The sequence below is a fragment of the Artemia sp. Qi Xiang Cuo genome, chromosome 9 (genome assembly GCF_049724085.1).
Source record: "Artemia sp. Qi Xiang Cuo chromosome 9, ASM4972408v1, whole genome shotgun sequence".
Taxonomy (NCBI): domain Eukaryota; kingdom Metazoa; phylum Arthropoda; class Branchiopoda; order Anostraca; family Artemiidae; genus Artemia; species Artemia sp. Qi Xiang Cuo.
In genome coordinates, this window is record NC_142802.1 from 53,457,857 (window position 1) to 53,594,285 (window position 136,429).

A 136,429-nucleotide genomic window follows, 5' to 3' on the forward strand; every position below is an offset into this window, starting at 1 on the left:
ACTAACTTAATATTAAATATATTTAATGTCATCTAAAGACATAATAAAAGAAATAATATTTTAAAAGAAATATTACAATTGTAACGTTCCAAAAACCCAAATAAAAAAAGAAATATAAATAATCTTGAATGTAAAATACAGAAATTCAAATGAACAATAAAAAATAAAGAAAATGTAACTGTGACAAGGTAAACCATGACCAAACACTACTGTAATTTTCCAACACGTTCTTTTATAAGTAATTAAATATAATTGATCTTTTAAAAATAAATAAAATGTAACTGTGACAATGTAAACCACTACCATCCACTTCTGAAATATTCCAACTCTTTCATTTCAAAGAAATTAATTAAAAATGAACTTTGAAAAATCACGAGAATGTAACTTTGAACCGTTAAACAACGATAAAACACTACTGAAATAGTCCAGATCTTTCTTTTCAACTAAAGAAATTAAAAATGAACTTTGGAAAATCAATAAAATGTAAATTTGTCAAGTTAAACTACTATCAAACTATACTGATATAATCCAGCTCTTTCATTTAAACTAATTAAATTAAAAATGAAATTTGAAGAATAAATAAGATGTAACAGTGAAAATTTAAACCACGACCACACAATACCTAAATAGTACAACTCTGGCATTTCTACGAAAGAAATTAAAATGAACTTTGAAAAATCAAGAAAATGTAACTGTGACAAGTTAAACCACAACCAAACGCTACTGAAATATTCCATCTCTTGCATTTCAACGAAAGAAATTCAAAAATGAACTTTGAAAAATCAAGAAAATGTAACTATGATAAGGTAAACCACAATCAAACCCTACTGAAATATTCCATCTCTTGAATTTCAAATAAATAAATTCAATTTGAACTTTTAAAAATCAATAAAATTTATCTGTGACAAGGTAAACCAAAACAAAACTATACTTAAATATTTAATCTCTTTAATTTCAACGAAATAAATTCAAAATTAACATTTAAAAATAAGGAAAATTTATCTCTGACAATTTAATTCATAGACACAGACTACTGAAATATTACAACTCTTGCATTTCAAAGAATGAAATTCAAAAAGAACTTTGAATAATCAATAAAATGTAAATGTGACAATGTAAACCACAACCAAACACTACTGAAAAATAACAACTCTTGAAAAAAGACTACAGAAAAAAAACATGAAAAAAGAATATTAAAGAAAATTTAAATGTGAACTTGTAACCAACAACATCACACTACTGAAATATTCCAACTCTTGCACTTCAATGAAAGATATTCAAAATGAACTTTGAACAATAAAGAAAATTTAACTGTGACAAGGTAAACCACATCCAAACACTACTGAAATATTCCAACTCTTTCATTAAAAGAAAATAAATTCAAAATAAACTTTTAAAAATCATTAAAATGTAACTGTGAAATGGTAAACCACAACCACACACTAGAGAAATATTCCAACTCTTTCATTTCAAGGAAAGAAATTCAAAATAAAATATTAAAAATAATTAAAATGTAAATGTGACAAGTTAATCCACAACCAAACACTACTGAATTATTCCAACTCTTGAATTTCAAAGAAATAACTTCAAATGTACTTTGAAAATTTAAGGGAAGGTAACTGTGTCAAGGTAATCCTTTACCACCCAGTACTGAAATATTCAAACTCTAGCATTTCATAGAAAGAAATTCAAAATTAACTTTTAAAAATCAAGAGAATGTAACTGTGACAAGTTAAACCACGAACAAACACTACTGAAATATTCCAACTCTTGCATTTCCAAGAAAGAAATTCAAAATGAACTTTGAAAAATAAAGAAAATGTAACTGTGAAAAGGTTAACCTCCACCAAACACTAGTGAAATATTCAAACTCATGAATTTCAAAGAAAGAAATTAACAATGAACTTTGAAAAATTAATTTAATGTAACTTTGATATGGTAAACCACAATCAAACACTATTGAAATATTCAAGCTCTTGCATTTCAAAGATATAAATTCAAATGAACTTTGAAAAATTAAGGTACTGTAGCTGGGACAAGGTAAACCGCCACCAAAAACACTACTGAAATATTCCAACTCTTGCAATTCAACGAAAGAAATTCAAAATGTACTATGAAAATTAAAGAAAATGTAACTGTGACAAGGTAAACCACGACCAAACACTACTGAAATATTCCAACTCTTGCATTTCAAGGAAAGAAATTCAAAATGAACTTTGAAAAATAAAGATAATTTAACTGTGACAAGGTAAACCGCCACAAAACACTCCTGAAATATTACAAATCTTTCATTTCAACGAAAGAAATTCAAAATTTACTATCAAACATACAGGGACTATAACTGTGACATGGTAAAAAGCAACAAAACACTACTGAAATATTCCAACTCTTGCATTTCAAAGAAATAAATTCAAAATGTACTATAAAAAAATCTGGTAATGTAAATGTGACATGTTAAACTAAAAAAAAACTAAAGTGATAAAGTAAATAAAGTTATTTAATTATAATTATTAAATTTAATTTAAAAGTTTTTATTTTTTTATGTATATGTTTCATTTTAATATAAAACATAAATATACTGAAATATTACAACTATTGCATTTCAACGAAAGAAATTCAATATGAAATATGAAAAATCAAGAAAATGTGACTGTGACAAGTTAAACCACAACCAAACACTACTGAAATATTCCAACTCTTGCATTTCAATGAAAGAAATTCAAAATGAACTTTGAAAAAATCAGACCTTTGGAGGGGGGAGGGGCCGGGGGCAGGGGGTCGTTCTGTGTCTCAATGCACACAAAAAGTATAAAAAATGGGGAGGGAATGGGGGGGGGGAGGAGAGGGGAGGAGGAGAAAGAGGAGGAGGTGGGAGGAGGTGGGAGGAGGAGGAGGAGGAGGTGGGAGGAGGAGGAGGGAGGAGGTGGGAGGAGGAGGAGGAGGAGGAGGATGAGGAGGAGGGAGGAGGAGGAGGTGGGAGGAGGAGGAAGTGGGAGGAGGAGGAGGAGGGGGGCCGGGGGAGGGCCTTTGGGGCACTGGGGGGGCCTTTGGGGCACAGGGAGGGCCTTGGGGTGACTGGGTGACAGTTGGGGACCGGTGGGTGGCCTTTGGGACCCCGTTGGTCTTTTGAGAACTCGATGGGCCTTTGGGGGGCCCGGGGATGGCCGTTGAGGGTCTGGGGTGGGCCTTTGGGGGCGCCGGTGGCCCTTTGGGAGCTTGGGGGGCCTTTGAGTGTCCGGGGGGCAGTTGGGGGCCTGGGGGACATTCGGGGCCCGGTGGTGGGCCTTTGGGAGCCCGGGGGACCTTTGAGGACCGGGGGCTTCCTTCGGGGTTGGGGTAGGAGGATTGGAACCCTTTGGGGTTGGGGTAGAGGACCTCACAACACTGTTCAAATGGAACTTGTGTATTATAACGGCCACAGAGTTTCACCCTCAAATTCTCTTCTAAAACCTTTCCTAAAATCTTCTTTCAAAATGTCTCTAACTGTTTCGCCGAAATAATCCCATAAAATGGATAAAACGGTTTCGCCCTAATAATCCCTAAACGTAATTTCAGCGTGTTCCTTTTGTTTGGCATCTCTGTGCTAACGCATTTCAAATTTCTAGAAAACCCTTTCCTACGTTAACCTCTTCACCTCATAAATGTTCCTAGCTAAACTATTAGGGTTTCGTTAGAATATCAATTTATCTCTCCGACTTAAAGCTCCGTGAAGCCGTATTTAAAAATAGAATTTCTATCTCTTTAGACTCCCGCATAATTCCAAGATAACAAGTGATGTCAATTATAATTCCTGACACTAAAGATCAATGAAGCCCTATTTGAAATAGAATATTAATTTTTCTCTCTGTTCTAAAGAACGTTGATCCCTCAGCCCTAAGATTAAAGAAGCCTTAATGTTTCTTAATTCTCCCCATCGTGAATCAATAAGGTCCCCTAGCGATTATGTAAATCAAATTCTCATGTGCTACTCGTGACAGGACCACGTGGTTTATGGTTTTCCAAGTGAGAAAGTTCCTGTTTTTTCATTCTCACTGAAAAAACCATAAAAAAGACAAGAATTGCTGTTGACATCCAAGTGAGAAAATTACTGTTTTTTAATTCTCATTGAGAAAACCATATAACAGACATGAATTGCTGTTGACATCCATAAATGTGACAAAGTCCCTGTTTTTCAAATTCTCACTGACAAAAACAATTAAACATCCATGAAAAACATCAAATAAATCGACCAACACACATAACCATCCAAGAAAACATACATAAATGTGACAAAATTCCTGTTTTTCAAATTCTCACTGACAAAAACCATAAACCACGTGGTTCTCATGCCAATATATGGTGTTAAAAAAAGTTGTAGGTGGCAGCAGGGGTGAGGGACACGAGCTCATGACCCCTCTCTACTGGTAATAGGCCCTATTGAGGATCATAGTACACAAACATTTAGGTGGATTGAAGAAAATAAATTTTTAGCTGTTCCGAACCCCAAGACAAAAGTTGAAGTCAAGTAGGTCTTCCCAAAACTCTCTGAAAGTTTAAATCTAATACCCCGAGTAATTCCAGAGGTATTACTGATACGCTATTTTCATAACCTCGTACCGTATACTACTACTACTACTAACAAAAACTCACAGCAGCACCAAGCCCCCTAATACCAATACAGCCGTGCACGGTCCTCTTCCATCCAATATATTCAAAGTTTCCATCTTTACACCATCCCAAGAAGTCCCAGTTTCCTTGAATCTCTTTTTATGACCTTTTCCCTGCCCATTCAGGGACGACTTGAGGAAACACAGCTTTGCACGCTCCTCTCTCCCCCAATATACTCGAAGCTTCCCTTTTAACACCATCCCAAGCAGTCCCAGTTTTCTTGAATATTCTTACGACCTCTTCCAAGTCCATTCACGGACGACCTGCTTTTCACTCAGAATTAGCTGGTTGACCGAAAAGGACGATCTTTGGTAGTGTAATTTTTCAGGCGCAGAATCTGTCCTAGCCATCTCAATCTCACGATCATTATAGCCCCAGAGATCTGGATATAACCACATTTTTCGTGCTGCGTATTGTCTGAAATATGCTGAGTCAGGCCTATGTCCAAGAGAATCCGTAGACGATTCCTCCGGAAAACATTTAATAAATGTTCCTCCGTCTGTCGAAGCCCTCACGCATCAGAACCATACCTGACAAGTGTCAACACTGTAGCTTCCAATATTCTAATTCCATCAAGTAGATTAGATTAGTTAGTAGATTAGTAAAGTTTGGTAGCTTCCAAACTCTTTTTCAATTGAAAAAAAAACCCTGGGCCTTGGCTACTCTACTTTTAACATTCTTCACTACATCCAACATCTGTACTAATTATACATGTTTACTAATTATTACTAATTATAAATGTTTTTACTTTTAGAACTCTAATAAATCAAATAATATTAACATTTTGATTACTAAATATCAGTATATATATATATTAAACTGACAATGCACATTCATTTGTATTTTTTCAGTAAAGTGCAAATTATGTTCTGGCCTTGGGAAGGCATAGGGGTTTTGAGCCCAACTTATGTTAATTTCTGCTCGTTTTTAGTTTGAATCGATTATTTATTGTAATTTCTGTTCGTTTTGGATTTCATTTATTTATCGATGCTGATTTGTGGTAGTTTCACGCTTGGTAAATTATTTGATTTTATTTTTGCCTATTTTTTGTTTAATGGAGTTCTTTACTTTTCTTTGAAAAACTTATTTTGTGGAAAAAGTTTTTTTTAATTAATTTCTGTTCGTTTTATATTGACAAAGTCTTTTCAGGGAAAAAGAAAATAATACTTTAAATCTTTTCGTTTTTTAAGATTTTATACTTTGGCCTGCTATTTGTATGATGGAGAAAAATTTTCAGCAATTTTTAACAACATACACCCTTTTAAAAATCTGGACTCAAATAATAGTGTTTAATTTAGTTTCATACCTCCTCTAGTTGACCTGAAATGGAAAACTTGATACCATTGGCGAAAAAATCTGTTTACTTTCTTTGATAGCTTGGATACACTTACGCTATTTTGATTTGGTTAAATTTTAAGAGCCAAAACAGCCCCGAAAGTTTAAATATAATACCCTTAGTCGTTCTCGGGATACTGCTGAGATGTCTTATTGAGAATTAGCATTAACACAGCGCATCATGATATAATCTTATGGCAACAATTAGTTTTTAAACATAAAGGCAAGTGGGAGGGAGGGTGTGGGATGGGGATTTGTTTCCCTCCAATCACTTTCAACTATTAAAAAGAGCATCAGCCCTTTCTATTTTCAATCGAATGAGCCCTTTACGAAGTTCCTACGACAAATCCTTCGATACAAAGTTCCCGGGTCTAAACAACAACAACAACAAAAAAAATAATACATTATACTCACATTGATCTTTACTATAATTAAATAAAAAAAACAAGTTTTTTTAACTGAAAGTAAGGAAAGACGTTAAAACTTAAAACGAACAGGAATTATTTCGTATATGAAAGGGGCTGTCCCCTCCTCAACCCTTCGCTCTTTATGCTATAGTTTTTTATTGTTTTACAAAATAAAGTTGTGAGACAGAGTCAAACTTTAGCTCAAAGAGCGAGGTGTTGAGGAGGGGGCAGCCCCTTTCATATACGGAATAATTTATGTTCGTTTTAAGTTTTAACGTCGTTCCTTACTTTCAGTTAAAAAAACTGTTTTTTGTTAATTTAATTTTTGAACGTTTTGAATTAATGCAGGTTTTGATTTTGGCTCACCGTACATGAATAATAAAAAAAAAATTGAATATTAATTTTACTTTTATTTTGTTAAATGGGTTTCTTGAAACCTGTTTAATTTTATTTACGAACTTTTTTATTAGTAATAAATATACGTAACTTACGAATTAACTTACGTAACAAACCTCTATATTCTTATATTTTTAATACGTATATTAGAGAGTTCGCCCCCTAGTCAATACCTTGCTCTCTAAGCTAAAGTTCTAATTTTGTTCCAATTATTTAAAAATGACCCCTTAATCACAAATGCCGTGAATTAGAATAAATAGCTCTTATGAAAGTACTAAATAATCTTTGGCTTAAAGAGCGAGGTATTGACTAGGGGATGAACCCAATCATATACGTAATGTTTTCTGTTGTTTTAAGTTTTTATGTTGCTCCTTACTTTCAGTTGAAAAACTTTTTTCTTTTATATATAATTTCTGATCTTTATTTAAATAATGCTGGGAAATCCGGCACCCCCTTCATAGCAATGTCTCTTCTTCCATGAAAACTTCCTTCATGGTAAGATCCTCCCACATAACCCCAGACCCACTCCCCCCCCCCCACTACCAGAAAAAATCCCCTCTGAAAACGTCTGTATATTTCCCAATAACCAATACTATATGTTAACATTGGGTAAAGTTCATAACTTTCAGTCCTCTCCCCAAGGACTTTGGGGGATAAAGTCATCCTAAACGACATAGTTATCATATTTTTGACCATGCTGAAAAAAATGGCTATCTCAAAATTTTGATCAGGTGACTTTAGGAAAAAAATGAGCGTGGGAGGGGGCCTAGTTGGCCTCCATTTTTTTTGGTCACTTAAAAAGGGCACTGGAACTTTTAATTTCCGTTCGAGTGAGCCCTTCCACGATATTCTAGGACCACTGGGTCAATACGATCACCCCTGAGGAAAAAAAAACAAACAAACAAACAAATAAACACGTATCTGTGATCTTTCTTCTGGCAGAAAATGCAAAATTCCACATTTTTGTAGATACGAGCTTGAAACCTCCGCAGTAGGGTTCTCTGATACGCTAAATATGATGGTGTGATTTTCATTAAGGTTCTATAACTTTCAGGGGGTCTTTCCTCCTTTTTTCGAAAATCAGCCAAATTTTCTCAGTTGCGTAACTTCTGTTGATGAAACTTATATATTTGAAATCAGCATTAAAATGTGATTCTTTTGATGTATCTATTGGTATCAAAATTCTGTTTTCTACAGTTTCGGTTACCATTGAGCCGGGTCGCTCACAGTTCGTTACAGTTACTTACAGTTCGTTACCACGAACTGTTTGAAACGCGTTCTATAAAAACCTTATATGCCCCCAGGGCATAACTTACAACCCTTGCCCTGAGGGCTGTGAGGGACTGTTCTCCTCAGAAACATAATTTTTATCTGGAAATCAACAACGCTGATCAAAATGGCTATCTAAAAAATTTGATTGGATGTGTTTGGAGGGAAGGTGGGCGAGAGAGGGGGGTTAATTGCCCTCAAATCACTTTCGACTATTAAAATGGGCACTAGACCTTTGAATTACCAATCGAATGAGCCCTTTTTCAAGTTTCTACGACAAAGATTTCAATAAAAATTATGCCCCCAGGGCATAACTTATAACCCTTACCCTGAAGACTGTGGGGGGAGTGTCCTGCTCAAAGGTTTAATTTCCTGAACTTTAAACTGCGTGGAACAAAATGGTTATTTCAAAATTTTGAATGGGAATGTTTTTGGGGAAATGGTAGACGGGGAAGGGCTGTTAGTTGCCTTCCAATTACTTTCGACTGTTAAAAAGGGCACTAGCCATTTCAATTTCTAATTGAATCAGCCCTTTTTGAAGTTTCTACGACAACGCGTTCTATAAAAACCTTATATGCCCCCAGGGCATAACTTACAAACCTTGCCCTGAGGGCCGTGAGGGGGTTGTCATCCTCAAAGGCCTAATTTACAGAACTTAAAACTACAAAACTGCAGAACTTAACTGGTGGGCGTGGAAAGGGCGTTAGTTGCCTTCCAATCACTTTCGACTTATTAAAAAGGGCACAAGCCAGTCCAATTTCCAACTGAATGAGCCCTTTTCGAAGTTTCTACGACAACTTCTTCGATACGAAGTGCCCTGCTCTAAAGGAAAAAAATAATAAATAATACATTGTGCCAACATCGTTCTTATATGCCCTCAGGGCACAACTTAAAACTCTTTCCCCGAGGGTTGTGGGGGAGTGTCCTCTTCAAAAACATATTTTCTACATGGAAATCAACTACGCTGAACAAAATTGCTATCTCAAAATTTTGTTTGGATGTCGTTGGGGTACTGTAGGGCGTGGGGGGGGGGCTAGTTGCCCTCCAATCACTTTCGACTCTTAAAAAGGGCACTAGCCCTTTGAATTTCCAATCGAATGAGCCTTTTTTGAAGTTTCTACGACAACGCCTTTTGTAAAACCTTATTTGCCCCCAGGGCATAACTTACAACCCTTGCGCTGAAGGCTGTGAGGGAGTGGCCTCCTGAAAAACATAATTTCCGTTAGGAAATCAACCATTCTGAATAAAAGACCAATACCAATTTTGTTGGGATATGATTCATTGAAGTCTGGGCGTGCAAGGTTGGTTTGGGGGACTCCATACAATTCCGACTATAAAAATGAATGAAGACCCATCCGGTATCCGATCCAATTAGCGGTTTTTGAAGTTTCTACAACTCTTTCGGTATGAAGTGCCCTGGTCCAAAAGAAAAAATAAATAAATAATACATTATGCCAACATCGGTCTTACGTGCCCTCAGGGCATAACTTAAAATCCTTGCCGCGAGGGTTGTGGGGGAGTGTCCTCCTCAAAAACATAATTTCTATCTGGAAATCAACTACGCTGAACAAGATGGCTATCTCAAAATTTTTATTGGATGTGTTTCGGGTAAAGGTGTTCGTGGAAGGGTGTTAGTTGCCTTCCAATCACTTTCGATATTAAAAAGAGCACAGGCCACTCCAATTTAGAATTGAATGAGCCCCTTTAGAAGTTTCTACGACAACTTCTTCGATACGAAGTGCCCTGCTCTAAACGAAAAAAATAATAAATAATACATTGTGCCAACATCGTTCTTATATGCTCTCAGGGCATAAATTAAAACTCTTGTCCTGAGGGATGTGGGGGGTGTCCGTCCCCCAAAAATATTTTCTATCTGGAAATCAACTACGCTGAACAAAATGACTATCTCAAAATTTTGATTGGATGTAATTCGGGGAATGATGGGCGTGGGGGGCGCGCTAGTTCCCCTCCAATCCTTTTCGACTATTAAAAAGGGCACTAGCCATTTCAATTTCTAATCGAATCAGCCCTTTTTGAAGTTTTTACGACAACGGATTCTATAAAAACCTTATATGCCCCCTGGGCATAACTTACAACCCTTGCCCGGAGGGCCGTGAGGGGGCTGTCATCCTCAAAGACCTAATTTACAGAACTTAAAACTACAAAACTACAGAACTTAACTGGTGGGCGTGGAAGGGGTGTTAGTTGCCTTCCAATCCCTTTCGACTATTAAAAAGGGCACAAGCCACTCCAATTTCCAAATGAATGAGCCCTTTTCGAAGTTTCTACGACAACTTCTTCGATACGAAGTGCCCTTCTCTAAAGGAAAAAAAATAATAAATAATACATTGTGCCAACATCGTTCTTATATGCCCTCAGGGCACAACTTAAAACTCTTTCCCCGAGGGTTGTGGGGAGTATCCTCTTCAAAAACATATTTTCTATCTATAAATCAACTACGCTGAACAAAATAATTATCTCAAAATTTTGATTGGATATGGTTGGGGAACTGATAGGTGTGGGGGGCAAGTTGCCCTCCAATCACTTTCGACTATTAAAAAGGGATCTAGTCCTTTGAATTTCAAAGCGAATGAGCCTTTTTTGAAGTTTCTACGACAACGCCTTTTGTAAAACCTTATTTGCCCCCAGGGCATAACTTACAACCCTTGCGCTGAAGGCTGTGGGGGAGTGTCCTCCTCAAAAACATAAATTCTATCTGAAAATCAACCACGCTGAACAGAATAGCTATCTCAAAATTTTGATTGGATGTGTTTGGGGAAAGGTTGGGCGTGTAAGGGTTGTTAGCTGCCTTCCAATCACTTTCGACTAGTAAAAAGGGCACAAGCCACTCCAATTTCCAATTGAAAGAACCCTTTTTGAAGTTTCTACGACAACTTCTTCGATACGAAGTACCCTGCTCTAAAGGAAAAAATAAATAAATAATACATTATGCCAACATCGTTCTTACATGCCCTCAGGGCATAACTTAAAACCCTTGCCGCGAGGGTTGTGGGGGAGTGTCCTCCTCAAAAACATAATTTCTATCTGGAAATCAACTACGCTGAACAAGATGGCTATCTCAAAATTTTTATTGGATGTGTTTCGGTTAAAGGTGGGCGTGGAAGGGTGTTAGTTGCCTTCCAATCACTTTCGATATTAAAAAGGGCACAGGCCACTCCAATTTAGAATTGAATGATCCCCTTTCGAAGTTTCTACGACAACTTCTTCGATACGAAGTGCCCTGCTCTAAACGAAAAAAATAATAAATAATACATTGTGCCAACATCGTTCTTATATGCTCTCAGGGCATAAATTAAAACTCTTGTCCTGAGGGATGTGGGGGAGTGTCCGTCTTCAAAAAATATTTTCTATCCGGAAATCAACTACGCTGAACAAAATGACTATCTCAAAATTTTGATTGGATGTAATTCGGGGAATGATGGGCGTGGGGGGCGGGCTAGTTCCCCTCCAATCCTTTTCGACTATTAAAAAGGGCACTAGCCATTCCAATTTCCAATCGAATGAGCCATTTTCTAAGTTTCTACGAAAACTCCTTCGATACGAAGTGCCCGGGTATGGAAACAAAATAAATAATACTTTGTGCCAACATCGTTCTTTACTTAGGCAGCGCTATTGCGCTGCCTATGATTAACCACACCAATTTTGTTTTCGTGTATAGCACTAATCAATTTAATGTATATATTTGGTACACTATTTCGACTGTCCTCTGCCAAAACCAAGTATCTATATTTTTCAAGTTTCCGAGAAAATCGTAAAATAGTGATTTTTTTCATTTTCTAAGCTGGAATAGCTGATGACGATACACAACTTCGTCAATAGGTATTCCGGAGTCGGCTTAGTAGGGAGAAGCATTTTTTTCACATTATTTTTTTTTTAATTTCAGTAAATGTAGATACTAGGTTTTGGTAGAGGTTTTTTTGCTAATAAACTGAGTATTCCACCGCCAAAACCTAGTATCTACACCAAATTTTATTTTTAAAAAGATCTTCAAGTAACAATGAAGATTAACTGCTACTTCAAATAAAAAGAAAGGAGAACTGAACCCATAGCTTATCAGAGAGGTTTTTTCTTCATATGGGTCGTCTTCTTCTTCGATGAGATCTAGGCTTTCATCGGAAACCGGAAGGGTCCTTCCAAAATTTCCTTCGATTTGCCGGCATCATCAGACACAATTTGTTAACAATTGAAGCTTTTTTTCTGGCTTTGAACACCCCTCGGAAAAGAGTTGGGCTCGGGAAGCTGCTTGATATTGAATTTCTTCTGAAGAAACAAGCATTGCTTTTCCTCTTCGTCGAAATCTTGGAGGAATTTCATGCCGCAGAACCCCTTTTGAAAGGTAGCTGCAACAATTGACTTTAACTTTGGTAAGGGTGAATCCTTTTTACCAGGGGTTCTTTTCTTAAATTTCCAATCCCTGAAATCCTTCAACTCTATTGCAGAAACTCCCTTCCTGCAGTTTGCAACACACTCAACAAAGTCAGGAAAGTCATAGCATTTCCCCTTTTTTTTTTCATTTTCGTTTCAATGTTGCCGTGTATGCTGTCTGCTGCATTGTGCGTGTGCCCTTTTGTCAGATACTTTAGCGTTATCCTCTTGGACCCTTCTTCTCTGTTGACCATCATCACAAGAGAAATTTAAAGCACCTAGTTCTTATTCTGACTGGAACAATTGTCCATCCAGAATATAAATTCCTGGACATCCCTCTCTGCTGTAACTACAGTATAAACCGAATCCACTATTTTTTTGGCACCCCTGCCCCTCAAAGCTTTCTGCCACAGCACACAAAAAGAACAGCCTTTTCCTATAGACGCTTTATCATACTGGTCGACACGGGCGAATGTTTCATTGAAGACAACAAGACGACTAAGGAATATTGCTTCTTTGTTCCCTGGCAAGTTGGGTAACAGAATCACTTTTTGCAAGTCAACTGCGAATGCACATATTCCAGTTTCTCCACTTTTGGTTGCGTCACGTTGATAGGCATGTGTAGCCTTCCTTGCCTGTTCAATGTGTTCTTGCCAGTTGCGCCTGGAAACATGAGCATCTTGAGTCTTATTTACAGCAGCAGAAGAAGGTTCAAATTCTCAATTAACACCTTCACCGCTGCTGTTTTCTTTGCGGCTGTCATCGTTCTCCATAAGATTTTACTTTTCACACTCAGGACAAACATCACATGCCGATATCTTTAGCAAAATGTTCATTTCTTTCAACTGACGTCTGTAAGTCTCGTGCGACACAATTGGTACTGGATTCTTAGTAACAAAGTGCTGATGCATCAAATCAACCGTCAAAGAAGATGGCACATATCTGATGTTTGGTGCATTTTTGTGACGGTAATGTGGCGTAGAGGGTCCAAAAGAAATGATACGATTTTTCACATTCTCAACTACTTCTGGGGGTAGCTCGTTGTGAAGACTGTGCGTACCCTTGAAATCCATTATGCGCTGGCCAACTAGACCAGTTTTCATCTTCTTGCTCAATTCAGTTAGGTAATAATCCGATTTAAACCCAAAAGTATTCATGAAAAGTTTCTTGTAAACCTCCATCTTCACTACCACATTTTTATCTTTCTTCGGAAGGTAGTAGTGTCTAGTTTCATTTTTTCGGTGGACTTAAACCGACTGAGGTTCGCTTTTGACCGCCCGTCTTCTTATGCACTCCAGCCTCACACAGCTGGCCAGATATTTGTTTCTTGATGCATAGCCTTCTTTCCGAAAACTTTCCCAGATTTCTTTTCTGGTCCCAATGTCAAGCTCTTTACATTTCTTTTTACATGTAATATCACAGTAGTTTTCAATAAAAGGATGCCTGCCCTTAGTATTGTCTTTCTTTGCCTCTTCATTTCTGTTTCTTTTTCTTCTAGGGTGCTCCGTATTCGCTTTTTCTTGTTGTTCAGTATCACTTAGTATTTTCTTGTTGTTCATTTCATGATTTGTGTTACCATTTACTGACACAATTCTTGCTTTCTTATTTTTTTTGTTCTCGTATGTCTTGACTGTTTCCTTGCAGCTGATCTCTACCAGTACTTTAATCGGCTCTGTTTTCCTCAGAACTATTGGCATTCCTCAAAACTTCACTATCACTGATCTGTTTATTAGCTACAAGAGTTTCAGTCAGTGTACTGCATGGCATGTCAAATGGCACAAATGGTGTTCAAAGACATCATAGGGGAATAATGGTTGCAATTCATGAAACACTAGAAGTTCAGACTCATTAAAAGAAGGGTCTTTGTCAATCTGGGTATCTTCGTAAGCTGTCGTCCGCTCAGCTGCGCTTCTTACAGCAATAGGTTGTCCGACGACTACATCACTACCTGAAACTGCTTGGCCAAACCTGAAATAGGAAATACATAATTTGTCTTTTCCATTTTCTAATGCATATTTTTTTTTTGTACTAGATTCATAATTTTTTGCGAAAATTCCTACAGGCTGTAGTGAGCCAGAACCTCCAATTGTAAAAACTCAACATCATTTTTTCTTGAGTTCTTAACCATTTCGAAACTGCCAAAAAACTTTGCCGACAGGATTCAATCCTTTGCGGCTTGGGATACAAATGTTGCGCAGGAGGGCAAATATTGTGACATCTGGTGAGATTTATCAGAAATTCTCCAGCTAATAAAAAGATTAAGACCTAACTGGAACATAATACAGATGGAATATAAGATGATTCCAGGTTAGCGCAACAGCAACCCCGAATCGCTGAAAACAAAAAACAGAAGAAATCTCTGAGTAAACCTGAAAGTGTAAACAAAGAAACCGAATGTGGAGATGGAATGTGAAACCAGTTGTTTTGTAGGACTAACTTGACAAAGTAGTTTTTACTGCTTAAGGATGAGATTGCGGTACTCATGACCTCACGAGATACCCAAGACCAAAAGTCTTGGCAACACTCCTCTTCCTATATCTGATCAGATGCAAGTTAGTACACTCTTTTTACCATGGTCTGGTCTACTACAGGAGGGCTACGATGGTTCAATGTGCTTCACAGGTTCAATATCTTGAAATATCTCAAGAAATACTGAATGGAAGAAAGCTATTGCACAGTGAGTCTTGCAAGTAATTCTCCTCTACTATTACTAAAACCCTTTATTATTCTTCAGACTTCGTTATTGTTCTTTCTAAAAAGTAAACAGAAGAAAGTAATGATCATGGTGAAATTGTGTTGTTGTTTCGCGAAATCCGTAGATGCTTGGTTTCGTCTGCACGATTTTCGCCGCAGAGACTAGGTTTTGCCACCCATTTTCCTGCTGGATGTAGATAAAAGGTTTTACAATTCTAGTATGTGCATACTAGGTTTTGGCTGTGGAAAACCGGTAAAATACGTTTTTATCAATGTAGATACTAGGTGGTATCTCATCAAATATAGCAGATAGAAAAATTTGGACTTCACCACTGGCTTCGCCGTGTTAAGATTAGGGGAGGTTCATCCTTAACTCAAAATCGAATTTTTTGTAGATACTTGGTTTTGGCAGAGGACAACCAATATAAGGATAGGACCTTTGCTAAAACTCTTTTATCGGCTGAATCAAACATTGAATCATAACCTATAAAACTGAGGTTTAAAGAGTTCTGATGACTCAGGCACTTCTCAATTATTAACCTAAGAGTGAAAATTTGGTTGTCTCCTCCTCTCCCCTTCCTAAAACAATTCTGTTCTTCTCTGAAAATTTTATCTATAACGTCTATAAGTCTAAAAAGTATCGTAATACTAGGTAATTTACTTCCTACAGAAACCAAGCTAACACCTCCATAACTACCAAAAATACTCTTAACACATTTCTTATAGAGGGGTCAAATTAAATTCTCCTAAAATCGCTAGGCACTTCTCCCTTTCTCAAAAATCATATTCCTTATCTTCAGTAATTCATCTCCAACTTAACAGCCAGACTATTTAAATAACTCATTTATCACATCATCAGCAACTGGGGCCTCATGATTTTTCAATCCTCTTAGTACTGTCTGTAATTCTTCCTCGTAAAATAAATTTTCCTTCACTTCCAAAGTGTGACAAACTTTTTCATTCTTTGCTATATCATTTCCTGTAAATTTACCACGGTTTAGCCCATTCTCAATATGTTCCACCTATCTGTCTTTAACACTTTCCTTATCACTAATTGAGGATCTGTTCCTATCTTTAACTGGGACAAGTTAAGATTTAATATTCCCTTTCAATTTTTTGACCTGCTACTACGATATTTTACTACTGCGCTGTCTGGCTGTATCTTCCAAATCTTCAGCAACTTTATCCTTGGTCTCTACTTCACGGTCCCTTAATCTATATTTTTCTGACTTCTCTAATTTCCTTGCATTCCTCTTCTTCTCATATGATCCGTCACTCAAATATTTCTTGAACAAACCCCTCTTCTTTTCTACTAAAATTGAAAGGTTTTCACTGATTTTCTTAGGTATGTTCCTAACTTTCCTCCCTAAAACCCTATCCACTACTTTGTAACTATTTTCCTAAAATTATACTATCCATGTTCAATATTGTCAAATTTTATATTCCGATTTAATATTCAACTGTTCATAAACAGTCTCTCTCAAGTCCTCATCCTAGAATCTAACAACGTCATAACTTCCTGGTAGGTAATTACCCTTCCTACATTTCGGATCTAAGTTTGTCCTAGACCTAGACACTACTAGGTCAAAAATGCACTCCTATATACACTTGTATCTTGTATCGGTCCTCCCGGTCTTCGGTTCATAATATAATAATCAGTAAGGTTGTTTATTTACCATGCTACCAGATTAAGTTATGGGCCATTTTATGACCAACTAAATTGTTATACCTATAAAGTGGCAGCAGTCTATAACCGTTACTGACACCAGATTATGCAATTTTTTTTACAAAACACGAGCTTCACAGGTAAATTTTAGCAAATCTTTCAAGATACCACAGGTTTAGAAAAAATATTTGTCTTTATTTCTGCCCATCTTTGGTTTAAAGAACTTTTTTTTCAGCGAGAACATTCAGTGCAGACTATTTGGCTTGAAAGAAAACGTCTTCATTGATGAACTGAAGGTCCTGCAAAGACAAAGAGATTTCAGATTTTATCATAACCTCACAGCCCAATAATATAAATGGACTAAATTTCTAATAATTGAGGTATGTGTGATACAATACGTCAAACGTGTATTAGCCTTACAGCCCCTCTTAAATGCATTGAAAATGACCTGCCTACTGGTTATAGATTTATGCTATAGCATTCATTCCCAAGAGGCCTGGATAATACAAATGTTGCACTTGCTCACATGAGTCTTCGCTCTCAGTGACGATGGCTAAAGTCTACCGCATAGAAGCAGGGAGTTTTAGTTATTCTTAGAAGATTTTTTTGTGAAGGGTCACTATGTTGTGTCTTTTTTGTTATCATATAAATTTTTAGTAGTTTTCAATTATTCGCCATTATTTAAATCTGAGCGAGTTTCTTGGATAGAATTTACTAGTTGAACCTTTGGTTTTGACTCGGATTAAAAATATTGCGCTTCTTTTCATTTATCGCTTTTATCTTTTAATTTTTGTATTTACAATTTGTTCTTATCATCTAATCCTTTAGACTAAAAATTGAAACACATAATAAGGGCAAATAAACAAGTCAATGAGATAAATATTCTTCAGTTTCCACTTGGCTCCTTTAACACTCCCTGAAAGTTTTAACTTAACAGATCAAGCCATTCTTAGGACATTTCAAATACGGTATTTTAATAACCTGGCAACACGTATTATCTTTTGATTTACCTTGCTACTTAGACTTGAATAGATCGGATTCCCATAGGAGCTTCTAGAATAAAAATGTTTAGGTGAATCAGAGAGAAAATATTTTTAGTCCCTCCCCTCCTCTAAACGTAAAGATCGAATTCTCCTTGGACTTTTCACTTGATTATTTTGGATTTTTTTTTGTATGTCAAATTTACGTTTAGCATCCACATTCTCAGGCTAAAAATTGAACCAAACAGTTCTTGTAAGTAAGGAGCGGCTCTGCCTAACAGTAACCAAAACTCTAATTCAATTCAATTGAATTCAATTTATTAAATACTACAATAATTACATAAATAGTTAGACGCTAGAGGTCCAAAGAAGCATAGCTTGTGGAGGACCTCGTATCAAACACAAAATCCACACAAAACAAGACAAATCAGGGAAGGAACAAAAAATGCAACAATATCTCGAAAATATAACCACAATACGAGAAAAAAAAACAAAAAAAACTGCTACACAATAACCTTAGACTTAATTTGCTCCAGACTGAAAATTTCCTGTAATTTAAATAAATTCCCAACAATTAATAATAATATTAGACCACGTGGTTCTAATCTGATCCAACATAATAAGAGAAGAAAAAGAAAAGAAAAAAAATTAGATAAAGTAAAGCAAAAAAAACAGATAAAGCAAAATGAATAAAAAAATAAAGAAAACGAAAATACTTCAAGCCTTAGAGAATATTTTTCTGCAAAGGGAAGAATAGCTTTTAATAAGAGAAAGGTCACTGGGAATAGACTTCCAAAGAGCAATTGCTCTATAAATTGGTGACCTCTGAGCTGCTGAGGATACCCTTTTAGGCAGCCGAAATTGGTGAACAGAGCTCCAAAGCAAACTCTGGCACTTACGTGTTGATGCTCAATCAAATTAGGATATGATGTTTGGTGGAAGCGAGAAATTGAAGGCTCGATGAGCTAGTTTTAGGTTCTGCTTCTTGATAACCACATCTAAGGCATCTAGACCTGTATCACTGTAAAGATCAGTTATAGGATAGAGTCGGAGAAGGCGAAAAGTTGCCTTCACCGCTCTATTCTGTGTTGTTAGGAGTTGTCGGAGGGAAGAATAGTTAGTGTTGCCCCATACAGAGCACCAATAAGAAAGATAAGGAAGGACAAATGCATAGTAAAGAGAAAGCATTACATCGGGAGGAAGAAATTGATTGGCACGATGAAGTATAGACACTTGACGAGAAATTATAGAATGCGTATAGGAAATATGAGTTTTGACAGAAAGAAAACAATCTGACAGAAGGACAAACAATTTTGACAGAAGGACAAATGCATAGTAAAGAGAAAGCATTACATCGGGAGGAAGAAATTGATTGGCACGATGAAGTATAGACACTTGACGAGAAATTATAGAATGTGTATAGGAAATATGAGTTTTGACAGAAAGAAAACAATCAACGTGCCCACCAAGAAGTTTAACACAAGAGCACTGGGGAATTATATCAGTACCATAAAAAACAACGATTGTTGGGGAATGTTCAGACATGTGGTTTGGGATTCAAAAATGGATAGTGCTACTCTTAGAGCTATTCAACAGTATCCCGTTCTCCTCACACCAATCACACACATGATTGAGCAGCAGCTGCAGCTTAGAAACAGCAGAGGGCAGATCATTAGAAACCACAAAAAATTACTATCGTCTGCAAACAGAACAGTATGGGAATCAAGGTTGGGAGATGGAGGACTTGAGGTACCCCTTTGGAAATCGAGGCTAGATCAGAATATTTCCCATTGTAACACATAAACTGTGATCTATTAGACAGGTAAGATTTAAATCATTCAAAAGCAATTCCCCGAACTTCAAGTAGAGACAGTTTTCCCAGTAAGACGAAATGATCTACCATGTCAAAAACTTTATAAAAAGCTTTATAAAAAGCTAAAAAAAGGAATTTTGACAACATTTAACACATTAAAAACACTGGATTTTTTTCTGGTGGTTCCAAATATATAAAATTCATTAAGTTTAATGTTAGCCATCAAAAGTCTCCGAGCCTGACTATATTTGACTGACTTTAAAAAAAAGTGTAAAAATCCCCAGAAGGTCAAGCGATATTAATGAAAACTACACCATCGGATTCATCGTGTCAGAAAACCTACTGTAGGGATTTCTAGTTCCTATGTACCAAATGTGGAATTTTGTAATTTTCGTCAGAAGAAAGATCACTGATGCGTGCTCATTTGTTTTTTTTTTCCTGGGATGATCGTATCGAACCAATGGTCCTGGAAGATCGGGAGTGGTCCATTTGAACGAAAATTTAAAAGTTCTAGCGCCCTTTTGAGTGATCTAAAGGATTGAATGGCAACTAGCGTCCTTCCCACAACCCTTTTTCCGAAAAGACATCCGATCAATATTTGGAGATAACCATTTGATTCATTTATGCGATGAAGCAAACCCTTCTGAAAGGTTTTTAAGTTAGCCTTTATATCGATGTCAGTTAAACCTTGAATCATCAAAAGGAATTGAATTGAAAGACACGGACAATACACTGGGATAATTACTCTGACTACTACTACTACTGCTAATAAGCCATTGAAGCACCAAGCCACCTGAGGCAAACACAACTAATCACGCTCCTTCTTTACCTCCCTATGTTTAAAGCTTTATTCTTTATTTTATTGCATAGAGTGCCCGTTTCCCTCAAATCCTTTCTCTAGAATTCGTTTTCCTTCTATGGGGACAGCCTGTATTTATTTATGATTGCTACTACCACTACTGCTAATAAGCCACTGAAGCACCAAGCCACCTGAGGCAAACACAACTGCTCACGCTCCTTCTTAACTTCCCTATGTTTAAAGCTTTATTCTTTATTTTATTCCATAGAGTGCCCGTTTCCCTCAAATCCTTTCTCTAGACTTCGTTTTCCCTCTATGGGGACAACCTGTATTTGGTGATGACTGCTACTACTACTACTGCTAATAAGCCACTGAAACACCAAGCCACCTGAGGCAAACACAAATACTCACGCTCCTTCTTTACCTTCCTATGTTTAAATCTTTATTCTTTATTTTGTTCCATAGAGTGCCCGTTTCCCTCAAATCCTTTCTCTAGACTTCGTTTTCCCTCTATGGGGACAATCTGTATTTGGTGATGACTGCTACTACCACTACTGCTAATAAGCCACTGAAGCACCAAGCCACCTGAGGCAAACACAACTACTCACGCTCCTTCTTTCCCTCCCTATGTTTAAAGCTTTATTCTTTATTTTCTTCCATAGAGTGCCCGTTTCCCTCAAATCCTTTCTCTAGACTTCTTTTTTCCTCTAAGGGGACAACCTGTATTTGGTGATGACTACTACTACCACTACTGCTAATAATCCATCGAAGCACCAAGCCACCTGAGGCAGACACAACTACGCACGCTCCTTCTTTACCTCCCTATGTTTAAAGCTTTATTCTTTATTTTCTTCCATAGAGTGCCCATTTCCCTCAAATCCTTTCTCTAGACTTCTTTTTCCCTCTATGGGGACAACCTGTATTTGGTGATGACTAGTACTACTACTACTGCTAATAAGCCATTGAAGCACCAAGCCACCTGAGGCAAATACAACTACGCACGCTCATTCTTTACCTCCCTATGTTTAAAGCTTTATTCTTTATTTTCTTCCATAGAGTACCCATTTCCCTCAAATGCTTTCTCTAGACTTCTTTTTCCCTCTATGGGGATAATCTGTATTTGATGATGACTACTACTACCACTACTGCTAATAAGCCATTGAAGCACCAAACCACCTGAGGCAAACACAACTACGCATGGTTCTTCTTTACCTCCCTATGTTTAAAGCTTTATTCTTTATTTTCTTCCATAGAGTGCCCATTTCCCTCAAATCCTTTCTCTAGACTTTTAACCCCTATGATGACAACCTGTATTTGGCGATGATAGGGGTCTAAGGATAAATTTTGGCAATCTCATCCTTTGTCCCTTAAACGAGGCCTATCCGTCTTAACTTTTCTTTCGCTACAGCCCTGGAACCCAGGATCGAAAGACATTTTTGATACTGCTTATTATTTAACATACGGTCAGTCAAACAAAGCTTAAAAATTTACTTTTTAAAACAATTTTGAGTACAGGGAAGCTCATTGCTCTCCAAGGCTTAATTATAAGACAATATCAAGGACAAGCTAAATGATTTTCAACTCCTGATGCTGAAGCTTGTTAGTCCTTTACACATCATACAGCTAAGCTCGTTTTTTCAATAGCATTATTTTCATAGAAAAACCATTGGCGGTGACTAAACAAAGAGTAATTTCTCGTAATTTTTTATTTTTTTTGGGGGGGGGGGCTCTCGTAATTTATATATATACAAAACAGTTGTTACAGATTCGGAGTAGCTCTGATTCAGTCTCTATGACCAGTTTTGGCCTTTATAAAGGACAGTCAGAATTTACAATATTCTTACTGGCCCCCAAAAATTTAAAATTGCGAGAAATTACTCTTTATTTTGTCACTGCCAATGCATTGTCTATGAAAATAATAGTTGACCTAACAGTTGACTTCGAAAAGTGAGAAAATAATCAAATCAGAGGTGGCTGTCCTAAATTTTCCGACTGTCCTAAATCAAAAAAGACTAAGTACATGTTTTATATATTGTGTTTAGTACTTTGAAGTTTATTTCAAATTGTTCGTTGGCCTTTGACTCACGGGAATTTGAGGATCATTTACGGGACGAACGTAAATAATTATATGTTATCCATCAAAGATCACCAAGATCACGGTGTGAATATCCTAATTCGAAACACATTGAGATTATATTTAACAAATGGTTTTCGATTTCCATCGAAGGTGGTATTTAAAGATCTCTGAGTTTGCCGGTCGCAAATCTGAGGCTAATGTCGCAATACAGACGTACAAAATACAATTATATTAAGTGAAAATTTTATTAATGGTGGACAAGTCACCCTGCTCATATCAAAGTTGGGAAGAATTTTTAATCTATATGATTAGATGGTAAGTGTTTGGTCTGTTCCCTCCAATACCCTTGCCTATGACGTCGCACATACAAACTAGTTGAGCATTTTTCGTCTTATCATCATTCAATGGCTATTTTAGGGAATCTTTTGTATGAACTGATCCTACTCATTAAAAAATTTTAAAATCTCTCCATGGCTGTCTTAATTTAAGTGATACTAATTACATATTTTCATATTTGGCTTCGAGTAATTTAACTTTGCAAATTCCCCCTCACCTCATCTTCTTCAAAATGGCTGAGTTTACTTCAGTTTTTGCTTAGAATTCAAATATATAAAAATATCTGAGCAACACCCTCTCAAATTTTTCAGTTGTCCCCCTGTCCCTATGAAAAAGTGCTTGGTTCCCCGAAGTCATGTTAATAAAATTCTTCCTGGATGTTATTGACGTCCATAGGAAAAATCTTGTGTCAATTCCTTGTTTTCCAGATCCTACCATTGTCAGGAAAAGAAGGAGCAACTTATTTTTCTCCTCTCGTCAAGACTGCCATGTTTTGAATAAATTTTAAACAAAATAATTAAATAAAACTGATGATTTTATTTTATTAAAAGTAAAGTTTGATGTTAAAACATGAGTGGAGCAAAAACTGTTCTATACCTAAAGATGAGTATCACCCTCCTCAATCCCTTGCTCTTTACGATAGAGTCGCTTTTCTTAAGGTATTCTAGATTAAAATAAAAATTGCCAGTTGCTAATCTAAAGTATAATATTTACAAATTTTCTTTAAAAGCAAAGTTGGACAAACAATATCATTGTTTAATGCAACTAAATGACTAAATGAGCCATTTCGTTTTCAAAACCTCCTGACAAAAAAAAAAAAACATTTAATTTGTATCACACTGTTCTTTGGTCAGAACATCAATTCTCGAAACATTCAAATTACAACTTAAATATACATGTGAGATAAAGGAGGAGTACGTGCAGCAGGGTTGCCACTATGGTCAGTTCCTAAAGTGCTACAATTGTCTAAATGTACGTGATGCACAGCGTTTTTCGGTGCTATAGTAAAATTTTTTTTACTGTAACAGTGCTAAAAGAGAGCTATAATAGTTCTTTTGTGCTATTTTTGCACTAGTTTAGCAACCCTGAATACGTGCTACAACACTACATACGATAAAATAGTCCTAAAATAGCACTTTCGGGCTACAGGTGGCAATCCTGATGCGCGGTCGTGCTGGTCTCAAGCCGTTTGGTGTTGCAATGAGTTGTTAGTAGCAGTAGAACTACTATATAGTGTTGTATGTTGTTAATATAATTTGTTGTATATTGTTATTGTCCTGAATATATTGTTATTAAATTTTTTAGAGTTTTGGTTACAATAGTAATATTTAGTAAACAATTGAAGGGTAAGCATAGAGTATATGAGCTATTTTATCTTGTACGGATTACTCCATTTGAATCATAAAGACAAAGTTGTTAGGCCATATATTCATAAACTGACGAAATGACATAATTAACAAATATGATAATTGACATAATGAGCAAAAATGGGACTAAAAGCAAATTAGTATTGAAAAAAACAGAGAACTGAGACAAGAATTTTCAATAAATGTACACTATGCAGTCTTTATTGCCAAGAATAATAAGAGGAATAATTGGAAAAAACTGAAATAAAGTCTAGAAAAAAGTAAATAAACAAATACTTGAAGACTAGGATAAAACGTGACAACAAAAGGTAAAAAAATAAAACTAAAGACGTAAAATAAATAAGTGAGACAAATGCAAAGATATGCAAGTAGTGAATTGCTAATACTGGACAAAAGTGCAAAACCCAAAAAGTTTCTTAAAAATCTGTGAGCTTCCTTGATATACTGACAGTGTAGACAGCATAGACATCAGTTGTTCTATTGCGCTTCTACAGATTACAATTTGTATTTCCAATTAATACTCTATGGATATAAAATCAGCTCTGGGAAGTTGCTAATAGATAATATCATAGATAACGTAACTCAGTAACTGGCTAGGTTTAAAAGGAGGGGAAGGATATCCACATGACTATTTCGTAAGACCTTGTAATAACACCTGCCATACTGTACCTTCCGAAAAATTTGTGTGAATATATAGTGTCGGTAGAGTGTAGACTAATTCAGAATTAATTCTCATGAAAATCACGACTTTGGTACTCGAGTCAATGCTCTTTGGGATCTAAAATCGGGGTAGCTATTTGCTAATATTGGGACTCAAGGGCGTATCCAGGATTTTTGTTCGGAACTACAAAAAATCTTTACAAAACGCATCAAAAATTTGTTTATATGTCTTTTTGTTGATTTTTGTGGGTAGGATAAAAATTTTCGGGGAGGGGGGTCAAACCTGATAACCCCTCACCCCTGGATACGGATTTGTACGGCTGGATATGGTACTCGATTTGATGATGTTTTGGATCTAAAATCAGGCTACCTATTCGCTAATGTTGGAACCCAAGGGCGTATTCAGGATTGTTGTTTGGGGTTAAAAAAAACACTCTTTACAAAACGCATCAAAAAATTGTTTATATGCATTTTTGTTGCATTTTTACGGGTCGGACAATTTTTTTTTGAGGGGGGGGGGGGTCAGACCGGTAATGCTCACCTCCTTAATACTGCTTTGTCGGGGCCCAAATACATCTAAAACCGGCATTATAGCTTGCTAATTCTGTTACCGTACGGAGCCCTATAGAATAAAGCAGGGCTTAACATTATCTCCCTGAATATAAGGAGCTAAGGAACTCCATCTGATCCTTTGAAACTGTGGAGTTTAGATCATTTTCCAGGACTAATAAGTTTTAAATTTGGTCCAAAGTGTATTCTGAAGACTTATTCCTGTTTTATCTTGCTTATAACAGCCCTAGATACTTTACAACAAAAACTAACCATCTATTTCCTTACGATTTTGATAAAAAGAAAAGATCTGACTCGGGTAACGGAGAACTAAATCCAGTTTTACGGTTCACGATCGTGTAATTTCTGCTAATTTTAATTTTAATTTTATGTCGCTATAAGACAGGTTTACAATATAGAGCAAGCCACAAGCCGGTTCAACAAAACCATAAGCTAAAATGTTGACCACCTAAAAATCAATATACAAATGTTTCGAATTCAATCTTTTTTTTTATTTTATTCCAGATTCACATCAACCACAAAATAGAAAAGTGTTTAGGTGAGTCAAAAATTTATGTCGCCTCAAAATGATTTTAAAATGCAATTCTCTTTCGCACAAAAACTTTTAGGTTATATATTAATTGTCTAGTATTGCTAAATGGCCAAATAAGCAACCACAAATGTGTATGAAAATTTATTTTAATGAATAGCTTAAAACTTACAGCTGTAAGTCCTAGGCGAAAAGGAATATAAGTAGTATCCTATTAATTACTTTCAAATATACATAAAAATAAACATTGAAATTGCTGTTGTTTTCAATTACACATGAAAATATACATTGAATTTCAAAAGAAAAACCCATGGCTGGTTTGGTGGGTATAATCTGGTTTTGTGGGTCTAGTCTGGTTGGGTGGGTATAGTCTGGTTTAGTTTTTTAAAGAGAGTGAGTACTACACAGTTTTGCAAAAAGGGATAAGCAATTCGGAAATTGGACACTATGAACGATATTAATTAATGTTTTGAATAATAGGAGTGTGAATGATTCTAATTAGTGATTGGATTGGATGAAGGTGGAGAAAAAAAAGATTAAACTGATTAACAGTTAAGGTAACCCCGAAGGGGTTGTTAAATCAGGTAATTTGTTATAAATTTGAAACAACATCAGTCTATGAAAACGGGTAACGGCGATAGAATGACATTGTGAGTTGACCTAGCTTTACCTCTCCGATGTGTAAATTTTGGAGGGAAAATCAAAATACTCAGAATCGAAAATAAATGGGATCTGCCTCAAGGGGAAGGCTCAGAGGCCCTTCGTTCCCCCATTTCTGAGGGCAGGGGAGGGGGAGGGTCAATTTTGGAGGGAAAACCAAAAATGCTCAGAATCGAAAATAAATGGGATCTGCCTCAACGGCAAGACTCAGAGGCCCTTCGTCCCCCAATTTCTGAGGGCAGGGGGAGGGGGAGGGTCAATTTTGGAGGGAAAAAAAAAAATGCTCAAAATCAAAAATAAATGCGATCTGCCCCAAGGGAAAGGTTCAGAGGCCCCTCCTGCCTTCATGTCTGAGGGCAGAGGGAAGGATAAGTAAATATTGTCTGGACAACCATAAATATTCAGTCTAGATAATAAACAGAATAATCAAATAGGGGCCTGCACCTATTACCCTCGTTCCCCCATTACTGAGGGGCGGGGGGGGGGAGTCAATTTTGGAGGAAAACCAAAAATACTCAGAATAGAAAATAAACGGGAACTGCCTCACGGGCAAGGCTCAGTGGCCATTCGTTCCCCATTTTCTGAGGGCAGGGGTGGGGGGGGGTCAATTTTGGAGGGAAAACAAAAAATGCACAGACACAAAAATAAAGGGGATCTGCCTCAAGGGCAAGGCTCAGAGGCCCCTCCGTCCCCCGTTTCTGAGGGCAGGGGAGAGGGGAAGTCAATTTTGGAGGGAAAACCAAAAATGCTCAGAATCGAAAATAAACGGGGTCTGCCTCAAGGGCAAGGCCCAGAGGCCCCCCCTTCCTCCATTTCTGAGGGCCGGGGGGAGGGGGGGGGGTCAATTTTGGAGAGAAAACCAAAAATACTCACAAACGAAAATAAACGGGATCTGCCTCAGGGGGAAGGCGCAGCGGCCCTTCGTCCCCCCATTTCGGTGGGCCGGGGCGGGGGGGAGGGTCAATTTTGGAAGGGAAAACAAAAAATACTCAGAAAGTTCATTTTGAATTTCCTTCATTGAAATGCAAGAGTTGGAATATTTCAGTAGTGTTTTGTTGTGCTTTACCTTGTCAGAGTTACATTCTCTTAATTTTTATAAGTTCATTTTGAATTTATTTAGTTGAAATGAAAGAGTTGGAATATTTAAGTAGTGACTTGTTGTGCTTTAACTTGTCACAGTTAAATTCTCTTGATTTTTCGAAGTTCATTTTGAATTTCTGTCGTGAAATGCAAGAGTTGGAATATTTCAGTAGTGTTTTGTTGTGCTTTACCTTATCACAGTTACATTCTGTTGATTTTCATAGTTCATTTTGAATTTCTTTCATTGAAATGCAACAGTTGGAATATTTCAGTAGTGTTTTGTTATGCTTTACCTTGTCACAGTTACATTCTCTTAATTTTTCAAAGTTCGTTTTCAATTTCTTTCGTGAAATGCAAGAATTGGAATATTTCAGTAGTGTCTTGTCGTGGTTTACCTTGTCACAGCTACATTCTCATGATTTTCAATGTTCATTTTGAATTTCTGTCGTGAAATGCAAGAGTTAGAATATTTCAGTAGTGACTTGTTGGGCTTTACCTTGTCACAGTTACATTCTCTTGATTTTTCGAAGTTCATTTTGAATTTCGTGAAATGCAAGAGTTGAAATATTTCAGTAGTGTTTTGTTGTGCTCTACCTTCTCACAGTTACATTCTGTTGATTTTCATAGTTCATTTTGAATTTCTTTCATTGAAATGCAAGAGTTGGAATATTTCAGTAGTGTTTTGTTGTGCTTTACCTTGTCACTGTTAAATTCTCTTGATTTTTCAAAGTTCATTTTGAATTTTTTTCGTGAAATACAAGAGTTTGAATATATCAGTAGTGTTTTGTCGTGGTTTACCTTGTCACAGCTACATTCTCATGATTTTTCAAAGTTCATTTTGAATGTCTTTCATGAAATGCAATAGTTAGAATTTTTAAATAATAGCATGCAGTGCATTACCGTCTTATAGTGAACTTCTCTTAATTTTTTGAAGTTCAGTTTATATTACACCCTAGAAATTTAAGGGTTAGAATATTTAATTAGTAAATTGTTTCGCATTAACTTGGCATGGTTACTTTCGGTTGAGTTTTTGTTTTTGATTTTTTATTTCTCTCGTGAAATAAAAGAGTTTGAATATTTCATTAGTGCTTTGTTGTGCATTACCTTGTCACAGTTAAATTCTGTTGATTTTCATTGTTCATTTTGAATTTATTTAATTGAAATGCAAGAGTTGGAATATTTCAGTAGTGTTTTTGTTGTGCTTTACCTTGTCACAGTTACATTCTCTTAATTTTTCAAAGTTCATTTTGAATTTCATTCGCGAAGTGCAAGAATTGGAATATTTCAGTAGTGTCTTGTCGTGGTTTACCTTGTCAAAGCTACATTCTCATGATTTTTCAAAGTTCATTTTGGATTTCTTTCGTTGAAATGCAAGATTTGGAATATTTCAGTAGTGACTTGTTGTGCTTTACCTTGTCATAGTTACATTCTCTTGATTTTTCGAAGTTAATTTTTAATTTCTGTCGTGAAGTGCAAGAGTTGGAATATTTCAATAGTGTTTTGTTGTGCATTAAATTCTCAGACTTGCATTTTCTTAAGTTTTAATATTTCATTTATAATTTTATTCGTGAAATGCAAGATTAGTAATATTTTATTTGGGTAGGGTCGTTCTTTACATTATACCAGATCCACTACCATTATTGTTCAAAGTTAATTTTGGACTTCTTTCGTTGAAATGCAAGAGTTGGAATATTTCAGTAGTGACTTGTTGTGCTTTACCTTGTCACAGTTACATTCTCTTGATTTTTCGAAGTTCATTTTGAATTTCTGTCGTGAAATGCAAGAGTTGGAATATTTCAGTAGTGTTTTTTTGTGCTTTACCTTGTCACAGTTACATTCTATTGATTTTCATAGTTCATTTTGAATTTCTTTCATTGAAATGCAAGAGTTGGAATATTTCACTAGTGTGTTGTTGTGCTTTACCTTGTCACAGTTACATTCTCTTAATTTTTCAAAGTTCATTTTGAATTTCTGTCGTGAAATGCAAGAATTGGAATATTTCAGTAGTGTCTTGTCGTGGTTTAACTTGTCACAGCTACGTTCTCATGATTTTTCAATGTTTATTTTGGATTTCTTTCATTGAAATGCAAGAATTGGAATATTTCGGTAGTGACTTGTTGTGCTTTACCTTGTCACAGTTATTACAACATTGGAGATGCAAGAAAAGAATTTACATACATCTTATATCGGATAGATAGGTTAACATAGAGAAAATCTAAGTATAAGAATGAATAAATTCTCTATCAACATCTATTGACAGATACTTGGGATAGCATTGACAAAATCAAAGTATCGTAAGTAGCAAACTCTTTCTTTAATTCAACTCATGGGATATCTCGAATTAAATATCAAAACAATAAAGAGTTTATTACTTACTTGTGATTTTATCATGATTTCTCGAATTAAATATCTGTATTGTGTCCAGGAAGCGAATTCAAGAAAGGGATTGTTACTTACAATTTCTTCACAGTTTAATGAAAAGAATGAAAAGAATTATTTCATTTTTTTTAAGGTTAATTTAGACGAGGTTCCGTGCGCGCACGGAACCTCGTCTAAATGAACCTTAAAAAAATGAAATAATTCTTTTCATTCTTTTCATTAAACTGTGAAGAAATATAGTAATAATCCCTTTCTTGAATTCGCTTCCTGGACACAATACTGAGATATTTAATTCGAGAATCATGATAAAATCGCAAGTAAGTAATAAACTCTTTATTGTTTTGATATTTAATTCGAGAAATCCCATGAGTTGAATTCAAGAAAGAGTTTGCTACTTACGATACTTTGATTTTGTCAATGCTATCCCAAGTATCTGTCAATAGATGTTGATAGAGAATTTATTCATTCTTATACTTAGATTTTCTCTATGTTGCTATATCTATCCGATATATGATGTATGTAAATTCTTTTCTTACATCTCCGATGTTGTAATAACTGTGACAAAGGTAAAGCACAACAAGTCACTACCGAAATATTCCAACTCTTGCATTTCATGAAGAAATCCAAAATGAACATTGAAAAATCATGAGAATGTAGCTGTGACAAGGTAAACCACGACAAGACACTACTGAAATATTCCAATTCTTGCATTTCACGATAGAAATTCAAAATGAACTTTGAAAAATTAAGAGAATGTAACTGTGACAAGGTAAAGCACAACAAAAAACTACTGAAATATTCCAACTCTTGCATTTCAATGAAAGAAATTCAAAATGAACTATGAAAATCAATAGAATGTGACTGTGACAAGGTAAAGCACAACAAAACACTACTGAAATATTCCAACTCTTGCATTTCTAGACAGAAATTCAAAATGAACTTCGAAAAATCAAGAAGAATGTAACTGTGACAAGGTAAAGCACAACAAGTCACTACTGAAATATTTCAAGTCTTGCATTTCAACGAAAGAAATCCAAAATAAACTTTGAAAAATCATGAGAATGTAGCTGTGACAAGGTAAACCACGACAAGTTCACTACTGAAATATTCCAATTCTTGCACTTCACGAAAGAAATTCAAAATGAACTTTGAAAAATTAAGAGAATGTAACTGTGACAAGGTAAAGCACAACAAAACACTACTGAAATATTCCAACTCTTGCATTTTCGACAGAAATTCAAAATGAACTTCGAAAAACAGAAATGCAACTGTGACAAGGTAAAGCACAACAAGTCACTACTGAAATATTCCAACTCTTGCATTTCAACGAAGAAATCCAAAATGAACTTTGAAAAATCATGAGAATGTAGCTGTGACAAGGTAAACCACGACAAGACACTACTGAAATATTCCAATTCTTGCATTTCGCGAAAGAAATTCAAAATGAACTTTGAAAAATTAAGAGACTGTATCAGTTACTAGGTAAATCACAACAAAAACACTTCTTAAATATTCCTACTCTTGCATTTCAACGAAAGAAATTCAAAATGAACTATGAAAATCAAAAGAATGTAACTGTGACAAGGTAAAGCACAACAAAACACTACTGAAATATTCCAACTCTTGCATTTCAACAGAAATTCAAAATGAACTTCGAAAAATCAAGAGAATGTAACTGTGACAGGTAAAGCACAACAAGTCACTACTGAAATATTCCAACTCTTGCATTTCACGACTTAAATTCAAAAGGAGCTTCGAAAAATCAAGTGGATGTAATTGTGACAAGGTAAAGCACAACAAGCCACTACTGAAAAATTCCAGCTCTTGCTTTTCACGACAGAAATTCAAAATGAACTTTGAAAAATCATGAGAATGTAGCTGTGACAAGGTAAACCACGACAAGACACTACTGAAATATTCCAATTTTTGCATTTCACGAAGAAATTCAAAATGAACTTTGAAAAATTAAGAGAATGTAACTGTGACAAGGTAAAGCACAACAAAACACTACTGAAATATTCCAACTCTTGCATCTCAATGAAAGAAATTCAAAATGAACTATGAAAATCAACAGAATGTAACAGTGAGAAGGTAGAGCACAACAAAACACTACTGAAATATTTCAACTGTTGCGTTTCACGAAATTCAAAATGAACTTCGAAAAATCAAGAGAATGTAACTGTGACAAGGTAAAGCCCAACAAGTCACTACTGAAATATTCTAACTCTTGCATTTCACGACAGAAATTCAAAATGAACTTTGAAAATCATGAGAATGTAGCTGTGACAAGGTAAACCACGACAAGACACTACTGAAATATTCCAATTCTTGCATTTCACGAAGAAAGTCAAAATGAACTTCTAAAAATCAAGAGAATGTAACAGTGACAAGGTAAAGCTTAACAAAACACTACTGAAATAGTCCAACTGTTTCATTTCAATGAAAGAAATTCAAAATTATATTTGAAAATCAACAAAATGTAACTTTGACAAGGTAAAGCACAACAAAACACTAGTGAAATATTCCAACTCTTGCATTTCACGACAGAAATTCACAATGAACTTAGACAAATCAAGAGAATGTAACTGTGACAAGGTAAAGCACAACTAGTCACTACTGAAATATTCCAACTCTTGCTTTTCAATGAAAGAAATCCAAAATGAACTTTGAAAAATTAAGAGAATGTAACTATGACAAGGTAAAGCACAACAAAACACTACTGAAATATTCCAACTCTTGCATTTCAATGAAGAAATTCAAAATGAACTTTCTGAGTATTTTTGGTTTTCCCATCCAAAATTGACCCTCCCCCTCCCTGCCCTCAGAAATGGGTGAACGAAGGGCCGCTGAGCCTTCCCCTTGAGGCAGATCCCGTTTATTTTCGATTCTGAGTATTTTTGGTTTTCTCTCCAAAATTGACCCCTCTCCCCTGCCCTCAGAAATGGAGGAAGGAGGGGCCTCTGAGCCTTGCCCTTGAGGCAGATCCCATTTTTTTTCGATTCTGAGCATTTTTGGTTTTCCCTCCAAAATTAACTTCCCCTCTCCCTTGCCCTCAGAAATGGAGGACGGAAGGGCCTCTGAGCTTTCCCCGTGAGGTAGATCCCGTTTATTTTCGATTCTGAGCATTTTTGGTTTTCCCTCAACTATTGAACCTCCCCCCTCCCCTGCCCTCACAAATGGGGGTACGAAGGATCTCGGTGATTTGCCCATGTGGCTAATGTCGAGTAAGTGCGAGCCTGTGTAATTGCTGTCGTCCCTCCCCCTATGTATCCCCCTCCCCCCTCCCCTCAGTCCTATGGGATGGAAGGGCCTATGAGGCTTCCCCGTGTGTACGAGTCCGGTTGTTATAGAGTCTATTTTTGGTTTTCCATCCAAAAGTGACTCCTCCTTTCACTGTCCCGCATACATTGAGGTCCGAGGGGCCTCTGAATCTTTCCCTTGAGTCATATCGCATTTATTTTTGAGTTTTAGTATTTGTTATTTTCCTTCCTCAATTGACCCTCCCCCCCTCCCCTGCCCTCAGAAATTGGGGAACGAAGGGCCTCTGAGTCTTGCCCTTGAGGCAGATCCCATTTATTTTCGATTCTGAGCATTTTTGGTTTTCCCTCCAAAATTGACCCTCCCCCCTCCCTGCCCTCAGAAATTGGGGAACGAAGGGCCTCTGAGCCTTCCCCTTGAGGCAGATCCCATTTATTTTCGATTCTGAGTATTTTTGATTTTCCCTCCAAAATTGACACATCGGAGAGGTAAAGCTAGGTCAACTCACAATGTCATTCTATCGCCGTTTCTCATTTTCATAGACTGACGTTGTTTCAAATTTATAACAAATTACCTGAGTTAACAACCCCTTCGGGGTTACCTTAACTGTTAATCAGTTTAATCTTTTTTTTCTCCACCTTCATACAATCCAATCACTAATTAGAATCATTCACACTCCTATTATTTAAAACATTAATTAATATCGTTCATAGTGTCCAGTTTGCGAATTCCTTATCCCTTTTTGCAAAAATTTCAAATACTCACTGTCTTTGAAAAAACTAAACCAGAGTATACCCACCAAACCAGACTATACCCACCAAACCAGATTATACCCACCAAACCAGCCATGGGTTTTTCTTGTGCAATTCCAATGTATATTTTCATGTGTATTTGAAAACAACAGCAATTTCAATGTATATTTTCATGTATATTTGAAAGTAATTGATAGGATACTACTAATATAGCATTAAAAAACAATTAGTTTTTGGGATATTTCCCCAAAAATGGGATCCTCATACGACTCAAAACTTTTTTCTTATAATAGGCTCAAAACCAATTCGTCAGTTGGTTGGGCCAAGAGGACACGAATAGAGGACTTCCACGCTGTTTGAAAGTTACACCTGTTAGTTTTGGGGTCAAGGGGACGCCTCCATAAAAGGGAGGGATGCCCCGGAGAAAGGACTGCAAGTTCAGAAAATCATCCATTGTCTGCATATATTATTTGTTTTAGGGAAGTATATGCACACTTTTTCGGGGGGAGTGTGTGGATTCTCTATGGGGGAAATCTGTTGATAGGAGGGTAGTTTTAGAGAGCTGAACTTTCCAGAGGAAATTTTACACAGGGGAATTTGCCGGAATTTATATACAAAATGTGTTGTATTTTTCTTACTTACTCTTTGGAGAATTAATTTTACATGTGGAGACAGTTTTTTTTTGGAAGGGGGGGGGGGGGTGGAGGCTTGGCGATTGGGGAATTTTTGGAACTAATTCTTTAATTATTGATTTTCATTCTTGAGTTCTCATGAGCATGTTTTTCATTAACGTGTAATTTTTTCATCCTACTTATTTTTATAAAAGAAAAAGAGTCAAAACTTTGCATTTACTCATTTTATTTTTATGAAAATCAAGAATCAACTCCTTAGGTTTATCCTTGGCTTCTTTTTTCCTAACAACTTTTACGCTAAATGTTAATTTATTCATCGTAGGCGTATTTCTATAAGATATTTAAAGGATATTCAATTACTTAATTTTAAAAAAAGCGTGTACAAAATATATACATTTAATTTTTAATTCATAACGAAAATTTTGTTATATTATATCATGGAAGTTTGATACACCATCGCTGCTATGGTGCGCATATTTTTCAAAGCGAGCCATAATTTTCCACGCCATCTGCTTTTTTTCGATTCCACGTCTACTGTTTTCGAAGTAAAGGTCGGCATAAATAGCTGGCACACTTATTTATCCTTTGCTTCGGTTTAACTCCTCTAGGGATTTCCTATAAACCCAGCACAACTCTTATAGAGATTCCCTATAGACCCAGTGTAAGCTCGGATAACGACCTTCAGATAGCTTGAAAGTGTTTGAAAAGTGTGATGCGAAAAAAATGGCGTTATCTTCGTTTGTGTTCTATGAGCCTGATGAAATACAATGATCCCTGATTAAAAAAGTATTACAGTATCTCGTAAAATCAAAGAACTAGCGTAAAATTTGATTTGTTTTTGTTTCAAGCAGTCCCTTTCTATTCCGTCCACCCGTTCCAGCGTTTCCGAATGACTTCTTTTTACTCTGTTATTTTCAGAAATCCACCGTAACAAATGAATGACCTTAAGGAGCGGAAAGAACACAATGACAGCCTGTATTGACACTCTGGTTTTGTTCCAAAAACTGTCTCAGAAGATAAATTTCAGTACCTACTCACTGATTGCATGAGAGCCTTTCGCATGGGAAATGCCAGATCTCCCGCTGTTATTGAGATAGAGCATATTAAGATTGAACATTACATACCCTTGCCTCCTTGGTGTTACAAATTTCAGGACTACGGACGTACTTCTACCGCCTATAAAGCTCCTGTTCACAGTTCCCGCTGTGGGCAGTATTAGAATTTGTGCAACCATGATTCCACCTGCCAAAACGGGGTCAAGTGTGCCCTTTGAACTCAAACTGATCACCCATGCGAGAATCGTAAGTGCTCTGCAGCACAGAAGCTTTTGGATCCGACTAAATGAGTTGTGGTTTCAGTTTAACGTCATTAAATATTAGTGGAGAAGTAAATTTGAAGTTTCTATTTATTTAAACACTTTGTGAAACTAAGGAAATGATATATCTGCAAGAGCAACTGCTTACTATGGATAGCCTTAAGTCTATTTTAAATTGACTGTTACGACGGTATAATGCATAACCTGTGCAGCAAAACCTAATGCTGCCAAAGAATGAAAACAATTCCTATTCTTGTGTTGCATCATTGCGTGGACATCTAGACTGTGTTATTTGGATTATTTATAAGGGAAGCCTCGGAGGAAAAATCGGCAAACCAAGTAAAAAAAAAACAACCTGTGCTTTACGATAAAAAGCTCCCTGAACAAACTAAACCAGAATAAGCCGCATCAGGGGATCAGTCTGTGACATTACCAACGAGGAATTCAGCAAAAGTATGACTGCTAACACCAACTATAATATTGATTTGTAAATTAGTTTCTAATTTGCTCTTGCATGCTGATGTGTTAACAACATCAATCGAAAGTGGCGTCGATCCAAGAAAATATAAATGTAGATGGAATGAAATTTTTCAATTCTAGGAGAGCGTGGACAAATTTATATTTTTTTTTTTAGTTTTGCGATAAAATACCAAAATATGCATTTTCAATTAAAATATGCTTCCCCCCCCCCCCAAAAAAAGGTATTTTCTGTATGTAGCTCGGAGAGCCGGCAACAAATCTAGGAGGTACATGCTGTACCACTCTAATTGACGCCAATGTCAGCCGATCAAAGTTATTTCTTCCGTTTGTTAAGCTATTTGAAGAATTGAACCCCCAGTTAAACAAGAAGTTTATCATAGGAAGTTGAAAGAAAACTCTATTGGTGAACAAATGAAAGAAAATGTAATCTACCGAAAATTTAATAAAAGAAATAGAAACAGAAGCATTAGTAATGTATCCAGTATGGATGCCTCTCGTGCTGACGTGAAAGACAAGCACAACTTGATCCCAGCGCAGACACAACACATTGTAGCGACGCGTTAATGTGGAAGAGGCTTTAACCTACTAAGCATGGACACTGAGTGGTGTCAACTGGGGAAGGGATCATTTTTCCCCTTCCTGCTATAATTAAAAAACTGCCTGTTTTTGGTATTTTCATTAAAAATTGCCCTTTTTGGTAATTTTGTTGACAATAATTGAAAAACAGCAAGATTGCCCCCTCGATTTTGATGAATACATTTTGATCCCCCCCCCCAGAGAGTCTAGTAAAGTTACATCACTCTTGAAATTTCGAATACCACTTACTGCCATGCCTCTAAACATTATGGTTAGAGCCGATTTAGTAGTTCGTCTATGGAATGATCCATTGCCAGAGCCTATTCGGGACTCTGAATATTCTGAGACACTTAGGATACAAAACGCTGTCTTTGCCTCAGTTCGCATGCGTACTCTTTGTCGTAACTCTGGTTCCGAAGTGATCTTTGGTAAAGCATGCTAAGCTCCCATGCCGCAGGCTTTGACAAATAAGCCTGGTAATCACATTGCCTGGTGATTTGAACTGCATTCTTTTCGAATATTCTGAGGCACTCAGAATGCAAAACGGTGTCTTTGCCTCAGTTTACATGCGTACTCTTGTTGTAACTATGGTTCCGAACTGATCTTTGGTAAAGCATTTTAAGCTCCCATGCCGCGGGCTTTGTTAAAGAAGCATGGTAATCATATTGGCTGGTGTTTTGAACTGCAATCTTTTCGATGACTCTAGTAATCCAACAGTTATTTTCTGTAGTATTTGCCCACAACTTGTTAAAATAAAAAGTGAGCTTAGCTTCACGTACATCAATAGGGAGCACGTATTTTCTTGACTTCATGTGCTGCCTCCCTGAAAAACCACCAAACTCGGAAAGCCCTGTTATTAGTAGGTTCTAAGGTACTTTTCGTGACATTAAACGTCTAAAATACAATAAACATCAAAATCAAAAATTTTAGAAACAGTATGAGAGAAAACATGGAAATTCTGCTTAGGTTGTCGAAGGGATATTATGAGGTTCTATCAGTATTCGAAGTATTTAAATTTGTAAAAAGTTAAGCTTCGAGGCTAGGGCCTTTTACTTTGACAAAATGAAGGGAATTCCCAGAATCAAAACTTCAAAATAGAAAAAGTTTGTTCCTGGAGGAGTGAAGTTTGTTCCTGGGAAACCAGCGTAAGTTCCAGTTATTAGAAAATCAACAATGGTCTATCCACGTTAGAAAGAATTCTAACTTGTCTAGAAAAGACATTCCTATAGCATATCAAAAGTATTTGATGCACCATGATAACTTTTGAAATCATAGGGAGGGCAATAGCGCTGCCTAAATAAAGAGCGATATGGGCACAAAGTATTGTTTTTATTATTTTTATACCAGGGCACTTCTTATAGAAGGAGTTGTTGTAGAAACTTTGAAAAGGGGACTCATTCAATTAGAAATTGAATCGGCTAGCACCCTTTTAAATAGTCGAAAGCAATTGGAGGGCCCCCCACCCCTTCCACGTCCATCGTTTCCCCAAACACATCAAGTCAAAACTTTGAGATGGTGATCTTGTTCGGCTTAGTTAAAAGGTCTGGAATTTATGTCTTTGAGGATGATAACCCCCTCCCCCACAGCCCTCAAGGCAAGGGTTATAAGTTATGCCCTGGGGGCATATAAGGTTTTTTATAAGAAATGGTGGTCATATAAGTGACGGAGGGCCCTTATTGTGTTGGTAATCAGAAATTCGAGTGCCCTTTTTAAGAGTCAAAGCGATCGGAGGGCAAGCAACCCCTCCCCCTCCGCGCCCATCATTCCCCCAAATACATCCAATCAAAATTTTGATACAACCATTTTTTTCAGCCTAGTTAAAAGGTCCAGAAATTATTTATTTGAGGATGAACCCCCCCCCCCCGCCCGCCACAGCCTTGGGGTATGTAAGATCTAATAGAAATGGTGGTTATATAAGCTTCGAATGCGGCTTATTAGACTGATAATCAGAAGTTCTAGTGCCCTTCAAGGTGACCAAAGGATAGCTACTCGCCCCCCCCCCCCACACACACACCCATCATTGCCCAAAAACATCCAATAAAATTTTTGAGACAGCCATTTTGTTCAGTGTAGTTGAAAGATCCAGTAATCGTGTATTTAAAAATGACAACCCCCCAGAGCCCTCAGGACAAGGGTTATAAGCTATGCCCCGGGATGGTATAAGGTTTAAATGGAAAGGGTGGTGGTAAAAACTTCGAAAAGGGGGTCATTAGATTGGAAATCAGAAATTATAGTGCCATTTTTAAGCGTCAAAATGATCAGAGGGCAACTACCCCCCCCCCCTTACGGTCTATTTTCCCCATATATATGCGATGGAGATTTGAGATAATTTTGTGTTCAAAAGCAGTCCAAAGATCACGTAACAGACCTTTGGGGTTGACACAACCCCCCAGAGTCTGAGCGCCAGGGTCGTAAGCTATGCTCCGGGGGCATATAAGCTTTTTATGGAAGATGTAGTTGATTGAACTTTAGAGGAAGCTCATTTGACTGGAAATGTATAGCTCTACTTCCCATATAAGAGTCAAAATTGATTTAGGGCAACTATCCTCCCCCCTTCCTGATACCCTGTTTTCTACAACAGCATCCAATCCAAATTGTAAGATTTTTTGTTCACAACAATCCAAAGAGCATATAACAATGGCTTCAGGGTGGAAACAATCCTCCAGATCCCAGGAGCAAGGGTTGTAATTTATGCCCCCACCATGTAAGGTTTTTATGGAACGGATGGTCGTATAAACTTTGGATCGTATGGGGCCCATCCGATTGGAATTCGGAAAGTCTATTGCCTTTTTTAAAATTCAAAAGTCAATGGAGGGCAACCAGCTCTTCCCCTACAAGCTTATCATTCACCAAAACACATCCAATCAAAATTTTAAGAGAAATATTTTGTTCAACATTATTGAAAGATCCAGTAATTATATCTTTGGGGATTTCAAACCCCCCACAGTTCTCAGGTTAAGGCCTGTAAGCTGTGCAATTCGTTCATTGCTTACACAAAGTGTATGTCACCGAGAAAGGTACGCTTGTTTCAACTTCATTTTCCCAAAAAAAAAACGAAGGAGAAACAGGCGAACCTTTCAGAGAATGTTAAGGAGAGTGCTGAACAAACTCAGAGCACGTTATGCGTATACGGATTGTCAAAAGGGCGTAACTCCTGAATAACTGAGTATATTAATTAGGAACTTTTAGGAAATGATAAAGGAGATGATCAAAAAGGGAATATTTTTATGCTACCTATGTAACTAAGATTACCACTACTACTACCACACTGCTTCATTTACAATATTGAGGAAAATTTGAACTAAATCAAAAGACGTTATGTGTATGCACATTGTCAAAAGAACGTATCTCAAGAATTGAAACACGCTCAAGAATTCTCAAATATATGTCTCAAGGATTTCCATTTAAGAAAATTTTAAATATTTTTCAAAACGTATATATTTTAGATTTGAATGCATATAATTGATAACAGAAGTGACCAAATTGTGGATTCCGTTACACATATAGTAGGATTCCCGTGACACCCTGGAAGACACGCCCCAGGATTCCCGTGACACCCTGGAAGACACGCCCCTGTATTGCCGGGACACCGGGGAAGACACGCCCCTGCAATACGAACGGTCTCTGTTTTAAACGGCCAGCAGGTGTGGCGTTACGCAATAGCGGATGACGCAATCTTGTGTGACTTTGCTTCAGTATTAAAAAACCAGTGAAGGCCCCTTTACCCCATGATTCTTCTTTAAAAACCTAAGGGTGTAGGGGGAAAACCTTCAGAGGGTTCCTTTACTCCAGGATTTCCAAGATTGTTCTCTTAAAAAAATCTCCAGGGCTTCGTCACTTCAGGAATTTCCTTAAAAACCTTCAGAGGCTCCCGTTATTCTAGAATTTCTAACATTGTTCTTAAAAAAACCTCTAGGGCTTCTTTATTTCAGGAATTTCCTGAAAAACCTTCAGGAGCGCTCCTTTACCCAAAGATTCTCCTTTAAAAACCTTTGAAGCCTCCTTAACACCACGCTTCTCCTTAAAAACGTGTGAGGGATCCAGTACTCCCAAGAATTTCCTTAAAAACCTTCTTTTCTCTTTAAAATCCTACATTACATAAGATTCTCCTTTAAAAAACTACATTACCTAGAATTTACTTTTAAAAACCTTATTTCTCTTTAAAAAGCCTATATTACCTAATATCCCCCCTTTGAAACCCGTGAAGGCTCCTTAACTTCCAGGGATTTCCTTAAAAACCTTTTTTTCCTTCTAAAAACCTATGTTAGCCTAGGATTTCCCAATATAAAGTCAACTATTTTTACGTGAACACAATTCTCTGCCATTTTCCAGACAGTAAGTATGGATTTTTATCAAACAATGAATTCTTGGAATTTCATTTCCCCCTCGTTTATTCCTGGAAAAACATCTGCTATCATTCTAAGCAAAAGCCCAATATACAGACGTGCATTCTATGTGAACAAAATTTTCAGCAATTTTCCAGACACCAAGTATAGATTTCTATCGGGCAGTGAAACCCCCTGTTAATTCTTGGAAACACGCCTGTCTTCTGTTCTAAATGGAAACCACAGCGTTCCCCTGGGCGCAATGGACTGTAAATAGAAACTAGAAAGGGGATTTTCCATCAGTAGTGCATAAGATTCTGAAAGTGTCATGCCTCAGCTAAAAAAAATGGAAGCTTCTAGAAAGCTTGAAAAGGATATGGCCAGTTACCAAGAGGCCTCTTTCTATTTTAGATAAACCTCCATGAAAAAGTTTCATTTCTATTAGAACTTTCTAGTCTGTTATTTCAAAAGCAACTTCAAGCAAGCTGATAAACAGCATAGGCCTCTTTTTCTAAAACCCTTTCTCTCACCATTAAGATGAGCATACTCGAATCTTAGCTAATATCACCCCCTTATATTAGATAAACAGCTAAAACCCAATCCCCCTCCCCCATAAAGTACTTTTACAGTAGATAAATTAACCTTATTTATCGTGTTTATATACATGCTTTTTTCCCGTATCAAAATGTGTTGTACCTTTTGCTGTTCAAAAGGCACTTTATTACCAAGCTGACTGCTGGATTTAAATTCCATAGCATCACCTGGAAACATCACCTGGAAAGCACTGTTTGAGGAGGGGGAACTATTAAAATCATCACTTTTTTGTGCTTGAATGAGTCGACTTAGCGATTTGGGGAAGAAGCTATAAGAATCTAAAAAACGGATTTTATTCAAATATGTTTTATCATGTTCAACAGTGGACCATTTGAATTCTAAGACAAGCAACTTCACAAATAAGAAAATGTATGATGGTATATAAAAAAGAACCATCTACTCATGCACCATCTACCACTTCACATTTCTGCAAACGTGCCAACGCTGGTAATATGAATTTAAAATCGTAGTTGAAATTGTGCATGTAAACCGGCAGAAAGCATTGCTGCCTAACATTTTAACTACAAGATTTATACGCAACCCCCCGAAAGTTACTTTCCCCGATAGAATAGGATTACTTAAATGATCATGATTGTGGACTTTCGCATCAACACTACCCTGAAGAAATTTTTTCTCACACACCCAACACATTTTTTATTCTTAATGGCCAACTCGTCTTCTGGTGATAGAGTCATCGGATAATTTGTGTTGCGCAGCCGTGAACTTGACTTATTAGCAGTTGCACAGCCGTGAAATTGACTTATTAGCTGTTTTAATAAGTGCAGCCATAGCTGCGCCTACACAATCTTTCCCACCCAATGTCTCAAATACATCTACCAATTTCATGGTATTACTCGAGTCTCTTTGCCCTTGGGCAAGAGAGACGGCAATTGCTTCGTGTTCTTTAACAAGATTCAAATTTGATGGTTCACACACGTTCATGAGTTTGGCTTCGGTGTCTAATATCACCTTGTCGCTCTGCAAAAATGAATTTTGAGAGTTTTTAAACCACAAGGTGGCATCATTCCCCAAAACAATCTCAACAGATTGGTATCCATGACGCTTGCAGTGTCTCAAGTGACATTTCAATTTTAATTCTGAAAGGATAGCTGAAAGACACATTGGACAGCAATAGCGTGAAGTGTACTTCTTGCTCTGACTTAAAACCCGGCTAATTTCTGAAAAAGGAAAGAAATGTCCAGTTGAATCAGGATCTTTGAAAGGGTCGAAGAGAAGCCATAGTCATTGTTTCACTGATTCAATGGACGGAGACTTCTGAATATATTAAACCCTTTTTGCCTTTAAGTTCCCCCTCTTCATGTTCTGTATCGTACTGAAACCCCAACCCTTAAATGCTCATTCACCGTCTCAAAAATGTCAATCAATTTAATTGTCACGGGATATTGCTCCTTTAAACAACTAAAATCAACTTTAGGAAACTCTGCCCCCTCCCCGCCCCCTATAACTGCCAAACCGTCACAAAATATCTTACAAATACCCTGATTTGCATCGGGTTTATTGCCCATGGCAAGGACTGAATACTTGAAGCACTCTAAGCCCGTATTGACGAAAGCGTAGTACAACCCCACAAGCCCACAAATCTGCATTATATTTTTTAAACTCCCACCTCCCATCTCTTAAAAAAATTACTTTTAAAATTGTGTTACATTTACTTCTAAATTTTCAATAAATAAATCACTGCCGAGCCTCTATTTTCATCATGACTCTCCACCCTATTAAAAATATTACCAACCCAATCAGGAAAAAACATCCTCAAAATTGTGCAAGTCCGGATAAAGTGCCCGCATCACCATTTGCAGGTCAGGTGAGTAAAAAACACCCGTCTTTTCTTCAATCGATGCCATTTTACTGTCTCGTCCTCCCGCCTCCGAAATGTGGTTTTGAAGAAGTGCCAGAATCTTGCTGACATATGAGTGCGTTATGTCCACCCGATCCGTATGTAAGAGTGTTAAATGGATCTCCAAGCTCAGCCCTAAAAACTTAAATGGTGCGCAGGCGGTATTGGCTAATAACAACTCGGGTAAAACTGAAACAAATCGGGTAAAACTGGGGGTGAGCCGGCACAACTTTGTTCGCTATATCACTGTGAGGGGTGGGTGCCTTTAGAACCCTCTCGGCCTAGCTTGATGGTAGTTGTTCTAACAAACAATCTAAAAATTCGGTATCAAGGCCGAGATCCCTCACTATATAGTCTAAAACAAAGCTGGGGGACTCTATACTAAACGGGCTTACCCCCGAACTTGAAACCCCGTCACGTTTACTTTCTAATGCACATACATTATCACGGAAATACGATTATGTTAGTGGGTTCTCATTAGAGGGCCCTGGTGTCGCTATGTGCACCTAGAAAATAATAAGAGCTTATTAGCTCATTGGAACACTCTAGCCTTTGAAAAGAGAACAGAACAGTTAAGAATGAGATTGAATGACCTCACTAGTACGTAATGGGCAGTTTGACCCTCCCAACGTTTTATGTCCATACTACTGGCTATAAATTTAATTATCATACATTGGCCTCCAAAAGCCCCCTCCCTCATTCGGATGTATTTAGAGCATACTTGCGTCAATAGGTGTAATGAACTTTCATAGACCTTGAGTCCGCACTACTAGCTATACATTTAATGAAGAAAAATTATCAGGTATGTTTTCAAGAGTATTAGAAAACCTACTAAGGAGGTGTTGCTGTCAGGATAAAACCAGCCAGTATGTCTTCAATCCACGCCGGGATTTCATAACAGTCAACCTAGAAAAAGAATAAGAAATTTTTACTCCTTGATGCATTTTATGATTTTTGGCTGTGAAAAAGGAATGTTAATCTAACTGACCAAGGGCTCTTTATTATGTGAAAAGCCTTCATATTAATGGGATCAGTTCCCATTATTATGCTGAAAAGGAATATATATATAGCCTTGATAAATATCAAAGAATTTTACTTACAGCTTCGCCTTACGTAGATGGACCAGCAGCTTGACGGGGGGCCGCGTCATGGTCGTGCGCAGGCCGCACAGATGGACCAACAGCTTGACTGGACCGGCGTCAAGGCCTTCCGCTGGCAGCGCAGATGGGTCTGCAGCTCGACTGATGGTCGAAGGGGCAGCATACCTTATGACCATTGGTCTTGTGACTTTTACGGGGTTTGCTTCGTACCCTCCCGCCCTTTTCGCTGGTGGAGGCAACTCAGGAGTTTCCCTTGAAAAGAAACAAAATTTTAGTTTTTTTCACGAAAAAAATGCATCCTATGGAGATTAACCTCAAGAACTAGTCCCATTGCCACCCTACCCACCTTAACGGGGAGCCCATACATAACACAAATTCTGTAATGATACAGGAGTACGGAGGGTAAAAGATGCATAACTCCTTTGCTCTAGGAGGAATTTAATCATTAATAGGGATTGTCCTCATGCGTATCATCATAATTCATGTAATAAAAAGTTTTCCAAATAAATTGCGCCTAATTTCAACATGTTCCCTTCTTAAATCTAACTTGAATAACTCATCCCCATTGTCTTCACCCCCTCAAATGGCTTGCTTACTTTCACCTTTCTTTATTATTGTTAGATCCCATAGTTTTCAGAGGGCACGAGGATAAAACTTTTTCCAAGAATGATATAAAATTCAACTAACCAAAAATAGAATCAATATTCTAGGTATGTGGAGGCCTGTTATGTAGAGAATACGAGGGAAAAATGAAATATTTCGACAGAAAACTATTCTGAATGATTATTTCATATCCTAAGTGTTTTTTTCGGCAATTAAATTTGCTTTTTATTCTCTCTGTAATAAGCAATAGTAAAAAAAGAAAACAGTCTATTCTTCACACTTGAGCCATAAATGTTTCATCTAAGACCGGTTAAATGTACTAAGCGATTCGTTCTAAAAAAAAAGAATTCAAGTTTAATAGGCAATGTATAATAAAATTATATGGCTTCCCAGGGCCGTTCTGTAGACGCATCCCATTTTCTAAGCCTAAGGTCGTTCCAATATAGCTAGAAACTACCTAAATTAGAATTTTTTGGGGAATTTAGGAAGAAATACGTAAATTAGAATACTCTAGAGGAAAAAGGCCAGACAATCACTAAAATTCAGGGTTACAACTAGGGGGAGGGGGCTTATTATTGTGAAAAGGATACGGGTCCTATTCACCACTCTAAAACATTCAATCAATTAGCCCTAAAATTTAGCAAAAATATATATGTTTTTTCCTTTTGAATGTTTGCTCCTATTTCCATAATTGGAATTTAGCAGATAATAAGTGCCCCCTTTTCACAATTAACTTCATATGGAACATGATACTTGGTCACGGTAAATATGGTCTAACCTGAAATACACTCTACGCACAATGGATAATATTTAACCTGGCTTAGACTCATCTGTCGGCATAGTGATAAGACACCTTTTTCATAATGGGAATTTAGCAGACAATAACTGCCCCCTTTTCACGATAAACTAAGGAGTAATAACTTACGTTAACCTCTTAAAATGAAATTAGTCATATTCTGAATATACAAATAGGCTATTTCTTCTCACAAATCAAAGATTTATTTTAGGAAAAACAAGCCAATCAATTTGGTTTAGAAAAATATTTCTAAATTACGAATCGTTCGTAATATCAGACCATCCAAAATTAGCAGGTGCTAAGAATCCCCCTCCTTTGTAATAGCAACTGTCCGATGGAAAATACGGCTTTACGCCATTAATGGTTTAACCTGGCAAAGCTGTTACAGAATTTAAATCCAGCTGTCAGCTCGGTAATAAAGTGCCATTTGAATAGCGAAAGGTACAACACAATTCCATACGGAAAAAAGTATGTTTTTTAACACGATAAATAAGGTTAATTTATCTGCGGTAAAAGTACTTCATGGAGGAAGGTGATGGGGTTTTAGCTGTTATCTAATATAAGGAGGTTATACTAGCTAAAATTCAAGTATGCTCATTTGAATGGTGGGGGGGGGGTAGAAAAAGAGGCTTATGTTGTTTATCAGGTTGCTTGAAGGTGCTTTAGAAATAACCGACCAGAAAGTTCTAACAGTAATAAAAACCTTTATGGAGGTTTATCTAATATAGAAAGAGGCTTATCTCTTGGTATCTCTTGGCCATGTCCTTTTCAAAATTTCTAGAAGCTTCCATTTTTTAAAGTTTTTCCATTTTTCCATTTTTTTAAAGTATGCAATACTGCTGGACAATCCCCTTTCTAGTGCCTATTTATAGTCCACTGCACACAGAGGGGCGCTTTGGTTTCCAGTTAGAAGAGAAGGCAGGTGTGTTTCCCAGAAATAACCAAAAATTATATTTCCAAATTTCCAAAAATCCCCAAAAATTAGTTTGATAGAAATCGATACTTGGTGTCTGGAAAATGGTGGACAATTTTGCTCACATGAAATGGCCGTCTGTATATTGGACTTCCGGTTAGAAGTGGGCAGGTGTTTTTCCAGGAATTAACGAGAAGGAAATAAATTTCCAAGAAGTGATTTTTCGATAGAAACCTATAGGTACCGTCTAGAAAGTGGCTGAAAATTGTGTTGACATAAAAATAGCCGTCTGTATATTGGGGAGTCTTTAGAGGAAAAAGAAGGATTTTAAGGAAAGTTCTGCGGTTAAGGAGCCCTCAGGGGTTTTTAAATAGGGATCTTAGGTAATGTTGGTTTTTAAAGAGAAAGAAGGTTTTTAAGGGGAAATTCTAGATAAAGCAGGTTTTAAAAGGTGAATATTATGTAATGTAGGATTTTAAAGAGAAAAGAAGGCTTTTGAAAGAAGAATCCTGGAGTAAGAAACCCTCTGAAGGCTTTCTTCCTACACCCTTAGGTTTTTTGCCATAGCATAGCAACCAAAAGTAAACATTCCCAAACATCTGCTGGCTCCCGTGGAATGACTGGCACCGGTCGTATTGCAGGTCAATTTAAAAGCAGGGTCCCTTGGGGATCTGGGATATTGGTCCCGTGGAATCCGGGGTGTTGGTCCCGTAGAAGGAATCGAGCCAATACTACCGATAACTTAAATTCAGATTAATACAATTTGAACTTAAAAATTTAAATATATTTTTGTTCTCTGTTCTCTAGCTATCCTCTCTTTCTGTCTTTCTTGTCTATCTTTCTGTCTTTCTTGTCTATCTTTCTCTCTTTCTCTCTCCATGAAATTTAATAGTTGTTGTGTCATATCTATTTGAGTGCTTTTTCGCGAGCTCCTGCTGGATCTCGATTCAACACTGTTCCTTCTACTAGGACTACTTTGATTCCGTCTGTCATTATTTCAGTAGAACCCCCTTATTGACTCCGATCCCTCAACCCTGCCGCCATCTACAATTGAGTCTAACGGTACCTAACCGCATAGACAATGTTATTGACTCGTGAAGGGACTCCATATATGGGCATAGAATCCCTAGGGAGAACACATGTGCTGTCAGTCCGAACGAACACCATATATGGGCATAGCCTCCCTAGGGGAAATGAATTTCCGAGAAATTGATTGCGTAATCGAAGGGGAAGTGAATTTCTGAGAAATTGATTTGTTGGTTCCAAGAGAATTGTTTCCGGGCGAAGTTTATTAATGTCTTTGGTGTTCATCCAGGAGAATTGTTTCCGGGCGAAGTTTATTAATGTCTGACGGATGATGTCAAGGTTGATTGATTTGTCACGAAAGGGGAATTAATTTGTTGTTTCTAAGGGGAATTATTGATCTACGAAAGGGGAATTAATTTGTTGTTTCTAAGGGAAATTATTGATTCCCGAAAGGGGAATAAATTTGTTGTTTCTAAGGAGAATTATTGATTCAAGAAAGGGGAATTAATTTGTTGTTTCTAAGGGGAAGGTGGGGAAGAGATATATTGATCTATGACTCTAGAGGGGAAATGGATTTCCAAGAAATTGATTGCGTAACCTAACCTAACCTCATGAGCACATGAAGGGACTCCATATATGGGCATAGAATCCCTCGGGGGAAGAGGATTTCCGAGAAATTGATTGCGTAATCGAAGGGAGAGAATTCCCGATAAATTGATTACATAATCGGTAGAACCCTATCAGGAGCTCGTGACGGGAATCCATTTATTGGCATAGAATGACATAATCGATTAGGACAAATGGAATTCTGAGAAATTGATTACATAATCGGTAGAACCCTATCAGGAGATCGTGACGGGGGTCCATATATGGACGTAGAATGACGTAATCGACTAGGACAAATGGATTTCTAAGAAATTGATTACATAATCGATAGAACCCTACCAGTAGGTCTTGACGGGACTCCATATATGGGCATATAATGACGTAATCGACTAGGACAGTTGGATTTCTGAGAAATTGATTACATAATCGGTAGAACCCTATCAGGAGGTCCTGACGGGGGTCCATATATGGGCATAGAATAACGTAATCGACTAGGACAGTTGGAATATTTCAGTAGTGGTTTGTCGTGGTTTACCATTTCACAGTTACATTCTCTTGATTTTTCAAAGTTCATTTTCGTTTTCTTTCGTTGAAATGCAAGAGTTGGATTATTTCAGTAGTGTTATGTCGTGGTTTACCTTGTCACAGTTACATTCTCTTGATTTTTCAAAGTTCATTTTGGATTTCTTTCGTTGAAATGCAAGAGTTGGAATATTTCAATAGTGTTTTGTCGTGGTTTACCTTGTCACAGTTACATTCTCATGATTTTTCGAAGTCAATTTTGGATTTCTTTCATGAAATGCAAGAGTTGGAATATTTCAGCAGTTTTCTTTCATGGTTTACCTTGTCACAGTTACATTCTCTTAATTTTTCAAAGCTCATTTTGAATTTCTTTCATTCAAACGCAAGAGATGGAATGTTTCAGTAGTGTTTTGTCGTGGTTTACCTTGTCATAGTTACATTCTCATGATATTTTAAAGTCCATTTTGGATTTCTTTCGTTGAAATTTAATAGTTGGAATATATCAGTAGTATTCTGTTGTGGTCTACCTTGTCGCATTTAAATTCTCATGATTTTACAAACTTCATTTTGTATTTCTTTAGTTTATATTTGATAGTTGAAATAATTCAGCAGGTTTTTGTTGTGGTCTACCTAGTCACAGTTTGATCCTCTTAATTTTACAAAGTTCAATTTGAATGTTTTTCATTGAAACGCTAGAGTTGGAATATTTCAGTTGTGTTTTGACAAGATTTACTATGACAAAATTACATTCTCTTTGATTTTCAAATTCATTATGGATTCCTTTCGTTGAAATTGGTTTTGTTATGCTTTACTTTGACACAGTTACATTTTCTTGATTTTTCAAATTTCATTGCGATTTCTTTCTTTGAAATTCAAGAGTTGGAATATTTCAGTAGTGTTTTGTTGTGGTTTACCTTGTCACAGTTACATTCTCTTGATTATTCAAAGTTCATTTTGGAATTTCTTTCGTTGAAATGCAAGAGTTGGAATATTTCAGTAGTGTTTTTCCATAGTTTACCTTGTCACACTTACATTCTCTTAATTTTTCAAAGCTCATTTTGGATTTCTTTCATTGAAATGCAAGAGTTAGAATATTTCAGTAGTGTTTTGTTGTGATTTACCTTGTCACAGCTACATTCTCTTGATTTCTCAAAGTTCATTTTGGATTTCTTTAATTGAAATTCAGGATTTGGAATATTTCAGTAGTGTTTTGTCATGGTTCACCTTGTCGCTGTTACATTCTCTTGATTTTTCAAAGTTCATTTTGAATTTATTTCATTGAAATGCAAGAGTTGGAATATTTCAGTTGTGTTTTGTCGTGGTCTACCTTATCACAGTTACATTCTTTTGATTTTTCAAAATTCATTTTGGATTTCTTTCATTGAAATGCAAGAGTTGGAATATTTCAGTAGTGTTTTGTTGTGGTTTACCTAGTCACAGTTAGATTCTCTTAATTTTTCAAAGTTTATTTTGAATTTCTTTCATTGAAATGCAAGAGTTGGAATATTTCAGTAGTGTTTTGTTTACCTTGTCACAGTTAGATTCTCTTAATTTTTCAAAGTTCATTTTGAATTTCTTTCATTGAAATGCAAGAGTTGGAATATTTCAGTAGTGTTTTGTCATGGTTTACCATGTCACAGTTACATTCTCTTGATTTTTCAAAGTTCATTATGGATTTCTTTCGCTGAAATGTGTTTTGTTATGCTTTACCTTGACACAGTTACATTTTCTTGATTTTTCAATGTTTATTGGGATTTCTTTCGTTGAAATGCAAGAGTTGGAACATTTCAGTAGTGTTTTGTCGTTGTTTACCTTGTCAGAGTTACATTCTCTTGATTTTTCAAAGTTCATTATGGAATTCTTTTTTTATTAAAGTGTAAGAGTCAGGTTAGGTTAGGCTTTTTGAAGAAGCGCAAAATATTCAAGTTCTATTCTGAATTTTCTTAAAGAAAAGAAAAAAGCTATTGTCCAATTCTAATTTTAACCAAAGAAAATAGCAAATCTCCGACCTTTTAATAAACATTCTAAGCATTTGACATTCTAACATATCCTAAAATAATGGAAATATAACAAAGTAATGTATAATATATTTTTAATGAAATAACAACATATAGCATATTAACACAAAAATATGTGTCATATATTATAATTAATTATTAACATCATTGAGAAGATTCGTACATTTTGAATCAGTTCCATACAATAATTTATCATATTCTCTTTCGATTCTATAGTTACTCTCTTCTCTTAGTTCATAACCAGTAGAATAATCATTAATCCATTTTGAGTCATACACAATTTTTACCGGTGTGTCACCTACAGGCTCAAACTGTATTTCTTCTTTAGTATAATCAGATTCAATGACTGCATGATGTCTAGGAGTATTAATACTCACGTATGCCTCATTCTACATCAATTTATCCTTATAATCATTGATGATTTTGTACTTCAATGCCCTTTTTATTTTTCCAGCGATTTCACTGTCTATTCTCACACTGTGTTTACACAGGTAAAAGTTCTGGCAGGTAGACATGATATGATTTATTACATTAGTGCAGCAGTAGGCCTTTCTTTTCCTTTTTACTTTCATTTGAATAGTAATACCAAAACGATGGGAATAGGATCTATCAATAGGTATCGTGTTACCAGAACCATTAGCAAGAAGATGACCATCTTCATCAACTGTTATTTTTAAGTTGGCATTCTCCTTTAGCACTATCATCTCTGGTGCTCTCACTCTCACATATCCACCTTGAGCAATGTTGAATGATTTCAATAGTCCAAAGAAATTTAGCTTTTCACTAGCCTATGTACGCGCACGTTCATAGGCTAACCTAACCTAACTTAACCTAACCTAATCTAGCCTAACCCAACCTAACCTTATCTAACCTATGGTTTTTTTATTTCTATGTAGTGGGAAAGGGAGGGGGATGGGAAGGAGGGGGCCCGAGGGTCCTTGGGGGGGGGGTGCAGGGGGCTTTTGGGGGGGCTCATGATAAGCTAACCTAATCCAACCTAACTTAAACATGGAGAAATGTTTCTATTTATTTATTAATATTTATTCACATGGCTGTATCAATTATGATATGGTTGGTCATAGACACTATGCTGCTGTCTCAGTGATGCTCTATGGCGGGTTATCGACACTACCTAGTTAAACATAGGTATTAAATCAGTAACCTTCACACTTTGGCAGGATAAACCCCTTTTATCATTCTTAGAAAAAAAGTGAAAATTAATTATTCAGCGAAAACCCGTACACACGATAAAATCATCGTCGTTTTGAATGCCGACATAGATAGTTATTTAAACTATGAGACAAGCATTAATGGAGATTTTATTGGAAATGTATATGTGCATTGTCATGATAGTGAAAAGCTAAATTTCTTTGGACTATCGAACTCATTCAACATTGCCCAAGGTGGATATGCGAAAGTGAGAGCACAGAAGATGATAGTGCTAAAGGAGAATGCCAACTTAAAAATAAAAGTTGATGAAGATGGTCATCTTATTGCTAATGGTTCTGGTAACACGATACCTATCGATAGATCCTATTCCCATCGTTCTGGTATTACTATTCAAATGAAAGCAAAGAGGAAAAGAAAGGCCTACTGCTGCACTAGTGTAATAGATCATATCATGTCTACCTGCCAGAACTGTTACCTGTGTGAAAACAAAGTGATAATAGACAGTTAAATCGCTGGCAAAATAAAAAGGGCATTGGCATACAATATCATCAATGATTATAAAGATAAATTGATGGAAAATGAAGCATAAGTGAGTATTATTACTACTATAGATCATATAGTCAATGAATCAAATAATACTAAAGAAGAAATACAGATTGAGTCAGTAGGTGACACTCCTGTAAAAATTGTATATGACACAAAATGGATGAATGATTATTCTACTGGTTATGAACTAAGAGAAGTGAGTAACTTTAGTATCAAAAGAGAACATGATAAATTATTTTATGGAACAGATTCAAAATGTCCAACGTTGTTCAACGATGTTAATAATGTATAAGAATATCTGAATCATATTTTTATGTTAATATGCTACATGTTGTTATTTCATTAGAAATATATTATACATTACTTTGTTATATTTCCATTATTTTAGGATATGTTAGCATGTCAAACGCTTAGAATGTTTATTAAAAGGTTGGAGATATTTTATTTTCTTTGGAAAAAATTAGAATTGGACTATAGCTTTTTTCTTTTCTTTAAGAAAATTCAGAAGAGAACTTGAACATTTTGAGCTTCTTCAATAAACCTAACCTAACCTGACTCTTACACTTCAATAAAAAAAGAAATCCATAATGAACTTTGAAAAATCAAGAGAATGTAACTGTGACAAGGTAAACAACGACAAAACACTACTGAAATATTCCAACTCTTTCATTTCAACGAAAGTGTTCCAAAATGAACTTTGAAAAATCAAGAGAATGTAACTGTGACAAGGTAAACCACAACAAAACACTACTGAAATATTCCAACTCTTGCATTTCAACGAAAGAAATCCCAATGAACATTGAAAAATCAAGAAAATGTAACTGTGTCAAGGTAAAGCATAACAAAACACATTTCAACGAAAGAAATCCATAATGAACTTTGAAAAATCAAGAGAATGTAACTGTGACATGGTAAACCATGACAAAACACTACTGAAATATTCCAACTCTTGCATTTCAATGAAAGAAATTCAAAATGAACTTTGAAAAATTAAGAGAATCTAACTGTGACAAGGTAAACAAAACACTACTGAAATATTCCAACTCTTGCATTTCAATGAAAAAATTCAAAATGAACTTTGAAAAATTAAGAGAATCTAACTGTAACTAGGTAAACCACAACAAAACACTGCTGGAATATTCCAACTCTTGCATTTCAAAGAAAAAAATCCATAATAAATATTGAAAAATCAAGAGAACATAACTCTGATAAGGTAAACCGTAGAAAAATACAGCTTAAATTTTCCAATTATGTCAGTTAACTGAGATAAATTCAAAATGAACTTCGAAAAATTAAGAGAATCTAACTGTTACAAGGCAAACCATAAGGAAACACTTCTGAAATATTCCAACTCTTGCATTTCAACGAAAGAAATCCCAATGAACATTGAAAAATCAAGAAAATGTAACTATGTCAAGGTAAAGCATTACAAAACACATTTCAACGAAAGAAATCCATAATGAACTTTGAAAAATCAAGAGAATGTAACTGTGACATGGTAAACCATGACAAAACACTACTGAAATATTCCAACTCTTGCATTTCAATGAAAGAAATTCAAAATGAACTTTGAAAAATTAAGAGAATCTAACTGTGACAAGGTAAACAAAACACTACTGAAATATTCCAACTCTTGCATTTCAATGAAAGAAATTCAAAATGAACTTTGAAAAATCAAGAGAATCTAGCTGTTACAAGGTAAACCAAAACTAAACACTACTTAAATAATCCAACCCTGCATTTCCGCGAAATAAATCTTAAATGAAATTTGAAAACACAAGAGAATGTAAGTATGAGAAGGCAAACTACAAGGAAACACAACTTAAATAATTCCACTATTGTATTTCAACGAAATAAATTTCAACATGAACTTTGAAAAATCAAGAGAATGTAACTGTGACAAGGTAAACCACAACAAAACACTACTGAAATATTCCAACTCTTGAATTTCAACGAAAGAAATTCCAATGAGAATTGAAAAGTTAAGAAAATGTAACTGTGTCGAAGTAAAGCATAACAAAACAAATTTCAACGAAAGAAATTCATAACGAATATGAAAAATTAAAGAGAATGTAACTGTGACATGGTTAACCTTGACAAAACACTACTGAAATATTTCAACTCTTGCATTTCAATGAAAGAAATTCAAAATGAACTTTGAAAAATTAAGTGAATGTAACTGTGACAAGGTAAACCACGACAAAACACTACTGAAATATTCCAACTCTTGCATTTCAATGAAAGAAATTCAAAATGAATTTTGAAAAATTAAGAGAATGTAACTGTGACAAGGAAAACCACAACAAAACACTACTGAAATATTCCAGCTCTTGCATTTCAATGAAAGAAATCCAAAATGAACTTTAAACAATCATTATAATGTATTTGTGAAAATGTAAGCTACTCCAAAACACTACTTATATCATACGACTCATGCTTATCAATTAAAGAAATTTAAAAATAACATTGAAATGTTATAAGAATGCAACTCTGACATATTATACAAAAACCAAACACAATTTAGCAATTACAACTCTTGAATTTCAATGATAGAAATATATATTTAAACTTCGCAAAATTAAGTGAGTGTAACTGTCACAAAGTAAACTATTGCAAAACACTACTGAAATATTCCAACTCTGGCATTTCAATGAAAGAAATTCAAAATGAACTTTGAAAAATGAAGAGAATGTAACTGTGACAAGGTAGACCACAACAAAACACTACTGAAATATTCCGACTCTTGCATTTCAATGAAAGAAATTCAAAATAATCTTTGAAAAATCAAGAGAATGTAACTGTGAAACTGTAAACCACAACAAAACACTACTGAAATATTCAAACTCTTGCATTTAAACGAAAGAAATTTATAAATGAACTTTGAAAAATCATGAGAATGTAACTGTGACAAGGTAAACCACGACAAAACGCTAGTGAAATATTCCAACTCTTGCATTTCAATGAAAGAAATTCAAAATAAGCTTTGAAAAATAAATAGTATGTAGCTTTGACAATGTAAACCACAACAAAACACTACTGAAATATTCAAACTCTTGCATTTCAACGAAAGAAATTCATAATGAACTTTGAAAAATCAGGAGAATGTAACTGTGACAAGGTAAACCATAACAAAACACTACTGAAATATTCCAACTCTTGCATTTCAGTGAAAGAAATCCAAAATGAACTTAGAAAAATCAAGAGAATGTAACTGTGACATGGTAAACTACAACAAAACACTTCTGAAATATTCCAACTCTTACATTTCAATGAAAGAAATCCAAAATGAACTTTGAAAAATCAATGAAATATAGCTCCGACACGGTAAACTACAACAAAACACTTCTGAAATAGTCCAACTCTTGCATTTCAATTAAAGAAATCCAAAATGAACTTTCAAATAACATGAGAATGTGTCTGTGACTAGGTAAACCATGACCAAACACTATAAAAATATTCCAACTCTTGCATGTGAACGAAAGAAATTCAAAATGAACTTTGAAAAATTAAGATAATGTAACTGTGAGAATGTAAAGCACAGCAAAACACTACTGAAATATTCCAACTCTTGCATTTCAACTAAAGAAATTCAAAATGAACTTTGAAAAATTAAGAGAATGTAACTGTGACAAGGTAAACCATTACAAAACATTAGTGAAATATTCCAACTCTTGCATTTCAACGAAAGAAATTCAAAATGAACTTTGAAAAATCAAGAGAATCAACTGTGACAAGGTAAACCACAACAAAACACTACTTAAATAATCCAACTCTTTCATTTCATTGAAATAAATTAAAAATGAACTTTGAAAAAATCAAGAAAAAGTAACTTTGACAAGGAAAACCAAAACAAAACACAACTGAAACATTCCAACTCTGGCATTTCAAAGAAGGAAATCCCAAATAAACTTTTAAAAAAAAAGAAAATTTAACATTGGCACATTAAACAACTAAAAAACACTACTAAAATATTCCAAATCTTGCCTTTAAACGATATAAATTCATAAATGAACTTTGCAAAATTATTAGAGTGTAACTGTGACAAGGTAAACCATAGCAAAATACTAGTGATATAATCCAAGTCTTTCATTTCAACGAAATAAATTCAAAATGTGCTTTGAAAAATCAAAAGAATGTAACTGTTACACATTATACAACAAAAAAATACTATTAAAATATTCCAACTCTTGCATTTCAATGATAGAAATTCAAAAATGAACTTTGAAAAATCATGAGAATGTAACTGTGACAAGGTAAACCATAACAAAACACTACTGAAATATTCCAACTCTTGCATTTCAATGAAAGGAATTCCAAATGTACTTTGAAAAATCAAGGGAATGTAACTGTTACAAGGTAGACCATAACAAAACACTACTAAAATATTCCAACTCTTGCATTTTAATCAAAGAAATTCGAAATGGACTTTGAAAAATCAAGAGAATATAACTCTGACAAGGTAAACAACAAAGAAATACTACTGAAATATTCAAACTCTTTCATTTCAACGAAAGAAATTCATAATGAACTTTGAAAAATCAGGAGAATGTGACTGTGACAAGGTAAACCATAACAAAACACTACTGAAATATTCCAACTCTTGCATTTCAGTGAAATAAATCCAAAATGAACTTTGAAAAATCGAGAGAATGTAAGTGTGACAAGGTAAACCACAACAAACCACTACTGAAATATTCCAACCCTTGCATTTCAATGACAGAAATTCAAAAGGAACTTTCAAAAGTTAAGAGACTGTAACTGTGACAAAGTAAGTCACGACGTAACACTACTGAAATATTCCAAATCTTGCATTTCAACGAAAGAAATTCAAAATGAACTTTGAAAAATCAAGAGAATGTAACTGTGACAAGGAAAACAACGACAAAACACTACTGAAATATTCCAACTCTTGCATTTCAACGGAAGAAATTGAAAATGAACTTTGAAAAATCAAGAGAATGTAACTGTGAAATGGTAAACCACGACAAACCACTACTGAAATATTCCAACTGTCCTAGTCGATTACGTCATTCTATGCCCATATATGGACTCCCGTCATGACCTCCTGATAGGGTTCTACCGATTATGTAATCAATTTCTCAAAACTCCAACTGTCCTAGTCAATTACGTCATTCTATGCCCATATATGGAGTCCCGTCATGACCTTCTGATAGGGTTCTACCGATTATGTAATCAATTTCTCACAAATCCATTTGTCCTAGTCGATAACGTCATTCTATGTCCATATATGGACCCCCGTAACGATCTACTGATAGGGTTCTACGGATTATGTAATCAATTTCTCAGAAATCCATCTGTCCTAATCGATTACGTCATTCTATGCCCATAAATGGATTCCTGTCACGAGCTCCTGATAGGGTTCTACCGATTATGTGATCAATTTCTCGGGAATTCTGTCCCTTCGATTACGCAATAAATTTCTCGGAAATCCTCTCCCCTCGAGGGATTCTATGCCCATATATGGAGTCCCGTCATTTGCTCATGAGGTTAGGTTAGGTTACGCAATCAATGTCTCGGAAATCCATTTTCCCTCTCGAGTCCTAGATCAATATATCTCTTCCCCACCTTCCCCTTAGAAACAAAAAATTAATTCCCCTTTCTTGAATCAATAATTCACCAAAATTCTTACAATTCTTACATTTAAAAGTGTTACAAACACTTCATCAACGTTATTACCAGGGACGACATTTCTTGCTGCGGATACCCCGTCAGTGTCAGATACGACAACCGTTACAACAACTGCCCCTTCGACTTCAACACCAGAAACGACAACGGCTACAACAATTGTTCCAACAACAACATTAGCCCAGACGACAACTACTGATACAACTGATAAAATAAGGTCGAAACCGGTAACACCTGGGCAAACAATAGCTCCTACACTTGGCTTCTCTTACCAGAAAAAAGAAGTTTCTCATTATGAACAGGAACAAGGTAAAGTTGTATACTGCCCCCCTGTTTTCCTCTTAAAATCCCTAAACGGCTTGTATGACGTTTGAACTTCATTGAAAAAGATGTTTATTTAAAGCAGTGTGATTTTAGTTGGTCAAAGCATAAAAAAAAAACCAGCAACAACATAAAAAAGAAATTCTCCATAATAACCAAGATTAGCAAAAAGAGCTAATGCAAGTTTTTATTGCAAGCAAGCAAAAAGCAAGTTTTTCTTGTTTAAAAAAAGAGTTGTGAGAACGTCAAACTTTAGCGTAAAGAGCGAAGCGTTGAGGAGGGCACAGCCCCTTTTATATACGGAATGATTTCTGTTCATTTTAAGATTTAACGTCGCTCCTTACTTTAAGTTTAAAAAACTTGTTTTTTTTTATTTAAAGGCTGCGAAAGCGTGGGGATTGGGGATCGGCAGCCCCCCCCCCCAACTGTACCTCCTTATCTCTGTACGTTTTAAGGTTCGAACTTGTGACTCAATCTCTTTAACTCTTTAGAAAACGTAGTTTTTTTCAAATAATTCTCTAATTACACGTTAATCTTACAAATAGTAACCTACAATAATCATAAGGCATCTACAAACGTGGCATGGGGGCATTCACATTTATTGCTCGTGAGACGTAGTTGCATGTGTTGCTCCGCTACCGTGAGCTGTGTTAATAGTTGACGAAATATTCCACGGGGCTTGGCACCAGAAGTCTCGCTAATTTTGGTTTTCGAGTCGGTTTTTGTCCAAGGCAGGTGTGAAGGAATGTTTAACAAATAGATTCATCTGGTCAAGGATAAGAAAACGACAGGAAGGCGTCATAACAGCCAACCGTCAGGACATCCAACGTCATAAAATCCACAAAATCCGTCATAACATCGACAAAAAAATCCGTCAGAACCACCAACCGTCACAACATCCAAAATTAGAACTTTAGTTTTTTGGGGTTTAGGGGGGAGGAAAGTACCTAAGTTAGGTTAGGTTACGTGTTAAATATATACTTTGCTTTACCCCCACCCCCCTGATGTGCAAATATATAGCCGATATTTGTTTCTAAACTATTATATACTTATTACTATTATATAAACTTATAAAATTTGTTTGATGTTGTGACGGTTGGTGGTTCTGACGGTTGGATGTTATGAGGTTTGTTGCTTGTGACGGTTGTATGAAATGGTAACACCCCGAAAACGACATTTGATTGAAAGAGAACTTCAAAGAAAAGTAAAATGTGATGTCAAAACCTAAAACGAACAGAAATAAAGTTATATAACTCAAACGCGAAATCAACAGAAATTTCCATGAATCAATAAATGAAACCCAAAACGAACAATAATTCAAATGAATAATAACGAAAAAACAAAAAAAAACAAACAGATACCTTTGTTTATTTGATAACGGCAAAAGAGCGTTCTAGATATACAGGCTTGTTTTATGAAATATAAAAAATGTATTACTTTCAATATTTATTTTGTTTTCAGTAAAGTGCAAACGACGCTCCGGCCTTGAAAGAGCTTAATAATTCAAATGAATAATAACAAAAAAAAAACAAAAACAAACAAACAGATACTGACTGCTATGAATTCATAGAAAAATTCCAAAACGGACAGAAATTAAAACGAACAGTCCCGTCAAGCTTAAAGCGAGAAAAGATCACCACAAATAAGAGAAAGGTGCCCCCTTAAGCTCTTTCAAGGCCGGAGCGTCGTTCGCACTTTACTGAAAACAAAATAAATATTGAAAGTAATACATTTTTTATATTTCATAAAACAAGCCTGTATATCTGGAACGCTCTTTTGCCGTTATCAAATAAACAAAGGCAAGCTTTTTCAACTGAAAGTAAGGAGCAATATTAAAACTTAAAACGAAAAGGAATTATTCCATTTATCATGGGAATGCCCTTCCTCAATCCCTCTTTCTTCAAGCTGAAGTTTCTTAGCACTTTAAAAAAGCTTCTTATTCTAATTAAAGGGCCCTTGAGTTTCAGGAGTCGTTCTTAAAGAATTGGAACAAAATGTCAAACTTTCACATATCTACCGAGGTATTGAGGAGGGGGTAGCCTCTCAAATATACGAAATAATTTCTGTTCTCTTACGTTTTAATGTTGCTCGTTACTTTCACTTGAAAAACAGTTTTTTTTCTAATTTTGATAATTTTTCAAATAATGCGAGGAGTCCCGCCTCCCCTGTTCATAGAAAATTCCCTTCCCCACCTAAGTTCCCCCATGGAAATTTCCTCCCGCGTGAAATTTTCCCTCCGAAAAATCTGGCCGAACAATTGCATCCTCACTGAAAATCCACCCTGAAAATTTTTTGCGGACAATTCCGCCTGGAAAATTTTCCTTAGCCTGCTTCATTTGAAAAAAGACTTCTTTTTTATTTAATTTCTGGTCGTTTTTCAAATGATGCCAGTAACCCTCCTCGGTGAAAATTTTTTCCTGGAAATCTCCACCCGCCAATGGAAAGTTTCTCCCGCGAAAAATCCCCCCCCCCACAAAGTAAAATTCTCAGAACAATTCCAACACCAATGAAAATATTCTCCGGACAATCCCTCCTGAAAAACTTCACATGTAAAATTGAGCCGCAATTGGATATTAAGGTATCCAGTTCTTTTCTCCTCTTTTTCATTTCACTTTGTAATTGTTTTTTTAATCTTGTGGTTTTTGATGGACATACGTTGTGGAGGATGATTCACGAAATATGGGTGTTAGATTTGCAGTTCGAAGATCCTTCATGCACATATTACAAACTTTGTGAGATGAATAAATATGCAGCTGAAAGTGCAGGTGATGCAGGTTGGGTTGCACATCTTTCAAGGTAAATTTGAATGTATAGCATATCAAGGTAACAATGTTAGAGAAGAGATTAATAAACAAAGAATGGAACGCAGTCACAGCATGTAAAACTGAAATATGGTAGCAGGCACTCGGGGGCAATCGGGCCTATCCCCTCCCATTAAAAGGTCTTCGTATTATGTTTGTTTTTCTAATCTAAATAATGATTGGCTATTTCTGTAAACTCAACTCCGTTTGACGTAACACGCCGGATATCTGAAGCTATTACCTACCAAACACCTACCAAACAAACACAAATACCAAACATACCTACCAAACAAATCTTTTTTTGTCTTATCCCACAGGTTAAACTCCATTAAATTTGCGACGATTGGTTCGTCTACCCTGTTTTGTTTCAATTATTTATGTATTATGTAGGGGGAGGGGGGATTAGGGTCAATTGATTGTCTATATAGATTTGTTAGTGGTTGTAACAAGCGACATTGTGTAGCAATTCTGGTTTGATTTTAATAGCATGTATAATGCAAAATATATGTTTTTATGGGGTTCAATAGTTTGTGAGACATAGGAAAAAATTGAAAACAACCTGCTGGAGTTGAAAAATACGCCACAAACATCAAGCTTAGAAGCAGAACATGCCGCTGAAAGATAATGTCAACATTGGAAGCCCATATTTGCTGGGGGGGGGGGGGGTGAAGCGGTATTTTTGTAAGCTGGAGGTCCTACGAATTGGGTTTTTGGCTAGGTGTTCTTGTAATTTCCCTAGCTCTGCACTATTTTAAGTTAGTCCTCCCTTCCAAAATCCCCTCGTTAAACAAGGTTTTTCCTAGAGAATGTAGATGGTGTTTTAGTTTATTCAGTTTTGCATGTGGATTTACTGTTTTTCAGTCCTGACTAGGAGAGAAAAATTTTTCCTTATATTGTAGAATAGTGATGTTCTTTAATCTTTAAATCAACGTTATTCTAAGCGTCTGCTCTATGGAAACCTAAAGGCTTCTGTGAGGCCCTACAGGGTTCCAACGTGAATAAGTGGAAACATTAGACGAAGAGGGCATCATACAAAAAATGTACTTGTCGAATTTTTGAAAAGGTCGAAATTCGTAGGCTAGTCTTTTACCAAGATTTAAATTACCCGTTTGAAGCAATAAGGAAATGGAAATCTGTGTGATACGGGGTCAAGCCAAGTTAGGGGAAGAGTTCTACTAAGGACAAAAGCTTTCGCTTGTAGACCTTCTATATTAAAGTAAATTGTCAATAAATTGAACTTTTTACTTTTGGAAAGTGGGAATAGGGGTTTTAAATTTAGAATTTCTGCGATTACTCGTTTGTCACGTTTGGTTGAATAACTTTGTACACGTTTGCCAGGTTTTGCCAACATACTTGCCTCGTGTAAGGAAGAAACAATGGGCGCTCTCAAGCTTGAAAAGCGTATGTATATAAACTATTACTTTAAAATGCTTAAACAAGTTTTTCAAGCAAGAATGTCTGACCTGAGTTGCCACGGCTAGTTGCCATGTTTTCATGGAATTTACTAATGCTGCCAAGATGTTATCCTTTTCGATGAATTTCAGTTCATTTCCTTGGATTTGCTACTTTATGGCGGTCCTGTAATAAATAGTAAAATTCCATAATTCTAACTGAGTCCTGTAATTTCTTTAAATTCTTAATCTGTTTCAGCCCAATTAATTGGTCCCCATAAAAAAATTAGTAAAAATGTTAGTTAATGAGCAATCAAAAGAAAAAACTTGTTCGAAATTAATAAGATAAAACTTCCTGATCAATATGATGTTGCAAGAGTATACGGAACTGTAAAAATAAGGTAAATTAAAGAAGAACTTGTTCGAAATTAATAAGATAAAACTTTTTGATCAATATGATGTTTAAGGGGTGTACGGAAATGTTAAAACAAGGTTAAATAGTAATAAAAAAATGAACTTGTTCGAAATTAACAAAATTAAGCCTTTGATCAATATGGTGTTACAGGAGCGTGCAACAACAATTATATAAAGCTTTCTATCACTATGTTGTTACAGGAGCGTACGAAATGTAAAAACAAGGTTAAAGAGCAATAAAAAAAATTGTTCGAAATTAATAAGATAAAACTTTTTGATCAATATGATGTTGCAGGAGTATACGGAAATGTAAAAACAAGGTTAACGAAAGAAGAACTTGTTCGAATTCATAAAATTAAGCCTTAAGATCAATATGGTGTTACAGGCGTGTACGAAAATGTAAAAACAAGGTTAATGAAAAAAAATTTTGATTAATATGATGCTTAATGAGCGCGCAAAAAAGTAAAAAGATGTTTATTGGGCAATAAAAAAACTTATTCGTAATTAACAAAATTAAGCCTTTTGAAAAATATGATGTTGCAGAAGTGTACGAAAATATAAAAACCAGATTAAGGAACAATAAAAAGAAAAAGTACTTGTTCGAAATTAATAAGATAAAACTTTTTGATATAATTGATATGATGCAGCAAGGGCGGATCCAGGATTTTTTTCGGGGGGGGGGGGGTTTACTAATTTTTGAATCAGTTTTCGACTAATTTTACTGATTTTTACCTAGGTTTTACTAATTTTAAAATTATTTTCGACTCGGTCAAAAATTTCGGGGGGGGGGGGTTCAAACCGGGTAAATCCCCCCCCCCCTGGATACGGCCTTGTGATGCAGGAGCGTACGAAAATATAAAAATCATGGTTAAGGAGCAATAAAAAGAGCTTGTTTGAAATTAACAAAATTAAGCCTTTTGATTAATATGGTTTTACAGGAGTGAGCGAAAACGCCAGGGTGAATTTAGCTCTAACGAGACTATGTGAAATTTGAAAAGAGAATATTATTCGAAAGCGCATATGTTCACGGTGGGTGAATATTCTTAGGCTTAGCTCAAAGAAACGTGGTGTTTTCGTTAATAGCTCTTAATATGGCTTGATTTGGCTCTAATATCAACCCTACCCCTCTGTAAATGATTACTAGGAGTCCCATTTTTCTTTAATTCACGCATGTTTTTGCTTTTTAGTTTGTCGTGTTCTTTTAACTGCTTTTTTCTATGTTTTAATTAATAAAACTTTTATTTACAAAGTCTGTATCTTTTTTTAGATTCCTTGTTCCAGGAAAAATCTTCAATATGTGAACTTTTACACATTTTAAGCGTCTTGCAGGTCCCTCTTGTCTTTATTAGGCTACTTAAAAAATATGCTAGCTGCAACCCGCGGTATTATTTGGTATTAATTTAAAAAAAAAAACTTTCCTAAAAATAATTTTTTAAAAGAAAAGTTAAGGTCATTTTAAACTTAAGCTCAACAGATACAAATACATTTTAAAATTCAAACTAAAAACTACCAGAAATTACTATTAAAGAATAAATGAAACCCAAAACGAACAAAAATTAAATAAACAATCATAGCAAAAACATACAACAAGTAATAATGTAAATGAATAAATAGATCTTAAAGCGAGTAATGCCTAGATTGAATATGAAAATCAACCTTGAAACGAAAAAAAATATTTTCCTATTGAAGTATAAATAAAACTTAAAACGAACAGAAATTAGATAGACCATCAATGCAAACAAACATACAATAAATATTAATGTAAATTAATAAATAAATCTTAAAACGAGTGAAACTTAAATTGAATATGCAAATCAAGCTTGAAACGAGCAAAAATCACTACAAACAAGAGTTTGGGTATGACCTCCTTCTCTCGCTGTAAAAGTCTAAAGCCTACTGCGTCATTGGCGCTTAATTGAAAACGAATTATATTACAAATATTTTCTTTTCCAGTTGTTACAGCATTAAAAACAAAGTACAATTACAGTGAGATAAATTCTTGAACTGATGGATCTTTCAACAATTAATATCATTATGCACCAAATATTCAGTTTGATGTTGTTTATACTTTCCAAGACCCATATAGTTTTCAGTAAAGCGCCAGTGACGCAGTAGGTTTTAGAACTTTACAGTGACAGAAGGAGGTCATACCCAAACTCTTATTTGTAGTGATTTTTGTTCGTTTCAAGCTTGATTTGCATATTCAATTTAACTTTCACTCGTTTTAAGATTTATTTATTAATTTACATTAATATCTATTGTATGTTAGTTTGCATTGATTGTTGATTTAATTTCTGTTCGTTTTAAGTTTTATTTATACTTCAAATAGCAAAATATTTTTTTTCGTTTTAAGCTTGATTTTCATATTTAAATCTAAGCATTACTCTCTTTAAGATCTATTTACTCATTTATATTATTACTTGTTGTATGTTTTTGCTATGATTGTTTATTTAATTTCTGTTCCTTTTGGGTTTCATTTATTCTTTAATAGTAATTTCTGGCCATTTTGAGTTTGAATTTTAACAGGTATTTGTATTTGTTGAACTTAAGTTTAAAAAGGTCTTTAGTTTTCTCTGAAAAACTTATTTTTCGGAAAGTTTTTTTTATTAATTTTGGTTCGTTTTTGATAAACGAACGTGAAGTTTCAAGTTTTTAAAAATTTCTTATTTCAAAATCAACTTAAAAAAAAATCAAATATTCATCAAAGTATCAAAACTGGTATCAAACTAACAATATCAAGGTGAAAACATGGGTTTGTGTCAAACTCGGAGTAATAAATTTGACTCTAAAAAATAGCTCTTCAACTTCCAATTTCCAGTCCCCCGTTTCCGACCCCCGTTTCCATAAAAACCTTAAATTCCCTCGGGGCATACCTTACAACCCTTGGCCTGAGGACCATGAGGGGGTTCTCATCCTCAAAGACATAATTTCTGGACTTTTATATACGTCAAACAAAATAGCTATCTCGAGATTTTGACTTGAAGTGTTTGGGGCAATGATGGGTGTGTGGGGGGGGGGGTGATTGCCCTCCAATCACTTTTGAATATTTAAGAAGGTACTAGCCCTTTCAATTACCAATCGACTAAGTCTTTTTCGAATTTTCTACGACAACACATGGCCATATTAAAATTTCTATCAGATGCGTTTCTAGAAAATTTGACGTGTGCGGGAGTGTGTGTGGGAGGGCTATTTGCCTTCTCATAACTTTGACTCTTGAAAAGAGCACTGTAACTTCTGGTTACCAAACCAATGAGCCCTCTTTGAATTTTATACGACCACCATTTCTATAAAAACCTTATATGCCCCCAGGGCGTAAGTAGAGATGCCTCAGGAGGTCCGAACGGGAGTCCATATATGGGCATAGCCTCCCTAGGGAGAACACGTGGTTTATGGTTTTTGTCAGTGAGAGTAGAAAAACAGGAATTTTCTCACTTTGATGGATGTTTTCATGGATGGTTATGTGTATTGGTCAATTTATTTGATGTTTTTCATGGATGTTTTATGGTTTTTGTCAGTGAGAATTTGAAAAACAGGAATTTTGTCACATTTATGGATGTTTTATGGTTTTTGTCAGTGAGAATTTGAATAACAGGAACTTTGTCACATTTATGTCTGTTTTCTTGGATGGTTATGTGTGTGGGTCAATTTATTTGATGTTTTTCATGGATGTCAACAGCAATTTATGGTTTTTGTCAGTGAGAATGGAAAAACAGGAACTTTCTCACATTTATGTCTGTTTTATGGCTTTTGTCAGTGAGAATGGAAAAACAGGAACTTTCTCACTTTCATGGATTATTGAGTCATTAATCAAATTGTTTCCGGGCAAGGTTAATTAATGTCTGACAGATGAAGTCAAGTTAATTAATGTCTTTGATGTATTTCCAAAGAGAATGTTTCTGGGGCAAAGTTTAGATCACACATGACAGATGATGTCGTGATTGATTGATTGACATGAAAGGGCAATTAATTTGCTGTTTCTAAAGAGAATTGATTCACGAAAGTGGAATTAATTTGTTGTTTCTAAAGAGAACTGTCTCCGAGCGAATGTTTTGATCTTAGCGATGAAGTGATTAGCGCGCGAAAGGGTTTCTTTGTAATTTTAAATGTGTCAGCGCAGAGATGCCAAACAAAAGGAACACGCTGAAATTACGTTTAGGGATTATTTGGGCGAAGTCATTTTAGCTATTTTATGGAATTATTTCGGCGAAACAGTCAGAGACATTTTAAAAGATGATTTAAAAGATGATTTTAGAAGAGAATTTAAGGGTGAAACTCTAAGGTCGTTATAATACACAAGTTGTATTTAACAGTGTCGTGAGGTCCCCTACCCTAACCCCAAAGGGTTCCGATCCCCCTACCCCAACCCCGAAGGAAGCCCCCGGTCCTCAAAGGTCCTCCAAGCTCCCAAAGGACCACCCGACCCTCAAGGGTCCCCCAGACCCTCAAAGGACCCCCCGTCCCAAAGGGCCCCTCCCCCCTTGGCCCCCAAAGGGCCCCTACCCTCCCTCTCCCTCCCTCTCCTCCCCCTCCTCACCGCCCACCCCCTCCCCCTCCTCCCCTCCCCTCTCCTCCTCCCCCTCCCACATTTTTTTTTTTTTTGCATTGAGACACAGAAGGGTCCCCCCCCGAGCCCCCCAAAGGGCCCCCGGCGCCCCAAAGGCTCCTGAGCCCCCATTGTAATACTTTTTTAAGGCTCTATTATATCTTTTCAGAACAAATTATTATTTTAGGGAATTATTTCGGCGAAACGGTTAGAGACATTTTAAAAGATGATTTTTGAAGAGATTTTAGAAGAGGATTTGAGGGTGAAACTCTGTGGTCGTTATAATACACAAGTTCCATTTGATCAGTGTCGTAAGGTCCCATACCCCAACCCCAAAGGCCCCCGGTGCCCCTAAAGCCCCGCGAGCCTCCAAAGACCACCGGGACCCCCCTCCCCATTTTTTTAAAAAATAGTTTTTGAAATTTTTTTAACATGGTATTTTTTTTAACTTTTACGTATCTTAAAATGATATGAAATATGCTTACGGCACTACCAATCGTACTCTGTGCTTGTTCATAGACACGACGCGGCTTTCCCACTGGTACTCTATGGCAGGTTATCGACACTACCTAGTTTATTGTGTGCATTAAATCAGTATTTTTTTTGCAGTGGAAGGATAAACACACAATTCATATCTGTAAAAAAGTGAAGATGAATTATTCGACGAAAGTATGTACACATGAAAAAATCATCGTCGCTTTGAATGCTGACAAGGAGATATACCTGAACGATGAAACGAGTGCAAGTGGTAACACTATTGGAAATGTGTGCATGTGTTGTCATGACAGCGAGAAGTTAGATTTCTTTGGAGTACCCAAGAATTTCAATCGTGTAAACGGTGGATAGGCGAGAGTAACATTACCAGAGAAATTAGTGCTCAAAGAGAATGCAAACTTAAAAATAATTGTCGATGATCGGGGACAACTCCTTGCTACTGTTGCTGGTAACACATTACCTGTTGATACATCCTATCAGCATCGCTCCGGTATTAGCATTTTAAAGAGAACAAGAAGAAGACAAGCATACTCCTGCAATAAAGTCATTAATCATATCTTATCAATGTGCCAAAACTGCTATCTATGTAAAAATAATGTGACAAAAGACAGTGAAATCGCAGGCAGAATAAAAAGGACATTAGCAGACCATATCATCAATGAATATAACGATTAATAGACGTAAAGTGAAGCGCAAGTGTACTAACAATTTATAAAGGGTTACTTAACGTAATTTCGAGATTATATTCTACATACTCCTTCTTCATTAAACGTACAAAATGCATTACTTTAATAAGTTTTCATTATTTTAGAGTGTGCTAGAACTTCAACCGATCGGAATATCAATTAAAAAGGTTATAGATGTGAGAAAAAGAATTTTTAGAGATAAAGATACTACTAGCAGGCTCAATTTTTCATAGAAGATAGAAAAGTTCAAGGTCTCTTCTGAATTTTACCAAAGAACACAATTCAATTCTATTTTCTCCAGAGAAAATAAAAAGCTTACACTTCAGTTTTAAGTTCACCAAGACATAAAAAATTTAAAGTTCAGTTCTAAATTTTTCCATAGAAGATAGGAAAAGTTATACTATGATTGTGATTATTTTCCATGAATATAAAAAGTTTCAATTTAATTCTAAATTTTCTTAAATTCAATTTTTACTTTTCTAAAAGAGAAGAAAAAAAATTTAAATTAGGATCCAAGTTTTTCATAGAATATTGGAAAAGTTATACTATGATCGTGAATATTCAAGGTCTCTTCTGAATTTTATCAAAGAACACAATTCAATTCTAATTTCACCAAAGAAAATAAAAAGCTTACACTTCAGTTTTAAGTTCACCAAGACATAAAAAATTTAAAGTTCACTTCTAAATTTTTCCGTAGAAGATAGGAAAAGTTATACTATGATTGTGATTATTTTCTATGAAGATTAAAAGTTTCACTTCAATTTTAAATTTTCTCAAAGAAGTGAAAAAAAGTTCAACTTTGATTTTGAATTTTCTCAATGAAAATGAAATAAGTTATTGATCATTTCTATTTTCCCAAAATAATATAAAAATTTTTCACTTCAGTTCAGATTTTTCTCAAACAGATGAAAAAATTTAAAATACCGTTCCAAATTTTTCATAGAAGATAGAAAAGTTCAAGTTCTATTATGAATTTTACCAGAGAACATACTTCATTTCTACTCTCTCCCGGGAAACTAAAAGTTTTTACATCACTTTTAAATTTTCCACGGCATAAAAATTTTAAGTTAAATTATAAATATTTACACTGAAGATCGTAAAGGTTCCGAGCGGTGTGTAGTTCTTTTAAATGAAAATAAGAGGTTTTACTTGCATTCTAAATTTTCTTAAATTCAATTCCGACCTTTCTCAGAGATGAAAAAATTTGAAGTTCTGTTCCAAATACTTTCCCGGAAAAAGAAAAGTTCAACTTCGATTCTGATTTTTCACAATGAAAATGAAATAAGTTATTGATCAAGTCTGTTTTCCTAAAATAATATAAAATTTTCCACTTCAATTCAGATTTTTCTCAAAGAGATGACAAAATTTTAAATATTGTTTTAAATTTTTCATAGAAGATAGGAAAATTTATATCATGATTGTGATTATTTTCTATGAAGATAAAAAGTTTCACTTTAATTCTAAATTTTCTTAAATTCAGTTCTGACCTTTCTCAAAGAGTAAAATTTAAAGTTCTGTTCCAAAAATTTCCCTGAAAGAAGAAAAGTTCAACTTTGATTCTGAATTTTCTCAATGAAAATGAAATAAGTTATTGATCAATTCTATTTTCTCAAAATATTATAAAATTTTCCACTTCAATTCAGATTTTTCTCAGAGATGAAAAATTTTTAAATATTGTTCCAAATTTTTCTTAGAAGATAGAAAAGTTCAAGTTCTAATCTCAATTTTACCAAAGAACATAATTCAATTCTAATTTCTTCAGAAAAAATAAAAAGCTTCCACTTCAGTTTTAAGTTCACCAAGACATAAAAAATTTAAAGTTCAGTTCTAAATTTTTACATAGAAGATAGGAAAAGTTATACTATGATTATGACTATTTTCCATGAAGATAAAGTTTCATTTTAATGCTACATTTTCTTAAATTCTGTTCCGACCTTTCTCATAGAGATGAAAAAATTTAAAGTTCTGATCCAAATTTTTCTTAGAAGATAGAAAAGTTCAAGTTCTCTTCTGAATTTTACCAAAGAACACAATTCAATTCTAATTTCACCAAAGAAAATAAAAAGCTTCCACTTCAGCTTTATGTCACCAAGACACAAGAAATTTAAAGTTCAGTTCTAAGTTTTTCCGTAGAAGATAGGAAAAGTTATATCATGATTGTGATTATTTTCTATGAACATAAAAGTTTCACTTTAATTCTAAATTTTCTTAAATTCAGTTCCGGCTTTTCTCAAAGAGATGAAAAAATTTAAAGTTCTGTTCCAAATATTTCTCCGGAAGAAGAAAAGTTCAACTTCGATTCTGAATTTCTTAATGAAAATGAAATAAGTTATTGATCAATTCTATTTTTCCAAATAATATAAAAAGTTTCCACTTCAGTTCAGATTTTTCTCAAAGAGATAAAAAATTTAAAATACTGTTCCAAATATTTCTTAGAAGATAGAAAAGTTCAAGTTCTTTTCTGAATTTTACCAAAGAATACATTTCAATTCTAATTTCACCAGAGAAAATAAAAAGCTTCCACTTCAGTTTTAAGTTCACCAAGACAAAAAATTTAAAGTTCAATTCTAAATTTTTCCGTAGAAGATAGGAAACGTTATACCTTGATTGGGATTATTTATATGAAAATAAAAATTTTCACTTCAATTCTAAATTTTCTTAAATTCAGTTCAGACCTTTTTCAAAGAGATGAAAAAATTTAAAGTTATGTTCCAAATATTTTCCCGGAAGAAGAAAAGTTAAATTTCGATTCTGAATTTTATTAATGAAAATGAAATAAGTTATTGATCAATTCTATTTTCCCAAAATAATATAAAAATTTTCCACTTCAGTTCAGATTTTTCTCAAAGAGATGAAAAATTTAAAATACTTCCAAATTTTTTATAGAAGATAGAAAAGATCAAGATCTCTTCTGAATTTTACCAGAGAACACACTTCAATTCTAAGGCCTCAAGAGACAATAAAAAGCTTTTAAGCCAGACTCAATTTCATCAAGACATAACAAATATAAAGTTCAGTTCTAAGTTTGTCTATAGAAGATAGAAAAATTATACTATGTTTGCAATTATTTGCCATGAAGATAAAAAGTTTAAATTTATTTCTAAATTTTCTTAAATTCAGTTCCTAATTTTCACACAGAGATAAAAAAAATTTAAAGTTCTGTTCAAAATTTTTCATAGAAGATTGGAAAAGTTATACTTTGATCGTGAATATTCAAGTTCTCTTCTGAATTTTACCAAAGAACACAATTCAATTCTAATTTCTCCAGAGAAAATAAAAAGCTTCCACTCCAGTTTTAAGTTCGCCAAGACATAAAAAATTTAAAGTTCTGTTCTAAATTTTTCTATAGAAGATAGGAAAAGTTATACTATGATAGTGATTATTTTTCATGAAGATAAAAAGTTTCACTTTAATTCTAAATTTTCTTAAATTCAGTTCCGACTTTTCACATAGAGATGAAAAAAAATTTAAAGTTCTGTTCCAAATTTTTCATAGAAGATTGGAAAAGTTATACTTTGATCGTGAATATTCAAGTTCTCTTCTGAATTTTACCAAAGAACATAATTCAATTCTAATTTCTCCAGAGAAAATGAAATGCTTCCACTACAGTTTTAAGTTCACAGTGACATCAAAAATTTAAAGTTCAGTTCTAAATTTTTACATAGAAGATAGGAAAAGTTATTCAATGATTGTGATTCTTTCCTACGAAGATTAAAAGTTTCACTTAGATTTTAAATTGTCTCTACGAAGTGAAGAAAAGTTGAACTTGAATTCTGAAATTTATCAATGAAAATGAAATAATTTACTGATCATTTCTATTTTCTCAAAATATTATAAAATTTCCCACTTCAATTCAGATTTTTCTCAAAGAGAAGAAAAAATTTAAAATACTGTTCCAAATTTTCCATAGAATATAGAAAAGTTCAAGTTTTCTTCTGAATTTTAGCAAAGAGCATAATTCAATTCTAATTTCTCCAGAGAAAATAAAAAGCTTCTACATCAGTTTAAGTTCACCAAGACATAAAAATTTTAAAGTTCACTTCTAAACTTTTCCTTAGAAGATAGGAAAAGTTATACTATGATTGTGATTATTTTCTATGAAGATTAAAAGTTTCACCTCAATTTTAAATTTTCTCTAAGAAGTGAAGAAAAGTTCAACTTAGATTGTGAATTTTATCAATGAAAATGAAATAAGTTATTGATCATTTCTATTTTCTCAAAATATTTTAAAATTTCACACTTCATTTCAGATTTTTCTCAAAGAGATGAAAAAATTTAAAATACTGTTCCAAATTTTCCATAGAAGATAGAAAAGTTCAAGTTCACTTCTGAATTTTACCAAATAACATAATTCAATTATAATTTCTGCAGATAAAACGAAAAGCTTCCCCATCAGTTTAACTTCACCAACACACAAAAAAATTAGAGTACAGGTTTGAATTTTTCCATAGAAGATAGGAAAAGGTACACTATGATTGTGATTACTTTCCATGAAGATAAAAAGTTTCATTTTAATTCTAAATTTTCTTAAATTCAATTCCCACCTTTCTCAAAGAGATGAAAAAATTTAAAGTTCTTTTCCAAATATTTTCACGGAAAAGAAAAGTTCAACTTAGATTCTGAATTTTATCAATTAAAATTAAATAATTTATTTATAAATTATATTTTCCTAAAATAATATAAAATTTTACTCTTCAATTCAGATTTTTCTCAAAGAGATGACAAAATTTAAAATATTGTTCCAAATTTTTCATAGAAGATAGAAAAAGTTATACTTTGATTGTGAATATTCTTCATGAAGATATGGAGCTCCACTTTATTTCTAAATTTTCTCGAAGAAGTGCAAAATGTACAAGTTATCTTCTTAATTTCCATACAAGTGAGAAAAAAAGTTATGTAATGTATTAAATTTACAACTTAAACTGAAAAAAATCAAATTTTAGTTAAAAATTTCACGCTCCCATAAAAATTTAAAGTTAACTTCTAAATTTTTCCATAGAATAAATGAATGGCTCCACTCTGATAGTGTCTATTTACCATGAAGATAAAAAGTTTCACTCTATTTCTAATTTTTCTTAAATTCAGTTCATTCATCTAACCACCAAAAACAATAGGTTAGGTTAGGTATAAATAAATATTAATAGATAATTATAAACATTTCTCCATGTTTAAGTTAGGTTATTTTAGGTTAACTTATCCTGAGCGCTCATGATAAGCTAAACTAAACTAACTTAAACATTGTAAAAAGAATAAGTCATGTTAGGTTAGGCTAGATTAAGTTAGGTTAGATTAGGTTAGGTTAGGTTAGCCTACGTACGCTTCACTTAGGTTAGCTTAGGTTAGGTGAGAGACATGCAAAAAGTTAGGTGTATGATTATGTTAGGTTTGGTTAGATTAAGTTAGTTTAGGTTAAGTTAGGTTAGGCTAGGTTAGCCTACGTACGCGCGCGTACGTAGGCTAACCTAGTGTAACCTAACTTACCCTAACCTAACTTAATCTAACCTAACATAATAATACACATAACTTTTTGCATGTCTCTCACCTAACCTAAGCTAACCTAAGTGAAGCGTACGTAGGCTTCCATAAAATGGCTAAAACGGCTTCGCCCAAATAATCCCTAAACGTAATTTCAGCGTGTTCCTTTTGTTTGGCTTCTCTGCGCTGACACATTTGAAATTACAAAGAAACCCTTTCGCGCGCTAATTACTTCATCGCTAAGATCAAAACATTCGCTTGGGGACAAATCAATCAATCACGACATCATCTGTCATGTGTGATCTAAACTTTGCCCCAGAAACATTCTCTTTGGAAATACATCAAAGACATTAATTAACTTGACGTCATCTGTCAGACATTAATTAACCTTGCCCGGAAACAATTTGATTAATGACTCAATAATCCATGAAAGTGAGAAAGTTCTTGTTTTTCCATTCTCACTGACAAAAGCCATAAAACAGACATTAATGTGAGAAAGTTCCTGTTTTTCCATTCTCACTGACAAAATCCATAAAACATCCATGAAAAACATCAAATAACTCGACCAACAGACATAAACATTCAATAAAATATACATAAATTTCAGAAAATTACTGTTTTTTCAAATCTTCAGTGACAAAATCCATGAAAACATACATAAGTGTGACAAAGGTCCCGTTATTCAAATTCTCACAAACAAAAACCATAAAACATCCATGAACAACATCAAATAAATCGACCAATACACATAACCATCCAAGAAAACATCCATCAAAGTGAGAAAATTCCTGTTTTTCTACTCTCACTGACAAAAACCATAAACCACGTGTTCTCCCTAGGGAGGCTATGCCCATATATGGACTCCCGTTCGGACCTCCTGAGGCATCTCTACTTACGCCCTGGGTGCATATAAGGTTTTTATAGAAATGGTGGTCGTATAAACTTCAAAGATAGCTCATTGGATTTGTAATCAGAAGTTATAGTGCTCTTTTTAAGTGTCAAATTGATGAGAAGGCAAATAGGCAACCCCCCCCCCAATACACACGTCGTAATTTCCAGAAACACATCAGATAGAAATTTTAAGATGGCCATTTGCTGTCGTAGAAACTTCCTGTTTCTATGACAAAAGCCATAAAACAGACATAACTGTGAGAAAGTTCCTGTTTTTCCATTCTCACTGACAAAAACCATTAATTGCTGTTGACATCCATGAAAAACATCAAATAAATTGACCCATACACATAACCATCCAAGAAAACAGACATAAATGTGACAAAGTTCCTGTTATTCAAATTCTCACTGACAAAAACCATAAAAACATCCATAAATGTGACAAAATTCCTGTTTTTCAAATTCTCACTGACAAAAACCATAAAACATCAATGAAAAACATCAAATAAATTAACCAATACACATAACCATCCAAGAAAACATCCATCAAAGTGAGAAAATTCCTGTTTTTCTATTCTCACTGACAAAAACCATAAACCACGTGTTCTCCCTAGGGAGGCTATGCCCATATATGGACTCCCGTTCGGACCTCCTGAGGCATCTCTACTGGCGTAACTTACAACCCTTGACCTGAGGGATATATGGGGGGGGGCTATCTTTAAAGACATATTTTCTGGACCTTTCACCTACACTGAACAAAATGGCTATCTCAAAAATTATGATTGAATATGTTTGAGGAAATGATTGGTGTATGGGGAAAGGGCTGGACGACCTCCAATCCCTTTTGACTGTTAAAAAGGCCAGTAGAACTTCTGGTTACCAATCAAATGAGCCCCCTTCCTATAAAAAACCTTATATCCCCACAGGTCATAATTTATAGCCCTTGCTCTGAGGGTTGTGTGGGGGGGGATGTCATTATCAAAGTCATAATTTTCAAACCTTAAAACTACACTGAACAAAATGACTATCTCAAAATTTTGATTGGATGTGTTTAGGGAAGTGATTGACGTGGGGGAGGGGGAGCTGGCCGCCCTTTATGAGCTCTTTTGAAGTTCCTGTGACATTTCTTTCTATAAGAAGTGCCCTGGTCTAAAACAAACATTATATTGTGCCACATCGCTCTTTACTTTGGCGCTCTTTACTATTGCGCTGCCCATGATATTTTGTCTTGAGATTTCAATTATACAGCACTGGAAGTGCTGATTGGACCAGGTAAGCCCCACCCTAAAATTGTGCCTATGGGCGCCTATGGTGGTGACGCCTGGGACTTTGGGCGTCTTTAGCATTTTAATTTAGTTTATGTGTCCGCATTTGTCTGCACACAGGACAATTTTGTCGGCACATTCGTTATATCCCCCACCCCCAAACTCAAAACCTTATTGAGCAGCACGATATGGTAAGTGTGTACCATGAAAAGGATTAGAATCATCATCAATTCGGGTTAGACATCTTATTTGACCCATTTCAATCAATATAAAAGTTAGTGTATATTAATTCTGCAATGAAAGTGTTTTCCCCGAGAATGTCGCAAATACGCTCCTCCTATATTTATTTTTAGACACAGTTATTTTCGATGATCCAAAAATAAGGCAAAATCATCAGTGCATTGACTTCAACGAGCTAAATATATCAAATAAGGAGAAAATTTGCAAGATAACATTTGATTAAGGGACAAAGATTGTGCTTTACGCTGTTTGTACCAATAAAGAAAAAAGAATATAATAATTGCTTTTGAATCAGCCTATTGGATTATAAACGCCCAAAAAATATGTGATGCTACATATTAAATTTTCAGGAAATTTTTCATCTACAGTGTATGATACCCTCCATGGTACCAAAGTACAGAGTAAGTTATCTTTATAATAGTTTATTTTTTACATTTTTATAGGGTTGGCTTTACTTAGTTGTGTGTAGCAAATAGCAATACTACTTAACGAAGATCTAAATAAGGTGGAAACCCATGGCACTGAGGATGACCATATGTGTCGTTGAGGAAAGGGCGGACAAGGAGAGCAGTTGTCCCCCCTATAATTTGATAGAAGTATAATTTAATAAGCAGGTTTAAAACTGTTGCTCGTTTTAAGTTTCAACTTCGCTCTTTACTTCCAGCCCAAAACTTTTTGGTTCTAGGCGTTTACCCCCCCCCCCGGCGATTACCCCCCCCGTAAAATACCCCCGGAAAATACCCCCCCCCCCCCGCGGAAAATACTCCCGCGGAAAATACCCCCGGTAAATACCCCCCGGCAAATACCCCACCCCGTGTAAGTTAAGGCTTTTCAAATTTGATAATTTTATTTGAGGTTTATTTTTTTATTTCGGTAGCGGGAACGAATTTTCGTACTAAAGTTCAAGAACACACCAGTTTTTCGTTACTTTAGAAATAAATTTGGGCTATACATTTGCCTATTAGGGGGGGGGGGATAAAGTATAGCGGGTCTGCATGCAAAATGTGTCTGGTACAATTATTCTGCATATTAGATAGATATATGGGGAAGTGTATTTTAAAGTCAAACTATACGGCCGTGAACATAGTAAAATAACTAATATTCTGTCTCAACGAATACTTTCTAGGAAATAACATTTGCACGCAAGGAGAGTCCCATTTTTCAAGCATGCTATTAGTGCATTACGATTGCAAGCGATTGCATTGCAAGCAAGCATTACGATTAGTGTTTACTACAGCTGCGATAATTGACTAAGTGTTTACTACAGCTGCGATAATTGACGTGCAGAGGGGAAAATCTATTTCTAGAAATTTTTTATCACCTGATCAAGTAATGCTTTAAAGAGTTTTCAGAGGCAACGCTGTAGTGTTGCCTATAGTAAATGCCATAAGGCTCCAATGTTTTATTTATTATTAATTAAAAAAAAAACTTTCCGAAAAAGTAAGTTTTTCAAAGAAAAATAAAAGGCCATCTTAAACTTGAGCTCAGCAGATAAAAATTCATTTTAAAATTCAAACTCAAAACGACCAGAAATTACTATTAAAGAATAAATGAAACCCAAAACGAACAGAAACTAAATAAACAATTATAGCAAAAACATACAACAAGTAATGATATAAATGAACAAATAGATCTTTATTAATTTACATTAAAATCTGTTGTATGTTTTGTTGCATTGAGTGTTTATTTAATTTCTGTTCGTTTTAAGTTACATTTGTACTTCAATAGGAAAATACTTTTAATTTCTTAAGAATGATTTTCATATTCAATCCAAACATTACTCGCTTTAAGATCTATTTATTCATGCCCCCAGGGCATATGCTTAGAGGGCATAACTCAAAACCCTTGCCCTAAGGGTTGCGGGGGAGTGTCCTCCTCAAATTTCTATCTGGAAATCAACAACGCTGAACAAAATAGCTATCTCAAAATTTTGATTGGATGTGTTTGGGGGAATGATGGGCGTGTGGGGGGGCATATTCCCTCCAATCACTTTCGACTATTAAAAAGAGCACTAGCCCTTTGAATTTCTAATTGAATAAGCCTTTTTTGAAGTTTCTACGACAACATCTTCTATAAAAACTTTATATACCCCCAGGGCATAACTTAAGACCCTTGCCCTGAGGGCTGTGGGGGATTGTCTTCCTCAAAAACATATTTTCTATCCAGAAATCAACTACGCTGAACAAAATGGCTATCTCAAAATTTTGATTGGATGTGTTTGGGGGAATTATGGGCGTGGGGGGGGGGGCTAGTTGCCCTCCAATCACTTTCGACTATTAAAAAGGGCACTAGCCCTTTCAATTTCCAATCGAATGAGCCTTTTTTGAAGTTTCTACGACAACGCTTTCTATGAAAACCTCATATGCCCCCAGGGCATAACTTAGAATCCTTGCACTGAAGGCAGTGGGGGGAGTTTCCTCCTCAAAAACATTGTTTCTATTAGGAAATCAACTACACTAAACAAAATGGCTATCTCAAAATTTTGATTGGATGTGTTTGGGGAAATGGTGGGCGTGGGGGGGGGGGGGGGTTAGTTGCCCACCAGTCACTTTCGACCATTGAAAATGGCACGATTCCTTTTAATTTGCAATTGAATGAGCCTTTTTTGAAGTTTCCACAACAACGCCTTCTATAAAAACCTTATATGCCCCCAGGGCATAACTTAAAACCCTTGCCCTGAGGGTTGCGGGGGAGTGTCCTCTTCAAAAATATATTTTCTATCTGGAAATCAACTACGCTGAACAAAATGGTTGTCTCAAAATTTTGATTGGATGTGTGTGGGGGAATGATGGGCGTTGGGAGGGGGGGCTAGTTGCCCTCCAATCACTTTCGACTATTAAAAAGGGCACTAGAACTGTCGATTTCCAATCGAATGAGCTCCTTTTGAAGTTTCTACGACGACCCCTTCCGTATGAAGTGCCTTTGGGGAAAAAAGTAAATAATAAATAATAATAAAGCATTGTTTTGCGATTGTTTTGATTTGTATTTGTAGTTTTTATATTGATATTGTTTTGCATGTGTTTTGTTTTTGTATGTCTTTACTTTTTATTTTCTTTTGTTACTCCACTTTTTTATAATTGTTAGTAAACTATTATAAAGATAACTTACTCTGTACTTTGGTACCATGGAGGGTATCATACACTGTAGATGAAAAATTTCCTGAAAATTTAATATGTAGCAGCACACATTTTTTGGGCGTTTATAATCCAATAGGCTGATTCAAAAGCAATTATTATATTCTTTTTCTTTATTGGTACAAACAGCGTAAAGCACAATCTTTGTCCCTTAATCAAATGTGATCTTGCAATTTTTCTCCTTACTTGATATATTTAGCTTGATGAAGTCAATGTACTGATAATTTTGCCTTATTTTTGGATCGTCAAAAATAACTGTGTCTAAAAATAAATATAGGAGGAGCGTATTTGCGACATTCTCTGGGAAAACACTTTCATTGCAGAATTAATATATACTAACTTTTATATTGATTGAAATGGGTCAAATAAGATGTCTAACCCGAATTGATGATGATTCTAATCCTTTTCATGGTACACACTTACCATATCGTGCTGCTCAATAAGGTTTTGAGTTTGGGGGTGCGGGATATAACGAATGTGCCGACAAAATCGTCCTGTGTGCAGACAAATGCGGACACATAAGCTAAATTAAGAGGATAAAAACGCCCAAAGTCCCAGGCGTCACCACCATAGGCGCCCATAGGCACAATTTTAGGGTGGGGGGGCTTACAGGAAATAATTAGAGATTCCATTTCTGGATACTTTCAATATAGAGAAAAAATATCTTAGGCAGCGCGATAGTAAAGAGCGCCAAAGTAAAGAGCGATGTGGCACAATATAATGTTTGTTTTAGACCAGGGCACTTCTTAAAGAAAGAAATGTCACAGGAACTTCAAAAAGAGCTCATAAAGGGCGGCCAGCTCCCCTCCCCCACGTCAATCACTTCCCTAAACACATTCAATCAAAATTTTGAGATAGTCATTTTCTTCAGTGTAGTTTTAAGGTCTGAAAATTATGACTTTGAGAATGACATCCCCTCCCCCACAACCCTCAGAGCAAGGGTTATAAGTTATGGCGTGTGGGGATATAAGGTTTTATATAGGAAGGGGGCTCAATTTATTGGTAATCAGAAGTTCTACTGGCCTTTTTAACAGTCAAAAGTGATTGGAGGTCGTCCAGCCCTTTCCCCATACACCAATCATTTCCTCAAACATATTCAATCATAATTTTTCAGATAGCCATTTTGTTCAGTGTAGGTGAAAGGTCCAGAAAATATGTCTTTAAAGATAGCCCCCCCCCCATACAGCCCTCAGGTCAAAGATTTTAATTTACGCCCTGGGGGCTTATTAGGTTTTTAGAGAAATGGTGGTCGTATAAAATTCAAAGATGGCGCATTGGTTTTGTGATCAGAAGTTACAGTGTCAGTTTTAGGATTCAAAGTGATAAAAAGGCAAATAACCCCCCCCCTCCCACACACACGTCATATTTTCCAGAAACACATCAGATAGAAATTTTAAGATGGCCATTTGCTGTCGTAGAAACTTTGAAAAGGGCTCAGTCGGTTGGTAATTGAAAGGGCTAGTACCTTCTTAAATATTCAAAAGTGATTGGAGGGCAATCACCCCCCCCCCACACACACCCATCATTGCCCCAAACACTTCCAGTCAAAATCTCGAGATAGCTATTTTGTTTGACGTATATTAAAGTCCAGAAATTATGGCTTTGAGGATGAGAGTAGAGAGGGGGGTGTTACTCCGATCCCTCACCCCTGCTGCCACCTACAACTTTTTTACATAGTTTAATGAGGACAGGGTCAATGACCTCTTTCTCCATGACCTCTTTCTCCAGGTGTGTTTTTGGCACGCTCTTAGCGAATGTCAATGTTGTTATTGTTTCCGAGCCAAATGCCAAGGTCAATGTTGTTGTTGTTTTGAACAGAGTCATTAGGGAGAACACGTGGTTAATGGGGTCAATGTTGTTGTCGTTCGAAGCAAAGTTAATGACACTTCCTTCCTGTTCGAGGCAGATGTTATGATCCAGAAATAGTATTTGTTATTGTTATTCGAGCCAGATGTTATGAGGTTCCCGGAAACAGTTAATGACACTTCCTTCCGGTTCGAGCCGGATGTTATGATCCGGAAATAGTATTTGTTATTGTTATTCGGGACAGATGTTACGAGGTTCCCAGAAACAGTTAATGACACTTCCTTCCGGTTCGAGGCAGATGTTATGATCCAGAAATAGTATTTGTTATTGTTATTCGAGCCAGATGTTACGAGTTCCCGGAGACAGCTAGATCCCGTGTTTCCTTCTCAGCCAATCAGTGAGTCGGTTACATACCCCTTCTCAACCAAACAGAGGGCTTTTTACATATGGTTTTCCCCGTTACATAACAATTCGCCTTTGAGATTTCGTATATAACGGACATGCAATGTGACTAAATTATCAGAAAGTATTTTGACACAGTGCAAACAACCTGACAATGGATAAAACAATTAACATAATTGATGAGCTTGAGGCCTTGGCAGCCGCAATTAGCAATGTAAGTGCATTTTTATTTTCAAACAAATTTTCCTTGGACATCCTCCAATATATTCAGCTAAAACGTAAATATATTCCTCTACCCCCCCCCACCATTGTTTTACAATCCCAAATTCTCGCAAAAGAAATACCATTTCAATAAATTCCTTCCTTCTATATTTCCAGCTAAATCCCCCCTCCCTCCACCATTGTTTTACAATCCCAAATTCTCGCAAAAAGAAATACTTTTTTCTATAAATTCCTTCCCTCTATATTTCCAGCGAACTCCCCCCTCCCTCCACCCGTGTTTTACAAACCCAAAGTCTCGCAAAAAGACATACCATTTCAATAAAGTCCTTCCCTCTATATTTCCACCTAAATCCCCCTCCCTCCACCATTGTTTTACAATCCCAAATTCTCGCAAAAAAAAATACCATTTCGATAAATTCCTTCCCTCTATATTTCCACCTAAATCCCCCCCACCATTGTTTTACAATCCCAAATTCTCGCAAAAGAAATACCATTTCGATAAATTCCTTCCCTCTATATTTCCAGCTAAATCCCCCCCCCCACAAACCATACTGAATGCAAAACGTATATATATTCCTATACCGTCAAAACCTAACCACCGCAAAAAGAAATACCTTTTTGATAAATTTGGCCTTTCTGTAAGCCTTATCAACTTCTGCATATCTCTTAGCTATTAACCCGATATGTTTTGACAGTACATTTCCGCAGGGTTATAATTACTTTGTCGTCCCCTCTTCCGATGTGTTTACAAACGCAGCAGCCAAAGGGTTTCTCCGTCAAAATTAAAACACTTTTAAGCAATAATTAGAATTGTAGTTTCGTAACCTATATGGAAGGAGAGAAACAGATTAAGTTTAACAATATATTTAGGGCATTATGTGAAAGGGGGCAATACATCGCTTCTAACAGCTTCGTTGTAAGTAAAAGTAAGGGGGATTCTGTGTGTAGACATGTACGCCCATTGACAAGAAAACTAATGTGTAAATTTATAATTTTTTCAAGCCTACAATAAAGGTTCTTTTATAGTAACGGGTGTGAATACAAGATTTTTGTTGGTGGTTAGAAATTTTAGTAGTTACAAAATAGAAAAGATAATAGCTCCGCTTTCGCTTGAATAAAACGCATGATTAACTTTATGAGAGGGATGGCTTAATTTTTCTAAATTTAGGGGGGGAGAATATGTGTTTTGTGATTTCTTAGTGATAAACTAAACAAAATAATGTTTAATAACTTTCTTTCTTTAAAAAGGGGCAAATTATTTTGATTTGATTTTTTCTTCTCTTCTTTAAGGCAAATTATGAAGAATTTGCGGACACTGCTTTGATGAGACCTATGTCTGACGCAAATAGCGAAGAATGCGTGCCCCCTCCTGCTAAGAAGACGAGGGTCAATAATGCCCCCCCTGCCATGCAATATGATCGCTGGCCAAAGCCCCCCAGCTCCACACTGCCTGCCCAAGTGCAGCCACCTACACAAGCCACTCTTAATCGAGCCTCAGTTATACAATATGCTCATCGGTCGAAACCCCACAGCTCCACACTGCATGGCCAAGTGCAGCCGCCTGTACCAGCCCCTGTCCCGGCTGTACATGAAATTAATGTCACCAGTCCCTTCGCCCTCCAACATGCACTACCTGGACCTTCAAGAGCTGACCCAGCTGCACAAGAACATAGCGACGCCGCTTCGTCCACCTTCATTCATGCGTTGCCTGGGCCTTCGGGGGATGCCCCACCTACACAAGGTCAGGAAGTGACCCTCCAGCATGCACTATCTGGTCCTTCGGGCATTCAAATACTGCCCTCGGATTATACAAATGTAAGTATTTTTTCTTCAAACTATCTATTGCTTCCATTGTTTTCAACCCAATATAAACTTATCTCAGCGGGATATATCTAAATGTAATTTTTTGCAGAGAAACCACTCTTTTCTAATCTTTACTGTTTTCTCTGCTATTATCACATATATTTTAGATACCTTTGAAACTGAATGCTCTTTTTCACGTAATTTTAGAGAGAGATTATCCCCTCTGTCACATATTGACGTTCTAATTTACACTGAATATTTCTTCGTGCCAAAGATTTTAGCGAGGGGAAACCGAGTTAACGGTTCAATCCTGGAACACTCGCGCGGCGGCTTACAATAATTGTGAGCTAATGAAGAGTTCACCGTACCTATAGAACGGAATTAGAGAGAAACTTGGACTTATGCAGTCTAAGAAAATTTTTCAAATTTTTTGGTAAATTATTTAAACGGCCGGGAGCCGAGGAGCCAGTGGGTCCAGGACGTGGTGTGGAGCAAGGTTTGGGAAGCGCCGCGGGTCAACGAAGTGCCACGGGTCCACGACGCGCCACGGGTCCAACACGTGCCATGGGTCCAAAAAGCACCACAGGTCCAAGAAGAACAACGGGTCAGGGAAGCGCCACGGGGTCGAGAAGCATCGCGGGAAGCGATGCGGGCCCCGAGAAGCGCCACAGTTCCAAGAAGCGCCATGGGTCAGGGAAGTGCCACAGGGTCAAGAAGCATCGCGGGAAGCGATGCGGGCCCCAAGAAGCGCCACAGGGATGCGCCACGAGTCAGGGAAGCGCCACGGGTCAGGGAAGCACCACGGGGTCGAGAAGTATCGCGGGGAGCGATGCAGGCCCGAGAAGTGCCACGGGGATGCGCCACGAGTCAGGGAAGCGCTGGGGGAAGTGCCATGGGTCAGGGAGGCGCCACGGGCCAGGAAAGTGCTGCAGAGATGCCCCCCCCCCACAGGGGGTGCACCACGAAAAAAAAAAAAAAAAAAAAAAAAAAATCCTATGTCATATCTTAGATCGTCGTTAAGCTATTTTTTTCATTTATAGGTTGTCCTGGCCCCCTACTCGCCGTCTAGTGAAGAAGGGGAAGAAGATGCATCTTTGGAGTCCCCCAACAATTTAACATGGGACAACTCGATTGAAGTACCTGACAATATTGATGAGTTTTTAGAGGATTTTTGTAAAGTAGATAATAGCACAGTTGAACTGGTAGACTTGAGCCAAAATACCTTGCAAATTTTAGACGAGTTTACCTAGGAATGTGCAGGGAGCACGCCAGCCTCCGATTACCCACTTCAAACAACTGAAGTGGAACAGAGTCCAGATATTGTTGAACAAGTAGGGGAGGGAATACATCATTCCCTGAATTTCTTTTGTCCAATACAATATTGAATAATATAGGTGTTTTCACTGCAACATTGGGGGAGCCTTTTAAGACACGTCTGGGGGGAAATTTTGCTTTTGATCCAGTAGAAAGTGTGCATGCCTATGTAGATAACATGCTTGCACGGCTAGAGCAACCAATTCAAATGTGGGGGGGTAGGCATTCAATTAAGGTTTCTATTGTTTTAAAGGTTTTTTATTTGAATGAGGGGAAAAGCGAGGTTTACTATCATTTTATACATTCCGAGATGCGTATAATTTATCCAAATTTAGAAAATTTTGAGGGTGTTTTTAGCCAGTGGGTAGGGCAAATTATAGCGCATCTCGAGAACTATAACGAAAACGGGAGTGGCTCTGTAGTTTTATTCATTGAAAATTTAAGCGTAAATATTTATAAATTTAATAAATATTTTATTTTAAGAGGGGGGCAGGTGGGGGGTATGAAAGAGATACAGTTTTAAATTATAATCCAGATCTAGTAGGTTGTCAAGGTGTCCAGAAGATTTGTTTTGAAACAGATCAAAAGTGTTTCAAGTATGCTTTACTCATATCAGCATACGAGCCTCTAGCACGTGACGCTACCAAGAAGAATTTAGATCACTGGGCTGTACATGGGAAGGACGGGTCCCATTTCCCACTTGTAGATTTTTCATGCTTAGAAGGGAATTACCCAGTAACGCTACAATCCATTGACATGTTTGAAAGGGCAAATGCTCACTTGAATATCGGCGTTACTGTGGTACAATATGAAACAGAATTTAAAAATGGGGCTCGCTTTAAAAAGAAGGGGGTGGTATTCCCCGTAAGAGGTCCGTCACTTGATTTGGTTAAGCACTAGGTTTGGTTGTTATACACACCACCTGGTCAACCGAACGCAATCGGTCATTTTAATCCAATCACTGACATTAGTAGAGTTCTGGGGGTGGTAAGCATAATGGGGTACGTTTCTACTGTCCAACATGCTTGTCACAATTCCGTAGTGATATGAAACTACGGGGTCACATGAGACACTGTAGACGGCATGGATACCAGACAGTGGAAACGGTTTCAGGGGATAGGGCTATTTTACGATTCAAAAATTTTCAGAATACTCTTCTCCAATGCAACAAAATATCTTTGGACTGCGAAGCTAAGCTGGTGGAGGTGAATGACCCACAATATCCAAACCGTATCAAAGAACACCAGGCCATTGCAGTCTCCTATGCCCATGCGCAAAGAGACAATTCTAATACCATGCGGTTGTTAGAAGTAGTAGAAACATTGGATGAGGGAGATGAGATCATGGTCAAGGCATTGACTAAACTGATTGGCACGGCTAATGGTGCTATTTCTCGTTTGAGAAATACACATTATCCAATGGTGCTGTCTGCAGAGGATCGTCTCGCGATTAAAAATCAAAAAATAGGTTGGGTATGCAAGGGGGAGTGTGGAGAGGAGGATACGGGGACTAAAGGGAAAAGAGGGGGGCGAGAGAACGGCCGAGACCATGACCACGTGGGGCAAGAAATATCATCTGGGGGTAGTACTTTTAGGGGAGGAGCACATCAATCATGTAATTTAAACGTTAGCCACAAGTTTTTCATTCCATTTTTTATTCATAATTCTAACTATGACTTAAAGTTTATTTTACCGGCACTGGCACGTATGCATAGGGAGGGAGGTGGAGTAGATAGTCCATGGGTAAATAATTCATTTATCTACAACATTAGTTCCAAATCGGCCGAGAAGTTATTGCTTCTCGAACTGAAATGGCAAGTTGTGGATAATGAGCTTACGTCCTGGAATAAAATTTGGTTTTTAGATTCTTTTAGTTTTTTCCCAAAATCCCTTAGTCAACTAATTCAAGTGAAGAAAAGCGACAATTTTGATAGCTTTCCCTTGCTTAAACAGCACTTTCCAGACAGTGAAATGTATGACTTATTAACCAGCAAAGGTGTATATGCATATGATTATTACTGTTCTGGCGCTCGCTTAAGCGAGGAGAAACTACCTCCAATTGAAGCTTTTCAGAATTCACTGACCAACAGTGAATGCACAGTCGAGGAGTATGAGTTTGCCAAGAAGGTGTGGGCTAAGAGGGATTGTAAAAATGGGTGGGATTATTGTAGACTGTACTTGGCCAGTGACGTTATAACTCTGTTGGATATAGTCTGTAAGAATACAGACCAGATCTATTCAGAGTTTGGACTAGATATAGGATATTATTTTTCTACACCACATTTAGTAATGGATTTAATTTTAAAAATTAGCAGGGAGGAAATAGGCCTAATCACGGATGTAGACCAACACCTTTTTGTAGAGCGTTCAATGCGGGGAGGGTATGTTTTTCACGGGGATCGCGTCTTATCAACCGATCCGAGTGGACAAAACAGCACCGGTGTAAAGTCAAATGCAGTGTTCTTGGACATGAACTCACTGTACCCCTCGGCAATGTCTAACTACTCTTTGCCGTGTGGGAACTATCAATGGCTTGAGAGTCCTTGTGAGTTCCCCGACATTAACACAGTCGAGGACAATGGGCCACAAGGATGGTTCTTTGAAATTGATGGTCACATTCCGCTGGCCCTTCACGACTCAGTCAAAGATTTTGTTTTTCCCTGTATCAATCGACCAGTGACCAGGGACTCGTTGAGCCCCTACAATCGGTCATTGGTTGAGGATATGGGGATGCATTGGACTCCTCTAAACAGAAACTGATTGCTGATTTGGACCCTAAAGATAATATTGTTGTTCACCATGGGCGTTTGCACTGGATGGTGAACAATGGTTTCAAAATCACCAACATACATAGGGTCCTTCAGTTCAATCAGAAACCTTATTTGAAAGCGTTTATCGATACTTTTGTCGATAAACGCTCTAGGGCAAATTCAAAGGTGGAGAAGGAATTGTACAAGCTCATTCTAAATTCAGCGTTTGGCAAAATGTGCGAAAGCGTACGTAACAGATATCGCTGTGACGTCGTAACTGCCTCTCTAGAGTGTGCACGAATTATTGCCGACCCTAATTTCACATCATTCACGAGCATAGAGACCGGCATGGTTCTTCTACACGGAAAAAAGCGAAACGTAGCACTGAACAAGAATATCGCAGGAGGTAGTTCAGTACTAGAAATTTCAAAAAAGCTCATGTTATCGCTCTTTTACAATGTGTGGAAGGTGCACTGGCCCCGGGAGGAGGAGGTACAAGTTTATTATGGGGATACAGACTCTCTGCTGCTAAAAGTAAAAACTGAAGATTCATTGAGCGATTTGCAAAATGGGGTGCACATCAGTTCGAGGATGGATTTCACCAACTGGAACCCATCCCTCTATCCTGAGCTGGTGAAACGTCAAGCCCCCAACCAACTATTAAATTAAAATCTGAAACGGGGAGTGATTTGATATCTAGGGGGTGTTCCCGGGTCCCAAAGTTTATTGCGTGGAAACACATAGTGGGGATGAAAAGAAAACATGTAAAGGGGTGCCTACACACTTTGTAAAGAGCAATTTTAACATGAGCGTATACAAAGACTGTGTAGAAAGTAGCCTAGTGCCAAGAGCACAAGTGCTTGCAATTCGCTCTCTACAGTATAGAAATTATACTGTGAGAGTAGAAAAAAATGCAATGTCGTGTATATCCGACAAGGTCTATGTGCTCGAGAACGGTGTGAGTGTCCTGCCCCATGGCCACTATCGTATTTCAGATCGAGTTGAATGCATTGACTATCGTAATCAACTTGGTCTGGATAAACTAATCTGACTAACCACCACTCAACCTTTCATAAATTAACTAACCGCCCAACCCGTTCATGAATTAACTAACCCAATCTCACTACCTTAACCACTAACCCATCCACTAACCCATAGCAGTGACGACAACTATTTTTCCATCGCAGCTCCAGGGGGGGGACCCTTCCCACGGCCGGCTCCCGGGGGTGGGGGGGCCACCAATCACTCAAATATTCAACTGTGCTAGTTCCAAGTGTATTTTATTGTATATACAAGTGTTCTAGAAAAGTGTTGTAGATGGACAAAGGTGTTGTACAGAAAGTGTGGTACAAAAGTGATGTAGATGAGCAAAGGTGTTGTACAAAAAGTGTTTAAAGACAATAAGTGTTTTACAAAAAGTGTTATCGTTGCAGTACTTGTTGAAGAAGTGTTTATCGTAATAAATTTCGCCATAAAATATTGTTTTTGTTGTTCTTGAATAGACGGGAAAATTACTACTTATTCATTGGTCACATATGATTTACAGTTAGTCATAGTCCTACTGTTGTCAACAGTATGCATCAATTTAAAACACCCTTCAGATCGTTTCTGTATGGACCGTCAATGTCGGGGAAAACAACGCTTTTAGCTAGAATAATTCAAAATTGCGATAAAATGTTTTTGGAAAAGCCAAAAAAAATCTACTATTGCCATAGTATTTGGCAAGACTCATATGATAAGATAAAGGCAATTGCCACAACCATACAAATACAATTCATAAGAGGACTTGATGTTTTCAATAGTAGTGCACCGAACTCATGGCTGATTATTGATGATTTGGCTGAATCCATTGAACAGTTCTCACAGGAAATGCTGCAATTGTTCACTGTCCGATCCCATCATGAAAACATTTCCATAACCCTAGTTCTACACAATCTGTTTCATCAGAGCAAATGTATGCGAACCCTTGCTTTGAATTGCACTATCTATATTATATATCGAGTCGTTCGTGTTTATATCTCGCGCCTAAAACTAAATAAGAAGATATAACCCGGCACACCAAAAAATATTTTTTCGGCGTACAAACAATCGACAAGCAATCCCTTTGGTTACATTTTATTGGATCTCAATCAGAGCACGCCCGAGGATCTTCGTGTAGTCACAGATATTTTTGACAATGAAATTACAGTATTTTCCGGTGAACAGTAGAAAAGGCTATTTGTTACAATCATGACACTGAAGAAACTACACGAACAACGGCATTTATTTTCCGTTTTAAGCACTTCAAAACTCATGCTTAGGAAGGCTATACTCAAACATGGTGTTGGCAATGATTTCGTTAATCTAATATCTGAACTGTTTTTAAATTTGACTGAGGACAATGTTCAACTGCCTGAAGGTGTTAGACAACAGACAAAGCAACATCGTTCCACTGTACGTGCCTGGGATTGAAAAAAAAAGGGAAAAAATTTATAAAGAACACGACTCCTTCAAGCCGGCGGTAGCTTCTTCACACTTTTGCTACCGATAATTGCAGGACTTGTAAACAGTTTTCTCTAGAGAAGGGCAAAACCCTATACATTAACGCCATTTGAACTTGTTCTCTCGCCTGTCGAGCATTTTGAAGATAATCTAAGCAAGTTCATTAATGATGAGAATATTGCCGATGATAAAAAACTGCTTTTACTTCAAGATGCATTGCGACGTATGGACAAACATAAACCTTATCGCGAGAGATCCGCCGTCTCTAAACAAGAAGCATCTCAAGATTCTGCACAATCAAAGGAGAAGGAGTTGAATTCGATTGTATTGAAAATTGGAAACCAACTGCCACTGTCGTATCGAGAACCGAGTAAAAGAGTATTATCTTATTTCATGCTGGAATCTGGTGATCAAGTTCAAGTCGACAGCATAGGTAAATAAATTATAATTCGAGGAAAAAGTTATAATATAGTTGATTTAATTTTTGATATGGTGACGAATCTTAAAGGACTCTTATCCTTGGACGATAATCTATACAACTTTCTAAGTGTATCAAACTTTCCCAAAAGTCTTATTTGCATTAAGCAAATTCTAAAGAAATTAAATGAACATCCAACAGCGCCATTTAAAGAAGAAGAAGAAGAAGAAGATACTAGCACCATTGATTTTACAACACCTTTGTCTGCTAGTCAAAAGAGAAGACGAATTGATGCACCCTCCAGTGTGCAAAAGGGGAGTTGACATTACGCTACGTGTTTACGCTCAAAATGGATGAAGTTTTGAAAGGTGTCTATGAAAATATTGGCGAAGCGGGAAGTTTAAGTTCTCCCAAAACGCTTTCCAAAGTTTCCGGCACCACATTGATTAATGCAAAAGAGTATCTAGAAAATGAACCAAGTTACACACTACATCGGAATCATAGACTTCGCAGTAAACAATATCGTCAAACTAAAGCCTTTTTCCCTCTGCATATAATGCAAATGGATCTTTTAACTTTAGACACAGTTCAACAGCGTCACAATGCGCCATACAAATATATTCTGGTGGCAATCAGTGTTTTTAGTCGCTATGCCCATGCTATTTCGCTGCGATCAAAGAGAGGTGTTGAAGTTACTCTGGCCATTGAAAGTATTCTCTAACAGGATTCATATAGAAAAATTCAATCAGATCGCGGCAGTGAATTTGCTAATCCTCATGTGCGAAAATTTCTTTTGAAATATAATACAACACTATATCATAGTCACAGTACAATAAAGGCTGAATTGGCTGAACGATTAATAAGAACGATTAGTTTATTAATTTCAAGATATTGTACACTGAAAAATACATCTGCTTTTATTCACGATTTAGATAAAATCATGCAGATATATAACCATCGACCACATCGATCTCTGTCCAACTCTAGCCCTCGGGATGTTCACTACAGTGAGAATACATTTGATGCTTTTCTAAAGCAATACTCCAATGGCAATGAGAAGAAGAATAAGAAGAAATTCCATGTTGGTGATACTGTTCGAATTAATAGAACCAGCAATATTTTTGATAAGATAAATTATTTATGGAGCACCGAACTTTTTAAAGTGTCCAAAATCCTATACACTATACCCATAGCATACCGAATGCGATATAACAGAGTTTATGAGATTTTCGGTGGTTTTTATGAATATGAACTGCAAAAAGTTAGAAACACTAGTGAAATTTATCAAATTGAAAAGATATTAAAGAGACGTACTAGTAGAGTCAATAAACAGTTACTTGTTCGCTGGCTAGGATACAGCTCGAATTTTTATTCTTGTGCAAGTTCGTAGGACTTTGAATATAAAATATGATTTATTGTGATCTGTCAGGTACAACGTTTACGATACTTTCTACACCCAATGAAATAGAACCATTGATTTTTGGAAGAAACTCTCTCTCACTCTTCCATTCCACGCAACGTCCGAAGTGGCCCGTGTTAATGGAATTCTCAGAAATACCAATGAAATACTGAGAAAAGATCGTAAATATGAAATAAAAATCAGACCGTATGATTGGCCACCACCACCAGGTGATCAAGAACAAATTCAAAAAATCAATTGGATGGATTATCCATATATTGAATTACCCTACCAAGAACTCACCTGTATGAATGATTTATGGCGTACCATTAATAAAAGAATTTCCACTCGTAAAAAGGGAGCTTTTCATTTCAACTATTCAAAGGAGGGGGGCAAGATCTACATTAGCTCACCTATTGACAGTGAGAAGGTTATTCTCAATAATAATCTAAAGGATGTTCTTGGCTTTAAGCTCAATATAATCAATGGCAAAAGTGCCGGAAACACAAATTTCATTTTCGCTGACTACCCGCCTGCCTTCTCCACAGACACTTGTATATTTCTCTATGCTTCATTTGTGGAAACATCTCGGGTTGGTAATTCAAATGTTCCCCTCCTACGAGTTCTTGAACGAAAAACCAATCAAGAACATAATCATCACTACAATATAAAGCATCTTCAGTATATCCCAGTAAACACTTCCAATTTGGAACTCTGTCAGTTAACATTAAGAACTGAGTTGAGTGATTCAATAGCAATTTCAAAGGGTTTGGCTGTGATTACATGTCATTTTCGCCTCATCGTTCAACAGCAAGATGTCTAATAGAAAAGTGGTATTCACTTGTCCTGACATTGATTGCTATGTTAATAATCTTGGCCCAAGACAACAAGGCAATGGAATGGACTATTACAAGGGTCACTCTTCAATGTCTGTCTATGGTTTTGGCAGTTGGTTTGCTTAGCTGTTTCGCTCTTCACTACTACTGGCTAGAAAACATCTTGTACCGGCTGCGAGAGATTTTGCAGCCTCTACACTATCCGATTGGGGTTCTGGCAAGAATTTTAAAAAAAGTGCTACGGAAAATCTTAGGTCCAGTGCGCGAACCCTTGGCGAGAAATTAAAACAGAATGGTAAAGGTTTAAAAAGGTTAAGAAACAATGCATCACTCATCAATCTCTACTCAGGACGGAAACGAAAGACATCCCTTTTGTCAAAGAAAAGAAAGCCGACACGTAGTGTTAACAGAAGCCCCAGGAAAAAAATTATCAGATCGAAACTAGAATTCTTCTCCTAAAATGTCCTATCTACCGCATAAGGATTCTCAACCCTCAATCACCGCCTCATTGAATCTATTCAATGCTGAAAATGATGATGTCCGTGTCAAGCATGGATACTAGTAACAATTCTATCCGCTACAGCCACTCTCCGACAATATCCTCTTTCAAATTTATTCCAATGAAGACTACTTCATAGATTTATCGTCCACATTTATAGATTTAAAGATGAAAGTCCGTAAATCCGATAATACAATGTCAGTTCGGGCCGATGGACTATCCTATGAAAATTGTATACTACATTATTTATTACGTCAAATTAGTGTCTACACCAATGGCACGCTGGTGAGCACAAGCAACAATCTCTTAAATTATGCAAGCTATTTCCAGTTCATGCTGATGACACCCAAGTCATACAAGGAATTGAGAGGCGCCTCCAATGGATATGAATATATTACTAATACTGATAGTACAGATGCGCTTAAAAATGCTACAGCTAGTGAATTACATCTAGTTGGAAAAATATATCATGAAATATTTAATATACCCCAATGGCTGCCGCCCAATGTTAAAGTGGATATAAAATTGCCGCTTGCACCATCAAATTTCATATTGAGAAAAGAACTTGCCGCAAATCCCGACGTAAGTCTCTCCCTCACCTCAGCAATACTTCATGTACGCAAACAGCAGGTTATGAGTTCTGTTGCTTTGGCCGTGGAAAAACTGAGAGCCAATGGCAACAATATTAAACTACTTGTTCCTCATACAATCACCAATCAACGTCATATTGCCGTGGGGTCACGCACCTTCACCGATTCATCCTTTAACAATGGCGAAATCCCCTCGAAATTGTCTTTGGCATTTGTAATGAGCGCCAGTGCAATAGGTGCAATAGGAATGCCCACATAAATTCGAGATGTTTGGACTTTCATCTCTTGTGTGCAAAGTAAACGGTATCCCACTCTACAATCTATCTTTTGATAAATCCTATAGAACATTGTACGAGTTGACCATTCAAACCCTAGATCATGATTCACAACTATTAGAAAATGGTATAACTGAAGATATGTTTGCTAAACCACACGGTATCATTGTACTTGATTTGTCTGGCACACAGGATATGAGTATAGTACGTACGGGGAGTGTGCGTTTAGAGTGTACATTTGCCGACCCATTGGCTGAGAGTGGTGTACTAATCTTACTAACCCGATAGAGAGCAGTGGGGGGAAAAACTCACAAAGGTATTGTTCTAAGCGACTGGGTGATCGGAATAACAGTAAAGTAATTAATTTTTATAAACTAGATCCCTACATGTCTAGGTACGTATCCAGTTGCCTGAACGAGGACTACCCATGACATACTAATCTCGTGAACAATACCCGATTAATTTTTCTTAGAATCCCATTGTCTCTGATTGCGGTTTCGTGGCTTAAAATCTTTCAAACAATGACGACTATCGAATTTTTTGATCCTCTTGGCCTACCCTATACATTCTACACGCCACACATCAGCAACTATATTGAGAGCAGTGGGAAAACCATTATTCAAAATCGAAAGAGGGTGCAGGATCTAACGACTAAGAGCTGTGGTTTCCATGCGCTACTATATTTTGTGTTCCGATGTCGTGGTTATACTTACAAGCAGTTTCTCCGTATTTATGGTGACAATCCACGTCTGAACGACTTTCTAGTGGAAAATATACTTACAAGTGTATTTAATATTGATTTCAATGCCCTAAGAGTAAAGTGCTTAAAAAATGTTTGTGAATTTGTTTATTAATAAAATGTATATATACAACAATGTCTTTAAATCAACACTTTTAGATTTCTTCATCGGTGTATAGGTAACTGTCGTGAACCACTAATGTTGGTAAATCATTTGGATTCACTGTATATTGATCTTGATTGACTGCAAAGTCAGGGTCACATTTTTTGCAGTACAATGTAACTTCACTCTTGTCATATCTCTTTGTAAAGTCAATGATACTATTTACATTCATATTATGAAATTTAAAAGTTTCAATTGGTCTATTTGAAGCAGCATCACAGAAAGTGTTTTCAAGTGGTGCATCAAATTTGGTAAGAGCCAAATAAAAATCGCTTGGCTTATAGTCATAGTAGGCAGTGTCGTCACAGAAATGACGTAGAAAACAGATTGTCTTGCTACCCCAACAGTTGAATCGTAGACCAGATTCCTCTTCCCAGAATAATTTAAATCCGCGACGATACCAATCTCGTAGAAATAAACTAAAATCACGTTTAGGATTCTTTCCAATCATAGCGGGGTAAGTATTCTCCCACTGATCAGATTTATCATAGTGACAATTGGAGCACAGGTGTCCGCTAGGGTGTGAGTCACACACCTCCTCAAGACATGAATTGCATCCTTTAATTTGTACTGCATAGCCTCTATGTAATTTGCAAGGATTACATAATTTACACTTTTCATTATAGTCATCAATAATTGTACAATTCTCGCATTGAGTCCAACTGCCAAGAGTGTACAAGCACAATGGACATATATAGAACATTTTGGTTTCTGATGTCAACTCTCTCACAGCTAAAACGAAACTGATCCTCTTCGTTCGATAAATTCAAAGTGTAGGAAAGAGGAGAGGAGTAGCTCCGTGACGTTACCTCTTTCGAAGGAGGAGCCATCTACATTGGCAATGAAAGTATATCCACAATATGATTTTGCTTTGTTCCAATTAATATATCAATAAATTGAGTATAAGCATTTGAATCACATTTTAAAAGTTTCATACAATAGTCCAATGGGGGAGAATCAGTTTTCATTATATTGTCAAGTGTTCCCTGAGAAAATATCTTCCTTTGAATAGACAGCTCGAGAAAATCATCATTCAAAATCAAATGTTTTTCCATAAATACTACATGATTCTCTCTTTCTCAAATTTATTCATTTTTCAATCCTTTCACTCTGACTGTCAACTCTAAACTGTCCAGAAAAGAAAGTTGGCTCGGAAACAATAACAAATACTATTTCTGGATCATAACATCTGCCTCGAACCGGAAGGAAGTGTCATTAACTGTTTCCGGGAACCTCATAACATCTGGCTCGAATAACAATAACAAATACTATTTCTGGATGATAACATCCGCCTCGAACAGGAAGGAAGTGTCATTAACTGTTTCTCGGAACCTCATAACATCTGGCTCGAATAACAATAACAAATACTATTTCCGGATCATAACATCCGCCTCGAACAGGAAGGAAGTGTCATTAACTGTTTCTCGGAACCTCATAACATCTGGCTCGAATAACAATAACAAATACTATTTCTGGATCATAACATCTGCCTCGAACAGGAAGGAAGTGTCATTAACTTTGCTTCGAACGATAACAACATTGATCCCATTAACCACGTGTTCTCTCTAATGACCTGTTCAAAACAACAACAACATTGACCTTGGCATTTGGCTCGGAAACAATAACAACATTGACAGTCGCTGAGGGCGTGCCAAAAAAGCACCTGGAGAAAGAGGTCATGGAGAAAGAGGTCATTGACCCTGTCTTCATTAAACTATGTAAAAAAGTTGTAGGTGGCAGCAGGGGTGAGGGATCGGAGTAACACCCCCCTCTCTACTGATGAGAACCCCCTCATGGTCCTCAGGGCAAGGGTTGTAAGGTATGGCCCGAGGGCATTTAAGGTTTCTATGGAAACGGGGGTTGGAAACGGGGGACTGGAAATTGGAAGTTGAAGAGCTATTTTTTAGAGTCAAATTTTTTAGAGGGCAGCTATAACCCCCCCCCTCCCACATCATATTTTCCCCCAATGCATCCGATAGAAGTTTTAAGATAGCAATTTGTTCAGAAATAGTCCAAAGATATCATAACACGGCCTTTGGGGCTGACACAACCCCCCAAAGTATGGGAATAGGTGCTTTAAGTTATGCCCCGGGGGGGTGTAAGGTTTTTATGAAAAGGTGGTTTTGTGAACTTTAGAGGAGGCTCATTTGATTGGAAATGCATACTTCTAGTTTCATTTAAAAGTCAAGCGTGATGGAGCAAAAATACCCCCCCCCCCTCTCCCTGATATCCTCTTTTCCCCAATCACATTCGATCGAGATTGTGAGACAGCCATTTTGTAGCCAATAGTCCAAAGAAAATATAACAATGCCTTCAGCAATCAAATATACGAAATATTTAGGCGGACGTTGAACTAAATTAAAACAAACTATTAACATGTGAACTTTCACTTCCAAAAGGTGACAAAGCACTATCCAGAGAACAATTTATATTATTAAGTTAGATCATTAAGGGTAAGTTGTAGGGGATTTTGAACTAGCCAGAAAGCACTATGTGTACACTTTTAGTACTACAACTACAGTGTAACTAATGACACTTACAGTATTTAGGTGAAACTTCTAGGAAGTGTTTAGGGGGCTTTCAAAAACGAAAAAACTGTATACATGCGGGTTTTCAAAAAGGCATATAAGCAATATAGTGGCAGCACCACTCTATAATAGTCAGAAATAGCATTGAAACATTTAAATAAGCTAATTCGATTCAAAATTAAAAGTTCTAGGGTCCTTTCTAAGAGTAAAAAGAGTTTGGAGGGAAATCATAATTTATTATTAACTATTTATATTAATTATTAATATAAATTAATAATTTATTATTAATTTATTATAATTTATTAACTATGATACTTAGATTTGGTCAGTGTTATCAAATGTATCTGTCAAAACACATTGCTAAAGAATTTGTTCACTCTGATACTTAGATTTTCTCAATTTTATCAAGCATATGTGACTGAAGATGATGATAAAGAATTTATTCACTCTGATACTTAGATTTTGTGAATGTTATCTGATGTATCAGACCAAAGAAGTTGATAAAGAATTTTAGTGGGGGGGGCTTACCTGATCTAATTAGTGCTTCTATTTCTGCATAATTTAAATCTCGAGTCAAAATATCTTAGGCAGCGCGATAGTAAAGAGCGCCAAAGTAAAGAGCGATGTGGCACAATATAGGCTAATGTTTGTTTTAGACCAAGGCACTTCTTATAGAAAGAAATGTCACAGGAACTTCAAAAGAGCTCATAAAGGGCGGCCAGCTCCCCCTCCCCCACGTCAATCACTTCCCTAAACACATTCAATCAAAGTTTTGAGATAGTCATTTTCTTCAGTGTAGTTTTAAGGTCTGAAAATTATGACTTTGATAATGACATCCCCTCCCACACAACCCTCAGAGCAAGGGCTATAAGTTATGGCCTGTGGGGATATAAGGTTTTTTATAGGAAGGGGGCTCATTTGATTGGTAACCAGAAGTTCTACTGGCTTTTTTAACAGTCAAAAGTGATTGGAGGTCGTCCAGCCCTTTCCCCATACACCAATCATTTCCTCAAACATATTCAATCATAATTTTTCAGATAGCCATTTTGTTCAGTGTAGGTGAAAGGTCCAGAAAATATGTCTTTAAAGATAGCCCCCCCCCCCAAATATCTCTCAGGTCAAGGGTTGTAAGTTACGCCCTGGGTGCATATAAGGTTTTTATAGAAATGGTGGTCGTATAAACTTCAAAGATGGCTCATTGGATTGGTAATCAGAAGTTATAGTGCTCTTTTCAAGAGTCAAAGTGATCAGAAGGCAAATAGCCCCCCCCCCCACACACACGTCGTATTTTCCAGAAACACATCAGATAGAAATTTTAAGATGGCCATTTGCTGTCGTAGAAACTTCGAAAAGGGCTCAGTCGGTTGGTAATTGAAAGGGCTAGTACCTTCTTAAATATTCAAAAGTGATTGGAGGGCAATCACCCCCCCCCCACACACACCCATCATTTCCCCAAACACTTCCAGTCAAAATCTCGAGATAGCTATTTTGTTTGACGTATATAAAAGTCCAGAAATTATGTCTTTGAGGATGAGAACCCCCTCATGGTCCTCAGGGCAAGGGTTGTAAGGTATGGCCCGAGGGCATTTAAGGTTTTTATGGAAACGGGGGTTGGAAACGGGGGACTGGAAATTGGAAGTTGAAGAGCTATTTTTTAGAGTCAAATTTTTTAGAGGGCAGCTATACACCCCCCCCCCCCCCACATCATATTTTCCCCCAATGCATCCGATAGAAGTTTTAAGATAGCCATTTGTTCAGAAATAGTCCAAAGATATCATAACACGGCCTTTGGGGCTGACACAACCCCCCAAAGTATGGGAATAGGTGCTTTAAGTTATGCCCCGGGGGGGTGTAAGGTTTTTATGAAAAGGTGGTTTTCTGAACTTTAGAGGATGCTCATTTGATTGGAAATGCATACTTCTAGTTTCATTTAAAATTCAAGCGTGATGGAGCAAAAATACCCCCCCCCCTCTCCCTGATATCCTCTTTTCCCCAATCTCATTCGATCGAGATTGTGAGACAGCCATTTTGTAGCCAATAGTCCAAAGAAAATATAACAATGCCTTCAGCAATCAAATATACGAAATATTTAGGCGGACGTTGAACTAAATTAAAACAAACTATTAACATGTGAACTTTCACTTCCAAAAGGTGACAAAGCACTATCCAGAGAAAAATTTATATTATTAAGTTAGATCATTAAGGGTAAGTTGTAGGGGATTTTGAACTAGCCAGAAAGCACTATGTGTACACTTTTAGTACTACAACTACAGTGTAACTAATGACACTTACAGTATTTAGGTGAAACTTCTAGGAAGTGTTTAGGGGGCTTTCAAAAACGAAAAAACTGTATACATGCGGGTTTTCAAAAAGGCATATAAGCAATATAGTGGCAGCACCACTCTATAATAGTCAGAAATAGCATTGAAACATTTAAATAAGCTAATTCGATTCAAAATTAAAAGTTCTAGGGTCCTTTCTAAGAGTAAAAACAGATTGGAGGGAAATCAGCCCGTCTCTCAAGCCAATTTATTTCCCAAACACATCTATTCAAAATTTTGAGACAACTATTTTGTTCAGCATAGAAGAACGGCCCAGCAACTATGTCTTCAGGAATATTGGGCATGTCAAACCCCCACAATTTTGCCAAACTATGGATTCGTATAGAAAAAAATATATATAAAGTATTTTTTTCTTCATGAAGATGACTTTGTCAATAAAAAACGAACAGAAATTCATCTAATAAAAAATTTTTTTCCATAAAACAAGCTTTTCATAGAAAAGTAGAGAGCTCCATTAAGCCAAAAATGGGCAGAAATTAAGTCAAGTAATCATCCAAGCGTGAAACTACCACAAATCACTATTAATAAATAAATAAAACTTAAAATGAACAGAATTTAGAATAAATAGCCGAGTCAAACTCGAAACGAGCAAAAATTAACATTAGTAAGGCTGATAACCCCCATGCCTTTTCAAGACCAGAACATAATTTGCGCTTTACTGAAAACAAAATATGTTTTCACTTTTTTTACTTAAATAAGTAAAAAACTTTTTTTCCTCACATTTTTTACCTCATTTTTTATTTTTAGGAATAAATATCCGTATATCCGTATAAATACATCTTGCAAATAATAATAAATTCTTACATGATGATACAGGAAAAAACAATATCCATTGTAGGTAAATGTTTTACGGGTCCAACCTGGCCCCGTAGATGTGGCCTCCTATATTGCACTAATTGTGTAATGTTGCTGTTTCTTTTTTAGTGTTCCCTTGAGTTACCTACTGCACCATCGCCGTGGAACTGGATATTTTGGATACATGAATGCATCCTTCATGGGACAACGTAATGCTAACTGTTCGGTCATCTTTAACCAGCCTTGTGATTTTCGATTTTCACCTATGTTGCATTAAACTAGTATTGCTCTATGTGTTACTCAACACTGCTGTTAGTAGTTTTACTACCATGTGGAAGAGAGGAACACAATTCAGCAAAGTGACTAATTTATTTTCTTCCAATCTTTAGTTGGCACGAGCATTCAGGAAAAGATCTAGCAAGTGTCTTCATATTTATAATTATTCTGAAATGATAAGGGACACCCACTTTCCGTCACCTCATGTGCATCTTAGAACGCCAGGTGTGCCTCACTGTTCGGTCACGCTTGACTCACTTTCTGCTACGCCTGGCACAGCTTCCGGACGCGTCACCAGGTGTACGTGATTTCTTAAGGTAAAGCTGCCTCCCTTGGAGTGCATATACTGGTCAGGCATGTTACAGCTATTGTTTAATAAGTATTTTCGACTAAACTAATACTACTTAAGTTTCGAATGAATGAATATGTAAACATGAATTGCTCCTATCATTTGTGTAAACTTTGTCCGTATCGCGCCAGAAAAAAAAGTTACAAACCAGTTCAAGTTTACAAACCCTCTGTTCTGCAAGGACTCAATACCTAGGAAAGAAATGTACTATTGCAGTCAAGCATGAAGTTGCATTTAGAAAATCATGTCTCAAAGTCGCTATTCGAATGAGCTGTTTCCCAACTTTCACCCACCGTGGGACTGGTATGATCACCCCTTTAAAAACGTTTGATGGCATACAGAAAAAAATGAAGCATTTATGGCTCGAGGGAGCGAAATAAAAGTTCGAATAATATATTACTCAAAGTACCTAATCAGCTTTTTCCTTAAACTTGTTACCTCTTCAGAGGCTCCCCTTTTCTTCGATATAATACAAATATTCACAATAAAAATCACTTTTTATGGGTATCCTCAACATTAATTATTTATATTTTTTGTACCAGTGTAAAAAATTTAAATCTTTAATAAATACTTTCTCCTAAATATTAGTTTAGATGTCTTTCTCATTTATAGGAAAATTATTTACTATATTTAATTATGTGCTATATTACATATTTATGAGACGAAGTCACTGTGTACTTGCTGCTTATAGCAACTTATGGCTTTCAACCATGCAGAAACTTCGGTAGCCTCTAAATTTGCCTTGTCATTCCGAACTGTTTGCAATATATGCAAATACTTTTTTATTCCTGGAGCCCTCCAAACGCAGAATTAAAACCAGAACCAGATAGTTTGCACAGAAAATTATGGCTTTCCCCGTTCGTGCGTGTCTAGGATCGATAGTTTACGCTCATGTCTGGATGTTTGGAAATGTTTTAGACACGGATGAGGAATATCGTTCATTTTGGGGCATATCTCCTTTGAACAAAGCAAATTGCTGATAAATAGTGATTTTCATAGTTGTTTGAACACAGAATGAACACTAACAAAAAAGTAATAGAAAACCCTTATGAGTGAAGGTTGCCAACATTGCTTTAGCACCGTTGTCTAAATAGTATTTAAATGAATAGATACATCGCCCAAACTTAAATTTAATATATAATGATGTTAATTCCTGGAAACTCAGAGATTCAAGATTTTATTTCACTGTAATTTCTGCTTTCATCTTTCAATGCCGTAAGTATAAAAGAAAATATTGGTAATACGATTCTTTTTCAGAACCCAATCCCTCCTGTTACGCGGCATCCCTCTTACCATGTCAACAAATCCTTGAAATTAGATCTTAATGCTTAAGCCTTTTTGGACAGACATCATCAAACATACCCCTTTTCCTAATAAATAACCTTACAGGCTAGCGATGGGCAACTTGCATAACTTACAGCCCTTGCCCCGACGGCTGAGGGCCTTACATCAACCCTAGAGGCAAAGTTATTTGGCCTTTGGACTATTATAAATAAGACGGCTGTTTTAAAATTTCGATTGGATGTGTTTCAGGAAAGAAAGAACGTGGGAAGGGGCTGATTTGGATCAGCCCACCGATCAATTTGGACTCTTCAAAGGGCACTATAACTTTTAATGCTAATCGAATGAGCCCCCTCCGGAGCTTATATTACCACCTCCTTCATATGAAGTGGCTTTGGGGAAAAAATAATAATATATTGAATCCTTTTGGCCCTTTATTAAAGGCAACGCAAGAACTTTGCCTCTGAACTTCACTGAGCCTGCTCGCTTGAAAAATCCTTCAAAGAGCAGGTGAGAAGCATTTCCATTATTTAGTTCAAGAATTAGCTCAGTTCTAATTAATATTTGGCTCTTTTTGTATGGTCTTGGTAACCAAATTTGCACTAAAATTAGAAAAATCAGTCATCAATCATTCAATCATCTATCAAATAGATTTACAACAGAAAAACACTTTAGCAGTGTTTTCCTCTATGACCAGGAAAACAACAGGGCAAGTATTAAAAATACTCACAAACAGAAAATTCACCTCTGCACTGTTTTGTTCCAAGCTTCTAGCATACCAATGGTGAATTTACCAGATAAATATGCTCCATAGGCTTAGGGGCAATATTTCATAATAGGTACTGCCCATAACTTGGGCAGCATATATATATATATATATATATATATATATATATATATATATATATATATATATATATATATATATATAGACTAAGACCTATATATATATATATATATATATATATATATATATATATATATATATATATATATATATATATATATATATATATACGACTAAGGGACCAAACATGCTATATTTTGGAACTAAATATGTGTGCAGTCAGACCACTTTCTGTAGTTACAAAGACAGGTCTCTGAGGTTAACAGCCTGGTCAGATTTCTGAGCGTGTAATAGATACATGGTTAGATTTAGTGATTGCATACATTATTAGAGATATCAAAAAGTTATATCATTTGCATAAAGCTAACTCAATTTCCGAAAAGGTATTCCGATTGCGTAACTCTGCTCTGAATGATCTTAATTGGTGATTGAATGATAGGGATGAAACAGAGCTCGATAATATTCTTATTTTTAATTGGATTGTATGAAAGTGGTAAAAAGGGTTAAAACTGCGTACAATTAAGGTAAGTCTGAGGGGGTGGTAACTCTTACGCAATTTAATATAAATTTGGAATAACATCATTGGTATCAATCTATGGAAACGGTTAGTGATGACAAGAAGATTTTGTGACTTGACGTAGCTTTACTTCTTGGCTGTGTTCTGTGTAATGCACAAATACCAATCGAGCAGTGTTGCCAACATAAATTATGCTCTTGCATTGGAGTATGCTAAAAAGTTAAAGCTAATAGAGTAGTAGGCGTCAAGATGATCTTGTGACATGACCTAGATTTACTTCTTGGGTGTGTTCTGTATAATACACAAGTACCATTTGAGCAGTGTTGTCAATATAAAATATGCTTTAGCATTCGAGTATGCTAAAAAGTTGAAATTAACAGAGCCATAGGTGCCAAGAAAAGATCAATTGACCTCACTTAGCTCTCACTTCTTGGCTGTGGTTGCTATAAAAGACAAGTACCAATTGAGGACCGTTGGCAATATAAAATATGCTTTAGCATTGGAGTAGGCTAAAAAGTTGAAACTAATGAAGTTGTAGATGCCGAGAAAAGAACTCTAATATAGAAACTCAGAGCAATCCATAGCAATCCTTAGAAATCAACTAGTGAGATTGGTATGGGTTGGAACCATCAAGGACTGCAACCATCAATAACCATAACCACCAAGAACCTCAACCTCCAATGGCCCCTCTCCCCAACCTCCAAGCGGCCCCCTCCCACCAGCTTTTTGGGCCCCCTCCTCCAATTTTTTTAACTTTTTTTAACTTGTTTTTTAATATGATAATTTTTTCAACTTTTTTTACATGTCTTAAAATGACATGAACCATACTTAAAACACAAGAAATTCACATTTAATATTTTCCAAATTCAAAATAAGAATTATAAAATTATATTAGTCGTGACTTTTACTATTACAAAAATAATTTTTGTAGTAGCACTTTTTTCGGACTGAAATTTTTTGGACAGAAAATTATTCAACTTTTTTTTACGTATCTTAAAATGACATGAAATATGCTTCTGGATGTACCAACCGTACTCTATGATAGCTCATATACACGACACGGCTTTCCCCGTGGTACTCTATGGTTACTTATCTAGACTACCTAGTTTATTATGTGTATTAAATCAGTACTTTTCTTGCACTGGAAGGATAACCACCAATATTATATTTAAAGAAAAGTGAAGATGAATTTTTTGACGACAAATTGTGTGAAAAAAACCGTTTCCATAGATTGATACCCATGACTGTTATTCCAAATTTATATTAAATTGCGTAAGAGTTACCACCCCCTCAGACTTACCTTAACTGGTACGTGGTTTTAACTCTTTTTACCACTTTCATACAATTCAATTAAAAAAAAGAATATTATCGAGCTCTGTTTCATCCCTATTTCAATCAACAATTAAGGTCAATCAGATCAATCACCAATTAAGATAAAAATAAACGATAAAATCATCGTTGCGTTGAATGCTGACAAAGATCAATATTTGAACTACGAAACAAGCACTGGTGATAACAGTTTTAGGAATATATGCGTGCGTTGTAATGACAGTGAGAGTTTAGATTTCTTTCAAGTGCCCAAGGTATTCAACATCACTGATAGTGGATATGCAAGAGTGAGATATCCGGAGAAGTTAGTGCTCAAAGAAAACAGAAACATAAAAATAATAGATGATGAAGATGGGCATCTTCTCGTTAATGGTTCTGGTAACACGTTACCTGTAGATAGGTCCTATTGCCATGGTTCCGGTATTAATATTCAAATGAAAGTGAAGAGGATAACAAAGGCCAACTGTTGCACTAATGTCATATATCATATCTTGTCTACATGCCAGAACTGTTACCTGTGTAAATACAATGTTGGAATAGACAGGAATATCGCTAACAAAATCAAAAGGGCATTGGCAGACAATAACACTAATGGATATAAAGATAAATTGATGGAAAATAATGCGTAGGTGAATATTATTACTACTATTGATCATGTATTCGATCAACCCATTAATACCAAAGATGAAACGCAAATTGAACCTGTAGATGACACCCCAATAAAAATTGTGTATGACTCAAAATGGATTAATGATTATTCTACTGATTACGAACTAAGAGAAGCTAACAGCTACAGTATCAAGAGAGGAGACGGTGAACTATTTTATGGAATAGATTGAAAATGTCCAAAGTTGGTCAATGATATTAATAATGTATAATAATATATTTTTTATATATCGTTATTTCATTATAAATATATTATGCACGACCTTGTTATGTGCTCATTATTTTTAGAGTATGGTAACATATCAAACGTTTAGAATGTCTATTAAGAAATCGGAGATGTAAGAAAAGGATTTTTCATACATCATATGTCAGATAGAGAGGTTAACATAGACAAAATCTAACTATCAGAATGAACAAATTCTTTATCAACTTCTTTCGTCGGATAGGTCAGGATAAAATTGATGAAATCTAAGTATAAGAGCAAATAGATTCTTTATCAACATCCTTATCCGGAAATGTCAGTTAATATTATCAAAACCTAAGTGTCAGAGTGATTAAATTATGTATCAACAGCTATTGTCAGATACATGGGATAACATTGACAAAATCTAAGTGTCAGCGTGAATAATTTTTTTCTATCAACATCTTTGTCAGATACATCGGGTAAAATTGACAAAATCTAAGTATCGGATTAACTAAATTCTTTTTCAGCATCTTTTGTCGGATACATCGAATAACATTGTCAAAATCTAAGTATCAGAGTGAATAAATTCTTTATCCACTTCCTTTGTCTGAACATCAGATAACATTCACAAAATCTAAATATCAGAGTGAATGAATTCTTTATCATCGTTTTTTGTCAGATATGCTTGATAAAATTGAGAAAATCTAAGTATCAGAAGGGAAGAAATTCTTTATCAAAGTGTTTTGACAGATACGTTTGTTAACACTGACCAAATCTAAATATCAGAGTGAATAAATTCTTTATCAATGTCTTTTGACAGATACGTTTCATAACACTGACAAAATTTAAGTATCAGTGTGAACAAATTCCTTATTAACATTTTTTTTCGATATCATTTGTCGGAAATGTCAGGTAACATTGACAGAATCTATGTATTAGAATGAATAAATTCTTTATCAACATCTTTTGTCAAATAGATTGGGGTAAAGTTGATGAAATATAAGTCTCTCAGCGAATAGACTCCTTATCAACATCCTTTGCTGGATATGTCGGTAAACATTATCAAAACCTAAGTCTCAGAGTGGTTAAATTCTGTATCAACATTTATTGTCTGATACATGGGAAACATTACCAAAATCTTAGTATCAGAGTGAATAAATTTTTTCTATCAACATCTTTGTCAGATACCTCGGATAAAATTGTCAAAATCTAAGTATCAGATTGAATAAATTCTTTATCTACTTCTTTTGTCTGATATATCAGATAACATTCACAAAATCTAAGTATCAGTGTGAATAGATTCTTTATCATCGTCAGATGTGCTTGATAAAATTGAGAAAATCTAAGCATCAGAGTGAATAAATTCTTTATCAATATTTTTTTACAGATACGTTTTTTAACACTAACGAAATCTGAGTATCATAGTGAATAAATTCCTTATCAACTTCTTTTGTCAGATATATCAGATAACATTCACAAAATGTAAGTATCGGAGTGAATAAGTTTTTTATCATCCTCCGTTGTCAGATATTCTTGATAAAGTTGAGAAAACCTAAGCATCAGAGTGAATAAATTCTTTATCAATATCTTTTGACAGATACGTTTGATAACACTGACAGAATTTAAGTACCAGAGTGAACAAATTGTTTATTAACATTCTTTATCGATATCGTTTGTCAGATACGTCGAATAACATTGACAAAATCTATGTATTAGCATGAATAAATTCTTTATCATCATCCTTTTTCGGATACATCGGATAAAATTGAGGAAAACTAAGTATGATAGTGAATTCACAAAATATAAAAATCAGAGTGAATAAATTCTCTATCATCGTCCTTTTCAGCTATACTTGATAAAATTCAGAAAATCTAAGTATCAAAGTGAATAAATACTTTATTATTGTCTTTTGACAGATACGTTTGATAACACAAAAAAAAATTAAGTATCATAGTAAACAAATTCTTTATTGACATTCTTTATGGATATCATTTGTCGGATACGTCGGAAAACATTGAAAAAATCTATGCAATAGAATGAATAAGTTCTTTATTATCATCCTTTGTCGGATACGTCGGATAAAATTCAGAAAATCTAAGTGTCATACTGAATAAATTCTTTATCTGCATCATTTGCTGGATACGTCGAATAACATTATAAAAATCTTAGTATCAGAGCGATTAAATTTTATAACATCGACAAAATCTAAGCATTAGAGTGAATAAATGTTTTCTATAAATATCTGTGAGAATTATATCTGATAAAATTGACAAACTCGAACTATCATATTGAATAAATTCCTTATCAGCATCGTTTGTCAGATATGTTGGATAACATTGTGAAAATCTAAGTATCAGAGTGAATAAATTCCTTATCAACTTCTTTTGTCGAATACATCGGATAAAATTCACAAAATCTTAGTATCAGTGCGAATAAATTCATTATCATCGTCATTTGTCAGAAACGCTTGATAAAATTGAGAAAATCTAAGTGACAGAGTGAATAAATTCTTTATTAACAGTATTTTATCGACATTATTTTTCGGCTACGTCGGATAACATTGACAAAATCTATGTATTAGAATGAATAAATTATTTATCAACGTCTTTTGTCGAATACGTCGGATAAATTTGACAAAATCTAAATATCAGAGTGAACAAATTCTGTATCAACATCCTATGCTGGATACGTCGGATAAAATCATCAAAATTAAAGTATCAGAGTAATTAAATTCTATATCAACATCCTTTGTCGGATACATAGGAAAAAATTGACAAAATATAAGTATCAGAGTGATCAAATTCTTTATCAACATCCTATGCTTGATACGTCAGATAAAATTATCAAAATCTAAGTATCAGAGTGATTAAAATCTCTATCAACATCCTTGTCGGATACATAGGATAACATTTACAAAATCTAAGTGTTGGACTGAGTAAAATTTTTTTTATCAACATATTTTGTCAGATACATCGGATAAAATTGACAAAATCCAAGTAAAAGAGTGAATAAATTCGATATCAACGTCTTTATCAGATACATCAGATAATGTTCATGAATTTTAAGTTTTATTAATTTTGACTTTATGCATCGTTGTGTTGAATTTAGGCTAGACGGATTACAGATGGCAGCACACTCGCCCAGACACACAGTCATAGTGAGAGAGAGATATGCAAAAAGTTCGGTTTAGTTAAGTTCACTTGGAGTGCTGCACCACTCTAAGTGAACCTAAATTAACCTAACTTTTTGCATCTCTCTCTCTCACTATGACTTTGTGTCTGAGCGGGTTTGCTGCCATCTTTAACCAGTCTAACCTAAATTCAACGCAACGATGCATAAAGTCAAAATTATCCGATGTTATTCGATCTATCCGACAAAAGAAGTTGATAAAGAGTTTATTACTTAAATTTTGACAATGTTATCCGACAAACGATGCTGATAAAGAATTTATTCAATCTGATGATTAGATTTTGTCAATTTTATTTGGATAACCGATGTAACCAGCATAGGATGCTGATAAAGAATTTTTTCACTCTGATACTTGGATTTTTTCAATTTTATCCGACATATCCAACAAAAAATGTTAATACAGAATTTATTCATTCTAATACTTAGATTTTGTAAACTTTAGACGATTTATCTGACAAAGATGTTGATAAAAATTTATTCACTCCGATACTTAGATTTTCTCAATGTTTTCCTATGTATCCGTCGATAGATTTTGATGAGGAATTTATTCATTCTAATACACTCTGGTACTTAGATTTTGTCGATGTTAACCGACGTATCCAACAAAGGATGTCGATAAAGAATTTATTCAATCTGATGCTTAGATTTTATCAATTTTCTCCAATGTATCTGACAAAAAAGATGATGATAAACATTATTCACTACTTATATTTTGTCAATGTTATCCAATTTATCCGACAAAGGATGTTGATAAGGAATTTATTCAATCTGATTCGTATATTTTGTCAATTTCTTCCGATGTATCTGACAAAAGATTTTGATATAGAATTTATTCACTCTGACACTTAGAATTTGTTAATTTTATCCTACGTTTCTGACAATGGATTTTAATAAAGAATTTATTCATTCTAATACATAGATTTTGTTAATTTTATCCGACGTATCCGACAAATGATTTTGATAAAAATTATAATAAAGAATGCAGTCACTCTGATACTTAGATTTTGACAACGTTATCAAAAGGACCCGTTAAGGGACATTGATTACGAATTTCTTCACTCTGATGCTAAGATTTTCTCAGTTTTATCAAGCGTATCTGACCAAAGACGATGATAAAGAATTTATTCACTCTGATAGTTAGATTTTGTGAATGTTATCTGATGTAACCGACAAAGGAAGTGGATAAAATATTTTATTAACTCTGATACTTATATTTTGACAACGTTATCCAACGTATCTTACAAAAAATGTTTATAATGAATTTATTCAATCTGATATTTCGATTTTGTCAGTTTTATCCGATGTAATTCTCAGAGATGTTGAAATAAAACATTTATTCTCTCTATTACTTAGATTACTTAGATTACTCTATTACTATGTATCAGAGAACAGATGTTGATATTGAATTTAATCACTCTGATACTGAGATTTTGATAATGTTAATAGACGTATCCAGCAAACGATGATGATACAGAATTTATTCGGTGTGATACTTAGAGTTTCTGAATTTTATCCGACAAAGGATGATAATAAAGAATTTATTCATTCTAATACATAGATTTTGTCGATGTTATCCTACATATCCGACAAATAATATCAATAAGAAATGTTAATAAGGATTTTCTTCACTCTGATACTTAAATTTTGTTAGTGTTATCAAACGTATCTGTCAAAAGACATTCAAAACGAATTTATTCAATCTGATACTTAGATTTAGTCAATTTCTTATTCGATGTATCTGACAAAGGACGAAGATAAAGAATTTATTCACTCTGATACTTAGATTTCGTGAATTTTATCTGATGTACCCGACAAAAGAAGTTTATAAATAATTCATTCACTATGATACTTAGATTTGCTCAATGTTATCAAATGTATCTGTCAAAAGACATTGCTAAAGAATTTGTTCACTCTGATACTTAGATTTTCTCAATTTTATCAAGCATATGTGACTGAAGATGATTATACAGAACATTATACAGATGATTATACAGAGCGCACATGCCTGGTGGCATACTTTAGCGCTGAAAATATTGCCAACGAAAATACACAGCCATTTTCTAACTAAATTTTACAACAACGAAAAATAAAACCCTAATGAACAAAATACTTAGCATGTCATAAGATATTTCTTCACCAGTCTTAGAAAATGCCGCTTTTTGCTGCATTCTCGAACTGATGCAGGAATTGAGTTCCAGATTTTTGGGCCAATGTGACGGATGCTGAATCCCGCTCTCGATGTCGGGCCAATTTCGCACGAAAAGTCTGAACGATGCGTAGTAGGATAATTATGAAACTGAGAATTAGTTGAGAAAATGCCAGAGAAATTTACAGGTAAATTACTATATTGATAATCGTGACAAATACTAGAGATAGAAATTAAATGAAGTTGGTCCAAAGAGAAAATTCCTGAAGTCCCATATAGGTGTCTAACTGAAGTTCTGCAATCCACATTAAAAAGAATCCTCATTGCTTTATTCTGAAGTATTTGGAGAGATTTGAAACAGACGGAAAGGTAGATGCCCAAACCGAAATGCAATAGAGAAAATATGGGTGGACGAAAGAATAATAAATAGATTTTAGAATAGCTTTAGGAAAAAAGTGACAAAGACGAGTTAGCATGCCAATATTTCGGAAAATTTTTAACGACAGTGTTTTCACATATTTATGAAACGACAAATTTTCATCTAAAATAATCCCAAAATATTTGAACTGATCTACCTGTCTCAATTCAAGACCATTCAAGAAAAGAGAGAAGGTATCTGACACTACTGATCCAGTTCGCGAAAATAACATATACTGGCATTTGTTTTCATTAAGAGCTAGTAAATTCGTTGAATACCCATCAGATAGAGTTTGTAACGTACTTTCGAGGTTCTGGAAAAGAACTGATAGGTCCCGGTGAGAAGCAAAAATTACTACATCATCAGCAAACATTATAATTTTACAAAGAGGCAAAACTTCTGGGAAATCATTTATAAAAAGAATAAATAGAATAGGCCCAAGAACAGAGCCCTGAGGCACTCCGTAATTAATTGGAAAAGTTTCGGAACGGAGATCACGAGATTTATCAACACAATCTAGTCGTCTCCCAGAAAGGTAAGAATAAAAAAAATTTAACAGCTTGTGTTGACAACCCATAAGACTTTAGTTTAAAAAGAAGCAACGAATGATTTACGGTGTCAAACGCCTTGGCGACATCAAGAAAAATTGCCAACGCGTGTTGACCATCATTTAGTGAATCATTAATATTTAGTAAAAGCTCATGAATTGCCAGTTCAGTTGACTTTCCTTTTATAAAACCATATTGAGACGTGTGTAAAATCTTACTATCAAATAAATATTTTTGTAATTGACTATTTGCAAGTTTTTCAAAAATTTTGCTGAAAATCGAAAGCAGATAAATGACTCTATAATCTGAAAGGTCAGTTGGACTCCCAGCTTTAGGTAAGGCTATAACATTTTCTTTTTCTAAAAGCTCAGGAAAAACCCCATGCATAAGTGATAGATTAAAAATATGTGCCAATAAAGATGAAATGCTTGACGCTATTTGCCTTACGGTTTGAGCCGAAAATCCAAATTTGTCCTTAGAAAAACTCCGTTTAAGCTTCAGAATAACTTTTTCAATCTCATGAGGCTTAATCTCAGAAAAAGAAAACGAATTTTCCACATGTTGCTTATTAACTGGAACAGAGGGGGAATTCAGTTGCATATTCATAGTCAATGCAAGTCTAGAACCAATATTACTGAAATAATCTCCAAAAGCATTTAAAATTTCATTGGGCTCTGTAACATTTTCTCCATTTAAAACAAGGCAATTAACACTAGTATTCTTACGACTATGAGGACGTATCTTTTCATTTATCAATTGCTATGTTTTTCTCATAGCTAATTTATACTCCAAAAATTTATCTTTATAATTTTTTCTCTTCTCTTTTCTGATAATTTATTTTAACTTTTCCCTACAAACTCTTATTACTTCAAACGACTCAGGTGTCTGTAATTTTAAATAATTCTTAAGTTTTCTATTTTTATGTTTAAACGAAGTCAAAATACCTTCATTAATCCATGGGTTAAATTTCTTCACAAACTTTCCATGCGAAATTCTTGTTGAAGAAGCCCGATCCTGCAAATCATATCATTTGATCAATAAAATCTGAAAACGCAGCATTTGCGTCATCTGAGCCATAAACCGAACTCCAATCATGGTCACCAATTAACTGACGTAGAAGTTTACAATCAATCCATGTATATCGCTTTTTTGAATTATCCATTGTTGAATCTCTATTATTTAAATTTGAAACAACATTCAGTGAAAAATGATCTGAAATACCAGACAAAATTACTGACGAATTTTCTGCATCAAATAAAGCAGGAGAGAAAAATATATTATCTAGTAACGTAGCTGCGTTAGCTGTAACTTGTCGGCAGAAAAACACTTGGAAGAAAATTAGAACACAACATCACACTTAAAAACTCCTTATTATTTCCAACATTGAGATTCAAAAGATCAAAATTAAAATCACCCGAAATAATAACCGTTTTTTTCAAAGCTTCCAGATTTTTCAACAGCAGTTCAAAAAGTTCAAAAAATATTTTAGGGATACCCGACGGAGATCGATAAAGAGACCCGAAAATAAATGGATTACAGCCCAAAGGTACAACTTCAACAAAAATAGTCTCACATAACCCGTCATCAAATACAGACAAATCACTGAGAATACTAAAAGACCAGTCATCACGAATATACAGCATCTGACCTCCTCTCGAATTCTGACACCTTGTACGCGAAATACACTTCATCCCGGGCAGATCTAACATTTTAAGGGGTGTATTAACAGACAAAAAAGTTTTGCAAACTCCAACAATGTCTATAGGATTAGATGCAAGCAAGAGCTTCAGTTCATTGAATGCACTTTGTAGCCCCTGGGCATTTACATGTAACGATCTGATCGGAAAATCACAACTTTTTGTTTTATCCGATGGAAACTCGCCTGAAGAATAATCACATTCAGGTAGATTATTTACATAAGGCATATCTTTATCACTTCCGGTAGCTGAATTTAGAATAACATCTAATTTCAAACGAGAATCAAGAAAACGCTGAAAACGATCCATATAACAAAAAAAAAAGAAAAATTCACAGCTTCTTAGTTTAGACGACAGGTTCATATGGCACATTGCGAATCTGAACTACGTCGGAATTCGTTTTACACGGAATGATTTGCGAACCGCACTTGACATAAACAACACCTCGTAAAGTCCATACATTTTTCAATTCAAACTTATTGCGCGCAAGCTTGTAGATTTCTTGCCTTTTCCTGGTTAGAGCCTCATTTACATATATTCGGGTACCTTTCAAATTCTTGCGATTGTGTAGGATCTCAACTGCAGATGCCTCAGTAAAAAATGTAAGTTCAATCGGAGTTTTTATTTCCGAGGCACCTCCCAAACGCCGTGCACCCTTGACAACGGATTTATCAAGATTGAGTCCCATTTCACTGTTAAGTCGAGCTAATACTTTCTCACCAAGGTGAGGCAAATCACGCGCGGGAGAGTCTATCCCAGATACAATGACCTTAGTCAGAAGAGAAGACTGGTTTATATCATCCAGCTTAGTTTCAAGCTTTTGGAGCTTTGCGCAATTTTGAACAATTCTTGCCCGCAAATCGCCAAGTGATTTCTCAAGCAGTTCAAATTTACCCCTGATTTGCAGATCGATCGCCTCATAGACAGCTTGCGCAACAGTATCAAGTAAATCTAACTTAATCTGTGTCACCGGAAAACTCCCTAATCTACTGCACTGGTCTTCCGCTCTCCTACGAATTTCATCCTGTATGCCGTCACGAAGGTTAACAATTTCTGACTGCATCAAGTTAACCGACTCAGATAAATCCCCGGCTAAACCTTTCGAGTCCTCTGTACACAGCCTTATCACTCTCTGAACATTTTTTCTGCCATCTCTCAGCACTTCTTCATATTTCTCCGCGTAAGCCCATATGTTCTCGGACGTTACTATTTTATTTTCGTCAGTTCCGTAACAGCAAACTAAATAATTACTTCCATCACCTTTACCTTTGACTGTTATCACCTGCTTAATTTTGAAAGGCCTCAGATTTTAATATTTAAATTGACAACACGACCGGTTTCCCACATGCATAGCTTCGGCAAATGACAAAATGAAAAAAAAGCAAAATCTCTCTCTCAATACGTCCGCACACCTTCTGTGTATGAATGCCTAGCAGCGACTGATGACAGTGGGCGGGATCAAAAAAAGGTAGAGCTGAAAACAGCCAATGGAAAATTTACCAAGTATCCAAGTTAAAATATCCAAAAAGTATGATATAATTCTCTTGTGTTAACTAGTCAATGACTGACATAGATTTTGTCGATATTATCCTACATATCCGACAAATAATATCAATAAGAAATGTTAATAAGGATTTTCTTCACTCTGATACTTAAATTTTGTTAGTGTTATCAAACGTATCTGTCAAAAGACATTCAAAAAGAATTTATTCAATCTGATACTTATATTTTGTCACTTTTTCCGATGTATCTGACAAAGGACGATGATAAAGAATTTATTCACTCTGATACTTAGATTTTGTGAATGTTATCTGATGGATCCGACAAAAGAAGTTGATAAAGAATTTATTCACTATGATACTAAGATTTGGTCAGTGTTATCAAATGTATCTGTCAAAAGACATTGCTAAAGAATTTGTTCACTCTGATACTTAGATTTTCTCAATTTTATCGAGTATATCTGACTGAAGAAGATGATAAAGAATTTTTTTACTGTGATGCTTGGATTTTGAGAATTTGACCTGGTGAATTTGATAAAAGAAGTTGATAAAGAATTTATTCACTCTGATACTTAGATTTTGACAATGTTATCTGACGTATCCGAAAAAAGATGTTGGGAAAATATTTATACTTAGATTTTGATCTAATACTTAGATCTGATACTTAGATTTTGTCAATTTTATCTGATGTATCTGACAAAGAGTTGATAGAAAAAATTTATTCATTCTGATACTTAGATTTTGTCAATGTTATCCCGTGTATCTGACAATAGATTTTGATACAGAGTTTAATCCCTCTGAGACTTAGGTTTTGATTATGTTTACCAACATATCCGGCAAAGGAAGTTGATAAAGAATCTATTCGCCCTGATACTTGGATTTTATCAATTTTATCCCGACGTATCCGACAAAAGATGTTGATAAAGAATTTATTCATTCTAATACATATATTTTGTAAATGTAACCCGAAGTATCCGAGAAAGGATATAGATAAAGAATGTTGATAAATAGTTTATTCACTCTTATACTTAGATTTGGTCAGTGTTATCATACTTATCTGTCGAAAGACATTGATATATAACTTATTCACTCTGATACTTAGATTTGGTCAGCGCTATCAAACGTATCTTTCATAAGACATTGATAAAGAATTTATTCACTCTGATACTCAGATTTTCTCAATTTTATCAACCATATCTGATAAAACACGATGATAAGGAATTTGTTCACTTTGGTACTTAGATTTTCTGTATACTATGTGATATGTCAGACAAAAGAAGTTGATAAATAATTCATTCATTCTGTTACTTAGATTTTGACAATGTTATCCGACGTATCCGAAAAAAGATGTTGATAAAGAATATTTAGTCTGATACTTATATTTTGTCAATTTAATTTTAACCTACATATCCGGCAAAGGATGCTGATAAAGAATCTATTCGCTCTGATGCTTACATTTTATCAGTTTTATCCTGTTGTTGATGTTGATAAAGACATTTTAGATGTTGATAAAGAATTTATGCATTCTGATACTTAGATTTTGTCTAAGTTAACCTATCTATCCGACTTATGATGTATGCAAATTCCTTTTCTTACATCTCCGATTTTTTTATAGACATTCTAAACGTTTGATATGCAAGTATATTCTAAGAATAATGAACACACAAAAAGGTAATGCTTAATGTATTTTTAATGAAATAATGACATGTAGAATATTAATATAAAAAATACATTATTATACATTATTAATATTATTGAACAGCTTTGGACATTTTGAATCTGTTCCATCAAATAGCTCACCGTTTTCTCTCTTGATACTGTAGCTATTGTTTTCTCTTAGTCTGTAATCAGTAGAATAATAATCAATCAATTTTTTATTTATACACATTTTTTATTGGGGTATCTTCTACAGGTTCAATATGCGTTTCATATTTGGTATTAATGGGTTCATCGACTACATGATCAATAGTAATAATAATATTCACCTGCGCATTATTTTCTATCAATTTATCTTTATACTCATTAGTGATATTGTCTGCCAATACCCTTTTAATTTTCCTAGCGATATCATTGTCTATTCCTACATTGTGTTTATATAGGTAACAGTTCTGGCATGTAGACAAGATATGATATATGACATTAGTGCAACAGTTGGCCTTTGTTATCCTCTTCGCTTTCATTTTAATATTAATACCGGAACTAGGGCAATAGCATCTATCAACAAGTAAAGTGTTACCAGAACCATTAGCGAGAAGATGCCCATCTTGATCAACTATTATTTTTATGTTTCCGTTCTCTTTGAGCATTAACTTCTCTGGAGATCTCACTCTTGCATATCCACCATGAGTGATGTTGAATGGTTTCGGTAGTCCAAAGAAATCTAGAATCTCACTGTCAGGACAACGCACGCATACGTTTCCAATAGTATTACCACTAGTGTTTGTTTCGTAGTTCAAATAATCATCTTTGTCAGCATTCAACACAACGATGATTTCATCGTGTGCACACGCTTTCATCGAAAAATTCATCTTTACTTTTTTGGAATATGATATCGGTGGTTATCTTTCCAATGTAAAAACAAACTGATTTAATACACATAATAAACTAGGTAGTCTCGATAGGTAACCATAGAGTACCACGGGGAAATCCGTGTCGTGTCTATGAGCGATAATAAGAGTACGATCGGTATAGCCACTAGCATATTTCCTGTCATTTTAAGATACGTAAAAAAAACTGAATGATTTTCTGTCCAAAAAATTCAGTCCAAAAAAAGAGCTACTACAAACATTATTTTTCTAATAGTAATAATCACGACTAATATATTTATATCATTCTTATTTTGAATTTGGAAAATATTTAATGTGAATTTCTTGTGTTTTAAGTATGTTTCATGTCATTCTAAGACATGTAAAAAAAGTTATGTTTCATGTCATTTTAAGACATGTAAAAAGCCATAAAAATTATCATGTTAAAAAAAAGTTTTAAAAAAATATCTAAAAAATATGAAAAATCGGGGGAAGGGGCCCAAAACGTTGGAGGGAGGGGGACCCTTGGAGGTTGGGGGAGAGGGGTCCCCGGAGGTTAAGGCCCTTGATGGTTAGGTTCATTGGTGATTGCGGTCCTTGATGGTTCAAATCCATATCCATCTCACTAGTTGATTTCTAAGGATTTCTAAGGATTGTTCTGAATTTCTATATTAGAATTCTTTTTTTGGCATCTACAACTTTATTAATTTCAACTTTTAGCATACTTAGCATATATATATATATATATATATATATATATATATATATATATATATATATATATATATATATATATATATATATATATATATATATATATATATATATATATATATATATATATATATATATATATATATATATATATATATATATATATATATATATATATATATATATATATATATATATATATATATATATATATATATATATATATATATATATATATATATATATATATATATATATATATATATATATATATATATATATATATATATATATATATATATATATATATATATATAAGTATATATAAACATATATATATATATGTATATGTGTGTGTGTGTGTGTGTGTGTGTGTGTGTGTGTGTGTGTGTGTGTATATATATATAGTTATATACATACATGCGGTGCGTTGGCAGGTGGCACCGTTCCCCGTCTATTGATGCATGGCAATGGATTTATGGGCTTTGTTGGGCTAACCACCCGGCAAAGCTTCTTTTACCTGGTTATGATTAACAACAAAAAGCCTCGGACCAAAAAGCCATTTCGACGACGACCTGTAGCACGTCCCCCGACCATCAAAACGGACCTGTTTACAGTAGCCCACTGCAATATACGGGGTCTCAGATCTAAGTTTCACCAGTTCCTACATTTAGTGAACTCGGCCAAGCCATCTATCATGTGCATCACTGAGACCAATCTAAACCAAGAAATACAGAGCAGTGAGGTTGCCATACAGGGATACACGCTCCTCAGGCGGGATCGAGAGCGTACTGACGGTGCTAAATACAGAGGAGGAGGTGTCGCTGTTTATCTACAGAGCCATGTACCTTATTAATGCCTGAACATATCAGATTCAGCAGGCGAAGAAGCTCTGTGGGTTAGGGTGACCCTCCCAAATAAATCCGTGATTGTCGGTACTGTATATAACCCTCAAACTTCCCAGATTACCAGCTATCTTGAAGCCTCCCTCGAATATATTCGGGGCAAGCATTCTGTGTGTGCCATTATCCTTCATGGAGACTTCAACATCCATCATAGCGTGTGGCTTCGCAGCAAAAATACTGATTGGGAAGGGTCGGACTTGTATGATCTATCGCTCTCTTACGGGCTGGAACACCTTGTCGATTTTGACACGTATCACGGCCCAAACGGATTATCTCGTCTTGACCTCTTCCTTACAGATCACCCTGACTCCTGTAAGGTAGACGCTCATGCTTTCACCAGTGACCACGTTGCTGTCGGAGCACGTGGAAACCTACGTATTCCGCCTCCAGTAAAGCATGAGCGAACAATCTGGCTATACAAAAGTGGTGATTGGGATGGTTTGAGAAACACTCTTTTTTCTCAGCAGTGGAGAGCCTTCCACCTGGAAGGCCCAGAGAAAGCTGCAGATAAGTACCAGCAGGCCATAGTTGACTCTGTCGAAAAGCATATCCCTTCAAAGCGGATCCAGGTGTCCAGTAAGGATAAACCTTGGTTCAACGCCCAGTGTAAGAAGACAATCCGAGCAAAGCAAAAGACTCACAAGCGATGGCTACTTTCGAAGAGTGAATATGAAAGAATTGCATTCGTCAACACGCGCAAAGATGCAGTTCGAGCGATTCGGCAGTCCTGGGTTCAGTATAAGGAGAAATTCGCCACCAAGCTTCAACTTGCTTCGGCAAAGAATGGTGGAGAATTGTCAAGAAGGCTTTACCGTCGTCCAAGGGGACCGCAATTCCTTCTCTCCAGACTAACAGGACAGTGGTACAAGATCCACAGGCAAAGGCTGAAGCTCTTGCTAAGGCTTTTGCCGAATTCTTGAATCTAGACGACGACGGTAAAGAAGTGCCAAATTTCTCCTACCGAACCGACACTGTCCTGGAACGCGTAAATTTTTCTGCTCCCAAGATCCTTTGCATTCTGCAGCATCTTGATATGACCAAAGCCACGGGTCCTGACAACATAGTAAATGTTGTCCTCAAGTCCTGCAGTACCGAACTAGCTGGACCCTTGTCATTTGTTTTCCGGCTGTGCTTTTGCTCCTGAACCTTCCCACGAACATGGAAGTCCGCCCATGTTATACCTACTCTAAAGCCAGAAGGCGATCCAACGAGCGTGGTTTCCTACAGGCCTATTAGCCGTCTCTCATGTGTTGGCCAATTTTACGAAAGCGTCTCCAATAAAACGCTTCATCAGTGCCTGGAATCAAATGACCTTCTAGGCGATCGCCAATATAGATTCCTCAGGAAACGCCAAACATTTGACTGCCTAGTGGCCTAGTATCAGGATTGGATAGAACTTCTGGCAATGGGATACGACATCAGGCTATTATCCTTCGACATTGCGAAAGCTTTTGACAGAGTATGGCACCGTGGCCTGCTAAAGAAACTCTATGTGTATGGTGTTCGTGGATGTCTGTTAAAAGTGATTGAGAGCTTTCTTTCCGATCGTTCACTGCGGGTTGTTCTTGATGGGTTTATTCCTCGCGAATATCCAGTGAAAGCAGGGGTACCCCAGGGTAGTGTCTTGGGACCCACGCTTTTCCTTATCTGCATACAAGACATGGGAGACAAACTCGCAAAGCCTCTGCATCGATTTGCCGACGAAATAAAAACACGCTCAGCCGTCCCTAAGGACGAATACCAAACACAAGCGTCCCTTTCCCCACAGAAGGATCTTTTGAAAATTGAAAAGTGGTCTGATGCATGGATGATCAACTTCAATGCATGGAAAACAAATGAGTATCTAATTACCCGATCAAAAGTCCCACGCGAACACCCCAGTTTCATCTTCAAAAATGAATCTATAAAGAGAGTCGACGAACTTCGTCTACTTGGGATTCATTTCTCCACCGATCTCTCTTGGAACAACCACCTTGATCGGCTGAGAGTCCCATGTGCGAGAAAGCTGGGAGTTACTCTTCGCTGTAAAAACCTTCTTCCGTCAAGCTCGATCATCCCACTCTACATGTCTTGCAAGAGACCCACAGCGGAATATTAATTCCCACTATATGTTGGTGTTCCGAAAACGCTGTTGGCACCATTTCAGAAGATCCAGAATAGGGCAATTAGGGCGGGTAGTGCCTGTACACAAGAATCGCTCCTGTCTCTAAATGAAGGGTTTAATGTAGCGTCGATGGCTGTTTTATACAAGTACATGAGTTCGCTTCCCTCAGACGAGCTCTCTCGAATTGTGCCCCCCTTTGTCCAGCCAACAAGGTAGACACCAAGGCACACAGCTCGGTGCAATTACCAAAGGGAGGACATGCCAAGAACCGAGTACTTTAGGAACAGCTTCATCCGACGTTGTACTTCTATCTGGAACGATCTTCCTGGGGATATTATCCCTGCAAATCCCTCTGTTGACACCTTCAAAAGAAGATTCAATAGACATTTAAAACCTCGAGGCCATTGAACGAGGTAAATAAATAGCGGCATATCAGATACTTTGAAGCACCTGGTGCCGTGAATATTGGAATAAAAAATAAATATATATATATATGTATATATATATATATATATATATATATATATATATATATATATAGTATATATATATATATATATATATATATATATATATATATATATATATATATATATATATATATATATATATATATATATATATATATATATATATATATATATATATATATATATATATATATATATATATATATATATATATATATATATATATATATATATATATATATATATATATATATATATATATATATATATATATATATATATATATATATATATATATATATATATATGTATATAAACTAACAAAATTCAACCTGTCTGCTTGGCTTCTTTCGTTGTGATTCAATAAAATTCAGAATACGAAGTCTCATTATATGTTTTGTTAACTTTTCAACCTGAGTTGGTAATAAGGATGCATGTCTGGCTTATAGAAGCCGGAAGTGAATGCCCACAAAAAAGGTGTCAGAGTATTACGCATATTTATTATCTTTATTGGGACGGTAAAAGGTCAACATACTTTTATTTTCAAGGAATGGTGATGAAGATATGGGGTGGGATACCCACCATGAAAAGGGGGTAACCACAGTCCAAGGCATATTACAATTATATTGTGATCCAAGACTCCAGAGAAGGTAAATGACCATTTAGTTATAACAAACAAGATTTTTTTTTATTTCAAGCGAATTCAATTTCTAGCCCAAAAGTAGCAAGATTTGAAACGTTGTAGCCCAATAATAGGACTAAAAAAAAAAAAAATCAAGTAATGGGCTAGTTGGGTTAATTGTAGAAAAATTTGTTTCCTGTATAAGCCACCTTGCTTTATCCCGTAATTAATTTAAAAAACTTTTTTCCACAGAACAAGTTTTTCAAAGAAAAGTAAAGAGCTCCATTTAGCCAAAAATAAGCAGAAATAGTGCCAAATAATCTTCCAAGCGTAAAACTACCACATATTACCATCAATAAATAACTAAAGCTCAAAACTAACAGAAATTACATTAAGTTACCGATTCAAACTTAGAACAAGCAAAAATTAACATGAGCAGGGCCGAGAAACATAATGCTGGTACTTGTGTAATATACGGAAAACATTCAAATTTACGCTGTGTAAAACCCCGCGAGCAAACCGGTTTATTCGCTAGTTTCTTTCTGCTTAGCGTGAGACAAGAATAAGACAAGTGACAGAATAGATGAGAAATATATAATTTGAGCTATATATTTCCACATTAGGGGGGTGGGGGTAAAGTCTTTTGACAGTTTGAAGTTAGAAAACACTTCTTAGAAAACTTCACTATTTGTAAAAATAATTGTGCCTACTACATTTTGCATGCAGACTCGCTATACTTTTCACCCACCCTCTCTAATGTGCAAATATATAGCCTAAACTTGTTTCTAAAGTATTATATTTTGTCATAGTTTACGATATTTCGTTAAGATTAAGCGTCAAAGAAACAAGTTCTGATTAAATGAAGCACTTGAGTGTTTGCCGTATAATCCACAAGTACCGTAATGTCTTCTCAAGACCTGAATATAATTTTGAAACTTATAATTTTGAAACTAAAGCATTGTACTTTACTGAAAAAAAAAAAAAGACCGTGGATCGTTATTTTAATATACATAAACAGACATTTATTCCTTATGGTTTAATAATTTTTCATTTATTAAATTAAAAAAAAGTGAAAACATTTAAAATGTATTTTGTTTTCAGTAAGGTTTAAGTTATGTTCTGGTTTTGAGAAGGCATGGGTTTTTTAGTCCTACTCACGTTAATTTTTGCTCGTTTCAAGTTTAACTCGGTCATTTATTATAATTTTTGTTCGTTTTATATTTCATCTATTTGTTTGACGGTGATTTGTGACAGTTTTACGCTTGGAATATTATTTGGCTTTATTTTTTCTAATTTTTGGCTTAACGGAGCTCTTTGCTTTTCTTTGAAAAACTTGTTTTGCGGATAAAGTTTTCTAAATTAATTTCTGTTCGTTTTTTATTGACATGGTCTTTTTCATGGAAAACAAAATAATATTTTATATCTTTTTTTTTATAAGAATCTCTAGTTTCGCTAACTATTTGTATGCTGGAGAAACTTTTTCAACAATTTTTATTCCTAACACAAATATTATTGTTTAATTTAATTTTATACCTCCTCAGGTTCACCTAAAAATTAATACTTAATGTCATTCAAAAAAAGTTCTATATATGCTCGTTGACAACCTAGATACACTTACACTCTTATAATTCATCTAAATTGTAAGATCAGAAGGAGTAATAGTACTAGCCCCGAAAGTTTCAACTTAATAAACCCAGTCGTTCTCGATATATTGCTGAGGTTTCTTATTGGCAACCATATATTTTTTTTTTTTTTTTTTTTTTATAAGAAGGCATAATTTTGCTTGCTATTTGTATGTTGGTGAAGCTTTTTCAACAATTTTTAATCCTGACACAAATAGTATTGTTTAATTTAATTTTAAGCCTTCTCAAGTCGACCTGAAAAATAAAACTTAATGTCATTCCCAAAAAAATTCTATCTATGCTCTTTGGCAACCTGGATACACTTACTCTCTTTTGGTTTATTTAACTGTAAGAATGAAAGTTGTAATAGTATGAACCCCAAAAGTTTCAGCTTAATATTCCCACTCGTTCTCGATATATTACGGGGGTTTCTCATCGGCAACCATACGCACAGTGCCTTTTGATTTTGTTTCAAAGCAACTTTTAGTTTTAAAAAATAATGGGCCAATTGCATAATTTTGGGGGGTTGACATACTCAATATCCCTAGAGACATAGTTGCTGAACCATTCTACTATGCTGAACAAAATGGCCGTCTCAAAATTTTGACTGGATGTGTTTGAACAATGAATGGGCTTGGGAAGAGGGCGGCTTGCCCTCCAATCTCTTTGTACTCTTAAAAACGACACTAAAGCTTTCAATTTTGAATCGAATTAGCTCCTTTAAAAGTTTTAATGATCTTTCTCCGAAAGGCTCCCCTGAATACCCTTTGCCTTTTTGGAAGTGAAGGTCAAACATACATACCTTTTTAAGTAGTGTATACTGTATGTACACAGTGAACGAATTACCCAACTTACAGCCCTTGGGTTGGGAGCTGTGACGGGGTTGACACTCCAAAAGGTTTAGTTACTGAATCTTTTGACAATGCTGAAGAAAATAATTGTCTAACGATTTTTATTGGATATTTGTTTTGGAAAATGATGGGCGTGGGGTCGGGGTGGCTGGATTCCCTTATTTCACTTTTTACTCTTAAACCAAGCACTATAACTTCCAATTTCCAATAAAATTAGCTCTGTCCAAAGTTAACAAATTTCATACGACCCACTATCCCATAAAAACCTTTTAAGCCCCAAAGGCTTAACTTACAACCCCTACCCCAGGGCTCTGGTGGGTTGCATCAACCCTGGAGTCTTTTTTATATGTTTTTTGGACTATTGTTAATAAAACGGTTAACTCACATTTTCGATCAGATACGTTTGGGTAGAAGAGGATGTCAGGGGGAGGGTGCTATTTGCTCTCTATCACTTTTGACTCTTAAAAGGGAACTAGAGTTTTAAAGTTCCAACTAAATGAGCCTCTTCTATAGTTTATGCGACCACGCCTTCCATAAGAACCTTCTATGTCTTCGGGGCATAACTTACATCTCTTGCCACCAGGTTCTTGGGGGTTGTTTCAACCCCAGAGGCCTTATTATATGACGTTTACACTATTTTGAACAAAATGGCTATCTCAAAATTTATATTGAATGCATTTACCTATGAAAAGAAGACGTAAGGGGGTTAGTTACTCTCCAATTGTTTTTGACTTTTAAAAAAGACACTAGGAGTTAGGATTTCCAAGTGAATGAGCCGCATCTTAATTTTTTACTCATAAATGGCTATCTCCAAATTTTGGACGGAAAAATTTGGGGAAAAAAAGCATGGGGGGGCTTGTTGTCGTCCAATCACTCTTGACTTTTAAAAAGGGAGATGGAATTTTCGACTTTACACTAAATGAGCCTTCTCCGAAGATTATATAGCCACCCTTTCCAGAATAAAAACCTTAAATGTTAACAAGGGCAACTAATGTAACTTATAGTCCTTGCCCTGAGGGCCGTGGGGGGATATCATCCCCAAAGACAAGATTACTGGATCTTTCAGATGTGCTTAACAGAATGGCTATCTCAAAATTTTGATTGGAGGGGGGGTGAGAATGATGGGTGTGGAGTGGGGGGGGGGGGTTGGGAATTATGGGTGTGGAGGGGGGGGCAGTTTGCCCTCCATTAACTTTTGACTATTAAAAATGGCACTAGAACTTCTGATTTCCAGTTCAATGAGCCCCCTCTGAAGTTTATATGACCACCCTTTCAGTATAAACCTTGTATACCCTCCGGGGCATAACTTAAAACCCTTCCCCTGAGAGCTAGGGGGAGGGGGGTTAATCTTCAAAGAAATAATAATTGGATTTTTTTCAACTACGTTTAACAAATGGCTATCTCAAAATTTTGAATGGATGTACTTGGGGAAATTAAGGGTTTGGGGGGGGGGGTTGCCCTCTCCACTTCAAGTTGATTGAGCCCTTTTTGAAGTTCCTACGATATCTCCTTCTATACGAAGTGCCCTGGTCTAAAGAAACCAAAAAAGTAAATAATAAATAATACATTGTGCCCACATCGCTCTTTACTTAGGCAGTGCTATTGCGCCACCTATGACTTTGACAGTGGTTTCAAAAAAGAAGAAAAGGGCAATAAGAGACTTAAGACTGAACTAAGCAATGGAACAAAAATTTTAAAAGTGATCTAGTAAAAGTATGTTTCATCTTCCTCGAAATTCCAAGACTCCTTAAGACCTTCATTATAATTTGTCTAGCATGATGCTTGAATGAAAGGTTTTCATCGAGAAGAATACCGTAAAATCGGACATACCGATCCTTAGGTCTACTGGGAGGACAAGTTAACTGAGAGCAAGCTTGAGAAATACGGGAAAAAATTAAAAAACAAATTGACTTAGCAATATTTAGGGCAAGGCAATTAGCATCGAACCAACGGTTGACTTTCTAAATGGTCTACTAGTTTGGGAAGTATCTCGGACTCCGTTCCTACTACAGTGCCAAGGGTACTTTCATCAGCGAAAGCAACGAGAGCGTCCTCATCCTGCGAAGTATATGTATTTTCTTAGCATTGAAAATTTCAGGATGACATAGGTGACAGCAAACTGTAGGTTTCTGTTTCTTAATCGCAACTTATGAACAACTTTGAACACCAAACTTGACTTCAGACGAAGAACGAAAAAGGGAATCTATGTAGGTTGATCCACCTGACAAATAAGAATCAGACCAAGCATGAGCCCGTCCTCTTACACCATTATTAGACAACTTATAAAGCAAAATCCTATGTCTTAAAGGATCAAAAGCTCTACAAACATCCAGGAATATAGCAGCAGGAATCATACCAGAGTCAAGCACGGTGTGGAGAAAATTTAAAAGATTTGCGTACGTGCATGGTCCATAGAATGCTTAGCTTGAAAGCCAAACAAATTAAAAATTATCTTGCCTCTAGAAAAGCAAGTATTCGGGAAAGCATTGCCTCTTCAAAATTTTGCTAAAAACAGAGAGCAAAAATATAGGTCGATAATTGGCTGGATCATTCCATGGTTCAACTTTATATGAAATAATTACTCTAGCTCGCTTAAGGGAACTGGGGAAAATCCCATTTTCAAAAGAAAGATTTATAAGCTTCGTCAATGGAGAAATAATTAAAGAAAGAATGAATTAACGACCTTAGTTGGAATACAGGCAGGGCCAGATGACGAAGAATCTTTCAAGCTATTGACAAACCTGACCACTTCAACATCAAAAGTAGAATACAACACCATAGACTTGAGACAAGATGGTCCAAGATAATATTTGTAACCTGGTTGTAACGGCAAATTCCTGACTGAAGAAGCAGTAGTTTTCCCAATATTAGCAAAATATGATGTAAATGCTTCTTGAACATATGGAACGTCCTCAACAACGACATCATCAACTATAAGACTTGGAGGGATAGAAAGAACGCGAGAAGAACGTTTAAAGATGGAACTAATCACTTTCCAAGTTTTTCGGATATCCTTCCTAAATTTCAAAAAGATTTTTTGGAATAATAAAGGAATTTAGCCTAGGAATTTAGGAATAAAGGACTTATCCCTTTCTAAAAATTATTTTTTCTTTACCAACTTTTAAGAAGTTCCGGGGTCATCCACAGGTTAAGAGGAATAGATCTTTTTGACCTTGAAGTAGAAGAGACACAGCACACATATAAAAAAATAGACCCTTTCACTGACTCTTAAGAAGAATCAAACTTTGAACAGAAATCATTTTCCTCACCAAAGATATTCCATGAGTTGTCAGCTAAATAGGATCTGAAGTGGATCATTCATTAAGACCAAGCATAAAAGAAGCTGAAGCAGAATCTGAGGTATTCTTACTCATCGTTTTTTTCAAGAGAAATACTGGAAAGTACAGGAAAATGATCTGAAATGTCACTCACTGCATCAGAATCAAATTGCAAGGAGTTAAGGTGAACAATTTCAACCTTTGACTTCTGTAAATTTTCTAATAAGCCCCAGCAAAAAATCCAAACATAAAATTAGGTTTCAAATTAAATTTATGCATCTTCACTGAAACTACAGAATTATATACTTTAGAATATACTCTAGAATTATATACAAATTATATACTTTTGAAAACTTCAAAAAAAGCCTGAATCAAACAGTTCGTGGTACTGTAAGTAAGGAGCGACCCGGCTCAATGGTAACCGAAACTCTAGAAAACGGGTTTTTGATACCAATAGATACATCAAAAGAATCAGGTTTCAATGCTGATTTCAAATATATAACTTTCAGCAAGTTTACCCATCAAAAGTTACGCGCCTGAGAAAATTTGGCTGATTTTCAAAAAAAGGGGAAAAGACTCCCTAAAAATTATAGAAACTTAATGAAAATTACACCATCATATTCAGCGTATCAGAGAACCCTACTGCAGAGGTTTCAAGCTTCTATCTACAAAAATGTGAATTTTGCATTTTTTGCCAGAAGAAAGGTCACGGATGCGTGTTTATTTGTTTTTTTTTGTTTTTTTTCCCAGGGGTGATCGTATCGACCCAGTGCTACTAGAATATCGTGGGTGGGCTCATTGGAACGGAAATTAAAAGTTCTAGTGCCCTTTTTAAGTGACCAAAAAAAATGAAGGGCAACTAGGCCCCCTCCAACGCACATTTCCCCCCCCCAAAGTCATCCGATCAAAATTTTGAGATAGCCATTTTGTTCAGCATGGTCGAAAATATGATAACCATGTATTTAAGGATGACTTAATTCCCCGAAGTCCTCGGGGAGAGGGCTGAAAGTTATGAACTTTACCCAATGTTAACATATGGTATTGGTTGTTGGGAAGTATAAAGACGTATTCAGGGGGGATTTTTTCTGGTAGTGGGGGAGGGGGGTGGATTGGGGGTTATGTGGGAGGATCTTTCCATGAAGGAACTTTCATGGGGGAAGGGACATTGTTATGAAGGGGGCGCCAGATTTCCCAGCATTCTTTAAAAAAAAGACCAGAAATCAAATAAAAAAAATAAGTTTTTTAACGGAAACTAAGGAGCAGCATCAAAACTTAAAATGAATAGAAAATATTACGTAAATGATTGGGTTTACCCCCAAGTCAATACCTCGCTTTTTAAGACGAAGATGTTTTAGTACTTTCCTAAGAGCTATTTGTTCTAATTAACGGCCTTTGTGATTAAGGGTCATTTTTAAAGAACAAAATTCGAAATTTAGCTTAAAGAGCAAGGTATTGACTAGGGGCGAATTCCTAATATACGTATAAGAATATATGAATATAGAAGTTCGTTACGTAAGTTAATTCGTAAGTTACGTATATTTATTGCTAATAAAAACGTTCGTAAATAAAATTAAACAAGTTTCGAGAAAGCCATTTAACGTAATAAAAGTAAAAAAAAGTAAAAATATGAAAATTTTGTTGTAGTTATTCATGTACGGTGATCCAAAATCAAAGCCTGTATTAATTCAAAAACGTTCAAAAATCAAATAAAAAAAAAACAAGTTTTTTTTAACTGAAAGCAAGGAACGACGTTAAAACTTAAAACGAACAGAAATTATTCCGTATATGAAAGGGGCTGTCCCCTCCTAAATGCCTCGCTTTTTACGCTAAATTTTGACTTTCTCACAACTCTATTTTTTTAAACAATAAAAAAAATTAGCGTAAAGAGCGAGGCCTTGAGGAGGGGACAGCCCTTTCATATACGGAATAATTTTTGTATTGGTATTTCTGTATAGTATTAAATAAAAAAAAAGTTTTTTTTAACTAAAAGCAAGGAGCGACATTAAAACTTAAAACGAACAGAAATTATTCCGTATATGAAAAGGCTGTCCCCTCCTCAACGCCTCGCTCTTTATGCTAAAGTTTTTCATTGTTAAAAAAACGAACAATAGAGTTGTGAGAAAGTCAAACTTTAACGTAAAGAGCGAGGCGTTGAGGAGGGGACAGCCCCTTTCATATACGGAATAATTTCTGTTTGTTTTAACTCTTAATGTCGCTCCTTACTTTCAGTTAAAAAAACTTTTTTTTTTATTTAATTTTTGAACGTTTTTTAATAAATACAGGTTTTGATCTTGGCTCGCCGTACATGAATAATTAAAACTCAATTTGCATATCAATTTTACTTTTATTTGGTTAAATGGCTTACTTGAAACTTGTTTAATTTTATTTACGAACGTTTTTATTTGTAATAAATATACGTAACTTACGAAATAACTTATGTACCGAAATTCTGTATTCATAAATATCTCATATGTATATTAGGGGGTCTGCCCCTAGTCAATACCTCGTTCTTTAAGCGAAATTTCGAATTGTGTCCCAATTCTTTAAAAATGACCCCTTAATCACAAAGGCCGTTAATTAGAATAAATAGATCTTATTAAAGTACAAAAAAATCTTTGGCTTAAAGAGCGAGGTATTGACTAGGGGGTGAACCCAATCATATTCGTTTAAAGTTTTGATGTTGCTGCTGTTGCAGTTGAAAAACTTGTTTTTTTATATTTAATTTCTGATCTTTTTTTAAATAATGCTGGGAGGTCCGGCGTCCCCTTCATAGCAATGTCCCTTCCCCCATGAAAACTTCCCTCATGGAAAGATCCTCCCATATAACCCCCGACCCACCCTCCCCACTACCAGGAAAAGTCTCGCCTGAAAACGTTTGTATACTTCCCAAAAACCAATACTACATGTTAACATCGGGTAAAGTTCATAACTTTCAGCCCTCCCCCCGGGAACTTCGGAGGATTAAGTCATCCTAAAACACATACTTATAATATTTTCGAACATGCTGAACAAAATGGCTATCTCAAAATTTTGATCAGGTGACTTTGGGAAAAAAATGAGCGTGGGAGGGGGCCTAGTTTTCCTCCATTTTTTTTGGTCACTTAAAAAGGGCACTAGAACTTTTAATTTTCATTCCAATGAGCCCTCCCACGATATTCTAGGACCACTGGGTCGATACGATCACCCCTGTAAAAACAAAAAAAAACAAAAAATAAATAAATACGCACCCGTGATCTTTCTTCTGGCAAAAAATGCAAAATTCCACATTTTTGTAGATAGGAGCTTTTAACCTCTAAAGTAGGGTTCTCTGATATGTGGAATATGATGGTGTGATTTTCATTAAGGTTCTATAACTTTTAGGGGGTCTTTCCCCCTTTTTTCGAAAATCAGCCAAACTTTTTCAGGCGCGTAACTTTTGATGGGTAGGATGAAACTTGATGAAACTTATATATTTGAATACAAAATATAAAATCAATATATATTTCAACTACAAAATATAAAATCATTTACATGGTCAACTGATATATCGACATATTTTTTCAGCCTAGAAGGCGGAAATCTTAATACTGCATCATCTGGAGCGACATCCGATACAACATCTGAAGCGAGATCTGGAACAACATCTAGTTTTAGAGTAGGCCAGCCTTTTTTATTGATTAAGATAATCCCCTTTCGATTCCAATGATAAAATCCTTTTTTCCAAGCTTTTAACCATCGCGTATAGTCATTTGTGCAATCTCTCTATTTCTTGGAATTTTGGATTGTAATCAATGGAAATAGCATCATGAATCTTATTGAAATTCATGAAATCAAAAGCGAAAAACCGCTTTTCAAATCTCTAAAATTTAGAATCATCCTAAAATATCTTTGACCACCTTTGTCCTTACAACAATGTGAACTTATGACCACACTTCATTATTTCAAGATAATTTCACTGATTTTTTTTTTAGTCTTCAGAGCTGTATAATATTGCTAAAGCAGTGTTACTAACAGCTTTTACCTGGAGAGTACCATCTATGGCCAACACGGCAACTGAAAAGTATGTTTAAAGAACAGCCTCCAAAGGTCCTAAAAGTAATTTTACAGTTTTAATATAGTACACACATTTTGTTCTAAAGTTCTCTCCCAGCTCAAATGTACGTAAATTGACTTGAAATATTATTAATTCGCTTCAGACTCATTAGAGTAGCCTGAATCATAATAGTTTATAGTCGTTTTCCTTATACATGCACAACTTTGTCTTATCTTAGCTGTTTTTACTGGCCATAGGTAGATTTTTTATATTGAGGGATAGCGGGGGGCTCAGAAACAAATAATAGGGGACAAAAGGGGCAAATCGCGGCATTGTATAGCGGGATGACGGTCGATTCGTAACATTTTTCACTTTAATAGCTACCAATCCCTAAACTTTTCTTTCAAAGAGGAAATGTCGTAATCGACCAGCCTAGGAGACCGTTTTTAACTTTTCCAGACGGATGATTTGACACAAAATTCATTTGGGAAACAATGCAATCCATGCAACATATGTTTTATTTGAACTTTAAATTTGATTTAACAATACACAAGACAATGACCTGACTTTACAGTTTAATTTTATCTTTGTGCATTAATTTTAGTTAAAGGTATCAAAGCGGGAATACTACTAAACTGGCATTTTTCTAATAACAAATAGCGTAATGATATTGCTTTCCATGAGAATGTTTTCTTGCTAGCACATCAGATAGCGGTTTTCTTTCCAAGATTACGTAATGATAGTCCTTTCCATGAGAATGTTTGGCATGAGAATTTCAGATATGGGTAGGGGGCGTTCTACATTGTTGTGTTGAGAGATATGGGGGAGCGTCTTATACCATCGCTTAGAGAGAGGCATTTCTAAACGCTTTTGCACAGACACATGGTGGAATTTTGCGGTAAGTTCTAGAGCTGTTATCGATGCTTTGAGTTATCAATTGATGAAAGTGATGAAAGACTTGAGATTTTACGCTAATTCTTTACTTTAATTTTTTTACTCTATATATTAAATCCATACTTTTATATATGGTCGCAGCAGCAATGCCAAACGTGGTACAGTTGTACCATTTTGGTACATTTCACCTCTTATTCCTGAGTACACTGAGTTACCTTCTCAGTGAGTGCCGCCCCCAGGCAGCTCAGTCACGTCCCTGGGGGGGCGAGGGCGGATAGGGGAAAGTCCTCAAGATATGGGGGATTCCTTAAAATAACCAATAAGAAGGCGCGAACCAAGGGGGGACCCAGTTCCTGGGGGTCCTTGAAAATAACTGGGACCCTTAACTGTGGGGCCAAACACGATTAAGGAGGAATTAAGGCCCCTTTTATGGTTCTGTGCTGGGCCCACTGGCAGGTGGACTCGTCCTGATAGAGTCAAACCCTTGTCTCAGCAAATGGGTAAATAGTCAGCAAGAAAAAAGTTGTGAGGGCGGAGTTCTCTCAAGATGGAGGAAATCAGCCACCTGCAAAGGATAGAGAGGAGTGGCTTGCCGCTGTCCTACAATAGCCATGAAACCTTCTTCTTTTAAATGTTAGGTATCAGTTGAAAACAAAGAAACAAAACCGTACTACCGCGTCCAGGGTAACCGACGGAAGGCAAGATATAATAGCGAATGATAATGTTACTGCGTACGGGGAAGTCGACGATCTGACGACTTCAGACGAAGATATGCGAACTCTACAGATGATGACGAATCCCATTGAGGATGATAGCACTTAACCAGGAGAAACCCCAATTCTGACCCAAAAAGCCCCGTTCTACCTGGGGACCTTCAATGTGCGAACTTTGGCAAAGACTGGCAAACTAAAGATAATTGTCAAAGAGCTCGAGAGGTACAGATGGGACGTTTTTGGCCTCTCGGAAACTCACTTACCTGGTTCAGGAGAACAACAATGTGGCGACATCATACTTTCGTACTCTGGTAGATCTGATGGCCAACACCGACAAGGCGTTGGCTTTCTCCTGACACGCAAAGCCAAGCGCGCACTCATAGCCATAAAGTTAGTCTCAGAGCGCCTTATGATGGTTCGGCTGCGAGTGAAAGTACAAAAAATCACCGTCATCCAAGTTTACGCCCCCGACTCCTCAAGACCTGATGAAGAAGTTGACACCTTTTATTAACAAATTTAGTCTCTAACAGATGAATTCCCAAAGAAAAATCTCCTCGTAGTATTGGGTGACTTCAAGGCTATCGCCGGAGAAGCCAAACAGTCTGACAGTGATGTCTTAGGCAGATTCTGTCTTGAGAGGCGAAACGCACGTCACGAGCGTCTACTTGAGTTCTGCAGGGATAATGATCTCTTTGTTACGAACTCAATGTTCAAACATAGAAAGAGAAGAAAGGCAATTTGGATATCCCCAGATGGAAAGACGAAAAATCTGATCGACTATGTCCTCATCTTAAAACGGTGGAAGTCATCTGTCACAAATACCACCGCCGTGCCTGGAGGGCACTTCGATTCAGATCATGTCCTTGTAGTTAGCACATTGGCAAAACTCCGACTCAAAACCCTTCTTGTAAAGAAAAATAAGATCCCAAGATTCCGCAAGTAGTAAGTCATATAAAGGTTTCAACCGTGC

The 136,429-nt window shown here is 35.9% G+C and overlaps 1 protein-coding gene and 1 long non-coding RNA gene across 2 annotated transcripts in view; one reads left to right on the top strand and one right to left on the bottom strand.

Annotated features, from left to right (window-relative positions):
- The first annotated feature begins 61,794 nt into the window (after window positions 1-61,794).
- LOC148948804 (uncharacterized) lies at window positions 61,795-102,942 on the top strand. Its single transcript, XR_016142207.1, has 2 exons — window positions 61,795-61,903; window positions 101,933-102,942. It is a non-coding gene; the product is annotated as an uncharacterized LOC148948804 (long non-coding RNA).
- A 26,279-nt stretch (window positions 102,943-129,221) lies between these two features.
- Window positions 129,222-136,429, bottom strand: part of LOC148948805 (uncharacterized) — a 22,253-nt gene continuing 15,045 nt past the window's right edge. The window contains exons 3-4 of the mRNA XM_089095021.1: window positions 135,723-135,880; window positions 129,222-129,493 (exon numbers count right to left, since the gene is read on the bottom strand). Coding sequence (XP_088951147.1) covers window positions 129,222-129,493; window positions 135,723-135,880 — 430 coding nt within the window. The remainder of the gene's footprint in view (window positions 129,494-135,722; window positions 135,881-136,429) is intronic.